This window comes from Pelodiscus sinensis, chromosome 31, assembly GCF_049634645.1.
Source record: "Pelodiscus sinensis isolate JC-2024 chromosome 31, ASM4963464v1, whole genome shotgun sequence".
Taxonomy (NCBI): domain Eukaryota; kingdom Metazoa; phylum Chordata; order Testudines; family Trionychidae; genus Pelodiscus; species Pelodiscus sinensis.
Genome location: NC_134741.1, coordinates 12,316,365 through 12,457,392, shown reverse-complemented (window position 1 = coordinate 12,457,392; position 141,028 = coordinate 12,316,365). Strand labels below are relative to the sequence as shown.

General features: G+C 49.8%; 5 protein-coding genes across 13 annotated transcripts; 2 read left to right on the top strand and 3 right to left on the bottom strand.

Moving 5' to 3' along the window:
• Positions 1–32,259: 32,259 nt before the first annotated feature.
• LOC102453458 (E3 ubiquitin-protein ligase TRIM39-like) lies at positions 32,260–45,337 on the bottom strand. Its single transcript, XM_075912637.1, has 5 exons — positions 44,899–45,337; positions 39,815–39,910; positions 39,090–39,320; positions 38,003–38,228; positions 32,260–34,328 (listed from the first exon to the last, which is right to left on the bottom strand). Exons 1-5 carry the CDS (start codon positions 45,043–45,045, stop codon positions 33,766–33,768), a joined length of 1,263 nt encoding a protein of 420 aa, XP_075768752.1. The 5' UTR covers positions 45,046–45,337; the 3' UTR covers positions 32,260–33,765.
• A 15,554-nt stretch (positions 45,338–60,891) lies between these two features.
• LOC102453374 (uncharacterized) lies at positions 60,892–71,253 on the bottom strand. Of its 5 annotated transcripts, none has more exons than XR_012898249.1 (6): positions 71,112–71,253; positions 68,323–68,495; positions 66,951–67,064; positions 65,573–66,754; positions 63,729–64,649; positions 60,892–61,785 (listed from the first exon to the last, which is right to left on the bottom strand). XR_012898249.1 is itself a non-coding variant. In XM_075912602.1 (6 exons), the coding sequence occupies exons 1-6, from the start codon at positions 71,180–71,182 to the stop codon at positions 61,763–61,765; spliced, it is 1,611 nt and encodes a 536-aa protein (XP_075768717.1). In that variant the 5' UTR covers positions 71,183–71,253; the 3' UTR covers positions 60,892–61,762. The 5 variants fall into 5 exon arrangements, 4 of the variants coding, with proteins under 4 accessions (XP_075768717.1, XP_075768718.1, XP_075768714.1 ...); XM_075912602.1 differs by having other exon boundaries at positions 63,729–63,776; XM_075912603.1 differs by lacking the exon at positions 63,729–64,649.
• Positions 71,137–88,380, top strand: LOC142821488 (uncharacterized). Of its 5 annotated transcripts, none has more exons than XM_075912523.1 (10): positions 71,137–71,247; positions 72,513–72,978; positions 75,352–75,447; positions 76,783–77,013; positions 77,335–77,357; positions 77,998–78,113; positions 78,678–78,737; positions 80,685–80,885; positions 82,649–82,762; positions 83,498–88,380. In XM_075912523.1, the coding sequence occupies exons 2-10, from the start codon at positions 72,790–72,792 to the stop codon at positions 84,985–84,987; spliced, it is 2,520 nt and encodes an 839-aa protein (XP_075768638.1). In that variant the 5' UTR covers positions 71,137–71,247; positions 72,513–72,789; the 3' UTR covers positions 84,988–88,380. The 5 variants fall into 5 exon arrangements, with proteins under 5 accessions (XP_075768638.1, XP_075768639.1, XP_075768640.1 ...); XM_075912524.1 differs by having other exon boundaries at positions 71,214–71,282; XM_075912525.1 differs by lacking the exon at positions 71,137–71,247 and adding an exon at positions 71,378–71,627 and having other exon boundaries at positions 83,501–88,380.
• A 26,340-nt stretch (positions 88,381–114,720) lies between these two features.
• LOC102452867 (uncharacterized) lies at positions 114,721–117,558 on the bottom strand. The gene has a single exon (XM_075912567.1). It carries the CDS (start codon positions 117,526–117,528, stop codon positions 115,543–115,545), a length of 1,986 nt encoding a protein of 661 aa, XP_075768682.1. The 5' UTR covers positions 117,529–117,558; the 3' UTR covers positions 114,721–115,542.
• Positions 117,559–125,538: 7,980 nt separating this feature from the next.
• On the top strand, positions 125,539–129,377 carry LOC142821506 (uncharacterized). Its single transcript, XM_075912647.1, has 2 exons — positions 125,539–125,923; positions 128,782–129,377. The coding sequence occupies exons 1-2, from the start codon at positions 125,539–125,541 to the stop codon at positions 129,375–129,377; spliced, it is 981 nt and encodes a 326-aa protein (XP_075768762.1).
• Positions 129,378–141,028: the final 11,651 nt, after the last annotated feature.

Sequence of the window (141,028 nt, the reverse complement as noted above, 5' to 3'; positions counted from 1 at the left end):
GGTGCTGTGTAGACACTGCTAAAGGATTTTGTCCCTTAGCCTCCCACAGAGCTGAACCGCCCCAGCTTTGAAGAAGGAAAGGAAACAACTGATATGGAAACAACTGAAAGATTTAAAACCCTGTTTCCTAGATAATAGGGAGCAATATGGGCACAAACAGCGCTCTGAACCAAGCCCATTAAATAACAGAATCTTTCATTTCCAGCATAAAGTGTAACAATTATTTAATTCTATGTATCCATATTGTTGTAAAGCAGGCTTTTTCTGACCATGGCCTTCGTGTATAGCCTATCCTGCCACACAAGGCCCCTCACAGAAAACCCAGACCATGAGATACTAAGAGATAAGGCTTGTTTGACCGTGGCTTGACCGGTCCTTGAGGCAAGGGAAATAAACATAAGGTAATAAAGCACAACTGTCTCACACTGACCATGCCCCATCTGGTCCTGTCCATGAGGGGATCATGCATGCACCATGAAAACTCCTAGAGGGCAGTATTGTCATATTACCTCATTACCAGCCTATCAGACCCTGCCAAATGCAGACCTTAGCATGACATTAGACATCAAATTTTTGTATAAAAGACCCTTTACCCCTTTGTTCGACGGAGGTTCCGTGTATTGAGGGCATGTGTTTTTTTTTTGTTTTTTTTTTTTTGGCCTGGCTAAATGATTGATTAACCTGAGGTTACCTTCCCCACCCTCCGAGTAGAAGTAGGGGTGCGAGAGTCCTGAGCATGCTCCGAGTTTTTGTGTGTCTTCCTGTTGTTATCGTTGCTGGATTTGTAAGTATATTACTTACATTTATTAGCTTAGTCAGTAGTTAAGCTGCATTAATCATATCTTGTAATCTTGTGAGGTATAAGCAAGTTATATGAATTGTATTGTATAGATAGTGTGATTTTGTGTTATGTGATAGTGTTATGTTTTAGTCCAGGTACAAGTGTTAGAAGAAAAACCCAGGAGTTTTTATCTTGTAACAGTAAAAATCAATGACTAACTCCACCAGCTGTCCTAAAGTAACATTGGAAGGATTGGCTGTGGGTGGCCTTTTTAATAATTATTATTATTATTTTGGCTTTGTTTTTTGTATTTTTCATTTGTATGCTGCGTTGCCTTAGGCGAATTAGAGATAGTGATTTAATATAAGTGAATTGTAAGCAAGGAATTGTAATCAGTTAGGTATAGTTATGTTTAAGTTTTCTACCCTGTAAAAGCATTGGGCAATTGTTAGTTTAAAAAGCCATTTGCTAATTGTTGGTTTTGATAAAAGAATCATTCCACTTAATAAAAAGATCATTAGTTTCACTATCAACCAGTTGTTTTCACTGGGTAGTCAGCTTTAACCCTTGAGGCTCCCACCACATCACCGAACCAAGGTGTAACATGGCGTCACGAACAGGCTGTGGTGAATGCCCCTTGGGAAGCAGACCCCCGAGTGAAACTCAGGAAGATGTATTCAGTCACTTAATGTATCACAAATTGGGAGATAATAAGAGTAGTGACCCTCTGATTATTTTTTAACATAAAAGTGGGAACTGGGCCAGTCGCAAAAACATGGGCAGCCCCCCTAACAATGACTTCTCTGGGGTGTTTGTTAAAGACACACCATTCCATCACATTTTATCTGGAAGAAGAGATGAAAGTCCCCACCTGTGTCACAACAAGATCAAATGGGGATGAAGTAGATTCGGCAAAACTTTTGACCACCACAGAAAAGATTTTAAAAAAATCATAGCCATGTGTCATCCACCCTTCCAGCTATCCCTGTTAGCCATGGTAGTCCAGGGCACACTCTCTTAATAGAGTTAGTTAAAAAGTTAGAAGAATCCCGAGAGCAAAAGAGATTAAAGCCTGATAAATTTATACCCGAGAAAGTAGCAGAGGTTTTGTGGGTTATGTTAAAAAAAAACCTCCGAAAACTGGACTCAAGTCATGTGGCACTAAGTTTTGCGGCATGTAGCACCCAGCAAAAGAGCAAGGCTAACAATTCCAGCCGAGATCTGGATGTGTCTGATATGCCCCCTGAGGAGAGAGCAGGGTCAGCTGAGCCCCCCTCCCCTTATCCTTGGGAAGCTCTCGAAAAATTAAAAACACCAAGTACTCCACCTTTAGTAAAAGAACCCGAGGTGGAGGCATTTCCAGTGACCGTCACAAAAACAACTTTCGATGCTGCGACAGGACTTACTAACCTACGCACCCGATCCAAAACTGGATTAAAAACCATTTTAGAGGACACACAGAGTAATTCAGGAGAGCCCCTGTGGTATGGTTAGGGCATGTGACCTTAAATAATGGATCAGAGCTTGTAGACAAAGAAGAAGCAGAACACTTAGTAAGAGCCCCTGACTGGAGCCAAGGGGCAGGCACCACCTCACTAGTCGTAGGCAACGCCCTATACCCGTTAACAGTCCCTGGATTAATAAATTTAGTGTTAGGCGGGTCACTTCAATCGGTAGCTATGCAGCAAGGGGCTATCGTCACCAAGGAAGATTTAATGTACGCCTGTGCTGGCTTCAGCATTATGTTCTGGGATGCCCAAGCTGTCCCATTAGGACTTACGCCTGCACAGCAAGTGCAACCAAACCCCTTTCGATTTGTTTTGGACCCTCGCTGAATCCCCTTAAGTGGGATGACCATTCAGACAGCAGTAGAGGGCATGGTAAAAAAGGACCCAGGAATTTTGATGTGGCTCCGCATGGTGGAAGGCTACAGCCTCCCCACATATATCAAGTGGCGAACCAAATAGAAATGCCCAGGCCCCAGACAAAGGAGGCATTGCTGGCTGACATGAAACCAAAAAATCATGAAACCGTGAGATCCAAATACGAAAGAGCAGTGTTTGGCTTTTTGTTAGGCCAAGGGCTCACGAAAGAAAAACTTAGGACCATGTCAAAAGAGGAACAGGAGGACACAGCTGTAACACTGGGTTGGAAAACCCGGACTCCCACCGATCAGCTTCCAAAAAACGAGTAGAGGCCAAATGTCATCCAGCCAACTGGGAACAGAAAGACTCTCGCCCTTATGTAAAAGTGCAAGTTAGTGAGCAAAAACGGCCTGTCAAATTTTTATTGGATATGAGGGCACAAGTTTCTATCATTACCCCCGATGTCCCCCACAAAACTACAGGAAAAAAGATGTGGCTACAAGGCTTAAACCAAGCCGCCCAAACCTCTGTTGTAAAAATAATTGTGATGGAAAAGGGAAAACCATATGTAATCAAGGCTCTCCCCGGCACAAAAAACTTGTTGGGTGTAAATGAAATCCGCATTGTTCGAAGCCCTACCAGCCAAGGCGGGTCCACCGGCACATGAACCGGAGCTTGTAAATGGAAAACCCTGGCCATATAAAAACATCCCCACCCCGCAAGAAGGTATCCCAAATATCAGAGCTCTGCTGGAACAATTAATAGAGGAAGGAAAACTGCCAAAGGTGTACGGGGGCATGTATGTGTCTGCCGGATGGGGTATTAAGAAACCCCATTGCTCCCCCAATAGCCCGAAATACCAGCTGGTAATAGATTACCGCCAGGCCAATATACAGGTTCAAAGCATACCCATGTGTCTGCTATGACCATTACCGATATCCAGGCTGATTTAAGAGACAAGCAGTACCAATGGGGTGCCACCTTGGATTTAAAAGACATGTTTTATCAGGTACCCATGTACGATCAAAAAGGCATTCTAAACTTTAGTTTCGAGGGGCAGATATATAACTGGAAGGTCTGCCCGCAAGGGTACAAAATTCGCCCAGCATATGTAGTATGCATTTGCAAAATACGCTTGATAAGGTAATGGCCCCCAGAGGCACAAAAGTATTGCATTATGTAGATGATAGTTTAGTTCTGGGAGAGACACACGAGGGCGCTGTCACTCTGCTCCATGCTGTTAAAGCAGCTTTAAAGCAAGATGGATGGAGCGTGAATTAATCTAAAAGCAGTAGTTCCCCAAGCCCCACTTTTCAGTTCTTAGGCATACAGGTATCACAAGATAACACGCAGATAACCCCCCCCCCCCCCCCACAGAGGAGAATCCCTTTAACCAATGGCTACAGAAACCCCCAAAAATCCAGAAAGAGGTTCAAAGTTTGTTGGGGGTGATCAATTATTACAGAAGCACATTACCCCTGGAGGCTGCTAAGCATTTAAAGACGCTACAGTTGTGTATCAGGGGAAAAAAGGATGCAGTAACTTGGGGGGGAAGAGGAAGCGGAGGCATTAAGTAACATAGAGACCCGTGCAATGAGTCCAGCTCCAATGGCATGAATTAACCCCGAAAAGGGTAACATAGAGGTTCGGCTTAACTGGGACCAAATCACTCCTAACCCTGCAGGTGGTTTAAAAAGCCATTTGCTAATTGTTGGTTTTGATAAAAGAACCATTCCACTTAATAAATAGATAATTTGTTTCACCGTCATCCAGTAGTTTTCACTGGGTAGTCAACTTTAACCCTTGAGGCTCCCACCACATCACCGAACCAAGGTGTAACACATGTGAATTATCATATCTTGTTTGCTAAATCAAGAAGATGGACAATTTTGTTTTATGCCTCAAAGGAACAGCTCCTCAAAGGAACAGATCCAGTCGTTCTTCCTGAAAATAAACGGCAGAATGGCTCTGCGCAAGAGGGGGTTTTTTTGTGCAAGAAGGAGCAGAAGCCCATGCCGCAAAATGGGGGTTAATTAGGTATGCAAATGAGCTGCAGCAATATTTATCCCCATGCCTCATTTGCATATCTTATTGCACAACAATGCACAGTGTAGATGTAGCCAGGGTGTTCTCTTATTGCTGCTCCCTTTGGTGTCCAGGTAAGTGCTGCTGCTGCAGCCTGGCCTGTGCCTGGAATGAGCCCAACTCCCACATGCCAGACGGCAGACATCAGCCGAGACTGCCCCTTGGTGCCAGCCTGGGAAAGCGAGACAGGTCAGGCCAGGCACCTGTGGGAGGCTTGTGGCTTGGCCTCCCCTGCCCTCGGAGGCTGGTGTATGGGACTGGCTCTTCCTGCTGCCTCCTTGTGTGACTGGCCAAGGAGACTATGAGGCAGGAATGTGGCAGAGGAAGGAAGCCAAGCTGAGGGAGGCAGGGCAGAGTGATTCAGAGGGACTCAGTGGAGTGAGCAGAGTCCCTGCTTTGTTCTGACAAAGCCTGCAGGATGGGGCAGGCTGGGGAGGGGCAGAGTCCTGTGCCTGTCTCAGGGCCTCCCAGGAAAGCTCCTTGCAGCCCAGGAGAAGAAGGGGGGTCTGGGTGGAAGGAAACAAGCAAAGCTGGTCCCAGTGGGCATGAGCCAGGACTCCAGTTTAGCCGAGTTGAGGAACTGGGGCTTGTTGTAAGTCCCATGGTGTAAGGGGCAGCACTTAGGACTCTGAGTCCTCCAAGCTGATCTCAGTGGGACCTTTTATTGTTGGGCTGCAAAACCCTCCCACTTCCAGTGCTTTCACTTCCTTCCCCTTAGATTCATGAGAGACAATTTCTTACCTCATGCTGGGTGTCTGATGCCCTCTGGAGTGTGATTGCTGGCTCAGTGGGTGGCTGGGATCCTGGACTTACAGCCTGGCAAGTGGGCTGAGGTTGTGTCTCTTGCTGCTGCCACTGATGCCCTCATGTTTGGTGCCAGCAGCTGCAAGGCTCTACCTCTTGCCCTCTGGCACTAACAGGAAGGAGCATTAGGCCAGGCTGACTGGCCAAGGAATGGCAGGAGCCCTGCCCTACCAAGGAGGGGAGGGGCCACTGTGTGTGAGGCTGTCACCCAGACAGGCAGACCCAGAGTGGAAGGACAGAGCTGCCCGACATCTCGTGCTCCTGAGGCCGAGGGGATCTCAGCACAGACACAAGAGCAGCAGCCTTGGTCAATGGTTCCAGGTTTGCAGGGACTGTCCCTGGCTCCCTGCTCAGACTGGCTGGGGGGGGGGGCTGGGGCACATTGGTGCTAACAACATGCTCAAGTGGTGCCATGTTCCAGCCAGGCTGACAGGGAGTGTTTCTTGTGGCACCACCTGAAGTGGGACCATTGCATGTACCCTCCCCATCCCCACTTTCCCCTGGCCCCCATGGGGCTGACAGGAAAGACACCCAGGGTTAGGCTGGAGCCAGGGGAAAGCAGGAGGCAGAGAAACACCCAGGGCCCAAATGTGCTATAAAATTAGAATAATAGAATCATAGAACCATAGAGCTGGAAGAGACCTCAGGAGGTCATCAAGTCCAGCCCCGCTGCTCGAGGCAGGACCAATCCCAACTAAATCAACTCAGCCAGGGCTTTGTCAAGCCAAGACTTAAATACCTCTAGGGATGGAGACTCCACTACTTCCCCAGGTAACCCATTCCAGTGCTTCACTACCCTCCTAGTGAAATAGTTTTTCCTAATATCCAACCTGAACCTCTCCCACCACAACTTGAGACTATTGCTCCTTGTTCTGCCATCTGTCACTACTGAGAACAGCCTTTCTCCATCCTCTTTGGAACCGCCCTTCAGGAAGTTGAAGGCTGCTATCAAATCCCCCCTCACTCTTTGCTTCTGCAGACTAAACAGACCCAACTCCCTCAGCCTCTCCTCATAGGTCATATGCTCCAGCCCCCTAATCATTTTGGTTGCCCTCCGTGGGACCCTCTCCAATGCGTCCACATCCTTTTTGTAGTGGGGGGCCTGGAACTGGACACAATACTCCAGATGTGGCCTCACCAGAGCCGAATAAAGGGGAATAGTGACTTGTCTAGATCTGCAGGCAATGCTCCTCTTCATGCAACATAATATGCTATAAGCCTTCTTGGCTACAGGAGCACTCTGTTGACTCATATCCAGCTTCTCATCCACTGTAACCCCCAGGTCCTTTTCTGCAGAACTACTACTCAGATGGTTGGTCCCCAGCCTGTCACAATGCTTGGGATTCTTCCGTCCCAAGTGCAGAACTCTGTCCTTGTTGAACTTCATCAGATTTCTTGTGGACCAATCCTCCAATTTGTCTAAGTTACTCTGGACCCTATCTCTGCCCTCCAGCGTATCTACCTCTCCCCCTAGCTTAGTGTTATCCGCAAACTTGCTGAGGGTGCAATCCATCCTCTCATACAGGTCATTAATAAAGATATTGAACAAAATCGGTCCTAGAACCGAACCTTGGGGCACTCCGCTAGAAACCGACCACCATCCTGACATCGAGCCATTGATCACTACCCACTGGGCCCAGCCTTGTAGCTATCTTTCTATCCATCCTACCATCCATTTATCCAATCCACATTCCCTTAACTTGCTGGCAAGAATATTGTGGGAGACTGTGACGAGTCGATCCCGTCACTTGCGCCGGGTCTGCGCGCGTGGGCGGCTCAAGCAGCGAGCCGGAGGAGCACTGGCTGTGCTGCCGCGCATGCGCGGCAAGCCAGCGGCCACTTTTAAGCGTGGCGTTGGCACACCTGGGGGGGGCACACCCACGGAGCGGAGAGCGAGGCAGAGGGCGCAGAAGGAAGGGCGCCGCCAGACCGGGGAGAGGTGCAGACGGCAGGCGTGCCAGCGGCCGTCACCCCTTGTCCCCCCAACAGAAAGGGTCGGGGGGAAACCGGAACAGCGTGTCCCTGCCCAGACCAACGGGGCTTCGGACCAACGAGGACCGGCCAAGGGACTCCTGCCAAGAAGCCCGCAGAAGCCACCCGGAGCTCCACAGAAGCCTGCCGACCGAGGAGGTACCCAACGCCCCTTTCCTGGCAGGGCGCAGAGTCGGGACAGTGCCCCAACTCGCAGGACCGAATGGGACCCCCCGACGCCGAAATAGTCTATAGGCAGAGGGCCCCGGGGTGTAAGTAGGAGGGTGTGAGCCCCACCGGGACTTCCCGGTACGTGGGAACCCTACTACGCCCTATAGGCCTAGAGCAAACGGACCGAGGGTAGGGAGGGCCCCTCCGTGAACAGAATGTGGGCCCACCCTACCCCACACTCTTGCGGGGTTAAGAGGGAGGGGGGTGGTTACCCCCGTGACAGAGACCTTATCAAAAGCCTTGCTGAAGTCAAGGTGTATCACATCCACTGACTTTCCCACGTCCACAGAGCCAGTTACCTCATCATAGAAGCTAATCAGATTGTTCAAGCATGACTTTCCCTTTGTGAATCCATGCTGACTATTCCTAATTCCTTTCCTCTCTTCCACGTGCCTCAAAATGGATTCCTTAAGGATCCCTTCCATGATTTTTCCAGGAACCGAGGTAAGATTGACCGGCCTATCGTTACCTGGATCGTCCTTCTTCCCTTTTTTGAAGATGGACACTACATTTGCCTTTTATCCAATCATCCGGGATTTCTCCCGATCTCCACGATTTTTAAAAGATAATGGCCAAAGGCTCCTCAATGACATTTGCCAACTCCCTCAGTACCCTCGGATGCATTAAGTCCAGACCCATGGATTTGTGTACGTTTAGCTTTTCTAAATAGTTCCTAACCTGTTCTTTACCCACCAAGGGCTGTCCATTTTCATTCCATCTTGCATCACTTAGCGCATTAGTCCAGGAGCCCACCTTGTCTGTGAATACAGAGGCAAAGAAAGCATTGAGTACTTCAGCTTTCCCCACATCATCCGTCACTAGGTTACCTCCTTCATCCAGTAGGGGCCACACCCTCTCTGATCACCTTCTTCTTGTTAACATGCCTGTAGAAACCTTTCTTGTTATCCTTCACATCCTTAGCCAGCCGCAATTCCATTTGCACTTTCGCCTTACTGATAACCCCCCGGCATTCTCGAGCTGTTCATTTAAACCCCTCCCTGGTCATTTGTCCAAGTTTCCACTTTTTGTAAGCTTCCTTTTTTTGCTTAAATTCACCAAGGATTTCCCCTGTAAGCCAATCCGGTCTCCTACCATGTTTGCCTCTCTTGCTACGCGTCTGGATGGTTTCTTTCTGTGCCTTCAATAAGGTTTCTTTCAAATACTGCCAGCTGTCCTGGACTCCTTTCCCCTTCATGTTAGCATCCCAGGGGATTCTTCCCATCAGATCTCTGAGGGAGTCAAAATCTGCTTTTTTGAAGTCCAAGGTGTGTATTTTACTACTCTCTTTTATTCCTTTGGTCAGGATCCTGAAATCTACCATCTCATGATCACTGCTTCCCAGGTTGTCATCCACCTTTACTTCCCCTATTAGTTCCTCCCTGTTTGTGAGCAGAAGGTCAAGCTGCGCATGGCCTCTGGTCAGATCCTTCAGCACTTGTACCAAAAAGTTATCCCCACCATTCTTCAAAAACTTCCTGGATTGCTTGTGTACTGTCATATTGGTTTCCCAATAGATGTCAGGGTGATTAGAGTCCCCTACAAGAACCAGGGCCTGTGATCTGGAAGCTTCTCTCAGTTGTCTGAAGAAAGCCTCGTCTACCACATCCACCTGATTCAGTGGCCTGTAGCAGACACCAGCCACAACATCACTGCTGTTGTTTGCTCCTTTAAACTTAACCCATAGACTCTCAACAGGTTTTTCTCCATCTTTATACTGGAGTTCAGAGCAATCATAGTGCTCTCTTACAGATAGAGCAACTCCTCCTCCTTTTCTCCCCTGCCTATTCTTCCTGAACAGTCTATCCCCTTCCATGACAGCGCTCCAGTCATGCGAGTCATCCCACCAAGTCTCTGTTATCCCAATTAAATCATATTTCTTGGACTGGGCCAGGGCCTCCAGTTCTTCCTGTTTATTGCCCAGGCTTCTCGCATTAGTATACAAACACCTCAGATAACCAGTTGATCGCCCTATCTTCTCCATTCGAATCAGGAGTCCTCCTTTGTTGCTCGTTCCTTTTTGCATTTCTTCCCGGTATCTGACTTTCCCACTCCCCTCAGGGTTTGGTCACCATCCCCCAACGAACCTAGTTTAAAGTCCTCCTCACTAGGTTTGCAAACCTGCCCGGGAAGATGCTTCTTCCTCTCTTGGGGTATGTCTACACTACAGCGCTAATTCGAACTAACTTAGTTCGAATTAGTTAATTCGAACTAAGCTAATTCGAACTAACGCGTCTAGAACTACAAACTAGTTCGAATTAGCATTTTGCTAATTCGAACTAGCAAGTCCACATTGAGTGGACCCTGAACAGGGCTTAAGGATGGCCGGAAGCAGTGCCGGCAGGGCATCAGAGGAGGACTTAGAGCGTGGAGATGCTGTCTCAGGCTAGCCGAGGGCTGCACTTAAAGCAGGGGTGTCCAAACTTTTTTCAAAGAGGGCCAGATTTGATGAAGTGAACATGCGTGAGGGCCGACCATTTTACCTGACATTCTTTGAACCATTAAAATTAAATGCAAATTAACTATTTTATGCAAAGTTTATTGCAAACGGCATACTTTTCATTTCGTCACATGGGTGACAAATCTAAACAGGCGTTAAATCACTCTGCCTTTCATATCTGAAGGCCAGATGAAAAAAAAATCCAGGAAGCTGAAATATATGTCAGGAACATTGTAAAGTACATTACATATTATTGGTAATAAAGGTTGTCAGTCAACTTTTAAGTTCAAAAAATATGAACAGGAACATAACACCAACTATACATGTTGTGTCCAAATATATTTATAACTGATTTAGACCAACTGACATTAACTGAGATTTTACAATGTATTCATCTCAATACATATGGATTCGTTGGGGGCCATAAAAGATAGATATTGCCAAATTACCTGTGGGGCCGTATTAAACCAGAACACGGGCCGCAATTGGCCCGCGGGCCGGACTTTGGACATGCCTGACTTAAAGGGACCCGACCCCCACCCTGGACACACAGTTCTAAGGGGTGCCCCGCTTGCAAAGCAGTCCTGGCTTGGATTGCCCGGAGTACCCACACTGGGCACATCACACCACTCGGCCATCAGCCCGGCTGCACTTGCTGCAGGCTGCCATCTGGGGAGAGGGAGCAATTGGGGGGCTGTAGGAGAGCTTCCACCCCCAGAAGCCCGCAGAGCCAGCCCAGTCCTCCCCATTGGGGGCTCATACCCCATTCCTCCCTCACCTCCTTCCACTTACCCTTCCCTAGCCTCCCTTCTTATTGATGTACAAAATAAAGATAACGTTTCTTCCAATATTGACTGTCTTTATTGAACAAAACTGGGGGAGATGGGGAAAAGGAGGTGGGAGAGGGGAAGAGAAAGGCTGGGAGAGGGGAGGGCAATTAACATGATCAGGGGTTGGGAACAGGTCCCAGATGAAGAGAGGCTACAGAGACTGGGACGGTTCAGCTTAGAAAAGAGGAGATGGAGCGGGGACAGGATAGAGGTCTCTAAAAGCAGGGGTTGGGTGGAGAGGGTGCATTCAGAAAAGTTCTTCATGAGTTCCCATAAAGAAGGACTAGAGGACACCAAAGGAAAGGAATGGGTAGCAGGCTTCAAACTAGTAAGAGAAAGTTGTTCTTCCCAAAGCAAATAGTTAACCTGTGGAACTCCTTGCTGCAAGAGGCTGTGAAGGCTACAACTAGAACAGAGTTTAAAGGGAAATGAGATCAAGTCATGGAGGTTGGGTCCATGGAGTAGTCTTAGCCAGGGGGTAGGAGTGGTGTCCCTGCCCAAAGTTTGTGGAAGGCTGGAGAGGGATGGCATGAGACAAATGGCTTGGTCACTGTCTTCGGTCCATCCCCTCCAGGGTCCCTAGGGTTGGCCGCAGTCGGCAGACAGGCTACTGGGCTAGATGGACTTTTGGTCTGACCCAGTACGGCCATTGTAAGCTCAGGGCTCAGGGTTGGGGGTCTCAGTGGACCCCCTTGATTTTCATGCCAACCTGCTCCTGGGTGGCCAGGCTGGCAGCTCTCTTGCCCTAGCCGGCCACTTTCCTGTGCCTAGTGCGGAGATCGTGGATGAGGTCCACGATGACCGCACTAGCCCAGGAAGGTGCCCGCCTCTTGCGGTCCCGGGCAAGCTCCCGGGAGCCGCCAGCCTGGTCCCGGGAAGAGGGGGTGGGCTGGGGGACATCGGGTGGGTGGCTCTGTGCCGTGCCAGGTGCAGGGTCTGCTGGCTGGGTGCTGGCAGGCTTGCACCTGGCACGGGCACCGTAGCCAGCCCGTGCCCCTTTAAGGGGTCCGGGGCCGGGAGGGGGGCATAGAGTTTCCCTGGTGTTGGCCAGAGTGGCCACCAGGGAAAGCTGGGGAGGGCTAGCCTCCCACTAGTTCGAATTAAGGGGCTACACACTCCTTAATTCGAACTAGTAAGTTCGAACTAGGCTTAATCCTCGTAAAATGAGGTTTTCCTAGTTCGAACTAAGCGCTCCACTAGTTCGATTCAAATTCGAACTAGCGGAGTGCTAGTGTAGCAGCTATGAATGTTAGTTCGAACTAACGTGTGTTAGTTCGAACTAACATTGTAGTGTAGACATACCCTTGGTTAGTGGATCCCATCTCTTCCTAACACTCGTTGTGCTCGTAACAGAGTCCCATGGTCGAAGAAACCAAAGCCCTCTCTGCGACACCACCTGTGCAACCACGCATTTACTTCCTCAGTTTGACGATCCCTGCCCAGTCCTTTCCCTTCAACAGGGAGGATGGACGAGAACACCATTTGTGCTCCGAATTCTTGGATCCTTCTTTCCAGTGCTACATAATCCGCAATAACCCACTCAAGGTCATTCTTGGCCGTATTGTTAGTTCCCACATGGAGAAACAGAAAGGGGTAGCAATCCGAAGGTTTGATCAATTTGATAAGCCTCTCAGTCATATCCTGAATGCGAGCTCCCGGTAAGCAGCACACCTCTCGAGATTCCAGGTCTGGATGGCAGATGGATGGCTCAGTCCCTCTTAGGAGGGAGTCCCCGACCACCACCACCCGTCGTTTTCTTTTGGGGGTGGTGGCCATGAAACCCCCATCCATAGGACTACGCATCCCATGCCTTCCAGTAGATGGTGTTCCCTTCCGGTTTCTCCCTTGTGAGGTCCTTTCTGAAGCATTCAGCACTGCAGAGCCTGTAGAGAGAGCCTGAGAGTGATTACTTACCTCTATAGCATTGGGGGATTCCTGTGCTGGCCTTTTTCCCCTTCTAGAAGTTACATACTTCCAGTTCTCTTCCTGGTCCTGTACTGCCCTCTCTGGCTCTTCTGCCTGCTGTGCTTGAAGGATCAAACGCTACCTTCTATCGAGGAAGTCTTCATCCTCTCTGATCAAGTGTAGGGTCGACACTTGGGCCTCCAGTCCTCTAATTTTTTCTTCCAAAATGGCAACCAGCTTGCACTTAGTGCAGATGAAATCTGTTCTTTCTTCTGGGAGGAAGACAAACATGGCACACTCCATGCAGATAACACCAGCAGACCTATCACCATCCATTGCTGCTGTTCAGGAGAAGGGATTTAAAAAGAAAGGCAAGAGTACCTCACCCCCTTCCCTCTCCCCTTCCAAACTCCCTCTCTAAACTCCCTCTTAGCACTCACCTGTTCACAAGTTCCTTGGTCGCTTGCCCACTGCCTTATAAAGCCCTGGTGTGCCTGAAAGTCCCTCCCCCTACCAAGGCTCAGCCAATCAGCAGATGCTTCTAGAATTCAAACTTTAATTAGAAGCCAACAGTTTCCACCTGCCAATCACAGCACACACTCCATGAAGGGGAGAGGGAGGGGAAGGGGAGGGAAAAAAAGAACACACACCAACCCTCACTCACAAACACAAGCTCAGCACACAGCAAGAAGCCCCAATAACACCACACACTTCCTTCAAGAGTCCTGTATCTGCTTCTCCTTTACCTGGAGAACTCCCCCTCTAAACTCCCTGTTAGCAGTCACCTGTTCGCAATCCTTTGCTGTGTTCAAAGCTAAATAGATCCTCTTGTTTTGTGCTGGGGAGAGTTGCTCTGGTCTAGAGAACAGGGTGGCACTATTCCTTCTGGGAGTGGAGGCCCCAGGGGTCCAGAGGGAGTGGACACCCCAAAGAGGCTCACAGCAGAGGCAGGCTGCTAAAGGCCCTGAGAGATGCTATCCTGGAGGTGGAGGGGCAGACCCCCCAGGTGAGAGTGGGACCCCTCAGAAAGGGGTATCTCTCTGCCACTGGAGTGGCATGGGCTCCCTAAGAAGGGACTGCTGTACTAGGGAGGGGGGTTTTGCCTTTATGAGCCGAGACACCATAATGAAAGAGCAAAGACTTGGCAGATCACATAAACACAGGTTTGGTTGTTTTCCCTGACTGGAAATCGAACCCAGGTCACAGCAGCAAGCCTACTGAATCCTAGCCACTAGACCACCAGGGAAACAAGAAACTGAGGGGTTTGCTCAGCTATACTAGCCCTTCACAGGCCACTTTCTGTTCCCTTCAGGATGTGGGTCCATTCTCGGAGAAGGCGCATGATGCCGGCATATTTTGTAGCTCCAGCCTCTACCAGAAGATGCCTCCCAGCACTTTTCCCCTGGCTGTGCCCTCAGGGCCAGAGACATGGACATAACCCTCCCAAGGCTAAAAGTTCCACAGCCCAGCAGGGTGCTCGGGCAGGATGGCTGCCAGCTGCGGCCCCATATGACTGGAGAGGAATGTTTGGCATCTAGATCTGGTGCAAGGTGTATTGCCCACCCCGAGCAATGCTGGGGGGGGCGGTCATTCCTAACCAATTTTCCTTCACATCTGGAGAAATTTATCGGTGACAACTGTGGGATCTATGGACTTAAGTCCACTTGTACTTCAATGTCAAAATATAAAATATATTTTAAAAATATCTATCCCAACACCAGGCAGGCAGTTTTCAGTACAATCCAACCAGGAAACCAAACCCTAGAATAAAATGATCATACCTCATCTCCCAAAAACCATAGCCCACAATACTATTATAACAGTGATAACTATATGTACCCCTTCGTATATTCTCCTGAGAACTTCAAATGGTGATGAACATCTGTCCTCGTGCAAACTAATTCTACCGAGGAATTTTGGGAGTGGGGAGGGGGAGAAAAAAGGGTAGATTGAAAAAGAGGGGAAAAATGGTGTTGAGACTGTCGAAGCAAACGCCTCACTCAGTTTACGCGGCTAAACAGACATTTTTATTGGCCAATAAAAGCAAAGTGAGCCAAACGTGGTCTCAGCAAAGCCGGGCCCAGTAAGGCTGCTTAATACAATCAATCCTAGTATCTTTATACCCTTAACCAAACAGTCTGACGTCAGGGCATCCAATTACAGAAATAATCAATTAAACTAGGAAAAACAAAGCCTTATCAACAAGATGGCGGACAGGTACGAGGGAGTACCTCTCCTCTCTGAACCAGCCCAATTAACACATTCCAATAGCACATCTGTCTTGGCCTGGCGCATGGGGTGATAGAAAGTTCACTCTGGCCTATGTGCAAAGACAAAAAGCTGAAATGGTTTCTGTTATACAAGATGGCTTCTAGCTAAACATAAAATAGCTTCTACAAGACAATCAGAATGCAGTTACCCTAGAGGAAAATGGGGACTATGAACGCCAAAGAATAAGGAATCTAAGAACAGCACCTAAGAATATAAGAACGGCCAGGCTGTGTCAGACCAAAGGTCCACCTAGACTAGTGTCTCAGAGGGATGCCTCAGAGGGAATGAAAAGAACAGGGAATCACCAAGTGATCTACCCTCTGTCATCCATTCCCAGCTTCTGTCAAACAGAGGCCAGGGACACCAATCTTACCCATCCTGGCTTATAAGTACTGATAGACCTAACCGCCATGAATCTATCTAGTTCTTTTTAGAACCCTATTAGAGTCCTGGCCTTCACAAAACCCTCTGGCAAGAAGTTCCACAGGTTAACTGTGCGATGCATGAAGAGATACAGACACAGGCCACCTTGTGGAGAGAGTATAGTAGCCAGCATGGACCACTATGGAGCCTGAACGTATCCGGGGCTTCCCAGTGCTACAACAACAACTAAGAAGTAACCAAAGTTCACCTACCTAATGGATCCTGGGCAGACATTTCCCAGAGTTCTCTCACTGATGCTTATGGCCACGGCTTGACAAACGGCGGCGAAAGCCGCTTGCCAGCCCCACACTGCACATGCGCAAGATCCGCATTGTGCGTATGTGCACCGCCGGTAAACGGGGTGCACAGCTGAAATCTACTCGCCACGGGCGAGTAGATTCTATAGTTTGTCGAGCCCTGCTTATGGCAGCTTTTGGATCCTCATCTTTTCTCTCGCATTGCAAGCCAATATTTCTAGTTATGGGCCTGCATAATGAATCATTCAGACCAGCTTCTCTTCTAGGATTTAACTAAAGGGTTCAGTTTGATTGTGACTGGCCAGAAGTCTCTCGCTGGACACTTTGACCCACTCAGAAAATCAATGTAGAAAAGGAACAGGAACAGGAACAGGACAGTCTTTCAGTCTATAAGTTCGTGCGCACAATCCTGCTGAAAGGTAAGTTGACAGGGCGGTACCAGGCTATTTCCCAGGCTCTCCCTTCAGACGAAGGAAAGAGGTTTAAGGAGCCTCTTCTGCTGTTCTTCAAACACTGACTATCCCAACACCAGGCAGGCAGTTTTCAGCCTTGTTTTTCAACCCTTTCTTCACCTCACTCCCGAAATGAAGCCTGCCATGGCAAACGCACCAGAAATAATCTTGCAGCTCATCTGGTGTTTATGGTGAGTTTTTATTCCTGTTAGGTCTGAAGTTCAAAGCCCAGCCAGCTTCTGTTCCCAGACACTAGTCGCTCTGTCACTGGAAGGAGACCCTATAAAGCAATATGAGGACAACTATCTATAGCATGAACTTGGCATAAGACAACGCAAGTTGGAATTATTACTGTTTACATGTAAAATTACCTGGCGTTGCCTGGTCAGTGGCTGCTCCCCAGGACAGGGTGGCAGAGGCCATGCTGCCAGGCAGCAACTCCTCTCCAGGGCTGCAGTGCTTGCTCCCTCCATGGTCATTTGTGAGTATAACTGTCCCAGCTACCACACCCCTCCCTTTCCATTTGACATGAAACAATCCCATTCCAGCACATCCCCCTGTATTGGCACCACCAATCCCTTCCCTTGCTGTGAGTTAGGATAAGAAGCAGGTGCATAGCAAATGTGGTGGTCCTAGCTCTTCCCATTTAGGAGGAGTTCTTAAACAAAGGAAGACACATACAAACTAAACATTTAGTAGAAGATTACAACCCACGTATAACACCATCATTCCTCCAAATCAAACAGTGGTCCCAAAACTTTTGAAGGTAGCGCCCCTCTTTTATCCATCCACCTCCCCTTCCAGGAGCAGGACCACAGCCAGAGGAATGGGGCTTGGATACATCTGAGGGTAGGACCAGAGTAGAGCTGGGAGCAGACTGGAGCTGGACACAGATCAGATATTAGGAATGGCAACATACAAAAACATGTAGGGGAACACTTCAATCTCCCTAGACACACAATTGCAGATCTAAAGGTAGCCATCCTGCAGCAAAAAAAATTCAGGACCAGACTTCAAAGAGAAACTGCTGAGCTACAGTTCATCTTCAGGTTTGACACAATCAACTCAGGGATTAAACAAAGACTGTGAATGGCTTGCTAACTACAAAAGCAGCTTCTCCTCTCTTGGAATTCACACCTCCAGATCAGCTACTAGAAATGGTCCTCATCCTCCCTGATTGGATCTACCTCATCATCTCCAGCCTGATTCTGGCCTACATATTTATACCTGCCTCTGGAAATGTCCACTACATGCATCTGACAAAGTGGGTCTTTGCCCACGAAAGCTTATGCTCCTACTCTTCAGTTAGTCTATAAGGTGCTACAGGACTCCTCGCCGCTTTTGCAGATTCAGACTAACACGGCTACCCCTCTGATACTGGAGCTGGATAGTCTCCCCAAGCTATCCCCATGGGGCTGGTCCAGATCCCACCCCACCATGCCCAGCTAATGGAGCATATCCCACAATTTGGAGACATCTGAAAAAAAAGGCCACTGATTTCCAGCTACAAAGCAGGAATGTGTCTCAGACCCAGGAGGAATTCCCACCAGAGGCCCAGCATGGGAACAGGCAAAACAAGAAGGGGAAAGAGCTCTTGGTAGACTGGGGAATCTTGCTGTACAGAAGAGACAGAAAGTGGTGTGTGTGATACCCTAGCACAGTCCCTCTACATCTCCAGAACTGCCAGCAAACATGTCTGTCATCGCTGTTCTAAAACTGCCCCTGCCCCTTCTGAATTCTTTGCTGTGTCGTGACTGCAGTTCCCCAACACATTGAGGGTACATCTACACTACAACGTTAATTCGAACTAACTTAGTTTGAATTAGTTAATTCGAACTAAGCTAATTCGAACTAACGGATCCAGACTAAAAAACTAGTTCGAATTAGCGTTTTGCTAATTCGAACTAGCATGTCCACATTAAGTGGACCCTGAACTAGGCTTAAGGATGGCTGGAAGCAGTGCCGGCAGGGCATCAGAGGAGGACTTAGAGCGTGGAGATGCTGTCTCAGGCTAGCCGAAGGCTCTGCTTAAAGGGCCCCGAACTCCACCCCAGACAGACATTTCTCAGAGGTGCCCCACTTGCAAAGCAGTCCTGGCTTGGAGTGCCCGAAGTACCCACACTGGGCACATCACAGCACTCGGCCATCAGCCCGGCTGCACTTGCCGCAGGCTGCCATCTGGGGAGAGGGGGCAATTGGGGGGATGCAGGAGAGCTTCCACCCCCAGAAGCCCGCAGAGCCAGCCCAGTCCTCCCCATAGGGGGCGCGTACCCCATTCCTCCCTCACCTCCTTCCACTTACTCTTCCCAAGCCCCTCTTCTTGATGTACAAAATAAAGGACAATTGTGTTCAAAAACAGGTCCCATATGAAGAGAGGCTAAAGAGACGGGGACTTTTCAGCTTAGAAAAGAGGAGATGGAGGGGGATAGAGGTCTCTAAAAGCAGGACTTGAGTGGAGAGGGTACATACAGAAAAGTTCTTCATTAGTTCCCATAAAGAAGGACTAGAGGACACCAAAGGAAAGGAGCCCCCGATGGGGAGGACGGGGCTGGCTCTGTGGCCTTCTGGGGGTGGAAGCTCTCCTGCAGCCCCCCAATTGCCCCCTCTCCCCAGATGGCAGCCTGCGGCAAGTGCAGCCGGGCTGATGGCCGAGTGGTGTGATGTGCCCAGTGTGGGCACTCCGGGCACTCCAAGCCAGGACTGGTTTTCAAGCGGGACACCCCTGAGAACTGTCTGTCCAGGGTGGGGGTCGGGACCCTTAAAGCACAGCCCTCGGCTAGCCTGAGACAGCATCTCCACGCTCTAAGTCCTCCTCTGATGCCCTGCTGGCACTGTTTCCGGCCATCCTTAAGCCCTGTTCAGGGTCCACTTAATGTGGACATGCTAGTTCGAATTAGCAAAACGCTATTTCGAACTAGTTTTTAGTTCTAGACGCGTTATTTCGAAATAACTTAGTTCGAATTAACTAATTCGAACTAAGTTAGTTCGAATTAGCGCTGTAGTGTAGACATACCCAGAAAGTTGTTCTTCACAAAGCAAAGAGTCAACCTGTGGAACTCCTTGCTGCAGGAGGCTGTGAAGGCTACAACTAGAACAGAGTTTAAAGGGAAGCGAGATCAAGTCATGGAGGTTGGGTCCATGGAGTGCTATTAGCCAGGGGGTAGGAGTGGTGTCCCTGCCCAAGGTTTGTGGAAGGCTGGAGAGGGATGGCACGAGACAAATGGCTTGGTCACTGTCTTCGGTCCATCCCCTCCAGGGTCCCTAGGGTTGGCCGCTGTCGGCAGACAGGCTACTGGGCTAGATGGACCTTTGGTCTGACCCAGGACGGCCATTGTAAGCTCAGGGCTCAGGGTTGGGGGTCTCAGTGGACCCCCTTGATTTTCATGCCAACCTGCTCCTGGGTGGCCAGGCTGGCAGCTCTCTTGCCCTAGCCGGCCACTTTCCTGTGCCTAGTGCGGAGGTCGTGGACGAGGTCCACGATGTCCGCACTAGCCCAGGCGGGTGCCCGCCTCTTGCGGACCTGGGCAAGCTCCCGGGAGCCGCCAGCCTGGTCCCAGGAAGAGGGGGAGGGCTGGGGGGCATCGGGTGGGTGGCTCGATCCGTGCCAGGTGCAGGGTCTGCTGGCTGGGTGCTGGCAGGCTTGCACCTGGCACGGGCACCGTAGCCAGCCTGTGCCCCTTTAAGGGGTCCGGGGCCAGGAGGGGGGCAGTAGAGTTTCCCTGGTGTTGGCCAGAATGGCCACCAGGGAAACCTGGGGAGGGCTAGCCTCCCACTAGTTCGAATTAAGGGTCTACACAGCCCTTAATTCGAACTAGTAAGTTTGAACTAGGCTTAATCCTCGTGGAATGAGGATTACCTAGTTTGAACTAAGCGCTCCGTTAGTTCGAATTAAATTTGAACTAACGGAGCGCTAGTGTAGCGCCTATGAAAGTTAGTTCGAACTAACGTCCGTTAGTTCAAACTAAGTTTGTAGTGTAGACATACCCTAAGGGATATAATATTGTAGTTGGTTAAACAATTAACCAATAAGTGAAAGGTTATCAGTTAATAAGTTATCAAATTATCAGTTGACCTCACGAGGTCCCTTCCAGTCCTAGTATTCTATGATTCTATGATTCTAATGCTACTGATCACACACATCTCCCCACCCCACTGTCATAGAATCACAGAATCCACAGATTCAAGAGGTCGAATCCAGTCCCCTGCTCTCATGGCAGAGCCAAGAACCATCGGATCATCCCTGACAGGTGTCTGTCTAACCTGCTCGTGATGGAGATTCCACAACCTCCCTTGGCAATTTATTCCAGTGTTTAACCACCCTGACAGGCAGGAAGTTTTTCCTAATGTCCAACCCAAACAATTGCTGCAGTTTAATCCCATTGCTTCATGTCCTGTCCTCAGAGGCCAAGGAGAATGATTTTTGTGACACCCTCTTAGATACCGAACAACCGTTATCATATCCCCTTTCCAAACTAAACAAGCCCATTTCTTTCAGTCTTTCTTCAGAGCTCATGTTCTCTAGACCTTGAATCATTCTTATTGCTCTTCTCTGGACCTTCTCCAATTTCTCCACATTTTCTTGAAATGTGGTGCCCAGAACTGGACACAATACTCCAACTGAGGCCTAATCAGCACAGAGTAGAGCGGAAGAATGACTTCTTATGTCTGGCTCACACCACCCCTGTGAATGCAGCCCAGAATCATGTTTCCCCACCCCCAGTAAATTTTTAAGCAGGCTGGCCAGCAACTTGGCTCAGTCCTGGCTTGTGCCAGTTCCAGGACTTACCCACACTGTGGCTCTGCAAGGAAAGTATTGTTACAGAGCCACAGTAGGGGTAGCTGCTGGACCAGGTGCAAGTTGGGACTGAGTGCTTAGAGTGCTAACCTTTTTCAGTTAATCATGTAGTCCAGCGGTTCCCAGTCCCCGAGTGCAGGGGCGGGTGTCACGCTAGGACCCACCAGCAGGCAAGGAGGAAACCCCCAGCAGCAGGAAGCGGCTCATGGTTATTCTGGAGCCAGGCTTTAGGCCAGATCCCTGAGCCCTGGTGGGGATTGCTGTGAGGCCTTGGATGCCAGGCTGCAGCCCGGAGGGGGGGAATCTCCAGCATGGTCAATTCCCAAGAGCCTCTCTCAGATCAGTGCCCCCAGCCCAGCCAGAGCACTGCCTGACCCAGCCCCTGCCGTAGGGTGGGCAACGCTTGGGGAGCAGGTAAGGGAGACCCCCTGGGAGCAGTGCCCCTGGGCTGCAGGGAGAGCATTTGGCCTCAGGTTGCTCCCAGTAGAGGAACTTGTGATCCCTGCCTGTGCCAAGAAAGCGGTTGCCAGCTCCCAGCCTGTGGAGGGAGAGTGGAAGCCAGCCCTGGGGGGCTCAGGAGGGGACTGAAGTGGGGAAAATAAGGGGACAGGGATGTGTGGAGCAGGAAGAGGCACTGAAGGGAGGTTGGGAGGATTCAGGGGACACTTATGGAGGATTGCAGGGGTGCAAGGGAAGGAAACTCTGAGGAAGGTCACAGGAAGGGACGGGGGATGAGGGGAAGCAGGGAGGAGATAGTGGGGGCAATTGCCTTAGTTGCCTCTCTCCGGTCGCATGGCGAGGGCTGTGATGGGTGGCCCCTACTCAGCATTGCCACAGCCCCGTTAGCACTGGCCAGCCGAGCTCTCTGGGCTAGAGAGAGGCTGATCTGGCTGCTGCATCCTGGCCTGGGCCCTGTGTTACTGGGGAGCAAGCTGAGCCCTACGGGCCCCTCATCTGCTCAGCGTGAGACTGGTCAGTGATTTGCTGAGTGTGGCTCTGTCACTGTCTGAGCCTCAGCTGTGTAATTGCAGAAACTATTTTCCGTAGGACATTGCTACAAAGGGTGTGTCTAGACTATAGGGTTTTGTCGACAAAAGTGGACTTTTGTCGACAAAACTAAACCTGTGTCTACACTACCGCTGAGTTCTGTCGACATAACGTCGACAGAACTCAGCAGTTTTGTTGACGCTGGTAAACCTCATTTTACAAGGAATAACGCCTTTTGTCAACAGAGTTCTGTCGACAGAAGGCATTATTGCATCTAAACTGTCCTTTGCGTCCATACTATTATATCGACAAAGCAGCTTGCTTTGTCGACAGAACTGAATGTAGTCTAGACACTCTTTGTCGACAGAAGCTTTGTCGACAGATACTGTCGACAAAACTTCTGTCGACAAAACCCTGTAGTCTAGACGTACCCTTAGTGTGCATTGCGCATGCCCCTGTGAACTCCCTCTCTCTAGTCCCAGGCTCCAGGCTAGGTGAGCTCTCCTGGGATCCCTTCAGCACCTCCCTGCCTCTGAGTCCTGGTCTCCCTTCATCAGGCTCATTAGCTGTTTAGCCTGAGGAATTAATTACAGCCAGGTGGGACTGGCTGGGCTGGTTCTCCCTTACAGGAGCCTGTCACAAGTAGGCTGAGCACTGGCTCCACTTAAAGGGCCAGCCTTTATTAGCCCCCACCCACACTGACCTGCACCTAAAGGTCCTCCCACCCACTGATGCCCACACATTCCCTTGGCTCCCCATTTGTCCCCAGTGACTTCCCCATCCCACACCTCACCACTGTCCTGCTGGCATATGGGTCTCCCCCACTTTGCCCCTCCTCCTTCCCTCACCTGCCTCCCCAGCCACCTTCCCTTTAGTGTCCCCCCAAATTCTGCCCCCTTCACACCACTCTCTAACCCAGGGCTGGGCTAAATACATCCCAGGGGCTGGATCCGGCCCACCAAGCCACCAGATCTGGCCTGCAGACCATCCTGCCGGGACCCTCAGGCACACAGTTGCCTGGTTTAAAACCCAGTAACTGTGGAGCTCTGCTCTGCGGGGCGGGAATAACTGTGAGATCTCTCCACCCCCAAGCCCAATCCTCAGCTCCTATTGGCCAGAGACAACTGGCCAATAGGAATTGACCCCAGACCCTCTCAGCTCTTAGAATCAATCAGCCAATAGGAGTGAGAGCTTGGACTGGGGGATAGGGGCAGTGCAAGTCTCTTCCCCCTCCCGGACCTTAGAGTCATGCGGGGAGAACTGCCTGCAGTACCCCCAAGGCACTGCAGGCTTAGGTAAGTGCCTCCGAGCCAGAGCCTGCCTCTGGCACCCCAACTCCCTCCCCCAGCTCACCATCCAAACCTCTATAGTCCCCTGCCCCTGGTCACAGCTCCCTCCCAGCCCCTCTACCTCCCTCCTCCAGGTCAGAATCCTCCCCTGCACAAAAATACCCTCCCGGGCACTGCATCCACACCCTCTGCACCCCCTTTGCCCCTTCTCCCAGGACACAGCTCCCTCCCAGACTCTGCAACCCCTCCTAGTGCCCCTCCCCCAGCCAAAATCCTTTCCTGCTCTCCAATCCCCTGACCCAGGTCACATCCCCCTCCTTCACCCAAACTCCCTCTCCAACCCCACACCATCTCTTGCACCTCAGTCCCTTAACCCATACACCCTTCTGCACCCAACCTCCATCCTAGACCCTGTGCCTCATCCACAGAAAAGTGCAGCCCTTGACCACTTTCCAAAATCTCTCCCTTTGTGACTGCCCTTTCCCTCTCCGTGACCTTGGGAGTCTGCCCTCTGGCACCCACTCACCCCCTCACCTCTTTGTCCCCGGGTCCCCTGCACTCTCTCCTGCCCCCAGGACCAGCTCCTCCTCCTGCCCCTCTGCTTCACTGGCATTTGTCCCTCCCATTACAACGGTGTCCCCTTGTGCAAGCCTCTGCTCTCTGTGCCTCATTGCTTGCCCCTTCTCTGCCCACTTTTCGTCATGATGCCTAACACCCCCCCCCCCACACACACATCTCTTTCCTTTGGCACCAGCCCTGCCTCCCATGCTGAGTTCTAACCCCTCCCATCACCCATTCTGCCCCCTGCACGTGCTCCTCTCCCCACCCCTTCAGAATCTTGGCACCTGCCCCTCCTCTACCCACTAGTGCCTGACCAGCCCTTCTGCACTAGGTTCCTGCCGCTTCCCGTCCCCTGTGACCACCCATTCATTCTCCCTATGGTTTTTGGCACCTGCCCCACTCCTCATTCCCCTGCCTCCAGCTCCTCTCTCCCCCCTTGAGTCCTCTGCCCCACTGGAGATTGCCAATTCCCTCACACCTCTTTGCACCCTGGTGCCTGCTCTATTCTTCTGAATTGGAGTCAACTGCTCTCATCCCCCCTACAATCTGCCGCTCGCTGTCTTCCTGATGCCCACTCCTCTTGCCTCACCCCATTGCCCTAGTGCCTTCACCTCCATATTCCTCCCCCACTCCGACTGACACCTTTCCACCCCTGCTCACTGCTTTTGCACTTCCTCTGCTCAGTCCACTCACAGGCACAGGGCCCATGACTCCCTGCAGGCAACTCCCCTCCCCACTCCAGTGATTAATGGGAAGGCAGGTGAATTACCCACTGATCCCAGAGACCCACCGCCTGCCCCAGGCCCTGACTTTGTGTGTGAGATACGGAGACACACGGCAAGATCGGCCCGACAAGCCTGAGAGATTTGATACTTGCCTCTGTGTGCTGGGTGCCGAGGGCTTTGCGGGCGGGAAGCGTTACTGGGAGGTGGAGGTGGGAGACAAGACTACCTGGGACATGGGGGTTTGCAGGGAATCTGTACGCAGGAAGGGGAAGGTAGCATTTACACCTGATGACTACTGGAGACTCACACTGAGGGATGGGGAATACAAAGCCCTCATCTCCCCTTCTACTACCATCCCCGTGAGCGCCAGGCCCAGCCGGGTGGGGATTTTCCTGGACTACCAGGCGGGCGAGGTCTCGTTTTACAATGTGACTGACAGGTCCCATCTCTTCACCTTCACTGACATCTTCTCCGGGATGCTCCGCCCATATTTCAGTCCCTGTAACAACACTGAGGGTACAAATGTGGCTCCCCTGACAAACTGCCCTGCCCCAGCCCAGGGGGGAGGGAATCTCAGTAAGGTGGAATGAGGATGCTCTTATGTCACTGCCTTTGCTCTCGCTGCTGGGGTAGAGCACCATGGGCAACTGCAGAGTGATCTGCAGTCAGTTTGGTGGGTCTTCACTAAACCTGTTATATCCATCTCCGGGATAGATTTAATTAATTTCAGTGCATGGATATGGGCTGCTGGGTAGATGGAGCCAGTGATCCCTGCAGCTCAGACTGTTTCCTCCTAGCACTGACTCCAGGCATGTTCCCATGGGGATAGTGCCAAGGGCATGGTCTACCTTCCTCTCACCCTTTTCCCTCCCAGTCCCCAGCCTCAGGCCTCTGAGTTGGGGGAGGGGAGAATGAAGTAAGGGGTGAAGGCTACTGGAGTGTGGGGTGCAGAGACAGTATGGGGTGATGGCTGCTGGGATGCAGACAGCTGGCTCTGGGCATGTGGGGGCAGGAGGTTGCAAGCAGGGGGAGCAGGGATAGAGGGTACAGACTGCAGGAGTTCTGGGGCAGAGGACTTGAAGCTGCTGAGATGTGGGGTGCAGGGAGATGTGTGAATGCAATGCAGGGCTAGCTGCTGTGGCCAGGTGTGGGGAAAAAGGAGCAGCAGCCAGAAGAGCAGAGCCCAGATGGCGGGTGTGGAGGGGACTAATCAAGGGGGGAGGGAGAGAGGCCCCAAGAAGGAAGAGCCCCTGGCAGAAATGACTAAGGGGGGCAGTTGTATCCCAAAGTAGCTACCCTGCATCTTAACAAAGCCATCTGTTATTTTGTAATATTTTTCAAAATAACAGATGCGCCATTTTAGCAGCTCTGCAATCCTCATTCCATAAGGGTTAAGGGATGTCTGGAAATAACGTATTATTTCAAACTTTGGTGCTGTGTAGAAGTGCCAAATTTCAAAGTACACTATTTTAAAATACAATTGAAATAAGAGAGCACAAATGGAGTATCTTATTTTGAGTTTAGGGTGTTGTGTGGATGCACCCTCTGCCCTGCAGACTCAGCTGGTCCCAACACACTGTAAAGCGGGGGTGAGGCAAGCTGGCAAAGTGGAGGAGGACCCCAGTTACAGGCCTGTGTGAGCGATGGGCCTAGACAGGGTGGCTGGAACCCCCACTCATGGGAAGTAGTCCATGCAGATTTTCTTCTCCTCTTTTCATAGACTACTTTGTTCTGGCTTGTCACAAGTTTTCTGCCTGTTTCCCTTGCCAAACACTGATGCATTAAAATGTTACCAGTCTATATTTGAACATTTATTATCTGTATAATGAATATGCAAACACGCAAATAAAATGTTACAAGGCCTCCAAAGGTTTATGAATCAGTTTTTTAGTCCTCGGTATGGAAAAAAAAAGGCTGCAAATCACTGCTACAGTCGACAAAATCTTTATTGACTACATGATTAATAAGTTATACATTTGTTAACATCCGTACAACACACACAGCCCCCTTCTGGGGGGCTGCAGACAGAGGAGTTTGAGAGGGACTGCAAGGGATCCCACTGCTGAGCCTCAGAGAAAGCCTGGCAAGGGTATTTGGGTTTGAGGTAGATCAAAAAGTGATCTTGTGGTTAAAAAGGTTGGAGACCACTGATCTATACCAATATCTAAATTGTTGATGAAGATATTCAACAGAACCAATCCCAAAACAGACCCCTATGGGACCCCACTTGTTATGCCTTTCCAGCAGGATTATGAATCATTAATAACCATTCTCAGAGAGTAGTTATCCTGCCAGTTATGCATATGCTGACCATATGGCCCCCAAAATCTGGGACTGTCCCGAATTTTAATGTGCTGTTCCAGGTGCCCCACGTAGCTATGATTTGTCTCCCAAGACCTTCACCCCCACTTTGGGCAGGAGCAGGCAGGCTTAGGGGAAGAGAGTAGCCCCTGGCAGACACGGCGCCCATGGGAAGGGGCAGGATGAAGCTGACGCTGGGGCCAGGTTTTTTGGTCTCTTTTTGTGCCCTCCCTGGCAGGAACGCAGCTGTGAGCGAGGCTGGAAGGAGGGGCAGAGGGAACTTCCCCCAACATGGGCTGGGTGGAAGGAGCGGGGAGAGGTTGGAGCGGGCCCAGAGCTCAGGTGTCACAACGCAGCACGGGCCCTAGGGGAGGAGAGACCGTCCTGCGGCTGTTTCCACTGCCTGGCAGCGAGATGCACCAATCGGCCGACCCAAGGGGACCCAGCCTGCCGCACGCCAGGCAGACCCACGATGGGAGCGGGGCCCGTGCGGGCAGCTTGGCCCTGAACCGCCCCCACCGGGCTGGAACGGCGCCAGCAGCTGGTCTGGAAGTTCGCGCCTTACCGAGCGGAGCATGCGCAGTCGCCGCTACCCTCACTCTGCGCGCAGAGGCTGGAACGCAAGCGGGGGGCGCGCGCTGAGCAGGGGAAGCCCGCACGTGACTCCACCCACCTGAGGGCAGAGCCCGCGGCCGCGCGTCCTGCCTTGTGTTGCTGCGAGTTCTCGGAAGTCACGTGAGTGCCGCCGCGGGCCGGGTCCCCGCCAGGAGCCGGCCGAGGAGCGGAGGTGACGGGGCAGGTTAATGTCTGGGCCGGGGGGGGGGAGCTTGTGCGTTGGAGCAAACCTCGCTTGGCTGGCCGGGGGGCGGTTTCAGATACCAGGGCACCTCCCCCCCATAATGTTAATGGCTCTCGTGGAGCGGGAGTGGGGGCGGGGGCTGCTTCTGCTTCCTTGTGTTTGAACCCTGGAGGTTGCCCAGCCAGCAGAGTTTGCAGAAGCCGCCACTGCAGCGACTTGACCGGCCGGATCTCCACCACCCCCATCTCGGCCTTGCAGGCAGGAAAATAGTTTCTTTTCCAGCCCAGGGTGGTGAAACTGCCCGAGGGAATCCGCTAGAGGCAGAAATCTGCCTTCTACAAGGCATAACTCCTTTTTACGCTACAGCGCTTGTGCGAAAAGGCAAGTGTGGATGCTCCAAATTGGAGGAACTAAGGAAGGCAGAGAGGTTCATAGGTGAGGGGGTTGGGGCTGAAGGTGCAGGGTCTGAGGGTATGTCTACACTACAAAGTTAATTTGAACTAACAGCCGTTAGTAATAGAAATGTAGCCGTGTTAGTCTGGTGTAGCTGAAGTAAAATGCAGGACTATGTAGCACTTTAAAGACTAACAAGATGGTGTGACGGCGCGTTGGGGGTTCCCCGTCTCCTGCACCCCGAGATGGCACAAACAGACTGCACCAGCCGGTGGAGTAGAGGAAGTTTATTGCCTCTCCAGGATACAGCATAGCACAGATGTAGTCTGGTCACAGAACTGGGCTAGGATGCCTCAGGCCCCCTTGAGATGGGGGAGACTGGGCCCCTAAACTCCAGCTCCTCTCCCTAGGCTGTCTCCTCCATGCTCTCCGACAGCCAGCAACCAACTCCCTAACTTCCAGCCCTGCCCCCCAGCCAAGGCAGCATTCCACCTTCCTTTGTTCCTCTCCATGGGGGGTGTCTGGCCACTGGTTTGCATAGTGACTCATCCTGTTTTGCTGGGTCGTGGTACCCACGGCAGCCAGTGGGGGTTCCCCCAGAGCCAGCAGCATAGAAACCAGCCAGGTACCCCCACTACGTCACAGATGGTTTATTAGATGATGAGCTTTCGTGGGCCAGACCCACTTCCTCAGATCATATAGTGGAAGAAAATAGTCACAACCATATATACCAAAGGATACAATTAAAAAAAATGAACACATATGAAAAGGACAAATCACATTTCAGAACAGAAGGGGGATGCCGAGGGGGGGGGGGGGGAGGAGGAAGGAAGGTAAGTATCTGTGAGGTAATGAAATTATAGGTGGGGAAAGTTAGATGTCTGTGAGCTAATGGTATTAGAGGTGATAATTGGGGAAGCTATCCTGGTAATGGGTAAGATAGTTGGGGTCTTTGTTCAATCCGCCCCCCCCCCCCGGAGAGTGTCGAATTTTAACATGAATGACAGTTCAGAGGATTCCCTTTCAAGTGCAGATGTAAAAGGTCTTTGTAGAAGAACGCAGGTGGTGAAGTCGTTGAGACAGTGTCCTTTCTGGTTGAAATGGCAAGAAATAGTTTTTTCTTTGTGATCTTGTCTGATATCTGTTTTGTGGGCATTAATCCTTTGGTGAAGTGTCTGAGACGTTTGTCCAATGTACATAGCAGACGGACACTTTCGGCACATGATAGCATAAATTATATTTCTGGATGCGCAGGAATATGTGTTCTTGATCTTATAACTCACTTGGTTAGGTCCAATAATGGTATCAGCAGAATGAATATGCGGACAAAGCTGGCAACGGGGTTTGTTGCAAGGGAAGGTACCAGGGTTGGTATTAGTATGGTATGTCCTGTGGTTGTTGGTAAGAATCATCTTGAGGTTAGGTGGTTGTCTATAGGAGACTATGGGTCTGTCTCCCAGAGCCTCTTGGAGTATGGTATCCTGTTCCAGTATAGGCTGTAATTTATTGATAATGTGTTGGACAGGTTTAAGTTGGGGGTTGTAGGTGATGACAAGTGGTGTTCTATTGTTGGTTTTCTTGGGTCTGTCTTGAAGTAGATGGTTTCTAGGTATTCGTCTGGCTCTTTCAATTTGCTTTTTTATTTCTCCGGGTGGGTAGTTGAGATTAGTTAGTTCAAATTAACTTTTATAGCGTCTATACATGCAAACCACTAGTTTGAACTTAATTCAAACCTCATTCTACGGTCCATCTAGCCCAGTAGCCTGTCTGCCGACAGCGGCCAACACCAGGTACCCCAGAAGGGATGGACCAAAGACAATGACCAAGTGATTTGTCTCGTGCCCTCCATCTCCAGCCTTCCACAAACAGAGGCCAGGGATAGCATTCCTATCCCCTGGCTAATAGCACTCCATGGACCCAACCTCCATGAATTTATCTAACTTCTCTTTAAACTTTGTTATAGTTCTAGCCTTCATAGCCTCCTGTGGCAAGGAGTTCCACAGGTTGACTGTGCTGTGTGAAGAAGAACTTTCGCTTATTAGTTTTAAACCTGCTGACCATTCATTTCATTTGGTGTCCTCTAGTTCCCATAATAGAAAGACTAATGAAGAACTTTTCTTTATTCACCCTCTCCACACCACTCATGATTTTATAGACCTCTATCATATCCCCCCCTCAGTCTCCTCTTTTTTAAGCTGAAAAGTCCCAGTCTCTTTAGCCTCTCTTCATATGGGACCTGTTCTAAATCCCTAATCATTGTAGTTGCCCTTTTCTGAACCCTTTCTAAGGCCAAAATATCTTTTTTGAGGTGAGGAGACCAAATCTGTACACAGTATTCAAGATGCACTAATTCGAATTAGCTTAGATCGAATTAACTAATTCGAATTAAGTTAGTTCAAATTAGCGCTGTAGTGTAGACATACCCTAAGAGTGTAAGTGTGCGGGGTCTGGGCAAAGCAGGGTAGGACAGGGGGCTGATTATCTGGGTCACCTCCTCAGAGGTGTGCAAACTGCTGTATATTAAGGATGTAAACACTGGCTAAAATGTAAGCATGTAACTGTTAAAAATTCTACCAATTACAGAGCTACATGCTCTGCAGACTAGGGATGTAAAGGACTAGTCGCTCCCCTTCCCCACTGCCTCTATTAGAGGCAGCAAGGGGGGGGAGGAGAGGAAAGGAAGGGACTTAAAAGCAGCAGTGCCGCTTGGAGCCTGGGATCAGCTGGGGACTCCCCAGCTGACCCCGGGCTCCATGTGGCATTTCAAAGTGACAACGCCGCATGGAGCCTGGAATCAACTTCCCAGCTGACCCCGGGCTCTGTGCAGCATGCCAGCTTTGAAATGTAGAAGAGTCTCCAGCAGGGGCTCTTGTGCATTTCAAAGCAGAAGCACCTGCATGGAGTCTTGAGTCTGATTTGAATAAATTATTAAAAAGGAGCTTTGAGCAAATTAAAAAGCCCCCCTGCCGTGGCCCTGCCTGTACTGGGGCTTTGCCCTCTCTGTTGCGGAGTTTACCTGCAGCTCCTCTCCCCACCAACCCTGAGTTTGCCCCAGTACTGATCCTAACCCTGCCTACATCCGCTTCACCCCCACCCCTCGGCCAGTCAGTTTTCATCCCCCACCTCTCTTTAGCCCCTTAAAATGAAGTCAGCAAATACTTATACCTAGAGTGTGCAGGGCAAAGGGCAGGGGCTTCAGCAGAGTTACTGAGCGTACTCAGTGCCTTTAAATTCTCCCTAAGTAGCACAATCTCACAGGTAGCAGCTCTCCACATACCATAGGCCCTACCAACACACAACCCCTTCAGTTGTGCAGAATATCCTGACATTTGGCCAGCAAATTGCCCCAAGTTTCCTGGTTCCCCTGCCACTGGGCACTGCCCATGGGCTCTGGTGTCCCACAGCCCCACCCCCTGGCAGGCTGCACCCAGCCCCACTTGCTAAAGGCAGCGAGCAGAGTGAGCACAGGTCAGAGGGCCCCAGAGGGGCAGGGGGTGGCCATGCAGCCGGCAGCTGGAGAGAAGCAGCGGTGGCCTCATGCTGCTCATTGGAACACGTGGCTCGTTGGTCTCTTGGTTGCTGCCATTTGCCTCTGGGATATGCGGCTGGTTTGTTGCTGTATTGACCATTTAGCAGTTCCCTTCTCCCCTGGGGCCCACTCTGAGCCCCCAATGCCTGGAGCTGCAGTTCCTACCAAATCTGACAAGAGAGGAGAAAAGTCCACACCTCCAGGCTCCCACTGAACACGGCCTTTCCTCTCGCCAAAGTCCACTCACACCAATGAGAATATTTCCCTTCAGCACAGTCTATTTCAGGGCTAAGTGACATCATTTCTCCTTCTCTCTCCAGCAATGTGAGCGCTCTACTGGGACCCCACCTCAGCGTGCCAGGTGCTGAACGAATGCACACAGCAGAGGAAGAAGACCAATGTTGTGTTATGTGTCTCTCCTCATGTGTGGCTTCGTCTACATGTATCTCACTCAAGAAATTTAGGCCAGTCAATCATTACTACAGAGACTTCCGAAGGGTGCTGGACGACACCCAGAGCAATCTAGATTAATTTCTTTCAGACACTTTATTTTCTTTGTGCTCTAAATAACCAAGGTAAGTACAGGGAACTCTCCCAGAAATGGCATATTCAGAACTGAGTAATTGCATTTGACAGGTTCATACTGCATCAAGTTTAAAATAAAAAAAAATAATCCTAGCAGTGAGGGATCATTTACATCATGTGACAACGTTTTGTAAATTAGAACATGTGTATTTCTGTCTATATGTTAAACTGAGATCTCACAGGGGTAAGAAATTCTTACAGAAGAGGTCTCCGTCACCATTTGCTGCCCTGAGCCAGTGGTTCGGCAAGGGAAATGGGCAGAAAACTTGTGACAAGGCAGAATAAAATAGTCTATGAAAACAGGAGGAGATAATCTGCATGGACTACTTCCCATGAGTGGGGGGTTCCAGCTACCTTGTCTGGGCCCATCACTCACACAGGCCTGTAACTGGGGTCCTCCTCCACTTTGCCAGCTTGCCTCACCGCCGCTTTACAGTGTGTTGGGACCAGCTGAGTCTGCAGGGCAGAGGGTGCGTCTACACAACACCCTAAACTCAAAATAAGATACTCCATTTGTTGCTCTTATTTCAATTGTATTTTAAAATAGCATACTTTGAAATTTGGCACTTCTACACAGCACCAAAATTTGAAATAATATGGTATTTCAAGACATCCCTTAACCCTTGTGGAGTGAGGTTTGCGGAGCTGCTAAAATAGCGCATCTGTTATTTTGAAAAATATTTCAAAATAACGGGTGGCTTTGTTAAGATGCCGGGTAGCTATTTTGGGATATGTCTGTTTACATGACAAAGGCGGGCAGTTGTAATTTCTGTCAGGGTCTCTTCCTTCTTGGGGCCTCTCTCCCTCCCCCCTTGATTAGTCCCCTCCACCTCCGTCATCTCAGCTCTGCTCTTCTGGCTGCTGTTCCTTCCCCACACCTGGCCACAGCAGCTAGCCCCGCATTGCATTTACACATCTTCTCCCTGCACGCCACATCTCAGCAGCTTCAAGTCCTCTGCCCCAGAAACCCTGCACCTTCTATTCCTGCCCCCCTAGCTTGCAACCTGCTGCCCCCACAGCCAGCTGATTCCACCCCAGCAGCCATCACCCCATACTGTCTCTGCACCCCACACTCCAGTAGCCTTCACCCCTTACTTCATTCTCTCCCCCTCTCCCAACTCACAGGCCTGAGGCTGGAGACTGGGAGGGAAAGGTGCGAAGGGAAGGCAGACCATGCCTTTGGCACTATCCCCATGGGAACATGCCTGGAGTCAGTGCTGGGAGGAAACAGTCTGAGCTGCAGGGATCACTGGCTACATCTACCCAGCAGCCCATATCCATGCACTGAAATTAATTAAATCCATCCCGGAGATGGATATAACAGGTTTAGTGAAGACCCACCAAACTGACTGCAGATCACTCTGCAGTTGCCCATGGTGCTCTATCCCAGCAGCGAGAGCAAAGGCAGTGACATAAGAGCATCTCCCACTGATCCCACATGGTGCAGCCCCTGTTGTAACATGAGCCAGGGCAGCTGGAACAGACAACCTCATTCCACCTTATTGAGATTCCCTCCCTCCTGGGCTGGGGCAGGGCAGATTGTCAGGGGAGCCACATTTGTACCCTCAGTGTTGTTACAGGGACTGAAATATGGGCGGAGCATCCCGGAGAAGATGTCAGTGAAGGTGAAGAGATGGGACCTGTCAGTCACATTGTAAAATGAGACCTTACCTGCCTGGTAGTCCAGGAAAATCCCCACCCGGCTGGGCCTGGTGCTTACAGGGATGGTAGTAGAAGGGGAGATGAGGGCCTTGTATTCCCCATCCCTCAGTGTGAGTCTCCAGTAGTCATCAGGTGTAAATGCTACCTTCCCCTTCCTGTGCACAGATTCCCTGCAAACCCCCATGTCCCAGGCAGTCTTGTCTCCCACCTCCACCTCCCAGTAACGCTTCCCACCTGCAAAGCCCTCGGCACCCAGCACACAGAGGCAAGTATCAAATCTCTCAGGCTTGTCAGGCCGATCTTGCCGCGTGTCCCCGTATCTCACACTTTTCCGATCCTCAGACAGGACGAGTTTGGGATGAGCCGTGTCTGGATCCAGAGTCACATTCACTGGGGAGAGTCACAAAGTCAGGGCCTGGGGTAGGGGGTGGGTCTCTGGGATCAGTGGGAAATTCACCTGCCTTCCCATTAATCACTGGTGTGGAGAGGGGAGTTGCCTGCAGGGAGTCTTGGGCCCTGTGCCTGTGAGGGGACTGAGCAGAGGAAGTGCAGAAGCAGTGAGGGGGGGTGGAAAGGTGTCAGTCAGAGCAGGGGGTGGAGGTGAAGGCACTAGGGCAATGGGGTGGGGCAAGAGGAGTGGGCATCAGGAAGACAGGGAGGGGCAGACTGTAGGGGGGAGGAGAGCAGTTGACTCCAATTCAGAAGAATGGAGCAGATCCCTGGGGGCACAATGCAGCCAGAGAAGAGGCAGGCACCAGGGTGCAAAGAGGTGTGAGGGAATTGGCAATCTCCAGTGGGGCGGAGGACTCAAGGGGGGAGAGAGGAGCTGGAGGCAGGGGAATGAGGAGTGGGGCAGGTGCCAAGAACCATGGGGAGAGTGAATGGGTGGGGACAGGGAACAGGAAGAGGCAGGAGCCTAGTGCAGAAGGGCTAGTTGGGGCAGGGGCAGCCACCAGTGGGTAGAGGAGGGGCAGGTGCCAGAATACTGAAGGGGTGGGGAGAGGAGCATGTGCAGGGGGCAGAATGGGTGATGGGAGGGGTTAGAACTCAGCATGGGAGGCAGGGCTGGTGCCAAAGGAAAGAGATGTGGTGTGTGTGTGTGTGTGTGTGTGTGTGTGTGTGTGTGTGTGTGTGTGTGTGTGTGTGTGTGTGTGTGTGTGTGAGGCATCATGACTAAGAGGGCAGAGAAGGGGCAGGCAGTGAGGCACAGAGAGCAGAGGCTTGCACCAGGGGACACTGTTGTGATGAGAGGGACAAATGCCAGTGAAGCAGAGGGGCAGGAGGAGGAGCTGGTCCTGGGGGCAGGAGAGAGTGCAGGGGACCCGGGGACAAAGAGGTGAGGGGGAGAGTGGGTGCCAGAGGGCAGACCCCCAAGGCCACGGAGAGGGAAAGGGCAGTCACAAAGGGAGAGATTTTGGAAAGTGGTCAAGGGCTGCACTTTTCTGTGGAGGAGGTGCAGGGTCTAGGATGGAGGTTGGGTGCAGAAGGGTGCATGGGTTAAGGGACTGAGGTGCAGGAGATGATGTGGGGTTGGAGAGGGAGTTTGGGTGAAGGAGGGGGATGTGACCTGGATCAGGGGATTGGGGAGCAGGAAAGGATTTTGGCTGGGGGAGGGGCTCTAGGCAGGGTTGCAGAGTCTGGGAGGGATCTGTATCCTGGGAGAAGGGGCAAAGGGGGTGCAGAGGGTGTGGATGCAGTGCCCGGGAGGGTATTTTTGTGCAGGGGAGGATTCTGACCTGGAGGAGGGAGGTAGAGGGGCTGGGAGGGAGCTGTGACCAGGGGCAGGGGACTGTAGAGGTTTGGATGGTGAGCTGGGGGAGGGAGTTGGGGTGCCAGAGGCAGGCTCTGGCTTGGAGGCACTTACCTAAGCCTGCAGTGCCTTGGGGGTGCTGCAGGCAGTTCTCCCCGCATGACTCTAAGGTCCAGGAGAGGGAAGAGACTTGCACTGCCCCTATCCCCCAGGCCAAGCTCTCAGCTCCTATTGGCTGATTGATTCTAGGAGCTGAGAGGGTCTGGGGTCAATTCCTATTGGCCAGTTGTCTCTGGCCAATAGGAGCTGAGGATTGGGCTTGGGGGTGGAGAGATCTCACAGTTATCCCCGTCCCACAGAGCAGAGCACCACAGGTACTGGGTTTTAAATCAGGCAACTGAGGGTCCCGGCAGGATGGTCTGCAGGCCAGATCTGGTGGCTTGGTGGGCCGGATCCAGCCCCTGGGATGTATTTAGCCCAGCCCTGGGTTAGAGAGTGGTGTGAAGGGGGCAGAATTTGGGGGGACACTAAAGGGAAGGTGGCTGAGGAGGGAGGTGAGGAAAGGAGCAGGGGCAAAGTGGGGGAGACCCATATGCCAGCAGGACAGTGGTGAGGTGTGGGATGGGGAAGTCACTGGGGACAAATGGAGAGCCAAGGGAATGTGTGGGCATCAGTGGGTGGGAGGGCATTTAGGTGCAGGTCAACGTGGGTGGGTGGGTGGGGGCTAATGAGGGCTGGTCCTTTAAGTGGAGCCAGTGCTCAGCCTACTTGTGACAGGCTCCTGTAAGGGAGAACCAGCCCAGCCAGTCCCACCTGCCTGGAGCCTGGGACTAGAGAGGGAGTTCACAAGGGCATGTGCAATGCACACTAAGTAGCAAAGTCCTACAGAAAATAGTTTCTGAAATTACACAGCTGAGGCTCAGACAGTGACAGAGCCACACTCAGCAAATCACTGACCAGCCTCACGCTGAGCAGATGAGGGGTCCGTAGGGCTCAGCTTGCTCCCCAGTAACACACGGCCCAGGGCAGGACACAGCAGCCAGACCAGCCTCTCCCTAGCCCAGAGAGCTCGGCTGGCCAGGGGCTGTGGCAGTGCTGAGCAGGGGCCACCCAGTGACTAGAGAAAGCCACAGACAGGGCCATCCCTATCAATCCCCAGTGAGGGAAGCCAGGCCTTCCTAAAGGCAGGCAATGGTGGAAAGTAGAGCAAGGTCACTGGGGAAGGGAGGAGGGAAAGAAGTGCTACTGCCCTCAAACTCACCAGTGATGGGAAGCAGACTGATGAAACTGGGAGCCAATGGAGTGGAGTGGTCTATCTCCATGTTGCTCCATTTCCTGCCACTACTGATGGGAAGGGGTCCCTGACTCTTGGTGCAAGTGCCTGACCCCCCCCACTAAACCTCCAGGCTGTGACACTCAGGAGACAGGTCTTGGGGCAAGGACTGGGATGAGGTGGGATGGAGCAGAGGAGTTGTGCCAAGCCCTGCACCCCCTTATGAATGGTCTTGCTGTGCACAGACCAGGGAAGACTGGCTGGGAGATGGAGCTGGACACCTGTGCTGGTACACAAGCCTAATGTGGTGATTCAGGATTTGTGGTGCCCTAAACAGCTGCACATGGTGTCTATTTGTAGGGATGGCCCACATCATCCGTTACTAGGGTTGCCAGGTATTTTCAGAAAAAATACAGAAAAAAAAAAGACCCCGAGTTGTTTAGCAAGAAGCCCCCCAAACTTCCCTCCCCCCCCAAAAAATCAGTGTCCTCTTTTGAAAAACATGTGGTGAGGCTTTTTAGCCCTAACAGGCTGCCCACCATCTTTCCTCCCTGTGCGGGGCCAGATACTTCCTGTGTGGAACCCAGTAAGCACCCAGGATTTTTGCCTCCTGGCCGGGGTGGGGGGGAAATCAGAAAATAGCCGACATTTTAGGTGTCCAGTATTTTCTGAATTTTACCACCTGACAGGAGGTGAAAATCCCAGACCGTCCGGGTCAGTACCAGACACCTGTCAACCCTACCCCTTACTAGTATGTGCAGCAGCTCCCAGTACAATGGCCTAGTCCAGGCATCCCAGCACCTGGTCAGTGACATTGACCCAGCCAGGGAGGGCCAATGTGATGGGACTAGGTCAGATCCCCAGCAAGTGCCAGCAGCTGGGTGTGAGCAGTAGGCAAACTCCCCAGCACTGAGCGCATCAGCCTCCAGCTACCGCCCAGCTCCCAGCCTGCCAGCCAGGTCCCTGTATGTCCTGGGGCCCCAGGCTCCACCCCAAGCCCCCGACACAAAACAGCTCAATGTCCCAGGGGCTCCCACTCACCTGCAAATCTGTTCAGAGCTTCCCTCATATCAAGACAAATTTTATACATGTGCTTCAAGTCAGTGCAAACGGCTTCTGGTTCCTGGAGTTTGCTAATTTCACTCCTATGAAGAAAACATCCCAGCATCACTCGGCTGCTCTGTGCACACCTCCCTGCAGAGCTGCTACTAAGTAGGTCAGAGCAATGGGCACTGGACACGTACCTGCTCAATGTGGCCTTCACATCCTGGAAAGAGAAAGAGAATCCATGTTCTGAATTACAGCCATGTGCAAAACCCGTGAATTTCCAGTCTGTACTTTCATCCAGAAAGGGTTCATCTAGACTACATAGCTCCGTCAATGGAGCCATGTAAAGTAGTTTATTCGGCATAGTCAAAGAAGCAGGGATTTAAATAATCCCCGCTTCATTAAAATAAAAATGGCCACCGGGCTGTGCCACCAATCAGCTGATCCAGCACAGCATGGCAGTCTAGATATGGCAAGGTCAAAGCATACTGGAGCGGTTGACGAAGGCTTGCAGTGTCTAGACCGCTGCGAGGTGCCTGATCAGCTGATTGTCAGCACAGTGCGGCGGCCATTTTTTTTAAATGAAGCAGGGATTATTTAAATCCCCGCTTCTTTGACTCTGCCGAGTAAACTAGTTTACATGGCTCCGTTGACGGAGCCATGTAGTCTTGATGCACCCAAAGTGACTCATCCTTACTGGGCTTAACTGTGGTTAAAATCTCGTAAGGCATTTTGCTTTCCAATGGTTCATTTTATGCAGGTGAAACAGTAATTCCGTTGCACTATTCTCCCCTTGGGATCATGTCCCAACATTGCACATCTTGGAATGGCTGTTTGTAAAGCATGTTGGGCCCCATGCTCTCGAGTCAGAGGAGGGAAGGGTTTAGCTCGGTATCATTTTATATCAACCATTTAATTGTCCAGGGCCTCCCTTGAGCTCCATGACCAGAATCCCTCTCCCACAGGAACTGTAACGTTTGGAACTGATGGAGCCCTTGGCATGAGGTTCTGTTTGTCAGTAACCCACGGAACATGCTGAGCTGTGATTCTGGCTGGGTGCAGCGTTTTGATGCCGTCTCACCTTCAGCAGCTCCACAGCTGGCTGCTGACACTTCCCCTTGATCTCTGTGATCAGCTGCTGCAGAGATGCACTTTGCTGGGAGAGTTTGGTGACATTTTCCTGGAGCCTCTGCAGAGTCTCCCTCTCTTCCTCCGCCAGCCTCTGCAGAAGCAGCTGCTCCTCCTCCTTCAGCAGCGTGTGCAGCTTGTTAAATTCACCTGCAATCACCTCCCGCTTCTCCTGCACTTTCCTCTGGAGAAAGGAAAAGACAGAGGAAACCACAGGCCAGATGCTGAGTTACAGATGAGGCCTCTGCCCATGAAGCAGGAAAGGTTAGATCAGTGTCAAGTTTGTAAGGAGTGTTACTACTTCAAAGGGTACCATAAAGGGTTTGTTTTTTAGTCAGAGCTAATAGAGCCAGTTCCATAGCAGGGTTGTCCAGGGGACTTTGTAAGACTGCAGCCTGTTTTTGTAGGTGGCATTAGATAGAACGGGAGAGATGTACAGGGGACTGCAGAGGGTGTCTGTGGGAGGGATTTGGGTGCCCCTATGAGAGCACAAGGGCCAGGATGCTGCTGGGCTGAGGTCCCCACCAGAGACATATCCTGATGCTGCTGGCACCAGGCCCGTGTCATAGGGCAAGCACCCAGAACAGGTTCACAGCCACGTCCTGGAGCTTCATGGCCTTTCAGCCCTGGGAGTGCTGCTGGGGGGGAAGGCTCAGGGAGAGAAACCCAGACACCCACCTGCCACTCTGTGGTTTTATTCTCCTCTTTAGATGTCAGCACCTGGGCCTTTGTCAGCTCCTTCTTGAGTGGGCCCAGGGCCCTCTGGAGTTTCTCCTGAAGGGCATCATGGGAGACAAACAGCTGTTATCTGCCTGTCCAGCAGGCGGGGAGCGCTGTACACACCGGCCTTCCACACACACGCTCAGGACCCAGCCTGGAAGGAGGCAGCCGCTCGGCTCTGCCAGCCCCAAAGACACCATGGGAGCAGAGATGCCCGGCTCTGAGCAGGAGCTCTGCCTCCTGCAGCCACTCAGGGCAACTCCGTCCCGGTGTGTCAGCTGAGGTACCATGTCCCTGCGCACAGGCCAGAGGAGAAGTGGCTGAACGGTCCCTTCAGCCAGTGACAGCAAGAACCCAGCACCATCCCTAGGGGACTGTGGGATCGGGGACACCTTCCCTCTGCCCGAGGCTCTGCCCAACCTCTTCTCACCCCTTCCCCCAAACCCTGCCTCTCCTCCACTCCGCCTTTTCCTGCCCTTCCTCCACCCCCTTACACCGCTTCCTGCAAGCCTTTTCCCTCAAGCAACATGACCCAGGGATTACTGGGGAGCCTGGTGCTGGCAGCAGGTTTTGGGGCCCCCTGAGCCCGCCATGGCAGTGCAAAGTAGAGCAACCCGGCCCAACCCGCTACACTCCCGAGGTGCTTCCTGACACTGCAGTGACATGGAGTAACCCAGCTGGGAGATGGCAGAGTGGAGCAGGCTGCTGGGTCACATTGCTTTCCCTAGCTCATGCCATCACTGCTGGAGGGAGTGGGGGCAGACCCAATTCCTCTTACCAGTGCCAGGCCCCCAAGTCATCCTGCAGCCCCCTCAAGCCCCTTTCTCAGCCCCATCCACAGATCTCACCCATTTCACCCTCAAGCTCTCTCCTGTCCCTGCCCAGGGGCCCAGGCAGCAGCTTCTCACACCCCGGCGGTGCTGCTGCAGGGACACCCTGAGCCACGGCCAGCAGGGGCTGGTGAGAGACAGGAGGAGAAGCAGCCTTTGCATCCAGCAAAACAGCTTCCTAACTGAGCAGGGATCAGCCTGGGGAGAGGGCAGAGGGACCAGGGTCACAGGACTTTGAAGCTACACCCACAAAAAAAACCCTCCACCCATGTGAGTCACCAAAAGGACACAGCAGGGCCTGTTCACAGGTACAATGTTCAGGGCAGGCTGGTGTTGCTGATTCGTTTCAAGTAGCTCCTTGAGCCTGGCTCCCTGGTTATATCTACACTATACAGTTTTTTTTGGAAAAACGGCCATTTTTTCTGAAATATCACTTACGTCCACACTGCAATCATGTTCTTTTGAAAGAAAATTGAAAGTCAGGGTTTTCTGACATTGGTAATCCTCATTCTATGGTAAAAGCCTTTTTCCGAAAGTGCTGTTTCAGAAAAAGACGTGTGTGTACGGGGAAGAGGGAGCTCTTCTGAGAAAAGAGGAAAAAGCACAGGTACCCTGGTGGCCACTCCATCCAAAGCAATCAGCTTACATGTGAGAGAGCATCCATTCAGTGTGGATGCTATCTTTCAAAAAAGCAGATCGCTTTTTCGATGCGCTTTGGCAGTGTGGATGCGCTCTTTTGGAAGAAGTTTTTTTTGGAAGACCTCTGCTGTAAAAGCTTCTTCTGAAAGAGCCCTGCAGTCTAGGCATAGTCCCTATGTGGGCTTTGCTGGGCTGTCTGGTTGGGCCCTTCTTCACCGGGGAAAAAATAAGGGCTGGTATCTTCCCTCCAGCACTCTCCTGTGGCACAAGGAGGCAGCATCACTGGCAGGAAATGGGGCTGGGCTTCTCTGCTCTCACATGGAGAATGGGATGAACAATGTTGATATTTAAATGATCATCCCTGGGCACCTGAGCACACCCTCACTGTAGGTCTGGGGCAGGTCTCACCTCTCAGAGCTGCTGTGCCCAGTTCCCTGCATCCCCACACATGAGTCAGGGTCCCAGGTTTTCTTCACAACCAGAGCATCAGGAGACCCAGGTTAACACGAAGTGAAAGCTGGGATCCTAGAGAACAAGTGTCATGGAGATGTGCCTGCCCAGCCTGGCTGTTTCTGAGCCCTGTTAGCACAGAGGCTGGGGCCTTGTTTTAACCTAAAATTTAGGATGCCCATGTTACTTGGCTGCACAGCTCAAGCATCTGTAGTGTAGACACGGCCTGGGAGATCTTGGGGCAGAGGAGTAGCTCATTGGGTGAGGGACTTGGAGCAGAAATTTGGGACAGTTCAGACTAAACTGAGACAGTCAGTGAGTCTGGTCCCTGGGGGAGTTCAGGCCATTTCCCGCCCTCCCTACTGCAGCCCCTAGTAGGCCCAACATTAGCCCATGCTCTCTCCACTCTTCTGGGGGTGACAGTAGGGAACCTCAGCAACATCTCGTCCCCAGCCTCCCACTCTCCAGTACAGATGCAGCCCCACCCAGAGAGGGGATCAGAACACTGATGTTTTCCTTAATTGGGATACCAGAGCCGTGTCGTCCCATTGGCGCTGCCCAAACTGAATCACGTTAGAGCACAGACAACCATGATACTGTGGTGTGTATACATGGTGCACCTATGTTGTATGGCAACCCACATCTTACTAACTATGCGTGGACGAATGGTTGCAGGAGTTAGTGTTGGTGGGGCAGGGCTGCTAGACAGGAAAGAGCTGATGGACTCAAAAGAACAGGATATGGAGAGAGAAAGGAGATCAGGCTGCAGATATCAGCTGAGGGTTTCTGTGCCACTAATGTTCAGGGATGTATTAAAGTCCTGATTGTCCTGGGCTGTGTCTACATTGGCATCCCTTTCAGGAAAAGGGATGCTAATGAGACACTTTGGAATTGCAAATCCGTGGGGGATTTAAATATCCCCCACAGCATTTGCATTTACATGGCTGCCGCTTTTTTCCGGCTTGGGGTTTTTGCCGGAGAAAAGCCCCAGTGTAGATGCGATTTTCCAGAAAATAAGCCCTTTTCCGGAAGATCCCTTATTCCTACTTGAAAGGGCTTATTTTCCGGAAAATCGCATCTACACTGGCGCTTTTCCAGAAAGGGATGCCAATGTAGACACAGCCCTGGTGTGTAAGCAGGGTTGAAATGAGCTCTCCCCTGACAGCTAGCTGGGGAGGGGGAATGGATTCAGAAGCTAGCTGGGGAGGGGGAAAGGATTCAGAACCAAGCTGTATCTACATCAACACCTATTCTGCCTAGGTGGACATAGGATTGCCAGGTGTCTGGTATTGACTTGGACAGTCCAGTATTTTTGCTTCCTGTCTGGTAAAAACATTCAGAAAATTCCGGGCAATTAAAATGTCCGGTATTTTCTGATTTTTTCCCCTGCCATTAGATGAAAATACTGGACACCTGGCAGCCCTACGACACACTCAGCAACCAGTCCCAGCCCCCAGGTGCCCACCCGGACCCCCCACTGTTTTCCCTCCCACCCCCCACTTACTGGGTTCCAAAGGGTAGCGGTCTTATGGCTGGAGCAGAAAAACAAGATGGCAAATTGTGTATCTTATTTATACTGTGTTTTGAAATAGTGTATGTCAAAATTTGGTGCATCCACACAGCGCCAAATTTTGAAATAACGCACTGTTTTGAGATGTGCTATTTTGGTTGCCTTGAATCCTTGTGGAGTGAGGGTTACCAGGATGCTGAAATAGCCTGTCCATTATTTTGAAAAACATTTTGAAAAAATGGGTGGCTTGTTAAGCACGGGGTAGCTATTTCAGGATACTTCTGGCATCCCGAAGTAGCCATGCTGTATAGACGTACCCCTAGAGACTAACAAAAATATAAGTAGTATCATGAGCTTTCATGGGCACAGTCTACTGGAGTGCAGGGGTAGTGACAAGTTGTCATCAGGGTTGTTGTTTTTAGTGTGTGTGTGTGTGTGTGTGTGTGTGTGTGTGTGTGTGTGTGTGTGTGTAAAGGGGAACAGAACTGTGCTAAGCCTGTCCTGAGTGGAGGGGGTCACCCTCACCCCAGAGTTTTAGGCATGATGTAACTTGCTCCTCCCTGCTCCACAGGGAGTTTGTTTTGCTAAGAGCTCCCTGGAGCTGATCTCACTTCTGGGACGGCATTTCCATCCAACCTGCTTCAGCAAGGACGTTCCCCTCTCCCACCCAAGAGCTGACAGTCACTAATAGCAGGCCAGGAGCAGAGCTAAGGTTGGGCACCCTGGGGAAAGGAGGAAACCCACACTGATTTTACACTGAGGCTAGGTCTAGACTACGGGGCTTTATCAGAAAAAGCTACGCAAATTGCGCTCTGCACTTTATGTAGCTTTTTCCGATACTTTTGTCGGAAAAGCCTCTTCTGACATTTGGCCTGTTTAGACTGGGCCAAATGGTGGGAAAAAGCCCTCTTTCGGAAGCCCCCTTCTTCCTCGTGGAAGGAGTAATACAGGGGCTTCCGATAGAGCATGTTTGCACTTCCACAAGAAAAGCAGAAGTGCAAACACAGTCCCTAGATGCGGCCTCAGGCTCTGCACTTGTGTAACCACCACTGGGGGGGGGGGATTTGAACCTAGGACCTCTGAAGCTTAGTATAAGAGCCTCTATTTCTGGAACTAAAAGCTACTGGGGTCACAGCCATGGCTGTAGAGGTCTCTTGTTCTTATCTGCTGCTGTAAGTGGTCTAAGTGCCATGGCATTGGTCAGTGAACCACACTAGGGCCGTGGGTTACACTTGCGAGAGAGGAAGTGCTGCCTGTTAGAGGTACCCAGGGTGGGGTGTAATTTTCCCAGGTTATTGGATGAGGACTCGAGTCGGTTTTGTATTGTATTGTTGAAAGGGAACCCCCCAGATATTGAGCTTGGCTCTTCTTGCCACCCCTCCCCCAGCAGGCAGGCCACAGGTGCACAGAAAGCAGCCAGCCCTGTTCTCTCTGTCAGGGTGTGTAGATTTCCAGTGTCAGAGCAAAAAAAGTCCAGATCTTTTCTTATGGCCCCTTTCATTTAGCTGCCTCCCTTAGAGCAGCCAGCTGTGCACAGTTGTCCGTATATTGGGAAGGAGATAAACCTGGGGCCTGCAGGGCTTTAATTAGGCAAAGTCAGCAGTGTCTCCTACCTTGTACTCCTGGGCAGCCTCCTCGATGGGCACCACCATGTGGGCACGGTGCACCCGGGACCTGTCGCACACCAAACAGATGGGGGTTTGATCCTCCTCACAGAAGAGTTTGAGATGTTCCTGGTGTCTCTCACACAGGCCCTCCATTTGCCTTTTCCCTGGCTTCTGTACGATGTTGTTCAGCTGGGAGTTGGTTTTTAACCACTCTTTCTGGAACAGGGCCCTACACTGGGGACAGGTCGGGTGTGTCCCTCTTCCCCGTTGCTCACAGTGCTGGGTGAGGCAAGCTCTGCAGAAGTTGTGCCCACAAGCTAGAATCACCGTCTCTGTCAGATTCCCTAGGCAGATGAAGCAAGTGGATTCTTGTTATTCCCCTGCTGTAGCTGCAGAGACCATGACAGTCAGGTTCTCTCTGCCCTTTACCCTGCTAGCTGCTGGCTTGTGCTGACAAAGATAAAGGAGGAACCAGGAAGGAGAGGAATGAAAACATGAAAGTGAAACTGAAAAGTGGGGGCAGGACAGAGAAATGGGGGAAGGAAACAGAACAGGATTGGAGGGAGATTGAAGGAAGGGATGGGGGAACAAGGGAAATAGAGAGAAGGGGAAGAATAGGATCACATCTGGTCAGTATTGCTGCAAGTTTGGAAGGGACAGCATATCCCCTGCTCCCCAGGAAGCTTTGTGTCTTTAATTCACTGATACTGAGGACAGAAGCCCTGCAGCTATGCCGACCATGCATCCTGAATTTTCTGGGACAGTCCCAAATTTAAATGCTCTGTCCCAGTGTCCCCACCAAATAGTGAAATGTCCCAGAAAGCCCCACCGGACATTTCACTACTTGATGAGGACACCAGCTTTCAGGGAAGAAGCGACTGAGAAATGGATCCCTGCCATTGCTCCTTGCACAGTGCAACAGTCTTCTTCCCCTGCTTAGCAGAGTGTGTAGGCAGCTCCATTGGAGTGTCTCATTAGCATCCCTTTTATGGAAAAGGGTGCCAATGTAGACACAGCCTTATGATTTTGGGAAGAAGTTAGTTTAGCAGGCTTCTGATGTAATTAAAAGGTAACTTGCTATTTTTTGAGTTTTGGACAGCTGTTCTTCATATTGTGTTTTGGCCTTCCTAATTATGTTTTTATACTTCATTTGCCAGAGTTTGGGCTCCTTTCTATTTTTCTCACTAGGATTTAACTTCCACTTTTAAAATTATTCCTTTTTATAGCTCACAGCTTGATTCTTTTACTTTGTCGTTAAGCCACAACCAAGTAAAAGGGGCACATTTTTGGTTCGTGTTTTGAAATTTGGGTGTATAATTAAGTTGAGCCTCTACTGTGGTGTCTGAAAAGTTTTCATGCAACTCGCAGGGATGTTACTTTTGGCATTGCACCTTTTAATTTCTATTTAGAATATAAAATCTGTAGGTTTATTCATGAAAAGAAAAGGTTTAGAGTAGGAATATAAAAGAACTCACATTACCTCCATCAATCACTAAGTTATTGATGAAGGTTCTTAGCAGAGACATAACAAACTGCTAGCTTAAAAGTCTCTAGAGTACATCCTTTGTTAGGCTGGTTCAACAAATCCTTCCCAGCCCTTTCTCCATAGCAAAGATGCTTCTGAAGTGAAGAGCAGGATTGAAGACAAATGGAGGAACCTCTAGGGCCCCTTTCAAAATCTTGTTCACAGGGAGAGAAATCCATTGTTTTCCTCTGTGAAGGTACCTCCCAAAATGGAGTCTGTCACATGAGTAAGTCACCTATTCATGTCCTTTATAGGCAAACCAGCCATAGTGCACTTGCTGATCTGCATGTTTGTAGCAGAATTCCTCCATTTTTATTATGCAGAACACACACTTAGCAGCTGTGCTATCTAGAGGCTCTGAACAGCATGTGTGAGGGTCAGCAGCTAACAAATGTGCTACTGTCCTGTACTATAGGCAAGTCCCAATTGTGTTGCAGTCCCACAGCCCATGAAAGCTCATGCCCAAATAAACCTGTTAGTGTTTCATGTATCACAGGACTCCTGGTTGTTTTTGCAGATGCAGCCCTCAGAGACTAATAATCCAGTAATTCACCTTTAGTGATGCTTCCCTCCTCGCTGGGTTCACAGTCCCACAGTAAATATTTTTATTTTATTCTCCCAATGCCAGATCACAAGCAGATGTGTCAGTGATTAATTTGGAATATATAATTGTGTTGTATGCTCATGGGTAGCAGGTTTAAATTAATGGGTAGCAGGTTTAAAACTAATAAAAGGAAGTTCTTCTTCACACAGCGTGTTGTCAACCTGTGGAACTCCTTGCCAGAGGAGGCTGTGAAGGCTAGGACTATAATAGAGTTTAAAGAGAAGCTGGATAAATTCATGGAGGTTAGGTCCATAAAAGGCTATTAGCCAGGGGATAAAATGGTGTCCTTGGCCTCTGTTTGTCAGAGGCTGGAGAGGGATGGCAGGAGACAAACCGCTTGATCATTGTCTTCGGTCCACCCTCTCTGGGGCACCTGGTGCTGGCCACTGTCGGTAGACAGGATACTGGGCTAGATGGACCTTTGGTCTGACCCAGTACGGCCGTTCTTATGTTCTTATGTTCTATGTTCATGCTTTTAATGTTCACACAGTGATTTTATGCTAAACAAAATGGAGTCAGTCACCTTAGACCCCAGGGCTCCATCTTGGGCTTTGCCCTCTTCTTCTGGAACATTCCGGGGCAGTTAGGAAAATCTGGTTAGAACCGGATCTCCACCGTGGCCAGAGTTCTGTTCCCCTCAGGTGTCCCGCCAAGAAGGCTGGGAGTGAGGCCACTCACTGCTGTCCCCAGGGGCATTGTTCCAGCTCATAGAGGTTCATTATCAGTTCTGTGGGGGGAAGGAAGCTCTCTCTGCTTAGCAACCCAGGAATGGGACCCTCCCCAAACACCTTAGCTCAGGGGTGTCCAAACTTTTTTCAAAGAGGGCCAGATTTGATGAAGTGAACATGCGTGAGGGCCGACCATTTTGCCTGACATTCTTTGAACCATTAAAATTAAATGCAAATTAACTATTTTATGCAAAGTTTATTGCAAACGGCATACTTTTCATTTCGTCACATGGATGACAAATCTAAACAGGTGTTAAATCACTCTGCCTTTCATATCTGAAGGCCAGATGAAAAAAAAAATCCAGGAAGCTGAAATATGTCAGGAACATTGTAAAGTACATTACATATTACTGGTAATAAAGGTTGTCTGTCAACTTTTAAATTCAAAAAATATGAACAGGAACATAACACCAAGTATACATGTTGTGTCCAAATATATTTATAACTGATTTAGACCAACTGACATTAACTGAGATTTTACAATGTATTCATCTCAATGCATATGGATTCGTTGGGGGCCATAAAAGATAGATATTGCCAAATTACCTGTGGGGCCGTATTAAACCGGAACACGGGCCGCAATTGGACCGCGGGCCGGACTTTGGACATGCCAGCCTTAGCTGTTCCTTGTGGGAATGAATTAGAACCTGCTGCCTTGCACACAATATGCAGGTGGAGGAGGTGGCAGGGGGAGGAGGGATTGTTATGCTGCTGCTACCAGGGGTAGTGGCCCTACTACTGGCTCTGTGCAGGCCTGGGGCTATTACATAAAATAACCAGCCATTCTCTGAAGTGTCAAAAATGTGATAGAAAGTGTCAGTTTATTACAAGGGAGATTGTGTCGGGGTAAAATATTTCCCTGAATCCAGCCTCCTCTGGCAGCTCAATCCTACGGTTCAGACAGATCAGCTGCTGCTTCTGGGTGCAGGGCTGAGCTGGACTCTAAACAAACAAATACACACACATGCACCTTCCTTGTCTCCCGCCCTGCTGGGGAGGTGGGGCAGAGCTGGACCATTCAGTAAGAAATGCAAACTCTGTCTACCACAGCCTGTTTTGGCAGCCAAAACACTGAGCTCAACCCGTGGTTTGTGGTACCCATATCCCTTATCCCCCCCTGCTCTTCCGTACTACAGGGTTTCCTGCTATGCCCCATCTAGCAGTGTGACTCCCCCTTTCTGTACCCCAGCTGCTGCACCCACATGTGCCCATCAGCGCCTCTTCTTCCCCTCCCTCACATCCACTCTGGTCTCTCCTCCCTGCTCCTTTTGGGCTCTGCACATATTCTGCCCTCCCCACCCACTTCTCCTCTCTATTCCCCTTTGGTTGCAGGAGGCAGTTTGCCCTCCCAAGCGAGGGCAGCGAGAGGGCAGCGGCTTCAGCAGATGTTACTGGGCATGTTCTAGTCACTCCAGTGATGCCACAGCCTCCATTCTCTTGGGGGTGGGGAGGGACTACCTCACACAATGCCACCTCCTCCTCCTTACTCTCTGGTCTGGACAAGCTACTCCCCAATGCCACCTCTTCCCCTCTTCTCCCAGGACAAGGCAGGGAGGACCAGCTGAGGGAAGGGGTATTCCCAGGGGGGTTAAATCTGTTTACCGACTCCTCTCAGCACCCTCCCAGCAGACTCAGGCTATGTCTAGACTACACTCTTTTATCAGAAAAAGCTACGTATATTGCACTCCACAATTTGTGTAGCTTTTCCAATTGGTTTTTCGTAAGAGGCTTTTCCGCCATTTGACCCCATGTAGACGGGGCCAAAAGGCGGAGAAGCCTCCTCTTTGAGAGGAGCCCTTATTCCTCTGGAAACAAGGAATAAAGGGTTTCCCAAAAGAGTGTGTCTACTCTTCCACAAAAAAAGCAGAAGAGCAGACACATTCCCTGGATGCAGCAGGGTTTTTCTGGGATACCTCTAGTATCCCGGAAAACCGCCACAGTGTAGACATAGTCTCAGTCTTTCCTCTAACTCTCTCCACTGATCTGTTTCTGGAAGTCAAACAGAGGAATCAGTCAGATGTCTGCTGCAGGAGCAACTGGGGACCCAGGATTCCACAGCCAGAACAGGGCTACTGGGGAGGGTGAAAAATGACCCAAGTTTCCCCAGTGTTGAGCTCTGCCCCTCATGCGCCGATTCTCTCTCACCAGTGAATGTAAGTCTGGATCCAGACATGGCTCATCCTGTTCCTAATTATCCATGGGTATGGTGATCCTAATTTTGGTTCAAAAAATATGGACACATCAGCCACGCCCCTTGACCTCTATCAGCCATGCCTGCATGCCACAAGAAGTCCCACCCTTGGAGGGAGTACTCCTGGAGTCAAGATGGACACATGACCAGAAGTAAAATGACCCCTCTAAGAACTCCTCCCACCATCCTCCTACCAATAAGGATGGTTTGGAGCCCTATAGGATCCCCCCATGCAACTAGCCTGCAATTGCATTAACTCAACTTGCATTGTACTAACTCAGGGGGAGAAGCCAGGGGGTGCCTCTATTTCAGTAGTGCTCAAACTTTTTGGCCCATGAGCCACATGGCTCAATATAAAGCTTTCCATGGACCACCAGTTGCTAATGGAAACTCATCACTAATTACATAATTACACTCAAGCCAGTTTGCTAGTGCTGCAGCTGGGGAGAACAGTTTAATTGAAATTATTAAACAGACTAAGCATTTTAACTTTCTCATGTTAGCTTATTAAACTTCATTTTAAATAAAGTAGAATATTAATTCATGTCCAGCACAAAAGGTTTCAGTGTTTTCTTTATTGGGTTGGGGCCACTGACCCACAGAAAAATCAGCTGGGGACCTTACAACTGAGAAGCAAAAAAAACCTTCAAAAACCCCAACCCTCACTGGTGTGGACCCCAACTGAGACATCTCACTCCCCTGAGCCTCCAGCTCAGGGTGAGGGGGAAGGGTAGGGAGGACTGAGGTTCAAGGCCTCAGACCAGATTTACTTTTCTGGGATTCCGGAGTTAGTGGATTTTATGCCCCCCTTTAGGCTCTGGGGTGGGGACAAAAATGTGGGGGTTCAGTGTGTGGGACATGGTTGCCAGTATGTGGGATAGGCATGGGGTACAGGATCTGGGCAAGAAGTTACCAGGTCTGAGTGGGAGGTAGGGTGCAGAAGCAAGCTGGGGGTAGAGTACCTGCTTAGGAGGGAGGGTACAGAAAGGGGCTTGGGGCAAGGGTGTCTGACCAGGAGGGAGCGTGCAGGAGCAAGGAAGGGTCCTGGAGCAAGCTGCAGATGTGGGGTCTTGGTATGGGGAGGGGAGGGGAGGGTGTGAGGGTCTGGCCATGAGTGGGCATCTGGCTTCATGCCCTCTTTCAGTGGGGAAAGCCTCTGGACAGCACACTGCCACTACCTCAGCAGGAGGGGAAGGGGGAGGGAGCTCAGCCCCCCTCCCACGCAGCATTGCATTAGCCCAACTTGCATTGCACTAACTTGAGGGGAGAGTCTGGGGATGCCTCTATTTCAGTGGTTCTCAAACATTGTAGCCCATGAGCTACCAGGCTCAATGTAAACCTTTCCATGGACCACCAGTCGCTAATGGAAACTCACCACTAATTACATAATTACACCCAAGCCATTTTGCTAGTGCAACTGTGAGGCTGCAACAGCAGCTCCCCGCACGGAGGGCAAGTTGATGGTAAAGAAACCACGATCTTCCCTGCCAGACTGGGCTGGCTGCCAGTGGGGTGGGGAGGAGCTGCTGAGTGCCCCAGCCGGGCTACACGCAGCCCCCTGAGGCAGCAGCTCCAAGGTGTGGAAGTCCAGGAACAGCTCTGCCAGGTTTTGCCTTGAGCCCACCTGGCCCCTGGCAGTGGTGGCAGTAGCTGCTGTATTAACAAGCGGCCTGGAGGAGAGGGAGGCAGCACTGCTGGACCAGGAGCCCTGTGCGACACAGGCAGTCCCCTATGGGGGGAGAAGGGAGGGAGTCATGCAGTGCGCGGGCGGTGAAGTGGCTGGAAAATGTGTGCCATTGGAAGCCGCTGTATGATGGGGCTGGCCTGCCCTGCACTGAACAGGGGGGCAGAGAGCCCACCTATTGGGTGGAATATGCCCCTACCCTGCAGCCCTGCTGGGCATGCTCGCAGTGCAGCCCCAATATAAAAGGCTGTTGGGCTGCTCAATTGTGGGTGGCCTCCGGGGAGTGAGGAGCTCCTGTCCAACCTCCAGAGCCACAGCAGGACCTGCTGCCGGAGCAAGAGCCGCCAAGACCGCCATTGCTGCTACCGTCCCCGGGTCAAGCACGCCTGCAATGCCGACTCCAGGGGGCCGCCCGCCCCGCTGTGGAGGACAACCCCTTCGCTGCTGCCCCAGACACCAGACCTGCCAACATCGGGCTGCCGCCAGCCCAGCGTCTGCAGGTGGGGTCTCCGTCGGCCACAGGGCTGGGGTAGGAAGCAACCCTGGGCAAGGGGCAGAGAACCCTGTGGTGGGCTCAGTGTGTTTCAGGGAGAACTCCCCACTGAGCCAGTGGTGGGAACTACCCACCACTAATAGGGCCCTGGGTTGGGGTCCAGTGGAGAAGGAGAGCCCAGACCCCCCTACCCCATCCACCCAGAGCATGGGCCTTGGGGCCCACTTTGACCTTGGACTAGGCCGCTGGGGCTGAGTTTGTGCTGAACTAGGACTCAGGGCCCGCTTTGACTGTGGACTAGGCCGCTGGGCCTACATTGAAAGGGGCCAGACCTAGGGGAGAAGAGGGCGGGACTGGGGAGCCCGCCACATGCTGGCAAAGTAGGAATAAGGGATCTTCTGGGAAAGGGTTCATTTTCCACAAGATCCCGTCTAGACTGGCGTTTTTCTCTGGCAAAACCCCGACCCGGAAAAAAGCGGCAGCCATGTTCATGCAAATGCCACGGGGGATATTTAAATCCTCCGCAGCATTTGCAATTCCGAAGTGTCTCAGTAGCATCCCTTTTACGGAAAAGGGTGCCAATGTAGACACGGCCTAAGTGTGTGTATGTGTGAAGCCTGGCTGGGGGAGGGGTGCAGGTTCTTGGCATCCCCAAAATTTCTGCAAACCTGCCACCCCTGCTTGCAAGGAGTTTTAATGACCAAGTTTGAATTTCAGTTGAACTCTGGGTGGACAGCGAACGAAGCTGCAGCTGCCGGGGATCGGGAGACCACAGCGTCCTGTCATGTGACACATTGAACACCCAGAGAACAGGCTGGATTCTTATCAGTCATGTGGGTTCCCCTCACTCCAGCTACTCCCAGCTCCTTCCAAAAAAGGAAACCCTGGAGCAGGAGGGGCAGCAAACAGCCCTGGTGCCCTGCCCCCACTGCTCAGCGCAGACTCTCCCTGCCACTGCAATTGCCTAAATACTACCCCCTTTTGCCCACTCACTTCCCCCACAGCCCTGAGACACAGTAGCACCCCAGGACCAAACCGGTGATTGGACTGGGAGGGGTTGCAGAATGGGGCCCTATCCGGCTTTCTTATCCCACACGGCCCCACATGCTGTACAGCAGGAGGGGAGGGATTCTGGAGGGGTCTGACCAGAACATATACATGTTCAGAGTGTTCCCACAGGTAAGCAGTGCCCTGGCCTGGCAATTAAGGGAGGGGAGGGGAGAGATGAGGGAGACAGTGGAAGGGGACAGGGCCCGGGCAGGGTTGCTACTGCCTCCCTAAGTGGGAGCTTCACCCCTCTGCCCACACTGGGAATCATGGCTAAAGTTTGCCACCACCACCACCACCAAAATCTGCAACAGCACCTCTGGTTATGGTCCTTATCTAATAGGTGGCAGGTCCCAAGTCACATCCCCTGTACCTCTCATGCACAAGGTTGATTGAGATGGGGGAGAGGGGTGTCTTCCACTGACCAAAGTTCCCAAACCACCTGGCTACAGGTTAGGAGCAAAGGCCTCTCTTTGGATGAACCCCTGCCAGAGGGACACTGGCTGGCCAGCTGCCAGCCACTCATCTTCCCCTGGCTTGTGACTAGCTCCCAGCTCAGACTGGAGAGGGGTGTGTGGACAGGGAGAGGGAAACACATGGCCAGAGGCAGCAACACTGGCCCTGGGGAAACTTACTGCAAAAACATAGGCCCTGAGCTAGAGTTTAGGCTCCTACAAGGAGCATCTGGGAAGACATGTGCTCAGCGGTCACACATTAGTGGGTTAGACACACAAAGCTGCCTGGGGAGCAGGAGATATGCTGTCCCAGCCAGACTTGCAGCAATACTGACCAGATATGATCCTATTCTTTCCCCTCTCTCTTCCAATCTCCCTCCATTCCTGTTTCCCTCCCTCCTTCCCTCTGCCCTGCCCCCTCTTTTCAGTTTCACTTTCATGTTTTGTCCATTCCCTTCCTGCTGCCTCTTCTTTCTTCTTCTCCTTCAGTGTCAGCACAAGCCCGCGCCAGGCAAAGCAGACACACGCCAGATGGCCATAGCCTCCGCAGTGATAGCAGGGGAATTGCAAGATGAAGCCACTTGCTCCATCTGCTTGGAGTATCTGACAGGAGCCAGTAACAATAGACTGTGGGCACAACTTCTGCCGAGGCTGCCTCACCCAGCACTGTGATGAACAGGTCCAAAGATTCGCCCCCCCCTCCAGTGCAGGACCTCATTCCAGAAAGAGCAGTTCAAACCCAACACCCAGCTGAGCAACATCGTACTGAAGCTCCAGCAGTTGGGACCAAAGCCAGAGGAAGGGTGAACGGAGGGTCTGTATGAGAGACACCAGGAACCTCGCAAACTCTTCTGCCAGGAAGATGGAGCCGCCATTTGTTTGGTGTGTGAGAAATCCCAGGCCCACATGTCCAACACGGTGGTGCCCATCAAGGAGGTTGCTCAGGAGTACAAGGTAGGAGATGCTGCTGACTGTGCCTAATTAAAGCCCTGCTGGCCCCGGGTTTATCCCCCTCCCAATACAGGGACAACGGTTCACAGCTGGCTGCTCTAAGGAAGGCAGCTAAATGAAAAGGGCTGGTTTTCAGAGGGGCAGTGGGAAAAGATCCAGACTTGTTTTGGCCTGACAGTGGAAGTCCCCACACCCTGACAGAGAGAACAGGGCTGGCTGCTCTCTGTGCACCTGTGACCCTGCCACGGGGAGTGGGCAGCAATTAGGGCTAGGTTCAATATCAGGGGGTTCCCTTTCAACAATACATCATGGAATGGGCTCAAGTCCCTACCCAGTAACCCAGACAAATTACACCCCTCCCCTGAGCTGTTCCCTCTAGGGGGTGGACCTGCACAGGGGTACACAAATAATTCTGATCCCACCCATCGCCTCAGCAGAGCCCCACAGCACTCCCCTTCCTGGGATGTGAAAGGTAAACTGCTACTGGCAGTGGGCTTGGTGGGAGAATGGGGGGCCAGGGCCACCTGGTGGCTGCCCAGCTGCTCCTGGGGAAGGGCTGTGAGGCAGGCAGCTGCCCCATGTGCTGGGCCTGGAGCTGGTACCTGGAGCAGCCACCTGCCACGAGGCCACACCCCAGGAGCAACTGGGCAGCCATCATGTGGCCCTGGCCTCCCACTCTCCCACCAAGCCCACTGCCAGCAGAAGTTTACTCCTATCCAGAGAAAGTTCAAATCTGGGGCTACATCTAAACTGCAGCCAGGTGGATGGGATTGAGATAGGGACCATGAGCTGTTCAAACAGGCCTTGCTGCTGAAGTTTGAGTTGACCCCCAAGGCCAACTGGACACCATTCCGGGGCCTGCACAAGTCCCCTGGCACCACCTACAAGGAGGTGGCCTACCTGCTGGAGGAATATCTCCACAAGTGGGGGAAGGAGGCCAGGGCCACCACTGCCGATGACGTGTACAACCTGATGGGGCTGGAGTAGTTATATGACATTTGCCCCCCATGCCTCAAGGTGTGGTTGGCTGACCAGAAGCTCAAAGACTGGATGAGTTTGTGGCCAGCAGATCAGGGACAGTTGGGAGACCCACACCAGAGTCCCAGAAGGGGAGTCACCCAGAGACCCATCAAAAGTGTGACTCCAGGAAACCTGGCCCAGAGTGCCAGGCCAGGACAACCCCACCATGGGACTCAAGAGACCTGAAAGGCAACTTATGTGGCCAAAAAAGGCGCAAGATGGCACAATCCCAGAGGGTGAAGGAGATGGCAGCCAGACAGGGTACCAGGAGCATCAACTGGTCCTGCCTAGAGATGGGGGCTGGACTTGATGACCTTCTGAGGTCTTTTCCAGCTCTATGATTCTATGATCTGGCAGGGAGAGCACCCGGAGGATGGCCCAGCCCAGTGGGATGCAGTTAACTGGGCTATACCAAGGAGAAGAGACTGGCAGGGCAGGCCATCGGGAGAGGGCAAAGCACCAGCCCTAGAGTGGCCATATTCAATCTGCAGATCATCACGTCATCCCCATTGAGGTGGGGGAAAGGAGGGTCCAGGAGTTCTGGGACAGGGGGATGGAGATGACACTGGCATGGCCTGAGGTGATGGGCCTACCCTAACCCTTGATGCCTACCTAACCCTGAGGGGAGTATTCGGAACCCTGGTGAAAGTCCCTGTAGCGAGGATAAATCTGAAATGGGGGGGACAAGGGGGGGCTCAAAGAGGTGGAGGTGCATGATCAGCTGCCCACAGGGGTGCTAATGAGAAAATCTGGAGGACTGGCCAGAAAGCTCTCAGAATACTCATGTCCTCACATGGAGCCAGAGTCAGCAATGGGTGCAAGACGCCCCAGGCTGTGTCCAGACTGAAGGGTTTTTTTAAAAAAAAGTAGCCTTTTTTCGAAAAAACTTCCACGAGGAAGAACGCCTTTTTCGACGGAGATCCGTCGAAAATAAGTGAGTGTGGACGCGGGGAGGCCATTTTTTCGAAAATAATGGCCTCCAGGAAGAAGCCCTGGTGGACAATCTGGGGCATGCCTTGCATGTCTCTGGTTCCTGTCTGCAGCCATTTGTTAAAGGGACAGGCACCCTCACAGCCACTTGTGGCAGCAAAGCAGCCAGAGCACACGGCTGGTTAAGTGCAGCATGTCCCAGCCCCAAGACCCTCCTGGCCTTTCTAGCGAGCCTTCTGGGGACCCCAACCAGGGGCTCCAAATGCTGGGCACCGGCATGGTCTGGGCCAGAGCTCAAGACCCTTCTCGAGCTCTGGGGAGAAGAGGAGGCCTTACAAGCCCTAAAAAGCAGGCGGCGGCATGGCAGAGGCCCTGGCCCAGAGAGGACACTACCCCCGCACCCAGGACCAGGTGTGCTCCAAAGTTAAGGAGCTGCGCCAAGGGTATGTGAAGGTCAGGGAGGATAGCTCCCATTCTGGAGCAGCCCCTCACTCCTGCCCCTATTATTCTGAGCTGGACCAGATCCTGGGTGGTGGTGAAGCACGCACACCGCGGCATCTCGTCCAGCCTGGCTTGGCGGACCCTGTGGTAGATGCGCCAGAGCAGGACCCAGAGCAGTCTGGAGATGGGGACATGGTGCCAGAGGAAGACAGTGAGGAGACGGTGACCCTGACCCTGGAGCCAGTCACACAGACCCCAGAGGCATCCCAGGTGTCATCTGATGCCGGAGATGAAGCAGCAGGTGAGTGCAGTGAGGTTGTGTAACACCCGGGGGGGGGGGGGGTAGGTGGGTGCACAGTGGGTGATGCACAAGGGAAACCTGTGAAAGCGAAAGCAACGAGGAGCTCTCCAATCTGGAGCTCTCCAATCTGGAGTCTCTCATAAAACACCAACCTTCTGCACAAGTGGACTTTACTAAAATAAGACAGGAGATCTACATTACACACTTCACTTCTCTACAGAGGAAAAAGGACTGTAAGCTGTCTAAAATCCTACCTGCCACATGGGGCCACAACAATGGTACCCCTAACTCACCCAGCAATATCGTCAATCTCTCCAACTACACACTCAGCTCGACAGAAGAATCTGTTCTATCTCGGGGACTCTCTTTTTGCCCCGCCACCCCCACTAACATGATTCAGTTCTGCGGTGATCTGGAAGCCTACTTTCGCCATCTCCGTCTCAAGGAATACTTCCAACATGACACTGAACAGTGCACTGACACACAGATACCTTCCCACCAACAGCACAAGAAGAAGAATTCCACATGGACTCCTCCTGAGGACCGAAATGGCAGTCTGGACCTCTACATAGAATGCTTCCACCGACGTGCACAGGCAGAAATTGTGGAAAAACAGCATCGCTTGCCTGGTAACCTCAGTTGTGCAGAACGCAATGCCATCCACAGCCTCCGGAACAACTCTAACATTATAATCAAAGAGGCTGACAAAGGAGGTGCTGTTGTCATCATGAACAGGCCTGACTACCTAAAGTAGGCTGCCAGACAACTCTCCAATACCAAATTCTACAGGCCTCTTTCCTCAGATCCCACTAAGGAATACACTCAGAAACTGCACAATCTGCTCAGGACACTCCCTAAACAAACACAGGAACAAATCAACACACCTTTAGAGCCCCGACCAGGGTTGTTCTATCTATTACCCAAGATCCACAAACCTGGAAATCCTGGACGCCCCATCATCTTGGGCATTGGCACTCTTACTGACGGACTGTCTGGCTATGTGGACTCTCTGCTCAGACCCTACGCCACCAGCACTCCCAGTTACCTTCGTGACACTACGGATTTCCTGAGAAAATTACAATGCATAGGTGATCTTCCAGAAAACACCATCCTAGCCACCATCGATGTAGAGGCTCTCTACACTAACATCCCACATGCAGATGGAGTACAAGCTGTCAGGAACAGTATTCCTTATGATGCCACAGCACAACTGGTGGCTGAACTCTGTGAATTTATCCTCACACACAACTATTTCAGATTTGGTGACAACATATACCTCCAGACCAGTGGCACTGCTATGGGCACCCGCATGGCCCCACAATACGCCAACATTTTTATGGCTGACCTGGAACAACGCTTCCTCAGCTCTCATCCACTTACACCCCTTCTCTACCTACGCTACATCGATGACATCTTCATCATCTGGATCCATGGGAAGGAGACTCTGGAAGAATTTCACCATGATTTCAACAGCTTCCACCCCACCACCAACCTCAGCATGGACCAATCTACACGGGAGGTCCATTTCCTGGACACCACGATACAAATAAGTGACGGTCATATCAATACCACCCTATACCGAAAACCTACCGACCGCTATACTTACCTGCATGCCTCCAGTTTCCATCCCAGACACACCACACGATCCATTGTTTACAGCCAAGCACTGAGGTACAACCGCATATGCTCCAACCCCTCAGACAGAGACCTACACCTACAAGATCTTCAACAAGCGTTCTGTAAACTGCGATACCCACACGAGGAAGTGAGGAGACAGATTGACAGAGCCAGACGTGTACCCAGAAGCCTCCTGCTACGGGATAAGCCCAAGAAAGAAACCAACAGAACACCACTGGCCATCACCTACAGTCCCCAGCTAAAACCTCTCCAACGCATCATTAGTGATCTACAACCCATCCTGGACAATGATCCCTCGCTTTCACAGGCCTTGGGAGGTAGGCCGGTCCTTGCCCACAGACAACCTGCCAACCTGAAGCATATTCTCACCAGCAACTACACACCGCACCATAACAACTCGAATTCAGGAACCAATCCTTGCAACAAACCTCGGTGCCAACTCTGCCCACATATATACACCAGCAACACCATCACAGGACCTAACCAGATCAGCCATACTGTCACTGGTACATTCTCCTGCACATCTACCAACGTAATATATGCCATCATGTGCCAACAATGCCCCACTGCTATATACATCGGCCAAACTGGACAGTCCCTACGTAAAAGAATCAAAGGACACAAATCTGATATTAGGAATGGCAACATACAAAAACCTGTAGGGGAACATTTCAATCTTCCTGGACACACAATTGCAGATCTAAAAGTAGCCATCCTGCAGCAAAAAAATTTCAGGACCAGACTTCAAAGAGAAACTGCTGAGCTACAGTTCATCTTTAAGTTTGACACAATCAACTCTGGATTAAACAAAGACTGTGAATGGCTTGCTAACTACAAAAGCAGAATTCACATCCTCCTTGATTGGATCCACCTCGTCATCTCCATCCTGATCCTGGCCTGCATATTTATTCCTGCCTCTGGAAATTTCCACTACCTGCATCTGATGAAGTGGGTCTTTGACCACGAAAGCTTATGCTCCTACACTTCAGTTAGTCTATAAGGTGCCACAGGACTCCTCGTCGCTTTCACAGATTCAGACTAACACAGCTACCCCTCTGATAAGGGAAACCTGTGATGCTCAGGCTGATGCCCAGGTCACACACCGTGTTACCTTCAGAATGTCTGATTCCCCTGTCTCAAGGAAAGGGCATGCCCTTTTGGACAGCTGTTGCACACATGACTGATTGTGATAGAAATGTAGCCGTGTTAGTCTGATCTGAGGAAGTGGGTCTGGCCCACAAAAGCTCATCCCCTAATAAACCATCCTGTTAGTATTTTAAGTGTTACATAGTCCAATTTTTTTATGACTGATTGTGTCTTCCTCTTTTCCTCCACAGCCGGACCAGCCGTGCAAGACGACTGCAGCACCCCACCCCGCCTCCATCTCGGGGACATGGGAGCCGCAGACACAGGCGTGTGTATGCAGACATCATGAGGCAGCATGTGGAAGCCGTGCAAGAGCTCAACACCATCCTGCGAGAGAGGGTGGAGGCAGAGGATCAGTGGCATGACCGGCTGATGGAGGAGCTGGTCCAGCAGCGCACGTCCTTGTGTGCCACTGTCAGGGAGGTCTGCGGCTTGCCTGCTCCTGTGCCTGGTCCTGCTCCTCCAGCACCCCATGACCCCGCCCCACCAAACCCCCCTTCCACAGCAGCATCCCTTTCCCCCCATGGACCTCCCTCTTCCCCAGCCCCTCTCTCCCCCTGGCCCTCCTCTCTGCCAGGCCTCCCAGTCCCAAGAGCACCTACCCTCTGTTGTCCAGCCAACAGACAGTCACCCCACCTGATCCCGTGGCCATGGTGGACCCCGAACACAAGGCCCAAGCAGGAGACTGATGCAATCTGACCCCCTTCCTCCCTCCAGGTTTCAATCACCCCAGTTAAATAACAAGGATTGTGTTCAAGAAAATGTTTATTGTACATAGTTTGACATGAAAGTATATTTTCTACATAAAAAATGAACAAAAGCTTTCTTATGTTTGCAACAGTGAGTGAGTGATATTTAAAAAATAAACCTGAATTTATTCTTTTGAGACAAACCCTGGTGTTTATTATTTCTCCAAACTGGGTCAGGAGATGGGTTGTGGAGGGAAGCTTTTATTGGGCCAGGGCCCAGTCTCCAGGCAGAAGCCCCTCAGTAGAGTCAGTGGCCTCCACTTGAGAATTGCTCCTGTAGGGCCTCCTGTATGCAAACAACAGACTGGTGAGCCTGGCGGATGGCAGCTGGGCAAAGTGCCTCTCCTGACCATCAGCACCTTTACCCCACCCTGGTAGGAAGGCCTCCCCTTTCCTCTCCACCAGGTTATGGAGAACACAACACACGGCCACCATCTCAGGGATGTTGCTCTCCCCCATGTCTAGCCGTGTGAGCAAGCACCGGAATCTCCCTTTTAAACATCCTAACGCACATTCTACCTGGTTACGAGCCCAGTTAAGGTGAGCATTAAACTGCTCCTTGCTCACATCCAGGTGGCCGGTGTAGGGCTTCATCAGCCACGGCATTAGGGGTTAGGCGGCATCAGCCACTATGCACACCGGCATGAGCACATCCCCAACCGCAAAGTCGTGATGCGGGAAAAATGTTCCTGCCTGAAGCCTCCGGTAGAGGTACGAGTTCCTGAAGATGTGGCCGCCCTGACCACTCAACACAATGTCAGAAAACTGGCCATGATGGTCGATCAGGGCCTGGAGGACCATAGAAAAGTAGCCCTTTCTGTTAATGAATTGGGCTGCTCGATGATGCGGTGCACAGATTGGAATGTGTGTCCCATCGAGCACTCCTCCACAATTTGGGAAGCCAAGGGCAGCAAAGCCGGCCATGACGCTGTCCAGATCTGCTAGACAGACGAGCCTGTTCAGCAGCTCAGAACTGATGGCCCTCACCACCTGCAGAAAGAGACAGACAACAAAATTTTAGAAGGGGTGCCTTATCTCTTAGGAGGAGAACCCACCACCCACCTTCCCTCTCAAACACCCTGGGAATCCCCTCCTCAAAACTCCCCCCCATTTTCCATTAAAAGCATTTTCGGAACAGAGCATCTAGATTGGCACGGACGCCTTTCCGCAAAAGTGCTTTTGCGGAAAGGCGTCCATGCCAATCTAGATGCGCTTTTCTGCAAAAAAGCCCTGTTTGCCATTTTCGTGATGGAGGCTTTTTTGCGGAAAACAAATCTGAGCTGTCTACACTGGCCCTTTTGCACAAAAGTTTTGCGCAAAAGGACTTTTGCCCGAATGGGAGCAGCATAGTATTTTTGCAAGAACACTGACAATCTTACATGAGATCGTCAGTGTTTTTGCGGAAATTCAAGCGGCCAGTGTAGACAGCTGGCAAGTTTTTCCGGAAAAGCAGCTGATTTTCCAGAAAATCGTGCCAGTCTAGACATAGCCAAGGGGTTTTACCCTTTTGGGCTGCCTTTTCCCCTCTCTGCAGCAGCTCCCTGGCCTGACCCTGTCATAGTAAAGAAAATATTCTTTTGCTTGGAGAATAGATCTCTCTCCTTTCATTGATTGCCCTGTTGAAATGAATGAGGTGTAAATGAGACTGAAAGGTGAGCACCTCCAGCAGCAGTTGCAATGGTGGAGAGAGGCTAGGAGCCAGATACAAGACAATACCTGTGAAGTGAAAAGAAGACTGGACATACAGACGCCTTGGGAGTCAAGCAGCAAGTGCCTGTCCTTGAAAGAACTCTCTTTGAAGCATTAAAAAGGTGAGGTGATGACTAACTGGCTGCACAAGAAGGATAAATATGAGGCATCTTGTAGAGGGACCCAGGGTTTTTGTCTTGTCAACATTGGAGCATTGATCCGGATCTGCAGAAGCCTGGCTCCACCCCTTCCCCATCTAATGCACCTGGCCAATGTAGTTAGGGGGAGCAACTATTGGTAACAACAACGAGTGTGCTTGTGTGTGTGTGTGTGTACACAAGAACATGAATGTAATGTATCATATGCATATGATAAAGTATTGATTAGTCTATGTATGTTCAATAAATGCAGTGTGTTACCCTATCCCCTAAAAAAGACCCTGTGTGCTTCTTTTAAGACCAACAGCCACTCCTAGGTGCCCAGGCCTGGTGCATCATTTCCCCGGGTTACTGAGTGACTGGCTGGAGCCAGTTCTGTATTGTCTCCTTCAACAACAAAACTGAACAAATGGATCTTGTGCCAACCTGGCTGTATGCTGGACTAGTGCTGTGTGCACCACGGAGTTTCCTGCATGGTGCCCACACAGGAGAGGAGAGGGGCAGTTTGAGTCACCCAGCTTTGCCCCTTCTGAAAAATAGGATGTCTTCCCAGTTCATGACAAGGACAAGTGTGGAAATGGAGCCTCTAACTGACCTGTTGGGTCACAGCCACTGTAACAACTTTGAGTGAGACCAGAGCAATGAGTGGTAGTTTTCCTGGAGAGAATCATGCTGTTCTCCCTGACACAGGATCAAACTCAAACCACAACAGTGAGAGTACTGTAGCCTAGCCACTAGACCAGCATTTCTCAACCAATGGTACAACTACCCTTAGGGGTACTTGAGAGAAGTCTGGGGAGTATTTCAACACAACTGAAACTCAGAAAAAATGGATTTTTTTGTATTAATTTTTACAATGCTTTATTATTTTTGTACTTCTTACACCCAAAATTTCATCACCCATCTTGCTACAATTAAATTGTTTAAACAAATGTGTTGCAATAGTAGAAAAAAATGGTGTGTCTGAAAACTGTAGGTACTGGGGGTACTTTAATATTTTTTTTAAAAGGGGGTACTTCATAAAAACAGATTGAGAAACACCGTACTAGACTGCCAGGAATGCAACAACAGCTCAGCTATACAAACCTTTCACAGGGCACTGTCTGTCCACTTGAGGAAGTGGGTCCATTCTCCCTGGTTCAGAGGGGACAAGAACAGAAACCAAACAGAACATCAGAACAGCCAGACTGGGCCATGCCAGGCATCCATCTAATCCAGGATCCTGTCTCATGACAGCAGCCAATTCCATTGCCCCAGAGGGGATCATGAGAACAGACAACTGTCGAGTGATCCTACCCCCATCACCCATTCCCAGCTTCTGGCAAACCCCAGCTAGGGACACCTTTCCTGCCTTCACGTTGTCCCCAATGGGGTAACCTGACAGCCCAACTTCTTGATGCCACAGTGCCTACCCCAATGAACCCAATATAGGCAGGCTCCCCAACCCAAGCCATAGAGGGAGGCTCAATAGTCACCCCCTCAGCCTAACGCAGAGACTTAAAGAGCAGGCCTGGGCCATGTAAGGCCGGCTACTCAGTTCTTCCCTCTCTCTTCCCCCAGCAATCACCATGGTGCAAAGCACAGAGAGATGGGGAGGCAAGGCAACATGTGGGGCTCTGTGGTGTAATGACAAGCATGTTGGCCTTCTAAACTGTGGTGCTCAGTGTGAACCACACCAATCATTCAAAGGTTGTGGGTTCAAATCCCACCACTAGCCCAGCACACAAGCAGATCAGCACATTTTTGTTACTACCCCAGAGCCTAAGGAGGTCCACAAAATCTACTAACTCTGGAACCCCAGGAAAGCAAATTTGGCCTATGGAAAACCCTGAACCTCAGTACTCTCCATCCCTTCCCCTCACCCTGTGAGTGCCAAATGAGTGAGGTGTCTCATTTGGGGGCCACATCATTGGGAGTTTTGGGAGGAGTTTTTTTGCTTCTCACTTCTGTGTTCCCTGATTTTTCTGTGGCTTAGTGGCCCGGAACCCCAAAAAAGGTTCTCCATGCCTGCAATAAAGAAAACATTGAATTTCTTTGTGTTGGACACAAATTCATATTTTACTTTATTAAAAATGAAGTTTGATCAACCAACTTGAGAAAGTTAAAATGCTTAATCTTTGTAAGAATTTAAATGCAACTCCCCAGCTGCAGCCTTAGCAAAATGGCTCAAATGTAATTTAAAAATTAATAGTGAGTTTCCATTAACAGGTAGTCTGCAGAAAGTTTTGGAGTGGGCGAGGCCTCAAGAAAGGGGTGGAGGCTTGCAGAAAGATCTGGGAGGGAGCTGGGGTGCAGAAACAGGCTGGGAGTAGGGTGTCTGGCCAGGCGGAGGGCGCAGAAACAAGGGAAGATGCAGTGTAGCCAGGAGAGAAGGTGCAAAAACAAGGGAGGGTGTCAGAGCAAGCTGAGTAGGTTGGGAGGGTGAGGGGATTGGGGTTGGGGGGGGTCTGGGGGTGAGGGGAAACATTCCCCAGCTTCATGCCCTGTGCAGCAACATCTCCAGCCACACTGTCCCTATCACCCCAGAGGGAGGCTCTGTTACTACCACAGCCCTGCCATGTAGCAGCAAGTCAACCATGGAGACCAGAGGCATTGCTGCTGCTGCTGCCACATGGCCTGTGGCCAGAGGCACTACTGCCACAGCCAAGGAGCACAGAGCTGGCCCCCAGAGGCATCCTGCCATGGTCACATGGCACAGGAGGCATGAAATTCTATGGCTGTGGGCACAAGACAGCTTTGGAGGCCAGAGGAGCAGCCTCAGCCCCAGCACTGCCTCCTCTCCAGTTGCTACATGGCAGAAAGAGGGGGCAGGGCTGAGCTCCTTCCCTGGCAGCATATGCCCATTAGGGGGCAGGGCCTGGCCCTGCCTCCTGGGCAGGATCAAAGCCCTAGGCAGGCCCCATTCTATCCATTGAGAGGCTTTTTCCCACCTCTAGTATAAGGTTTCTCTCCTGTGTGGGTTCTCCTATGTGCAACAAGGCTTGAACTGTCACTGAAGCTTTTCCCACAGTCAGAGCAGCAGAAGGGTTTCTCTCCTGTGTGGATTCTCCTATGGGTAAGAAGATTTGAGCTCCGACTGAAGCTTTTCCCACAGTCAGAGCAGCTAAAGGGTTTAGCCCTTGTGTGGGTTCGCCTATGGATAAGAAGATTTGAGCTCTGACTGAAACTTTTCCCACAGTCAGAGCAGCTGAAGGGTTTATCCCCTGTGTGGGTTCTCCTATGTCTAACAAGGTGTGACATGCGACTGAAGCATTTTCCACAGTCAGAGCAGCTGAAGGGTTTCTCTCCTGTGTGGGTTCCCCTGTGCAAACGAAGATTTGAGCTCCGAGTGAAGCTCTTTCCACAGTCAGAGCAGCTGAAGGGTTTTTCTTTTGTGTGGGTTCTCCTATGTGCATCAAGGCTAGAGCTCCAACTGAACTTTTTCCCACAGTCAGAGCAGCAGAAGGGTTTCTCTCCTGTGTGCGTTCTCCTATGGATAACGAAGATTGATCTCTCACTGAAGCTTCTCTCACAGTCAGAGCAGGTGAAGGGTTTCGCTCCTGCGTGGGTTCTCCTATGGATAGCAAGGTGTGACCTCTGATTGAAGCTTTTCCCACAGTCAGAGCAGCTGAAGGGTTTCTCTCCTGTGTGGATTCTCCTATGGGTAACAAGATGTGATGTGTGACTGAAGCATTTTCCACAGTCAGAGCAGGTGAAGGGTTTCTCTCCAGTGTGCGTTCTCATATGGATAAGAAGATTTGAGCTCCGACTGAAGCTTTTCCCACAATCAGAGCAGCTGAAGGATTTCTCTCCTGTGTGGGCTCTTTCAAGTTTAGTAAGAGTTGCACAGTCACTGCAAGCATAGGGGGACTGTTGATGGTGTATTTGCTGTTGAACAGTTGCTGTGTTTGTTTTCAACCCTCTGCTTCTGTGACTGGATTTACTCTGCCCCTCTCCTGGATGGTTTCCCTGCAGTCTTTTTGGGCTATACTGTCTCTTACAGGTCTCTCCTTGCTCAGAGCTTTGAGAAACATGCCCTTCAGATCTTCTCAATAGCATCCTACATGGATCCATTTGTTCTAGTCCTTCCTGCTGAAGACTCATCTCATGGCTCTCAGTCAGCCTTCCATCACCTGCAGGGACAGAAAATCCAGACACGAATTATTCCCTTTGCTAAGCTAAAAGAAAACTGTAAAATACAAAGAGAAAAGGGGAAATATGCCCAAAGAACAGGCTGAAGAGTCAGTGAAACTTGATGAAAATGCACAAGTGACACCTGCTGTGAGGACTCAGAAATTAGTTTCTGAGTCAGTATAGCTGATTGCTCACCTGCGTGGGTGTCACTGATAAGCTCCCCTTCCTCACAGCTCTGGAGAGCTGGGATCCACAGTTCCTCCCCCTGCTCCACCCTGGAGATCACATGAGCTTTGGAGACTGGAAATCCTGTTTGGGGAGCAATTAACCAAGTGCTTACCATGTTCATTAAGGTCTATGCCATTACTGCTTCCAGAGTCAAGATCTGAGTTGCCCACCCAGAGCAGCTCCTTCCCCACCTTGCAGAGACTGGGCTCTGGCTGGTACAAGATCCCAAGACACACTCACTGCAGGAAAAGTGCATCCCCCCACCCTGGGAAGACCCAGCTGATTCCCCAGGGGAGCTGAGCACTCTGCTGCACTCTCCAGGGTACAACTACATCTCCCTCATGAGCTGTTCCATCCCAGGGCAGGAACACACTGCTGAGAAGGGGAGATCTAGGGAGGATTTTCAGGTCTGACACCGAGGTCCCCAGACAGGGCTCAGACTCCAGCTGCCATATGGCAGGTCACTAGGGCTTGGAGAGGAAGGACTGAGCAGAGCTCTAACTCCCCAAGGGCTCTGTACACAAAACTCCGGGCTGGGGGGCTGGGCTCACCCTGCTCTCTAGCTCAGATGTTCTACTTGGGGCAGAAGGAAGCAGGGGAAGTTGTCTGAGCAGGAAAATGAACCCTTGGCTGGCTGCTTCAGGCCCTGCCTATGTTCCACGCTCCTGATCCCAACTGCCTCTGCCTGGGTGGACCCTGCCAGTTGCCCACAACAGCTGTCATTCCCGCAGCCAGCCAGGATGGAGATGGGTTGTGCTGGTACTCTGGTGTTTGTGAGAGTTGCTGCAGCTCAGCTCCTCTGCAGAACCCTCTGCAACCTGGGTTCTACTCTGCCAGCAGTAGCATTTGTGTGATTTCCCAGTCTCCCTCTTCTGGCCAGTCAGGCCTGCCATTTGGTGCCCCTCTGGGCTGCACAGAATCTACCAGAGGCAGGAAAGGATTCTGAGGTGGCACCTTCCTTCCAGGGACTCAGCACAATAGCAGAAGGGGAGCCTGCAGGCACTTACAGCAGCTGCACCCAGCTGCACAACTCTGGTACCTGCTTTTCCTGCCTGAGCCCTTCCACTGACACCTCCGGCCAAGGCACAACATGGGTAAGATGGTGGGGAAGCACAGTGAGAACTTGGCTGTGGGAAGAGCAGCACCAATGTTAGGTCCCTGAACTTGCTTCTCTTAGGTGGAGGCGTGGAGGGAAGAGTCTCTCACACAGGAGCCAGGATTATTTGGCAGATACTCCTGACGTTGGTAGTGGGGGCAATGAGGGATCCTGAACCAAACCCAACCCAGTTGCTCCAGAGCCCACTCAGTTTCTGTTACCCAAGGGGACAGAAATCCTTACCCAGCCAGTTCACAGCCTCATAATTCTCCTGCATCACATCCCTGTAGAGGGCTCTCTGGCCCAAGTCCAGCAGAGACCATTCCTCCTCAGAGAAATACACAGCCACCTCCTCGAAGGTCACTGGCTCCAACACGGCCATTTCCTGTCCCTGGCTCTGCAGACCAGGGGCTGAGCTGGGGAGAGACATGGATGTTTTGCAGGCTGGCAAGGGGAGAAGGGCAATTGGAGACATTTCAGGAGGGGCTTTAATCCTTTCCTCACCCCTATTCTGGCAGCAAGGCGGGAGGGAAGCGACTAGTTGAGTAGTTACTTGACTACCCAATAAGCAAATGCTGGTCAGGTAGGTGACTACTCGACTAGTTGCTTACATCTCTACTCTGGACCCTTAAAAAAAAAAAGAGAGAGAATTGATTTAAGAAAAACTGGATTTTGGCATCCAGAAGGGCTGTGTCTGGACTGGCAAGTTTTTCCGCATAAGCAGTTGCTTTTGCGGAAAAACTTGCCAGCTGTCTACAATGGCTGCTTGAATTTCCGCAAGAACACTGACTTCCTACTGTGTGAAATCAGTACTTCTTGCGGAAATACTATGCTGCTCCCGTTTGGGCAAAAGTCCCTTTTGCACAAGAGGGCCAGTGTAGACAGCTAAAAACTGTTTTGTGCAAAAGCGCGTCTAGATTGGCATGGACGCTTTTCCGCAAAAAGTGCTTTTGCGGAAAAGCATCCGTGCCAATTTAGACGCTCTTTTCTGCAAATGCTTTTAACGAAAAACTTTTCTGTTAAAAGCATTTGCGGAAAATCATGCCAGTCTAGACGTAGCCAAGGACTGTCAGAGTGAAGGGCCCCATTGGAACATATTGTAACAATAGAGATGGCACACACAGAAACCTTTACACCAAAATGTGTGATTAGAAGTACAAATATACAAGTAAAAAGCTAACTATTTGTATATACAATACAGTAATAGAAAAGTAAAATGTGTACTTCAGGGGTTGCAGGATGGGAAATGAATTACAGCAGTGTTTCCCAAATTGTGTTCTGTGGAAACCCAGGGTTCCGTGAAGTGAAAATAAGGAAAATTCCATTAAAACCTGAATTATTGTAAAGGAACAGAATTTTCATTCATTTATGAATTTCACTGAAAACAATTTTCATTTGTGTTTGCCACAATAAGTGTCCTTGTGTAATGCCATCTTAGCCAGAGAGTAGGGATGATGATGTCACTACCCAGCGCTGCGCATGCAGTCAGTCGGGAGTTCCAGAAAATTCTTTTGAGTTCAAAACAGTTCTGTAGCCAAATAAAATTGGGAAACACTGACTTACAGAAATATAGATTTTGGTAAGAAGTTTGCACATACAAAATGATTTTCAAATGTAGCTCAGTGCTTTCACATTTAATCACCTGGGCCGTAGTAATCATCTGGGAAGCAAAATCTACCCAAGTGGCCAGCGATGGGGAAAAGCACCAGGCTAATGGTGACCGTATTTCCCTATGTTTCTGTATTTACAACTGGTAAAACGACTACTATACAAGTGGGCTCAGCAGCAATCCATCAGAACTGAACTGCCCAACAGTTCAATTAACATCAAATCCCTGTTAAGCATAAGGACTGTGTAGCTGGAGCCTTCTTAAAATATAAAGTGTACAGTGCTCACTTTATTATAAATATATCCACTGTCAAAATGACAAACAAAAATGACAAAGGGTGAAGGAGACACCCCCTACACCTCTCTCACATATCTATGTGTCTGACAGAACTGTCTAGGAATTTTAAATGTCAGTTAATTGAATAGTCAGGTAACCTCAAGAATTCTTATTCTATACTCCCTGGGGGTGGGGCCAACAGCCAGCACACTCCAGTCTTACTTGGAGGAGCCCTCTGCTGGTGGGTAGGCGGCTGGGGAGCAGGGATTTGGCAGCAGCAGGACCTGCCAGTGCTGATGGGGAGACAGAAAATACAGGACTATTTACCCATTTTTAAGAACAAGTCAGAGCAGCTGAGGTTAAATCCAGCCCTGTCCCTTTAGCCCAGGACGTCTGCTCACTAACTAAAGTCCTGGAAAGGAGGCAAAACAACAGCTCTCTCAGGCAGCCCCCAGCCACTGAATCTCACCCCCTTGGACAGTGCCCACCTCTCAGGAAGGGAAGAGGCACCTCCTCCAGGCACTAGCCACCCACACAGCCCTGGCAAGTGGGCACTGCCACCCCCCATCCTGTATTTTTACAAAGACTGCAAATGTCTCTCCACACACACTGGAGTATTTTTGGGGGCGGGGGGAAGGCAGGGCTGCCCACAATTTACCCTGCTGCTTGTCCCAATTTTGCCCTTTGGCCCCTCTCTGGGCCCTGCAGCCAGTTCTCCTCACCCCCTCAGTCAGTTTGGCTCCTGCACAGACTGCCTCCCCTGCAATTTCATGCGTCATTTTCTCTCCACAAACTTGGGGGGGAGGGGATTTTTTGGGGTCAGAGGCTGCACACACGCAACCAAGAGAAGGAAAAAAATTTAACCCCTCCCCGCTCATGCGACCCTTGACTCTCCACATTCACCACACACGGGGGAGCGGCCAGGCCCTGGGGAGCGAGAGACTAGAAACCAGGGCGGGCTCCCCAGAGGTTCGGGGCCGGGGCCAGGCAAGGCCACCCGGGCCGCAGGTTCCCTGCCCCGCCTGACAGCGCGAGTGGTTCCCGTCAGACCCCAGCCCTGGGAAGAGCCCTGAGATGCCCCCCCAGCCTGGTCTCCCCCCTCCACTCCCGTCAGTTTAGCCCCGGGCAGCCCCCGCCCCGCACGCACCGGGCCTCAGAACGCGCTGCGCAGTCGCCAACCCAGCTGAGCATGCGCAGTAGCCGCGCTGCCTTCGCCATGCGCGCATGCGCAGACCGGGGCTCGACAGGCAGTTCCGGGTGCGGCGGCAGCTGCTGCGCAGCGGGTAGGAGGCGCGTGCCGGTCTCAGTTACGCGTGGGGTACGTGCGGGGAGGGAGTACAACGCCGGGTGCGATAAGCCCGAGTGCTGGGCTGAGACCGGGGGGGGGCCCCGCTGGCCCGGTGCGCATGCGCAGTCTGACCCAAACCCCAGCCTTTCGCAGCGCGCCGTCCGTGTTTTCAATGCGTTTCCCTCCGCGCGTCACTCCCGGCCCCGCTGCGATTGGTCCCTGGGCTGAGGCCGCCGCGGTGTTTGACTGCGCGCTGCAAAGAGGCAATAGCAGCAGTGCCCGCCGTGATCACTGCGCACCCTCAGGGCGGATGCTGAGGGGGCCGCTGGTGCAGTTACCGCCGCGCAGTGCCGGGGGGCGGAGGAGTAGAGCGAGGTGAGATGGGGGGGGCGGCGTGTTCCTCTGCGACCCAAATCTCTGGCTGCGGGCTGGCGGCTTCTGCCTGACCCGCCGCTCCGCGCAGCTGCTGCCCGGCCCTGGCTGGGGGCTCGGCGGGGGGGTTGTTTGTTTGTTTCTTTGTTTCCCGCCGCAGCACTTCATTGGCTCCCGGGTGCGCCCACTGCTTCTCGCGGTGGCAAGAGCCGGGCGCTGCGCATGCGCGGGTTAGGCATTCGGGCCTGACGGCGCGTGGCTGCGGGGCGGTTCGCTGGGGCAGGGGAGAGCCCTGCTCACTGTCTCAGTCACTTGCAGGGCATCAGTGTGGGAGGGGCACACGCAGGCTGAAGGGGTGGCAAGGCTGGGGGGGAGGGGCTGCAGCTCCGCTTGTGGGAGTTATTAGCTCAGCTGGGCTGGGGGAGGAGGAGCAATTGTCACCCACCATTCTGTGCTGCTTGTGGGTCAGGCTTTGAGTATTGGGACACACTATCTGGGGGCAGGGTTTGGGGCAGTGGCTCCTGCTGGGCAAAGGCCTTTCCTCCGGCCGGCTCAGTGCTGCCTGCCCCCTTCTCTGTTGTTAAATTAAAAAAATTCAGACCAGCATGTGTCGAATGTTCACGCTAGGCTGGGGGGCAGGGGCTGAGAGCTGGGTACGGGTCAGGGACACGCAGAAGGACTGCGAGAGAGGGCCACAAAGTGTGTGGGTGAGGGATTTGGACACAGGATCAGGAGGGGACTCTGGTATGACTGACACAGAGGCAGGGAGTTCTAGCTTGCCCAGTTGGTTGGGGGTGTCCAGTGCAGGCCCAGGCACGGGCAATGAGTGAGCAAATCTTTGGGGGATTTTTGGTTTTAATTTTGATATATATTTTTTTTTATCATCAGTGCTGGTACCTCACACACATGCCCTCCGGACCTGCCCCTACGTTTCTGAGTTCAGGAAAGTGAAACTACCCTGTTCCCCAGCCCAGAGGCAGCTATAGCAGCAGAGAGCCCTGTGGAAAATCTCAGGGAGGAAGTGACTCGTCCCGTCTGTCAGGAAGATTTTACAGCCCCTGTCACTCTGGAGTGCGGGCACAATTTCTGCTAGGCCTCCTTCAGCCATCAGTGCAGAGTCCCTGAGCAGCAGGGACTTCTCCGGCCCATTCGGCAGCTGGCAAACATGAAAGAACTAGAGAAGCAGCTGAATGTGCAGACAGCAAAGAAAGCGAGATGGGACAAGGTGTGCAGGGAGCACCAAAAGAACCTGAAACCGTTCTGTAAAGAGGATCAAATTCCTATCCGTGTGTCCTATCTGAGATCCCGGGCTCACACAGTGGTGCCCATACAGGAAGCTACCCAGGAGTACAAGGTACAGAGTTGCTGTCCAGTGTAATGGGAAATAAAGTTGGGTTTTAATTACAGGATAATTTCACTGACTGTTACCTGGCACAGGTGTGACACAGCTCTGTGAAGCCTTCATGGTACAAGAGATGCTGTAAAAAGTAAATACTTTGGCTGTGTGGCAACTTACATCAAGTCTTTACAGATACCTGGTGTGGGAAATGTTTCTCTCAGGTTCTGAATCCTGAAACCCAGCCCTCACTAGTGATGGCAGTGGTGTTTACATAAGGGAAGATGTTAACAATCAGAGGTTTAGATCACAGGAACTGCAGGACAGTCTATGAGAGTGAGCTGCCTTGGGACTGCAGAAGAGGAGGTTACAAGCAGTTACTGATTGAAAGAGAAGCAGTAAGAATCCGTCATTTGCTTTATAGACCCACAGTGGAATCAGAGCCATGCACAACACCCAGCAAGGAACAGTCCCTGCCCTAAGCAGGTTACAGTTTAATTAGACAAATGGTGGGAAGGGAAAGTGGGGTAGAAACTTCCTCATGGTCACTAAGCACATTACTGATAGAGTTTATCCCAGAACCCCAGTCTCTCCAGTATCAGTCCAAGGCCCTAACTGCTAGGTTACCCCTTCATCCTCCCCCCCGCCCCGTGCCTCACCATCGCCGAACAGTGTGGCCCTTACGAGGGAAAGGTGCCTTGCTACAGGACCCAGGCTTAGCAGGCACAGGCGACTTCCCACTGGGATGCTGAACTCCTGGCCTGCTCCATGAGGGATTAAACTCTCAGATGCTCCAGCCGGCACTAGAGGAGGTCACTGGGCTGAATGCTGTGTGGGACTCTGAGTGCCCTAAGTCCATCCACAGCAGGGCTGCAGGCTGCACAAGACCATGCCAATCACCCCTGGGATTCATCTTTGTTGTGGCAAGAGTTCAAACTGGTCAACTGCTGAAGTAATGCTTATTGGTACCAGTTACCAGTTAAACTCCCCACTGCCCCCATTCGTACCTGCTTGCCCCTAGCAGCTAATGTCAGTCTGCAGCTGCTGGGAGTCCTCACCTGCCGGGAATCCTAGTGACCACTCACGGCAGACCCTGTGAAAGAGCCCTGCCCCCAGGAGAGTACACATCCACTACCATCTCTTCCTGTTGGCATATTGACAGGTTGAAAATACTGTTGGGGTGTGTCTAGACTACAGGGTTTTGTCAACAAGGGTATGTCTAGACTACAGGGTTTTGTCGACAGATACTGTCGACAAAGCTTCTGTCGACAAAGAGCATCTAGACTGCATCCAGTTCTGTCGACAAAGCAAGCCGCTTTGTTGACATAACAGTGTGGACGCAAAGGACAGGGTAGATGCAATAATGCCTTCTATCGACAGAACTCTGTCAACAAAAGGCGTTATTCCTCGTAGAATGAGGTTTACATACGTCGGCAAAACTGCTGTGTTTTGTCAACGTTATATCAGCATAACTCAAAGGCAGTGTGGATGCAGGTATAGTTTTGTTGACAAAAGTCTACTTTTGTCGACAAAACCCTGTAGTCTAGACCAGTGGTCTCCAACCTTTTTACACCCAAGATCACTTTTTAAGTCTCAGAACAGGCGAAAATCTACTGCCCCGCCCCTTCCTTGAAGCCCCGCCTACATTACATGAGGAAATCTAATGTAAATGTACTGCGCAGGTGTGCAGTTCAGAGAGGGCTCAAGAGCTACTCTTAGAGCCCCTGAGATCTACCGGTAGATTGCGATCTACTGGTTGGTGAACACGGGTCTAGACACACCCCAAAAGTGGACTTTTGTCGACAAAACTATACCTGCAACATAACGTCGACAGAACTCAGCAGTTTTGTCGTCGGCTGTAAACCTCGTTCTATGAGGAATAAAGCTGTTTGTTGACGAGTTCTGTCGACAGAAGGTTTTATTGCATCTACACTGTCCTTTGTGTCTACACTATCATGTCGACAAAGCGGCTTGCTTTGTTGACAGAACTGGATGTAGTCTAGATGCTCTTTGTTGACGGAAGCTTTGTCAACAGTATCTGTTGACAAAACTTCTGTCGACAAAAGCCTGTAGTCTAGATGTACCCTTACTGATTAAATTGTAATCAGTTCCATGATTAGTATTTTTAACCCTTTTTACTGCCCTACTACCCACCTGCATCATTCTTTATGAAGGTACCACCATCGATCCGTCCCCCAACCTGACAGGCGTCTTGCTGTATCTGCTGTCTCTTCCTGTCTCTTTTTCTATGGACAAAGCCACGTCCAAGGCTGAATGCCTGCCAGACAGGGACAGAGCTCCACAAAACTGGGACTGTGCAGCTTAAAGGCAGACAAATGGGCTCCCAACATCTCATGGGGTTTACCCTGGTGCTTATTTCTGTTTCTTCAGGAAAAATTGGCTGCCCATTTGAAGACTCTGAGGGAAGAGAGAGAAAAGCTGCTGGGATGGAAAGCGATGCGGGAGGGGAGAATCCAGGAGTATCTGGTAGGTGCATGTGGTTATGAACCGACAGAGACTGGCAGTGGGAGAGCTGTGTTAGGAGGCAGACTCCTTTGTTGCCTTGGTGAGGTTGGGCTTGTTTGTGTCTCTCCTGGATCGTGGATTGCTGGGTTAGAACCATGTGAATACAAGCCTTGAGCTCCCATGTCAGTGCGTGAGTTAATGTCCAGCCCCTGTGACTTTCCAGAAATCCTCCCCGAGGGAGCTGAATGTCTCCATCAGGAGCTGTCTGCTGTATCTGCTCACCTGGTGCATTACCATGTTTGTTTCTTTTTCGTCCCTGAGTATCTCTGTCAGGCTGGTGCTGAGTCCTTCCTCCTGATGCTTTGGATCTGAATTCCCAGAGCCCATAAAAACAGAAGATGCTGCCCATGAGACATGGGGACATCCCTTTCATGTTGTGCTTAAAAGAAGCACCTGGGATCTTTTTCAGAGGGATAAGGCAACACGCCACATTTATTGAACATACACAGATCAATCAATATTTATCAGATGCATGTGACACATTACACTCATGCACTCTCTCTCACACAAGCACACTCCGTCTTGTTGTTACCAAAAGTTGCTCCCTCTAACTGCACTGGCCAAGTGAATTAGATGAGGGAGGGGTGGAGCCAGGCTTCTGTTGATCTGGATCGATGCTCCCATGTTGACAAGACGAAAAAACCCCAGGGTCCCTCTGCAAGATGCCTCATATTTATCCCTCTCATGCAGCCAATTAGTCATCACTTTGCCTTTCTTAATGCTCCTTCAGTGAGAGTTCTTCCAAGGGCAGGCACTTGCTGCTTGACTCCCAAGGCATCTGTATGTCCAGTCTTCTTAATGAGTTCACTTCACAGGTATTGTCTTGGATCTGGCTCCTAGACCTTCTCCACCCTTGCAACTGCTGCTGGAGGTGCTCCCCTTTCATTCTCCATTCACACTTCATTCATTTCAACAGGACAATCGAGGAAAGGGGAGAGCTTTAAAGACATTTTTTCTTACAAGATCTATACATATACAAAGGAAAGTGTCTCTTAATACAAAGTTATAGGAGAAATGTTACAAAGATTCTATAAGAACACTTAAAGATATATCTAAAAGGATAAGATCTTAATACAAAGTTACATGAGAGTGATAATATCATCCACATTGTGAGGGACATGGGGGCCAAAGGAAATGCTGGGAGAGGCACCTCTGACTCTTATCTACAGAATAGAGTCAAATGTCACAAATTTGAGGGTTTTCCAAGAATTTTTCCCTGCTGCATGCTCGGCTCCCCATGAAAGGGCCCCAGGTTCCATCCATGCCCCGACCAGCCCTTTCCCCTTTTTCATACAGAAACAGACACAAGTCGAGAGGCAGAAGGTTGTGGCTGAGTTTCAGCAGCTGCGGCAGTTTTTGGAGGAACAAGAGCAACTCCTGCTGGCCCAGCTGGAGAAGCTGAGTGAGGAGATTGGGAGACTCCAGACTGACACTGTTAGGAAACTCTCTGTGCAGATTTCCCATCTCAGCAAGCTGATTGATGAGCTGGAGGAGAAGTGTCAGAAGCCAGCAAATGAATTCCTGCAGGTGAGACTGAGGGAGAAACATCCCAGCTCCCCACACAGCGAAGGGAGGCTTCTGAACCACAAGCACTGGGGTCCAGCTGTCAGATCTGGGTGTAACTTGGTATGTGCATTGCTGCCATGTGAGTGACTTTTGTGCTTTGTAGAGTGACAGCCACAGAACTATTAAGGATGTCAAAGCCACATTCGCTCACAGGTTCCATGGCCCTGGGGACAGCACAGGGCCTCTCTTCCCCATATATTTGCAGACTCCCTTCCCTTGGGTCTCCTGTGTGTATCTGATGGGGCTGAGATTCTTTTCTGTCTTTTTTTTTTTTTTCTCTAGGACATCAGAAGCACCTTGAGCAAGTAAGTGACTCTCACTCCCCTCACACTGCACAGCGCAGGGAAAGGGCTTGGCGGTGATGTTAGCACCACATCTCCTGAGGGCTCTACAGCCAAATGTTCAATACAGACATCTCTGATTCCTTTAATTCTGAGGCTCTCACCCTTGCAAAGTAGACTCTGGAATTCCCCATTCAGGGCACAGTCTGATGTCAGATATTTCCTAGAGCTGTCACCTCCCTGGGGACTGGCTGCCTCAGGACTGTGGGGCTGGAACATTGGCCTGTCTGCTGGGATCAAGAGTCTGTCCCTCGTAAGAGCAATTTGGGCACTTTTGTGGAACTAGCTGGGGAGGGGAGAGCTTGTGTCCCATTCTAATTCCTAGGGGGCACCTCCTGTCCCTGAGTGTGGCTGGAGGCCAACAAATGAACTGGCCATCAAGGCTCAATTCTCCCTTTGTCCCCCAGCTGGTCTCTCCGGGCCAAAGGTGAAGAACAGCAATGGGACCATTGAGGGGAAGGTTGCACATCTCTGGGCTGTGTTGCTCCTGCTCTCAGGCTGGGAGAATTGGAGGAATTCTAACTCCAGACCTGTTGGAGCTGAGACTCCCTAGCCAGAAGTTATCAGTAAATGAACTACAATCACATGTAATTGTTTCTGCCAGGTGTGAGATGGGGCAGTTCCAGCTGCCGGAGGAGATTTGTCCTGAACTGGAAGAACAAGTCAGTTGTCTATCCCGGAAAACGATTGCGCTGTCGGAAACTCTGAGGAACTTCAAAGGTACTTAAAAGGGATGGAGGAGGGGTGAGTGGTTTAAGTATATGAGACAGTTGAATCTGGCCTCTGAAGCCAACCTTCCCCTGCCTCAATTCCCACATGGAGCATGATGGCCCCGTCATGCTGCTCTCCTTAGAGACACTGAGCGAACAGACCCAAGTACTTGCAGATAGAGCCAGAGGTTTGCAAACTCTGAAACTCCTGTTAGTGTCAAAGGGATTGAAATAGGTAAAATTACTGTCATGGCAACGCCTTCACTCAGTGCAGGTCTAGGTTATAATGAGGCAGTAAGTGACTGAGAGAAACCAAATGGGAGGAGGTGAGGAGGGAAAAGTAAATCTCACTGCTTTTTTCTCCTGGGACTGGTGTGAGGCTGCTGGGATGTTTGCTCCATTGCTGGGAAGTGCCTGAGTGAGAAAGGAAACAGAAGGTTTCAGACCTTTTCATATGAAACACCTGCATGTGTCTGTCTGGTCTCTGATACAATTGAAATGCAAAGTGCAAAATGGGGACATGGTTATGAATAGGAGAGCCTGGAATCTCACCTCTTATCCCTTCCCTCACCAGACACTCTGCCCTCTGCACTGGAGAGAGCAAGAGAAAAATCAGTGGGAGCTTTCAGACAAGGTGAGTTTCCAGGTGGAGATTCTTTAACTGATCAGAAAATTCCTTGTGAAAACATCTTCATGGGCTTGTCATTAAAGTTACCAACCAAACCAAGTAACCACGGCACGCACAGCCCTAAATCTCATCCACTGATCAGTGAGGAGACCCAAGGGCAGTGGATTGGAGACCTGTGGACATGTTGAGAAACACTTCTGTCTGGGGTGTGATACTAAAGGGGTGAAGTTAAAGCACACAACGGACAGCACCTTCAGGCTCAGATTTCACTGCTTGGTTGGTTTCAAACAATAAATAGGCTGAAAGGTTGAGAGTGGTTTCCATTATATCAGTCAGTTTCTGGCGAGAAACTGCTGGATCCCCAAGGGCTCTTCAGTTTAGTGCAAACCTGGGGAAAATATATTCCATGGGCTGGATCCATCAAATCCAGCCCATGGATGCTGGGGGGAGCTATGGGCTGGTTTTGTTCTTACCACATCCCATCTGCAAGCCACTCCAAAAATGACTGAGAGCCCAGAGGGAAGGGGAAATGCTTCAGGAGCTGCTTCCAACTCCAGGACAGTTTAATTGGTCGGATCCTGGCCAAAAACGATGCACCACTCCTCCTTCTCCCTTCCGGCTCGTAATTATTTACACACACACATGGCCCTGCAGCCTCTGTGAGGTTTGGGCAGGCTTCCTGCCTGCCTGAGAGAGGTGCTTAGCTGCTATCCAGATAAGTCTCCTGTCCAGAGGTTGTCTCTGACACCCAAACCTCTCTTTTCCCCTCCTAATCTCTGCTCCCTGCTCCTGCTCCCCACTCCACATACACAAACTCTCTCCCCTCCTCTTGCGTCTAGTATATGCAAGAGCTCTCAGTGGTCAGAAATAAACAGCACCTAAGTCACTTTCTCTAAATTAAAGTTACTTTAAATTTCTAATGAGTAGTTGGCTAATCCAGTGCCCCATATCACACCTGCCTCCTTCACCCAAACTCCCTCCCAGAGTTCTCTCTCCCTCCTGCATTCCAATTCCTTAACCCAAGCTCCCTGCTTCTTCCAAAGTCCATCCTAAACCCTGCATTTCCTCCACTAATGCCATAGAAGAGTGCAGCTCTCAACCGCTTTCCAATTTCTTGGAGTGGCCTCCATCAAAATGTATTGCCCACTCTTGGTCAAGTGGCTACAGCTCAGTGAGAGCCAATAACTGAAAGCTGAAGCCAGACAAATTTCAGGCTTGAAAAGAGGCACAAATATTTGATAAGGAAGAGGATTAGCTGTTGAAACAAATGAGCAAAGAACTTGTGGATTCTCTATCTCTTGATGTCGTCAGATCAGCACTGGGCAACTTTCTAGAAAACATGCTTTGGGGGAAGAGAGCTTTGTGCTTGGGTACTTGGGCTAAGTGTAATAGCTTGTGCCACAGAGGAGGTCAGACTGCGTGACTATGGATATCTTCTGATCCCATGAATCCGCTAATTTCAAGATTTCATCCTGCACACACTCACCTCTCTTGTTTAATAATCACCCGCATACTTAACTTCACTTAATCTCTGGTTCTCACATGTGACAGAGACTTTATAAATCTTTTCTACAACAAAGTTTTTGTTGTGAGTCAACCATTGAAAACTAGCGGTTTTTAATACAGCAGCCTAAATTGAATCTATGTCCATGTTCAGGCAGGTGAATATGTGGGGTTTTTTTTTTATTGGCAACACTGGGTGCTGAGAACTGAATCCCATTGTTGCAGGTGCAATAATGTTGGAACTCAAACCAGGTACTGAGAGAAATGAATGTTGCTTTGGCATCTAACTTGGGTGTGGTGTTTATGGAATATCTAGACTCAGCATTTGCCCACAAGTGCTAGACTCTGCCAATGTGTGTCACCAGGGACAGAAGCTTAGGAGAATGGGGGTGTGAAAAGGATTAAAAGATCCTTCTGACATGTCTCCAATTGCTCTTCTTCCCCTGCCAGGCTGCAGAACACCCACGTCTGTCTCCAGCTCAGCCCCTGGCCTGCAGAGCCAGGGACAGGAAATGGTTGTAGCGGAGCCGGTGAACTTCCAGGAGGTGGCTGTGTATTTCTCTGAGGAGGAATGGGCTCTGCTGGACCCGGGCCAGAGAGCTCTCTACAGAGATGTGATGCAGGAGAACTATGATGCTGTGAACTGGCTGGGTAAGGATTCCTGTCCCCTTGAGTATCAGAAACTGGGTGGGCTCTGGAGCAGCTGGGTTGGGTTTTGTTCAGGGTCCTTCATTGCCCCTGTCCCCCAATATCAGGAATATTAGCACGAGTAATCCTGGCTTCTGTGTGAGACAGTCCACTCCATGCCCTCTCCCGGGGAAGCAGGTTCAGGGACAGAATGATGGTGCTGCTTTTCCCACAGCTGAGGTTTCAATGTCCCCACCATCTTGCCCATTGGCTGCATGTGTTGGGATGTTAAATATTGATTAATTGAATAGTCGAATAACCTCATCGATGCTTTTCGGTTAGTTGACTATTCTATAGTCTCCAGAAGGTGGGGCCGGCAGCCAGTGCATTCTGGCCTCACTCCTGAGGAGCCCCCTGCCACTTCACATTGCTTCCTCTGATAAAGAGGCAGCAGCTTGGAGTGTTGGGTGGGAGTTGGTCTGCAACGAGAAACAGTTTAAAATCCAGCTTCCTGGGCAGACCAGCTGCCTTCCACCCAGTGCTGCTGCCTCTGAGAAAGAGTTAGCAGTGTGGAGTGGCAGAATCCCCTGTCTGGGGGGTGTCAGAACTCTGAGACCTAGCGCAACCCATAACTGAGCCGGGCTGCCTGCCTGTCCAGCTCTTAAAATAGTTTAAATGAAGAGCTAGAGTAGGAATAGGTCAAAGCTGGCCAGCCTGCTAAAAGATGTACTGGTGTGGGGGGAGGCAAATGCATGTAGTATTAACCTATAAGCTTTTTCCTCTTGATTAATCAGTTATACTAGTGAATGGAAGTACCAGGCAGGAATGGCAAATACTGGAATTGTGGGGCTGGGTTCAGCTGTTGTTAGTGTCTGCAGAGTACCCTTTTGCCAGTGGGCTGAGCCCCTCAGAGTCCTTTCCTGCCTCTGGTAGATTCTGTGCAGCCGAGTAGGGCATCTGATGGCGGGCTAAACTGGCCACAAGGGGAAGGCTGGGAAACTACACAAAAGGCTGCTGTTGGCAGATTAAAACTGAGGCTTCAGAGTGGGAGCTGAGTTGCAGCAGCATCCACCAGCAGAGAAGCAACACAGCCCATCTCCACCCTGGCGGGCCACAGGAACAGTCTGGCACTGCCCTGGCTGGCCATGGAGCGGCAGCTGTTGTGAGCAGCTGGCAGAGCCCACCCAGGCGCAGGTAGTAAAGCATAGTGTAAAGCATGAGTGTAAAGCATAAGCAGGGCCTGAAGCAGCCAGTCAGGGATTCACTTTGCTGCTGAGACAACTTCCTCTGCCGCCTCCTAGCCCAGGTAGAGCATCTGAGCCAAAGAACAGGGTGAGCCGAGCCCCACAGCCAGTGTCTTTGTAGACAGAGCCCTTGGGGCTCTAGAGCTTAGCTGGGTCCTTTCCCGCCAAGTCCTAGTGATATGCCATGTGGCAGCTGCAATCTGAACCCTGTCTGGGGGCCTTGCTGTCAGACCTACAAATCCTCACTAGGGCTCCCCTTCTGAGCAGTGTGTTCCTGTCCTGCCCTGGGATGGAGGTAATGTAAGGGACAAAGAGGGAGACTGAGGAATGGCCCAGCTCATTCTAGGGTATAACTAAGGCAGAGGGGATGCACTTTTACTGCAGATGAGTGTGTCCTGGGATCTTGTATCATCCAGAGCCCAGTCCCTGCAAGGTGAGGAAGAAGCCTCTCTGGGTGGGTGACTCAGATCCTCGCTCTGGAAGCAATAATGGCACAGACCTTAATGAACAAGATCAGCACTTGATTAATTGCTCCCTGAGTAGGATTGCCAGTGTCCGAAGCTCATGTGAACTCCTGGAAGGAGAGAGGGGAGAAGCTGCAGATCCCAGATCTCCAGGGCTGTGAGGAAGGAGAGATCATCAGTGATACTCACACAGGTGAACAATCAGCTAAACTGACTCTCAAACCAATTTGTCCCCCTCATTGTGTGTGTCACTTCTGCATTTTCATCACGTCTAAACTACATCACCCTTCAGCAGAGGTGTGTAGATTAGGCATGTCGATATTGCAAATGAAGCTGGGATTTAAATATCCCATACTTCATTTGCATAATGGTGGCTGCCATTTTTTTCGAAAAAGCCCCATTTAAAAAAAAAATAACAAAAAAGGCAGTTTAGACGGAGATCTTTTGAAAAATCCTGTAAACCTCACTTTTTGAGGAATACAGGATCTTTTGAAAAAGGGTTTATTTTTGAAAAAATCTCTGTCTAAACTGTTTTTTTTGTTTGTTTTTCCAAAAGCCCCATTTCAAAAAAACCAGCAGCTGCCATTATGCAAATGAAGTGCAGGATATTTAAATCCCAGCTTCATTTGCAATATTGATGTACCTAATCTACATCCCTCTGTCAACAGAGAGGTGTAGTTTAGACAGACCCCAAGTTTTACTGACCCTTCAGCCTGTCTTGACCTCCAGTCAGAAGGTGGCTGACAGGGGAAAGGCTAGATTTTTGCCTTTGGGAAAGGGTTATGGGGAAGGAGGATGAACTGAGCTTTTGATTATTGAACCTTTCCAGTAATTCTTTGGGTATGTCCCCCATTTCCTATTCCCCATTGAGAATTTTTTTCCAGTTCAGCACAGTGAAAGATTCCTGTTTGGATTCCCTCTGTCCCAGCAGGTGAGGGGATGCGGACTAAGAACAGTGAGAGGATTCTTCAACAAGAAGGACCAGAGCAAATGGTTCCATGTGGGAGGTTACTGGAAAGATCTGAAAGCCCTGTGCAGGGAGACACCTGTGAGAAACAGTGTAGCCCACAAAGGCAGCAAAGAAACCATCCAGGAGAGGGACAGGGTAAATCCAGTCACAGAAGCAGAGGGGTGGAAGCAAATACAGAAACTGTTCAACAGAAAATCCCCCATCAACAGTCAGCCTGCACTTTCAATGACTCTGAAACTCCTATTAAACATGAAAGAGCTCTCACAGCAGAGAAACTCTTCAGCTGCTCAGACTGTGGGAAGAGTTTCAGTCAGCGCTCATGCCTTATTGATCACCAGATAATACATAGAGGAGAGAGACCCTATAACTGTTCCAGTAGCGGAAAAGACTTTGAACACAGGTCAGATGATGATAAACACAAAAGAGCCCATACAGGGAAGAAACCCTTCAGCTGCTCAGAATGTGGGAAAACCTTCAGTCGGAGTTCAAAGCTTGTTTCACATCGGAGAACCCATACAGGTGAGAAACCTTTCAGATGCTCTGACTGTGGGAAAAGCTTCAGTCACAGGTCAAACCTTGTTGTACATAGGAGAACCCACACAGGAGAGACACCCTTCAGTTGCTCTGACTGTGGGAAAAGCTTCAAGGAAAGGTCAAGTCTTGTTACACATATGAGAACCCACACAGGGGAGAAACCCTTTACGTGCTCTGACTGTGGGAAAAGCTTCAGTCAGACTTCAAATCTTATTGCTCATAGGCGAACCCACACAGGAGAGAAACCTTTCCACTGTTCTGACTGTGGGAAAGGCTTCAGTCGGCGCTCATGCCTTATTGATCACCAGATAATACATAGAGGAGAGAAACCCCATAACGTCTCAGATTGCGGAAAAGGCTTGAAGCACAGGTCAGATGATGTTAAATGCAAAAGAGCCCATGCAGGGGAGAAACGCTTCAGCTGTTCCGACTGTGGGAAAAGCTTCAGTCGGAGTTCAAGCCTTGTTTTACATAGGAGAACCCACACAGGAGAGACACCCTTCAGTTGCTCTGACTGTGGGAAAAGCTTCAAGGCGAGGTCGGACCTTGTTAAACATGTAAGAACCCACACAGGGGAGAAGCCATTCGCCTGCTCTGACTGTGGGAAAAGGTTCAGTCAAAAGCCAAATCTTGTTGCTCATGGGAGAACCCACACAGGAGAAAAACCTTTCCACTGTTCTGACTGTGGGAAAGGCTTCAGTCGGCGCTCATGCCTTATGGATCACCAGATAAAACATAAAGGAGACACACCCCGTAACTTCTCAGATTGTGGAAAAGGCTTCAAACACAGGTCAGATGATGATAAACATAAAAGAGCCCATACAGTGGAGAAACCCTTCAGCTGCTCAGACTGTGGGAAAAGCTTCAAGGAGAGGTCAGGCCTTGTTAAACACAAAAGAACCCATACAGGATAGAAACTCTTCACCAGCTCTGACTGTGTAAAATGCTTTAGTCACACTCACACTTGATTCATCACCAGATGATAACAAACAAGAGCAATACTTCCTAACTTCTTTGATTGCGGAAAAGGCTTCAAATACAGGTCAAACTTTATTCAACATAACAGAACCCACACAGGGGAGAAACTCTTCAGCTGCTCTATAGGGAAAGTTTGAGACTGAGTTCAAATCTTGTTAGACATCTCAGAACCCACACACAGGAGAAACCATATAAACCTGAGTTCCCTTTTTTTGAAGCCTGGGTAAAATACAGCCTGTGAGCTGGATCCAACCTGCTAAGCCATTAGATCTGGCCTGGAGAGGGAGCCGGGTTCCCCAGGCATGTTCCTCTGCAGCCATGCAAGCCACTTAATTAGGAATGTTCAATTTAGTTGTGTCAACTTATCAGCTATTTGATGGAATTTCCCTGCATTAGTCAATACAAGTATGTGTACACTTGCATCCTCTTTCGATAGAGGGATGCAAATACAGACAATCGAAATTGTAAATGAAGCTGGGGTTTAAATAACCCACGCTTCATTTGCATAATGGTGTTATGGTGCTATTTCAAAATAAAAATGCTATGAAGATGTGGTTATTTAAAAAGAAAGCCCTTCTTCTGAAATAACTGTTCAACCTCATTTTATAAGTAATAAGCATGTGGCCGGCCAGGCAGGCAGACTTGGCTGCTAGTTGGGAAGTCTCCTGGCTTAGCCTTCCCCTGGCACTCCATTCCCCAACCCTTTGCCCTGCCCCCTCCTGTATCCATACCCTTTTCCAGGTCTGAAACCCCTGTCTCCTGCTCCAGATCACAATCTCTTCCTACCCTACGTCACATCCCAAAAGCCTGCATCCCAATCCCCTGTTCTAGGTCACAACTGCCTCCTTCACCCAGACTTCCTCCCAAACTCAATTCTCCCTCCTGCAGGCCAGTCCCTTACCCCAAGCCCCCTTCTGCATCCAACCTCCATCCCCAATCCTGCACCTCCTCCATTAATAGCATGGAAGAGTGCAGTCCTTGGCCACTTTACAAAATCTTGGAATGGCCCCTCATCAAAAAACATTGCCCAGCCCTGCTTTAACCTCTATCTTAGCCCTGAGGCCCTTATCTCCAGCCCCACCCCAGAGCCAACTCTCATACCCCTGCTCCTCAATTCTTTGGATTGCACAATGAAAGGTTAAGGGCTGGAGCAAAGTGCTAGTCTCCAGTCTTGCCACATGAACTTAGTTCCGTGCACCCATTTGGAAATGGTATGCCACACATTTCCTCCTTATTGGTGCCCCTAACAAACATCATTCTGCACAGGTGTGGGAAAAATTCAGTGGACCATTGTTTATGAATGTCCAGCCTGTAATACAAGACATCGGTCCTTGTTAGAGCTAAGAGAAGCCACACTGCAGATAAACCCTTCAGCTTCTCCTGTGCCACAACCAGCATCGCTCCTTCTACAGAAGGTGGTTATAAAAACCAGTTTCACCAAATCCAAGCAGGTTCTCACGATCCCCAGGGATTGGCCACACTTTCAAGTCCATTTATACCTTAAAGCCTACGTACAAGAGCACACTGCCAGTCCTTTAGAATGTAAAATCAAAAGATTGATCACTAATGAAAGGAGGAAAATGTTGAGACTAAAATTGTTAAAGGAAGCAAACTACATACACCAGTTGCAGGGTTCAGGTTCAGGTTTTACCTGACACAAGTAAGACTACTCATATGCACCCCCCTCAGCATGGAGCCCTGGGCAACCGCCCTGGTAGCTCAGGTCTCAGAATGGCAGTGCCTACAAAGATACTGGTTTGAAAGGAAAAGGTGATGGGGCTATTAAAAGGCTTCTTCATTGGCAGGGTCATTGTGCTGGTGGATTGCTTATTTTGTGGATGACTGGGTGCTTGCACATGCAGCTGAGCTTTGCAGAGCAGAATGATGCAAGTCGTGAGTAACTCAGCACTTCTGGAAATGGGAGTGGAATAAAAAGTATATTTTCTAAAAAAAAAAAAATCCTACTCGAGTAGAAGTCGAAGTATTGCAAAAATACATTACTTAAGTACAAATATGCAAAAAGTGTACTTGTTATATAACAAAATATTTCTACTTAAGTTACTTTCCAAGTCTGGCAGGGCACTCATTTACTTAAAGGGGAATTAGCTCAAGTGGCAGAGTGCTTGTTCAGTATTTGATAGGTAGTGTGACTGATACCCCCATTCTCCAGTAATGGGGAGTCCCCTTTTCACTGACCGAGCCAGACAAAGGGACTCTAGGGACCCTCCCTCTTCCTGCTTGCTCTCCATAAGGAGATAGCGACAGGCCTAGGGGGGCAGAATTGCTCAGGTGGGAAAGTAGCAGCTGCCTCCCTTAGGCTGAGGCATTGGCTGCTTTCTTGCTGACCTATTATGACAGCCATTTGCCCCTCCCCACAAAGCTGATTGGCTAGTAGAGAGCGCCACTAAAGGGCACAATCACTTAGCACCCTGTCATGCACTGAGTGATTGAGCAGAGCATTGGGAGGGACTTGATGGCATCTTAGCTGTAGGTCAGGTCACCCACAGGGTCCCTGAGCACCACAACTTAGAAATCCAAGACACTTTCCATTGTGCCACAGAGCCCCACATGCTGCACAACCTGACATCTCATCGCCCTGCTTTTCAGCATGACAGTTGGTAGGGTAGAAGAAAGGGAAGCCAGGTCTGTCTTTTTGGGAGCCCTAGTAAGAAAAGAGGAGTTATTGGAAGAGCTTAGCCCCTGAGTTGACTCTTCCAGTGAAAACAAGGAATGACACTGCCCCTGCCACTGGAGAATGTAGCATCAATCCCATTGCCTCCATCATGCAACCCTAACCTACCTCCCTTGCTACCAGGGGCTGTGTATGTGTCTGCCAGGGGTAGGGAGGAGGGATGTGTGTACCCAGCCAATGTGAGAGGTGTGCCTTTGGGGGAGAGGATTTCTGTCCCTCCTGCTCCCTACTTGTCTGGCCCCGGTGGCCTAATGGGCAAGGAAAAGGTGGGAGGGAGGCAGGCTAATCCCATGAACATGATTTGTCAGTGCCAAGCATGACATCATAATCAAACATGGGAGTAATTCTGGGTTACCAGAAAGATCCTTGCTACATGTCAAAACCTGGGATTGAACCAGGGGCTTTTAGGCTAAGGGTCACCCATCTGAGCTACTTTGGCTGCTGTAAGTGAATGTGTCTGGCCTGTAATTCTGTTTGGGTACGTCTAAACTACATGCCTCTGTCAGCAGAAGCATGTAGATTTGTTTGTTCAGCAAAGGCAAATGAAACCACGATTTAAATGATCACGGCTTCATTTACATTTACATGGCTGCCGCGCTGATCAGCTGTTTGTTGGCTCACACGCTAGTCTGGACGTTCCCCTTGTCGACATCAAAGCCCTTTGTCAGCAGCCCCAGTAAACCTCATTCCACAAGGAATAATGGGACTGCCGACAAAGGGCTTTGATGTCGACGGGGATCGTCCAGACTAGCGTGCAAGCCATGTAAATATAAACGAAGCCGCAATCATTTAAATCGCGGCTTCATTTGCCTTTGCCTATCCGTCTAATCTACATGCCTCTGCCGACAGAGGCATGTAGTCTAGACACAGCCTTTCAGATGTTTGGCAGTCATGCAGCCAAAATGGACATTGTCATGCACTGCCCAAGAAGGCAAGACTAGCCTTTCCACAGCACCTGTCCCTCACAGCCCACAGCCAAGGTTCCCTCTGTACTAGGCCTGGGCAATATAGGCCAGCAGGCTGGGTCCAGCCCAGCAAGCCACTGGATCTGGCCTGCAAATGCAGCAAGAAGCCTCAGGCAGATTCCCTGCTTGCCCTACTCCCCACACACTACTGAGCCCTTTGGATATGTCTACACTGACAGGTTCTTGCGCAAGAACCCACAGAGCGTTCACATGGCCTACCCACTCTTGTACAGTACAGCATCGGAAGACAGGGCTTCTTGTACGAGAGCTACGCTCTTTTCTAACAGGTTTAAGCCTTCTTGTGCAGGAGCAATTGCTCAAGAGGACAGTATGGACACACAACAGGGATTTGTTGTGCAAGAAAGCCCTATGGCTAAAGTGGCAATCAGAGCTTTCTTGTGCAAGAGAGCATCCACACTGCCATGGATGTTCTAGTGCAAAAGCACATGTCAGTGTGGACATGTTCTTGCGTGAGAGTTCTTGAGCAAGAACCCGCCAGTGTAGACATAGCCAAGGAGTTCTGTGGCATCTTATAGGCTATAACGCTGCCTCTAGACTTGCAAGTTATTCCGCAAAAGCAGCTGCTTTTGTGGAAAAACTTGCCAGCTGTCTACACTGGCCACTTGAATTTCTGCAAGAACATTGACTTCCTACTGTCTGAAATCAGTGCTTCTTGCGGAAATGCTTTGACGTTCCCATTCGGGCAAAAGCCCTTTTCTGGAAATGTTTTTGCACAAGAGGGCCAGTATAGACAGCTAAAAACTGTTTTGCGCAAAACAGCCTTGATGGCGATCGGGGCTTTCTTGTGCAAAACCATGTCTAGATTGGCACGGACGCTTTTCTGCAAAAAGTGCTTTTGCGGAAAAGCGTCTGTGCCAATCTAGATGCTCTTTTCCGCAAATGCTTTTAATGGAAAACTTTTCCATTAAAAGCATTTGCAGAAAATCACACCAGTCTAGATGTAGCCTAAGGGTATATCTACACTTCATTCCCTTTCAAGAGAGGAATGCAAATGTAGACACTTGAAATTGCAAATGAAGCAGGGATTTAAATATCTCATGCTTTATTTGCATAATTGTGGCTGACCTCTATTTTGAAATACCTTATATCGAAATAAAAACCACTGTTTAGACAGTAATTTCAAAAGAAAACCCTTCTTTCAAAATAACCTTTAAACCTCATTTTATAAGATTAAGGGTTATTTCAAAAGAAGGGTTTTCTCTCAAAATAACTGTCTAAACAGCATTTTTATTTCTAAATAAGGTTTTTTGAAATAGCCGTCATCTATTTAAATCCCCACTTCCTTTGTAATTTTGGATGTCTACATCTGCATTCCTCTCTCAAAAGAGGAATGCAGTGTAGACATACCCGAACAGATTTATTGGAGCATAAGCTTTTGTGGATGCATGTGTCGAAGTGGGTCTTTGCCCACGAAAGCTTATGCTCCAATAAATCTGTTAGTCTGTACTAGTGGTCTCCAACCTATTTACACTCAAGATCACTTTTTAAGTCTCAGAACAGGTGAAGATCTACTGCCCCGCCCTCTCTATTCTCCTGTCCATCACTTGCTATCCCCAGCCCTTATACACTCTGTTAAACAGTTTATTTTTAAATTATGCAATATATAAAATTAAAATCACATTTATAGTTATGAAATAAATGGTCTGTTTTTATTTCATGCTATTTAAATGTCAAATGAAGCATTTACAATTATACATTTTGTTCTCTTCTGTTTTGTAAATCTAATATCAAGTATTGATAATTATATATTTTTTCTTCCAATAACAAAGTCTCAGTGTGACACCTGTGACTGAACAGTATCGGCCAGTGTCTTGAAGTCTGGGTTGTAGTCTGAGATTGCTAGTAGTATACATCAGATGGACATCTGTGATCCTGTGCTCAGCCTGGGAAGCTTGCTCCAGCACAGCTGGAGCAAGACGCAGCCTCCCTGGGCTGTGCGCAGGGCAGCTGGGCTGGAGGGAAGAGAAGTGGCTGCCCGGCCAGCTGGCCATGGCGCTCAGCCAGAGTGCAGCAAGCTCCACGTGGGCAGGCTCTGATCAGCTGGATCGCGGGGCAGCCTCTTTCAGCTGAAAGCCACAGTCAGCTTGCTGGGGTGTTTCAGCCCTTCCAACCTCCCAGCTCCCACCATTCCTCGCAGCTACTCACCTGTGCTGTTGCTTGGTGAGTAGCTGCTCCTCAAATGAGGAAATCGAATGTAAATGTACTGCGCAGGCACGCAGTTCAGAGATGGCTCAAGAGCTACTCTTAGAGCCCCTGAGATCTACCAGTAGATTGCGATCTACTGGTTGGTGACCACGGGTCTATACGGTGCCACAGGACTCCTTGTCGCTTTTGCACACTACAAGTGTGGTTTTGAGCAAGTAAATTTACAGTAAATTGGAAGAAGAGAGGGTTTTTTGTGCAAGAGTTCTTTCTATGAGGAATAAGCCTTTTTGTGCATGAGTTCTTGCACAAAAAGGCATGTGTGGACAGACAACAGGGATTTCTTGTGCAAAAACAGCCTATCAAAAGAAGCACAGGTGTGCTGGTGGCCATTTGGTTAATGGCAATCAGAGCTTTCTTGCACAAGAGCATCCATGGCAGTGTGGATGCTCTCTTGCACAAAAGTGCATCACTGTTGGAGTGTGGATGTTCTCTTCCACAAGAAGTTTTTGTGGAAAATCTCTTCTGCAAAAAGCTTCTTGCACAAGAAGCATACAATGTACATGTGGCCCCAGCTGCCTCCTTCACCCAGTGGCTGAAAGGGCCTGGGCCTGGCCTGCTTTCCCCAATAGCAAGGAAGACTCAACACCTTCTGACTGAAATGCACATGACAATTAAACTTCCCCAGCACTCATGTCTGATTCAGCTCTGTGTTTCCATGAGAACCAAAATCTTTCCTATCAGACCCAGCCAGTCACAGGAATCTCCTTTCCCTTGAAAAAGACTCTTTGGTGCTTCTCAATCCAGGCCCTACAAGGAACAATTGGGGCAGGAACCAGCCCTTGGAACTTGACTTGCACTGGAACTGGCAGTTTCCCACCATGTCTCACCTGAGAAGAGGTGACTTGTTCTCATTCCTGTCACCTGACATCTCTGTTCCCTTCAAAGGTCTCCTCTGCCTCAGGACCTACCTCCTAAGGGCACTGCCTCTCTGCCACTGGGCTGGGAGTGGGTGACTCTACAGTCTTTGCACTTGGGCTGAGAAGTCTCACTGGGACTCTTCCATTGATGGTGTTAGCCCGACGGCCAGCCTGATCCCATTAAGGCGCACTGCCTGAAAAGTAGCGTTACAAGTGCCTGGTGTCCACTGGTATCTCTTGGGGCTTTTTGTAGGGGGATTGGGCTTGTCCATCTTCTTCACAGGAAATGCCTCTTCTTTGGACCATATAACAATAACTCCCATAAGTTCATGGAACAACTTCTCAGCTTGGGAAAGGGACAACCAATGGGTGATAGGATAGGGGTTTATGTAATGATGACAGGAGTGCAGGAAGTAAATAATAAATTATTTTTTCTCCTGAAGTATCATGTTGAGAGAATGAAATTAGTAGGTAACCAATTCAAAAATAAACCACAAGAATTCATTTTTGCACCCAACTCATAGTCAGCCAGTGGAACTCCTTGCCAGAGAATATTATGAAGGTGAAATCTACAAGAGGGTTAAAAAAGAAATGGATAATTAATGCAGGGAAGCTCAATCAATGGCTTTTAGGCAAGATGGACAGGGGAGGTGTCCTGAGCCAGTGTTTGCCAGAAGCTGCGAATGGGCGACGGGAGGGACGACTTGAAAATTGTCTCTTCTGATGATTCCCTCTGGGCAATGGAATTGACTGCTATTGTGAGACCAGCTCCTAGGCTAGATGGACATCTGGCATGATCTAGTCTGGCTGTTCTGATGTTCTGTTTGCTTTCTGTTCTTGTCCCCTCTGGGCAATAGAGAATGGACCCATTCTAATAAAAAAAAGTTCTTCACACAGCACATAATCAACCTGTGAAACTCCATGCCAGAGGAGGCTGTGAAGGCTGGGACTATAACAGAGTTCAAAGAGAAGCTAGATAAATTCATGGAAGTTAGGTCCATAAAAGGCTATTAGCCAGGGGGTAGGAATGGTGTCCCTGGCCCCTGTTTTCAAAGGCTGGAGATGGATGGCACAAGACAAATCGGTTGATCATTGCCTTTGGTCCACCCCCTGTGTGGCACCTGGTGTTGGCCACTGTCGGCAGACAGGCTACTGGGCTACATGGACCTTTGGTCTGACCCATTCTTATGTTCTTATGTCCTGAAAGAGACAGAAAGTGTCCTGTGAAGGGCTAGTGATTCTGAGCAAACACATGGGCTATATCTACACTGATGGGTTCTTGCGCAAGAATGGCCGTTCTTGCACAAGAATCCACAGAGCATCCACACTGCCCACCCACTCTTGTGCAAGAAGATTTACAGTACGGCGTCAGAAGACAGGGCTTCTTGCACAAGAGCTATGCTGATTTCTAACAGGTGTAAGCCCTCTTGTACTGGAGCTCTTGCACAAGAAGGCAATGTGGATGTGTGGCAGGGGATTCTTGCACAAGAAAGCCCTATGGCTAAAATGGCCACCAGAGCTTTCTTGCACAAGAGAGCATTCACACTGCCATGGATGCTGTTGCGCAAAAGCACATGGCAGTGTAGACGAGTTCTTGCGCAAGAACCCACAATTGTAGACATAGCCCTTGTTGCTTTTGCAGATCCAGACTAACACGGCTACCCCTCTGATGCTTGTAGTGTGGACACTCCATGAGTTTTTGCACAAATGCTCTGCTGTGTAGACACAGCCTGAGAGAGAAGAGGAAAGGAGGTGGCCTGAGCCTCCCTGCAGCAGGCTGGCCCTCAACAGGGTGGGTGCGTCTACACAGCATCCTCACCTCGAAGTAAGCTGTGCAATGTAAGTGGGCTGCCCAGGGCCCCGGGAAAGGTCTGTGAGGAGTTTCCAAAGCAACAAGAACAAAAGTTTCATAATCTATATTCATTTGAATGTGATTTATTCCTCCACTAACAAGTGACTCTGAAGGGATGAGAAATGCAGGGCCCGGGTGCAGGAAGCTGGGTCACATTCCCCTTCCTGACAGTCTCAATCCTGGCTCAACCCTGGCTACAGAGAGGAGGCCAATGCAAACAGCCCCATGAGAGTGAGGGCATCAGTGTATCAGTTGGTTAGTGGAGTTAGCTCAAGTGACAGACCACTTGCTTTATATGTGAGAGGCAGTGAGGTTGATGCTCATATTCTCCAAGTGCAGATCTGTCCTTATTTCTTGTTTTCACTGTCAGGGTGCTCAGTAGCCCCTCCCCCTTCCTACTTGCTCTTCCAAAAAAGACAGAGCTGGTTCCCTTTCTCTTCCCTCAGCAATTGCTGTGCTGCAAAGCAGAGAGAGGAGATAGCAAATTCAGCACTCTGTCAAGCTCTGTAGCAGAATGGACTTCATAGCTAACATAGTAAATGTGAGCCTGGTCTGTCAGTCAAAGGTTGTGGGTTCAAATCCCACTCTCATCATGTTAGCTGCTCCTTCATTTCTAGCACACCTTTTACAAAGCAGGCAATGCTTAGGCTGGCACCAGGGAGGCCTGAGTCTAGACAGTTCCCAGCAAAGCCTAGTGAGGGCGGAAGGAAAGTCTGGTACTTGAGAGTCAGGCAGGGGGGTATTCTGAAAGGTTGCAGGTGCCGTTAGGTCCTTTTGTCCTTCCCTGTCTCCTACCAGTGCTGAGCAACACTCAGGCTATGTCTACACTGCCCTGTTCCTTTGGAAAAAGCTACACAAATTTCAGAAGAGGCTTTTCTGGCCAAATGTTGGAAAAAAACCCTTTTTTGGAACATCCCTTCTTCCTCATAAAATAAGGGTTACAAAGATGCTGAAAAAAACACCTAGCAGGAGGCACAAAACTCTCTCTGGTGAGGCTGCAGGCAAGGGAACCAAAGCACATGTAGTGTGAGGGGTTTGCAGCAACTAGCCCAGCCTCAGAAAGTCCCGCTAAAATTTGAACTCAGATTGCAGGATTCAGAGCTCTGAGTGATGCCCTTTACTTACCACTACTGACTCAGTTGGGCCAAATTGGTGTCCCAGTTTGTGCTCACTGAGATCCACCTTTGCTTGTTTTCTTTCCACCCAGAAAGAAAGGAGCCTCCCTGGGATGCCCTGAGACAAATACATCACTCTGCCTCCCCACAGCCAGCCCCACAGGCTTTGGCAGAACAAAGTGTGAGGGGGATCTGGTCATCCCACTGAGGCACTGAGCTTCTGCCCTGCCCACCTCAGCCCAGGTCCTGCCTCATGTCCTCCTTGGGCAAGTCACACAGGAGGAATCAGGAAGAGCTGGCCCCATACACCAGCCTCCCAGGGCAGGGGAGGCCAAGCCACAAGCCTCCAACAGGTGTCTGGCCTGAGTCATCTTGCTTCCCCAGGCTGGCACCAAGGGGCATGCTCACCTGATGTGTCCCCCCTCTGTCATGTGGGAGTTGGGCTTATCCCAGGCACAGGCTGGGCAGCAGGAGCTGTGCTTACCTGGGCACCAAGGGGAGCCGCAATAAGAGAAGACCCTGGCTACATCTGCATTGTGCTCTCTTCTGCAAGAACTTATGCAAACACATGATCATGAATATTGCCGCACCTCATTTGCATACTGAATGAGCCATCATTTTTGCACAAGGGGCTTTTGCGCAAGAAGGAGCTGTCTACTGGCAAAAGATGTTCTGCTTATTTTCAGGCAGAACGGCAAAAATGGTGGCTCATTAAGAATGCAAATGAGGTGTGGCAATATTCATCACCATGACTCATTTGCATAAGTTCTTGCAGAAGAGAGTACAATGAAGATGTAGGCTCTGTGTTTTTGCCTGGCTTTGATCCAAAGACTTTTTGCATGTGAGGCAAACATGATAACCATACACCATAGAAACGCCCTTTTATCTGTCTCCTGCTATACTCAATAGCGGACAAATATTCTGTTACTACTGCTTTGGCCACAGCCTTGGCTAAGAGGCTGAGCAAGAGCGGGGACCAACTCCCTTCCTTCCCCACTATGCTTTTTCTCTAGACTGGGAAGATGGCAGGGGCCCATGTGCCTGGGGAGGGGTGACCCAAATCACATCCTCAGCTTTTTCCCCCTGCAGAGATGGACCTTTGGGGGCAAGCCCAGACTCCCCAGCCTCTCATCCAGCTTCTGTTGTACTCTAGGGCTATGTTTACACTGGCAGGTTCTTGCGCAAGAACAGACATTCTTGTGCAAGAACCCACAGAAAGTTCACATGGCCTGCTCGCTCTTGCACAAGAAGATTTAAAGTACAGTGTTGGAAGAGAGGGCTTCTTGCGCAAGAGCTACGCTCTTTTCTAACAAGTGTAAGCCCTTTTCTGCAGGAGCTCCTGCGCTAGAAGGCAGTGTGGATGTGTGGCAGAGGTTTCTTGCGCAAGACAGCCCTATGGCTAAAAGGGCCATCAGAGCTTTCTTGTGCAAGAGCGTGCCCACTCTGCCATGGATGCTCTTGCGCAAGAGCACATGGCATAAGATATTCTTGTGCAAGAATCCGCCAATGTAGACATAGCCTAGGGTGGAACAGCCCTTGGGGTAGGGCCTAGCCATGGGTCACTGGATGAGTGGCAGGGGCTGTAGGAGCTGAGAGTTTGCTTCAGACCTCAGAGACCTAGCGTGAGGCACCATCTCTCTGACAGGAGTAGAAGGGAATTGACAGAGGATGGGGAGTGTCTCAGGGGTTGTGTAGCTTGTTGCCCTGGTTAGGGGTGTGGCCAAAACACAGGCCTCACCGTGAGCAGGATTTGAACCTGCACAGGGAAACTATATTGGGTTTTTAGTTGCATACCTTGACCACTAGGCCATCACAGCTAGCAACTTTCTAGTGCTTTATAAAATGAGGTTTAACAGTTATTTTGAAAGAAGGCTAGTCTCTCGAAATAACCTCATCTAAACAGTGCCTGTTATTTCGACATAGCAGCTGGACATGATTATGCAAATGAAGTGCGGGATATTTAAATCCCCGCTTCATTTGCAATTTTGAATGTCTACATTTACATCCCTCTCTTGAAAGGGAGTGCAAGTATAGACATACCCTTAGCCTACGTCTAGACTGGCCCTTTCTCCGGAAGAGGCATGCAAAGCAGGCAAGTCAGAATAGGGAAATCCGCGGGGGATTTAAATATCCCCCGCGGGATTTAAATAAACATGGCCACCGCTTTTTTTCCGGCTTGGGGAAAAGCCGGAAAAGAGCGTCTAGATTGGCGCGATCCTCCGGAATAAAGCCCTTTTCCGGAGGATCTCTTATTCCTACTTGCAAGTAAGAGATCCTCCAGAAAAAGGCTTTATTCCGGAGGATCGCGCCAGTCTAGACGCTCTTTTCCGGCTTTTCCCCAAGCCGGAAAAAAAGCGGCGGCCATGTTTATTTAAATCCCGCGGGGGATATTTAAATCCCCCGCGGATTTCCCTATTCTGACTTGCCTGCTTTGCATGCCTCTTCCGGAGAAAGGGCCAGTCTAGACGTAGCCCAAGAGCCTAACTCTGACCCCTGCTCCACCCACAGATGTACTGACTCCCTTGCTGCCATGGGGCTGTTTGCATTGGGTTTTTAGAGGAGATGGAAGGCTTAGTTTTGTACAATAGGGCAGGAAACATTATGAAAAGACAAAGGTGCCACTTATCAGACAGCAAGTGGCACAAAAGTTCCCAAAAGCGCTGACTTTGGGTAGTTTGAAACAAGCACCCAGGACTGTAGCTAGGGTGGGGTAAGCGAGGCACTCACTTTGGGTGCATCATAAATTGTGGCACAAAGATTCAGTAAGTAAAAATAATAAGCTGCAAAAAAAGTAAAAGGTGCAATGGGTGCTAATCTAAGCAGAGGGGGCACATAAGTAATATTTTTCCCTAGGCACAAAAATACCTAGCTACAACACAGCAAACACCCATAGCCCAGGTGAGGTGGTTGAGGTTACAGACTGCTAATTCATTGTGGTCTGCACACATGGGTTTGAGTCCCATTCTCATTAGGTGTTTGCCTCTCCCAGAGCTCTCTTCAGTTCAGTGCCAGCCCCTCCTGTAACCCTGCCTGCCTCAGCCCACTGCAACCTGGGGAAAGGTGAGACACTCCCAGATGAGACCCTCAATCTCTTCTGCCCTCAAGGGGAAACCTCACAAAGGAGATTCCAGGCCATGGGGGTCTCTGAGATTGGCCCAGCCCTGCAGCCTGTCCCACCTGGCTGTTGCTGTGGACCCTCTGTGAGGTCATGCCTCCCAACCAATAAGCTGAGGTGTGCTGCAAAAGGCCCTTGTGATGTCACTGCTGCCTTGCAGGGCTTATGGCCGTCCCCTTGGCATGTTTGAGCTGCTCCTCCTGTGTCACCCCCATTCCCTTAGGGCTTGTTCTGGGGCTCAAGCAGGGAACATCAGAGAGTGCTACATGCAACCTGCAGACTTTAAAGGCCAAAGTGACAGACTTCAGCAGCTTCCTGCATGGTGCAGCAATGAGTTTTGCACCCAAGAACACTCCAGAAAGGCATCTGATCTTCATTGCCCGCCCCCCAGAGGCAGAGAAAGCCCCATGCATCTTGGTCCAAAGAAGAGTCATTTCCTGTGGAGAAGATGGAGAAGTCCAATCCCCCTACACAAAGCCCCAGGAAATACCAATGGACACAGGACACTTGCAAAGCTACCTCTCAGGCACTGCAACTGAATGGATCCAGCTGGCTGTCAGGCTGACTAATGCCATCAATGGTAGAGTACCACTGAGACTTCTCAGCCCAAGTGCAAAGACTGTGGAGTTGCCCACTCCCAGCCCAGTGGCAGACTCCAGCAGCAGGGCCATGCAAAGCGGATAAAGAGGATGTCTGGTTAGGAAGCCTGCAAGGTTCTATGGACACAATGGCAAGCATATTGGCCTTCTAAGCTGTGGTGCTTAGTGTGAGCCAGGCCCGTCATTTTGGGTTCAGATCCCACCCGTGTCACTTTACCTATTTGCTCCCCAGAAGCAACCCCTAGTATGTGCCCAAAGGGGCCCAGGACAGTGGAAGAGACACAGGGCTGGCCACCAGGCACTATGAGTCTTGTGCACTACAGGGAGATGCACTTGCACCCTCTGCCACACACAGTCAAGTGAAAACTGGGATGAGAACATGAGAGTCAAGCTGCCTTCTGGGGCTGCCCCTCTCCAGAAGTGTGATGTGGGAAAATGCTGCTGCCACTTTGCCACCCACTGACAATCATAGATGTTCTTTTCTGCTGCCCAGTCTCTATTCTTTGACTCACCCCTTTCCTGTCTTCTAGTCCTGCCTGGCTCTGGCTCCCTCTCAGCTGTCTGGCTGCCTCCAGCATGCTCTGGGCTCAGGGGCCTTCTGATATCATCAGCCCCTCCCACTGGTCTGCTCTGTCACTCAGTGCATTCAGGGAGCTGAGTGATTGTCCCTTCGAGTGGCACTCTCTGCCAGCCAATCAGCTTTGTGGGGAAGAGCATGGTGGAGGGAGCAAAGGACCAGGACTCTTGTGTTAGGTCAGCAAGGAAGCAGCCAATGCTCCACTCCCAGGGAGGAGCCAGCTGGAGATCATGTGGAGGGAGCCACTGCCTCTCCCTTGTGCAACAGGCACTTTCCTAGTGAGAAAACTCTGCCAGCCTGGGGCTTGTCTTCATTGCTCCTGTCATTGCCAGGCCCAGCAGCTTTCTGCCCAAGGGTGGCTGGCTTTAGGGGAAAGCAAGTAGGAAGAGAGAGGGGCCCCTGGAGGCCCTAAGCCCCCTAGCTGGCTCTGCCTGTAGAATGAAGGGAGAGAACTCTGCTGCTCCTGGAGAATGTGGGTATCAATCCCAATGCTGCTCACATGCAAAGCACTTGAGCTAATTCCCCTGTGTTGGAGGAAATGTCCTGCCCCATCCACCTTGTCTCACACAACATCCCTGCAGCTGCCTGAGGCACCTTTCTGAAATGACCAGCAGCTGCAGACGTGACTGCCAGGGGTAGGGAGGAGGGACATGTCTGCCCAGCCAATGGGAGGGATTTGTCTTTGGGGAAGAGAATTTCTGTCCCTCCTGAAGTTTTGTCATAGAGCCCCAGTTGTCTAATGGATAAGGCAGGGGCCTTGAGAACTACAGGTTGTGGGTTCAACCCTATGTTGAGTAGAAAAACCTATTCCCTGAGAATTTCCAAGGCACCCCTGGCTTTTTCTTCACCATGGGAAATGTAAAGGTGATTGAACACTTGGACCTCTAGGATGGCAGTTGTCTAGTCCCCCAGCCCCAAGTGCAGTGTAGACCCAGACAGGATTGTTTAGAGAGCCAGACAGGAGATGGGGATCCAGGTGGGAGGCGGCAGGGGGGAGAGAAGAGGAGACGAGGTCCCAGCTGGCTTGTGGGGGCTAGGAGGTGGGGTTGCTGGGCAGAGGCCAAGCTGAGGGAGGTGGGGGGGTTGCGGGACAGTGGGCATGGGCACACAGGCCGGGTGGAGGAGGGGGAGTTGTGGGGAGGCTGCACGGGAGGGGGGTGGCCAGCCGGGGGGGCACATGGGCAGGGGGGCCACACTCACGAAGGCAAAGAAGAGGACGCTGGGCTCAGCCTCACCAGCTGTGGTCTCCCCTTGCCACCCTCAAAGCAGGGGCCAAGCCTTGGGGCTGTCCATGCAGAGCTCCCAAGGCCAGGCGCAGGCTACAAGCAGCCAGGCACAGAGCAGCCAGGCGCAGGGCTCCCAGCTGGGGGTAGCTCCAGGAGGCTCCCCGCTGCCCTGCTCCTCCTCTGGGCCAGAATGCCACCCCTGGCAATGTGCCGCCCCAAGCACTTGGTTGTTTTATTAGTGTCTAGAGCCAGCCCTGGGTGGGAGCCAGTTACAACAGAACAGAGGACATCAGGAGTGGGTGAAACTAACAATCTGCTTTATTTGCAAAGGAGGAACAAAGACAGACTCCTGTCCCCACCCCACTCAGCCTGGCACTTTGCATCCCAGCCCAGCACCCCTCCAGGCACCTGCCAGGGAGCAGCATTCACACATGGGGGGGCTGGAAAGTAGAGAGAATCCCTAAGGTTCCAATTCAAAGGGAAATGCTCTGACTGTGTCTGTGACAGGGTGAGGTCCCAGAAGACCCCTTGGGGAGGGCCTCCTGGGATACTGACATGGCCACTGCCACTTGCCTTCCTGCGCTCTGGGGCTTCTCACCGCCCAGTCCTGCCGGGGCAGCTCCTTAGTCTCCCCTGACCAAGGCCTCAAGATGAGATTCCTTCCCCACCTCCACCCCTGCCTCTGAGCAGCAGTAGAGACACTGAACCTCTTCAGGTCTGAGAAGAGTGCAGTTTAGGGCCCAGCTTCCTGGGATAGCACTCCCCAAATGGGATCAAATCCCAAAGAATGGGGTAAACCTTATTTAGCAATGAAAGGGGAATGTGCACACCGATTGCTCCCATAGGTAATAATTGTTTACACTGGGCTTGATAGTAAAAGTGGTTTTATTAAGTAAAAGCTGTAGGATTTAAGTGGTGATAAGTGAGACCAGGCAGAGCAAAATAGATTACAAACTCAAAAGCAACAAAAAAATGCTTGGCTAATGCTACTCTAAAACCTCATTACAAACTCATCCTAAAATTTCTTTTCCAGCTTCCCTTCCAAATCAGGGCTTTCCCCCACCCTGGGGTCTTTGGTTCCTTCCTTCAGATGCAGTCCAGCCAAAAGACCAAGGCCCCTGCTTCCCCAGTCTTTTTAAGGAATTTAGGCGACCCCTGACCAACCCCTGCTCAGACTTAAAGATAAAAGATTGTGTAACAGTTGCTCATCAAGACATTGAGGGTAACACCCTCGATGCCTCATTCACACACTGGAAACCCATCAAGTATTCCCTACTCCATAGGTCTAATGTTACATACAAAGATGATACATTGAAGTCAGACATACACTGCCAGCAGATCATGACATGAAGATTGATGAGTTGCATGAAATAATTTTCTCAAAGCATCTTTGAGTTAGGTACATTTGTGTCCATCAGTCCATTTCATAAAGCATTGCAGGGGGGCGGGGTGTCCATCCCAGCGTCTATAGTGAGATAACAGCCCTGTGGCCAGGCTGTAGCTGGCCAAACTCAGCTGGATCCCGCCTGCAGTGCTTCGGTTGGGGGATTAGAAACCTGCAGCCAAGCCCATCCTTGAGGAGGTGCAGTGTCAAGGCATCCCCCATGCCCTCCATCTCCCCTTTCTCTGCCCCCTCCCACCCCACTGCTGAGAGATACTGACCACTGTCATTGCCCAAACCACACACACACAGCTTGGGCAAAGGCTAGAACATGGTTAAAATACAATGAAAATTCTGGCAAATGATCATTTGTGTTGTGTTGTCTGCACATTTAACTAACTGGAGATCAAAGCATGCAACCCAACGGCCTTCGCACAAAGAGAAAACCCATGATACAGGGTGGGCTGTTAAACACTTTCAAGTTTCTACAGTGAAACATCAGGGAATCATTTAAGCCTTGAAAGCAGGAAATACATTTACCACTTTTCTTCTGAAGTGGCTAAACCTGCTTTACTTCTCACCTCTTATCATGGCTGTGTTAGTTACAAAAGTTCTCTATGTCATCTCACTAAAACAAAAAGAAAAAAAACCCACGTTCCCATGAACAAATGATCTGGAGTCGCCCAGAAAAGCCCAGCAACAATTGCACCCGGAGATGGAACCAGGGCTGGGAGATGGGATGGGTCACACTGTGCTGGGAAGTTCATTGGGATTTCCCTGCCCATGCCCAGGCCTATGACACTTTCCCCTGCAGCCCTCGGGAGCCTGACTTAGGACACACAGAAATCACTCTGGGATCCCTGCACACGAAGAGCCCAGGCTGCTCTGGGCAGTGACCCTTGGGGAGGTACAGCGGTAGAACAGGGAGAGGATAAAACTCTCCATAGCAGGGACCAAGGTTCCTGTGTCTAGGGTGGAATTTGAGGGTGGGGGGAGAAGGAGGGAACCCTCAAACTCACCTACCCCCCTCCACTGGCACTGGCGGGAAAACACATTTCACTGTTGCACTGTTTGAGCATCTAGTGAGCTCTGGCCCAGCAGGCGGAAAATGGACAAACAATAAATGCTTTTCAGTACAGCATGGAGTCACTTGAGCAGGGCTCAACAATACGCTCGCCCACTCACCCGTGACGAGTAGATTTTACCAGCTGGCGAATGATGGGCCATTCTGACGGGCTGGCTGATCCACCAGCTGGGCGAAGGAGTGGAGCACCACCAGAGAGTGGGAAGTGTGGCGATTCTCAGCACTGGGCTGCCTGCGTGCAGCTCCAGCACGAGGAGGCGGGGCATGAACCAGAGGACGGGACGCCAGGATGCTGGCATGATGTGGTATCATGACATCACGGCCGGCGACCACCGGATTTAAAAAGGCTCTGGCAGCCCCGCAAACTAGAAGGCAGAAGCCAGGTAGGGAAGGGGAAGGGAAGGGGGAAAATAGGGGGAAGGGGCTTGCACTGAGGAGAGGGCAGGGGAGAGGAGGAGAGGGGAGCAGGTCAGAAGAAAGGGGAAGGCGCCAAGGGACAGGGGTGCAGGAGACAAATGCCAGGGGGCCAAGTGGAGACAATGAGGAAAAGGGCAGGAAGGGAGGTGTCAGTGGAAGGGGGGACAGGGTGGTGCTGGGAGACGAGAGAGGAGGGGCATTGGGGGCTAGAGAGGGAAGGAGGAGGTGCTAGGACAGTGGTCCCCAACCTTTTGAGGTTGTTGGGCGCCAGGGGGCGTGGCCGTTCGCCCACCGGGCGCCAGGGGGTGGGGACACTTGCGCACCCGGGGGCGGCCTCCCCCATAGCCGCTTGCCCGGGGGCGGCCCCCCCCATAGCCACATGCCCGGGGGGCCAGGGCCCCCCGCAAGCACCCCGCAAGCGCCGCGCGCCCGGGGCCGGCGCTTCCCCCTCCCCCCTGCAAGCGCCGCACGCCCGGAGCCGGCGCTCCCCCCTCGCAAGCGCCGTGCGCCCGGGGCCGGCACTCCCCCCGCCCCGCAAGCGCCGCGTGCCCAGGGCCGACGCTCCCCGCAAGCACCGCGCTATGTGCCCGGGGCCAGGCCAGCCCCGAGCACCTGGCGGGCGCATGCAAGTGCCCCCGCTGGCGCCATGGCGCCCGTGGGCACCGTGTTGGGGACCATGGTGCTAGGAGAAGGCTTGAAAGAAGGGTGGGCATGAGAAAGGCAGGGATGGAGCAAGGCATGTGTGAGGACAAAGGGGCATGAGAGGTATGGGGGCAGAGTGGTGAGAGGGTGGGCATCAGGGAAAAAGAGGGCAAAGGGGGCAGGGGCAGTGAGGGAAGGGCGAGGCACCAGAAGGGTGCAGATGCAAGGGGATTCTGGGGGTGAAGCAGAAGGGCAGACACCTGCAGGGGAGGGACCAGAGGAGAGAGGTAGGGCAGGTGTGTAGAGGGAGGTGTTAGGAGAGCGGATGAGGAGGGGTAGCTCACATGATCAGAGTGGGGCTACTGGAGGAGTGGGCATGGTGGGGAGAGAAGGGCTGGTTGAGTGGGGCAGATCTCAGGAAGGCTGAGGGCAGTGAGAAGGGGAGGAGTCAGGACAGCAGAGGAGAGTGAGGGGTTGGGGGCAGCAGGCACCAGGGGACCTGATGGACCAAGGGGAGGAGACAAGGCAGCAGAGTGTTACCAGATTTGCCCAATACCCTGGGGTATGCTCATTTATCAGGGTTACCCTTATGGGACTGGGGGAAGGTTAACAGTTCTATCAGTGTGCTGTTGGTGCTTACTTGGGCTCTCATATGGAGCTGAATTCTCCCTGCTGCCAATTCCCCCTCCCACTGGAGCTCTCCTGCAGGAACTAGGTTCCTCAGGATGGGGTTCTTCCCACCTTAGCAACACACACAGACACTCACACACACTAGTCAGAGCACGTCTGAGAGGACTGGGTACTCAGCACTCACAAGCTGACCCCCTCATATGTCCCTGGACTCAGCTGGCTGGGTTTCACAGCAATGCCACACTGCACCCTCATGTGCCTTTGGACTCCGTGGGCTGGATTAAACAGCACTTTAAGCTGCCATCCTCATAAGCCCCCAGGTTCAGCACCCCTTATCCCCACTTTCACACCACAGTCATTCACAGGTAAACCACACGATGAGCAAACCCCACAGGATTTTGGGCACTACAGGGATCTTTTGCTTGGGTACAAGAAGCGTTGTTGCAGAGCAAATGGGGAAGCCAAAACAACACCCCTTAAGGAAGAGTGAGCAAAAGAGAAAGAAAGAGAGAGAAGCAACCAGCTTAACAATGAAAGTGATTTATTTCTGAGTAGTGAATAGATATCAAACAGTTACAATATTAAATCTAACAATTACAATATTAAATCTAAATTGAAGCTGCTTACAAATGTTAGGTAACCATATAACAGTTTACACAGGGCAGGGTCAGGAGGCTATGCTCAGAGAGATAGTTGAGAGAGAGAGAGAGAAAGAGAGAGACCTCACCACTCCACGGAGCTTGCACTGATCGGGGTTCCCAGATGATGATGGTAGCCGGGGGTCCAGAGGGCAGGAGAAAAGCAGGACAGCGCCCCCAGCACGATCAGACAGGAGATGAAGAAGTCTCAATGGAACTGATGCAGTTTAAGTCCAGGTATCAGAACAGTTTTCTTGGGGCAAGGATAGGAGTTTTATAGAGATAGTTCAAAGAGAAAGAGGAGAGACAATAGAGACTGATCACCCCTGGTTATGGGTGATGTTCCTTGAACGAGCTCACAATGCAACTTGGCAGTTTCAGTATTTTAGATGTCAATAGGATCGTTACTAGAATTGGTCTGATAATGACTAATTTGGGTGTGAGCAGGACTAGGTTCATTAGCATCTGGAGCAGGGATTTCCCATCAGGCAGTGCTTCTCTGCTTTCGGTGTCCCATAGTTCAGTGCAGTTCCTGCCTTGGAAGAGCTGCTCTCCATTCTGTATGCTAATGAGATGTCCCTCTGTTCCATCTTTAATGTAAATGAGGCTGGGGTGTTTCCTTAATTGTATCACCCTTGTCTGAAGCAGTTTAGGTGTGTCTTCCCTGGCCTTTTCTTTGCTTCTAGCAGAGGCCTGAGGGAGGGGGATGGTTTTCCATGAATGTCACTCCCTGACTCCCCAAGAGCACAGGGTTGACAGGCGACCATGTTCTGGTTCCCCAATAATCACAGAGCTGGTGGGTAACAAGTCCCCCCGTTGATGGGGTGCTTGCGCTGAGCAAGTATCCCCATCACATCTTAGTCCATGATAGTGAGTTTGGTCTTCAATCCATTGTAGCCGTCGCATCAGTCGTTGGATCCAGCAAACCAGTAGAATCAGACCAATTACTAGTATAATTTGGAAACCAATGATCACCACAATGGGGTGAAGCATAATATTTAAAAGACCAGTTGCACTGGGGCTCCACCCAAGCAATGTCTCCCACCAGGAGTGATGGCCTGTGTCTGCAGCTGTAGCTGCTAGCCTAGAGATCTCCAGAGTTTGGAGCTTCTGAAGCTCATGTTGTAAGGAGAGATGATTTAATAGTACCTTAATAACATTGAGACCCATTCCCAGTGCAATGGGAGAGATCTCCTTGTATAACTCAGGGTAGGCTTTGAGATGCTGTACAGTCCATATAGGCACAGTAAACTTGCTATCGCAGCTAATAATTGTGGTTATATCTAACAATTGTAGTTATATCACAGAAATGGTGATTAATGTAAGGCACCATGAGTTGGATCCAATGTCCATTAATTAATACAATAGTACAATACTTACAAATGTAATTAGTACAATCTTGTTTTTACACGCACACATGCTTTCACAATAGACAATAACAAACCCATCTTTCTAGATAACATCAAAGGAACAGTGAGATTTTATTTCCCAGTTGTGGGAAGAAACAATCATGTTCCTCCAATGCTTGGTCTCCACAACCCCATTTGGGGGACCTTGCTGAATGAGGTCATGCCCCGCTACAGTCCAGTTCAGTGGTTCCCAGTTTACAAGGAACCATGTGATATTCTTGCTGGTGGGTGTGATTGGAGACAGCTGCAGCATGGCTGGTACCCAAACTTCTAAAGAAACCAGCATTATTCAGTACCTTTCACCACCTGGAAGGCTGTCATTAGTGGCATCAGATGGTAGGTGTCTCTTTCAAGACCACAACAACTTACAGAGTAAGGGGATGGAGTCCGGTGTGGTCTTAGTTTCATAGCAAAACTTGAGTGACTTTCCGGCGGCAACCTGTGTACAATTGGCCACTTTCCCAGGAGTACCCTGAGGAGCTGCCAATAGCATGGAACTGATAGTGACACTGCAGGGCCAGGGGGTTGCTCCCATTTCAGCAGGCAGGCACCTCCATAGATTCAGGGGGATCACAGGTCCAGCATAGAGCTTGTGTAGCATCAGACTCCAGATACTTAGGGCCAGGAGAGTGCTGGGGCAACAGTGGGCTGTCATGGCTCTTGTTCAGGATCTGTGAAAGGGCAGAAAAGAGAAAACAAACTCCACACTCCCCCCGTATATACGGGGAGAATCAGGAATTATTATTACAGAGTGAATATGAAATAGTGGCCTATATAAGAATGGCCATAATAAGTCCAGTACTTCTTTGGCCTGTTCCTGCTTCAGCATCAGGGTAGGCACTGACAAGCCTAGCTGACGTATTTTTTTTTTTTTAACAGCCCAAGCTGTTCCTTCTTGCTAGTCAAGAAGGGTGGCTGGCAGGATGGAGAAGTCAGTTATGCTATTCCTTGCAGGTCAGGTGGTTTATCTTTCCACTCTTTGATTTGTGAAGAATGAAACCATTTCTGCCAGGGTTTCCCATTTTTCCAATTCAGAATTTCTACCTGGTCAACACTGGGGCTAGCCCAATTTACAGTCATGCAGAGGGTGTGTGTCAGAGAATGCTGTTTTGCTGAAAACTTTCTGTACATTACTGGTTGGCCTAATTCCCATACTACCAGAGGTTTTCCCCAATGTACTTTTTTGTCTTGTTTCCCTTTATGTCCCTGATCATGCACAAATTGAATCAGGTCCCCCTGTATCTGGTTGGGGACTATCCAGTGCCTTTCACTGCCTGCACCCTCTGCCCACCAGACATCTTCAACCTGCTCCATCCTGGATTTTCCTGTGTGATCTTTCCTTTTCCTGGCTAAGGACTGAATTTCTGTATCCCCATCTTGAAAAGTACCTAACTCTAAGGCATCTATTCCGTGGCCTAAAGGTTTTCCCTGAGTAGTTACTGCCTCTGTTTGTTCCACCTGGTCTGTGTCTTTGGTATGGTCACTGATAGCAGCAGCTTTGGCTAAGGCATCAGCTCTGTTGTTCCAGTGTGCTTCCTCTGAGGGATTTTTCTGATGCCCCTTTGTGTGAATCACCCAAGTGTCTCCAGTTCTTTCCATGTCCTTTCCCTCCTGAGCACAGCATTCTACTTGTCCCTGTAGTCTGTCTACTAGCAAGGGACCATCCTGCCAAACAGGTGCTTCCTGGATTTCTCCCCCACACCCACTGAGCTGAGCCTGTTTAGTGGTGGGTCTCCCTCCCGAGATCCACCGAGGACTCAGAATGTTTACTGAGGCTCCTGTGTCCACTAGCAGCTGGGCTAAAGTCCCTGGATTCCCCACTGTAGCCCTTGCAGTTGGTCTCCCCCACCTGTCACAATGAAGTCTTGCAATCAGCTGGGGAGGCCCACGGGGAACAGGGCACCCCTATTGATCAGCTGACTCCCTTGAAAGCCTGCACTCAGAAGAGGAGGCAGGATTCTGGTTTTGACAGGGAGTGAGTGTTGGGGACTCACTCCTCACTGGAGCAGTGGGCCGAGGTGGGGCTCCCTCCATCCACTCTGTTCTCCGTGTAACCTGAGACAAAGCATTAATTAGAGTGCTGAGGGGCTGGCGATCATATTTCCTCATGTCTTCCCCTAACTTTACTAGCTCCATCCAGATCACATTCCTAAGGGTCTCCTTGGGTCGGCGCTGCCCAATACGGTGGGAAGTAGGGGGACTACCACTGGGAGTGCGACTGGCAGAATGGGGACCATTATTTGCAAAAGTAATAGCCTGTACAGGCTCACAGTTAGTCTTTTTGCTGATCTGTTTTTTTAAAACACCAGTCTCTCTTAACAAATCTCCCACCTGTTTAATTTTTGCCACTAGCTCATTCCATGTAAGGTGTTCCAAATCCACAGCCCCCATGGTCATTTTTGTCTGGGAATTCAGACCTGCATATGTGCTCTGTACCAATTCATGTCCCTGATACTGATAAGTGATAATTTCGTTCTCTTCTGTCTGGGGCAATGAATCAGAGAGAGCTGCCAGCATCTTTTTGCGAATTAGGTAAGCTTCAGGGGCCTCTCCAGGTTTCTGCTCTTCCAGAATATAGAGTTTTTTAAGGGAAGAAGCAGGCAGTAATATTTTGAGAGCACTTATCATCCATTCCCGGGGCCCAGGGGCAGTCCGCTCCCATGAACCTATGCCTATGTCCAGAGCATCTGCATCACCAGGAGAAGCACATAACTGAGCCAACTGGGTAAGGTCCATGCCATCAGCAGAGGGGTACATTTGCCAAATGCGAGCCATCCATGCCACAGCTGTGTCACCGTTCAGTGGTCCCAGCCTCTCAGCAATAGCCTTGGCCTGGCTAGGAGACCACCTTGTTACATCGGTGACCAGCTCTGTTGTGGGAAGGTCAGCTCCTGCAACTATGTGTTTAACTTCCCTTGTGGAAACAGGGGCAACATTGTGCCTGTGAGACCACTGGGGGTTAAATGGGGCTTGGGGTTCAGTATCAGGGAGTATTTCTATTTTTGTAGGAGGTTCCCAATCACAGTCCTCTCTTAACCTTACAGCTGCTACCACCCCCTTATGGGCACTAAGTTGGGCATGCAGTTTACTGATCTCTGCCTCACACTTCTGATGGCTGGCTGCTGCCTTAGCTGCCTTGTTCTCATCTGCTAGAAAGCGAGTTGCTGCTCGTGCTTCCTCTAACAACATTTTAGTGTGAGACAACTCTTTTCTGTACTGTTCTGCAGCCATATTAGCCTTGTCCCTTTCCTCTTGCATATTTCTAAGTAAAGTCACCATTTTAAGCTTTTCTGCTATAAATTCACATCCATCCATCTCACTTTTATCCAAACACTGTTGTAACTGCTTTTTCTCCAGCTCCAATTCCTGCCTTCCCTTTACCATTTCGGCCATGTCCAGACATGCATAAAACAATGCCCATGCAGCAGCTGCATCTTTTGCACTACCTCGTGGTTTAATGGTTGTGCAGTATTGTTCAAAGCTCAAACTTGCTTCAAGCAGGGGATCCTCACCCTTAAAGCACCCTCTTTCCCAGGGACATTTCCCCTTCTTCATTACCCATCTCTCTAACCTATTGCTTTTCTCCTGTCTCAAGCGAGCAGCCAAAGGGGTTCTCTCAGACATCTCTACTTTCCTTATTTCACTAGTTATAACTCTAAAACATTTACTTTCAAGCCCAATATTTAACTTTCAATTGCACAGCCCCACAATAATTCCAAGAACAATTCAGAACTTTACCACATTAATTCCTATTCGCAGTTCTACAAAAATTCCAAGCACAATTCAGAACTGTTACAACATTAATTCCTAGTTCCAGTTCTACAAAAATTCCTAAATGCACAGTTCTACAATAATTCCAAGCATAGTTCAGCTACAAAAATTCCAAGCACAATTCAGAACTGTTACCACATTAATTCCTAGTTCCAGTTCTACAAAAATTCAAAGCACAATTCAGAAACTTTACCACATTAATTCCTATTTGCACAACTCTGCAATAATTCTACAATAATTCCAAGCACAATTCTGACCAGTTACCACATTAATTCCAAGCACAGTTCAGCTACAATAATTCCAAGCATAGTTCAGAACTTTTTCAAGTATTCTATGTGAATAATACAAGCAGCTCAATAAAAGAATTAAAAAAAAAAAAATAGAAAAAAAAACTGACTCAGGCCGCTGCTTCAGTTTCCCCACTCTGGAGCAACTACTCAGAACTTTACCAAGTAGTCTATAGAAATGATAGAAGCAGCTCAATAAAAGACAACAACAAAAAGCAAAGAGAAAAGAGGAAACAAACAAACAAAAAAAAACCTGTGCCTCAGTTTCCCCACTCTGCAGCAACTACTCAACAAGTACCCCGTGATCAGGATCACGTGCTGCCCACGTTCCTCCACCAATTTGTTACCAGATTTGCCCAATACCCTGGGGTATGCTCATTTATCAGGGTTACCCTTATGGGACTGGGGGAAGGTTAACAGTTCTATCAGTGTGCTGTTGGTGCTTACTTGGGCTCTCATATGGAGCTGAATTCTCCCTGCTGCCAATTCCCCCTCCCACTGGAGCTCTCCTGCAGGAACTAGGTTCCTCAGGATGGGGTTCTTCCCACCTTAGCAACACACACAGACACTCACACACACTAGTCAGAGCACGTCTGAGAGGACTGGGTACTCAGCACTCACAAGCTGACCCCCTCATATGTCCCTGGACTCAGCTGGCTGGGTTTCACAGCAATGCCACACTGCACCCTCATGTGCCTTTGGACTCCGTGGGCTGGATTAAACAGCACTTTAAGCTGCCATCCTCATAAGCCCCCAGGTTCAGCACCCCTTATCCCCACTTTCACACCACAGTCATTCACAGGTAAACCACACGATGAGCAAACCCCACAGGATTTTGGGCACTACAGGGATCTTTTGCTTGGGTACAAGAAGCGTTGTTGCAGAGCGAATGGGGAAGCCAAAACAACACCCCTTAAGGAAGAGTGAGCAAAAGAGAAAGAAAGAGAGAGAAGCAACCAGCTTAACAATGAAAGTGATTTATTTCTGAGTAGTGAATAGATATCAAACAGTTACAATATTAAATCTAACAATTACAATATTAAATCTAAATTGAAGCTGCTTACAAATGTTAGGTAACCATATAACAGTTTACACAGGGCAGGGTCAGGAGGCTATGCTCAGAGAGATAGTTGAGAGAGAGAGAGAGAAAGAGAGAGACCTCACCACTCCACGGAGCTTGCACTGATCGGGGTTCCCAGATGATGATGGTAGCCGGGGGTCCAGAGGGCAGGAGAAAAGCAGGACAGCGCCCCCAGCACGATCAGACAGGAGATGAAGAAGTCTCAATGGAACTGATGCAGTTTAAGTCCAGGTATCAGAACAGTTTTCTTGGGGCAAGGATAGGAGTTTTATAGAGATAGTTCAAAGAGAAAGAGGAGAGACAATAGAGACTGATCACCCCTGGTTATGGGTGATGTTCCTTGAACGAGCTCACAATGCAACTTGGCAGTTTCAGTATTTTAGATGTCAATAGGATCGTTACTAGAATTGGTCTGATAATGACTAATTTGGGTGTGAGCAGGACTAGGTTCATTAGCATCTGGAGCAGGGATTTCCCATCAGGCAGTGCTTCTCTGCTTTCGGTGTCCCATAGTTCAGTGCAGTTCCTGCCTTGGAAGAGCTGCTCTCCATTCTGTATGCTAATGAGATGTCCCTCTGTTCCATCTTTAATGTAAATGAGGCTGGGGTGTTTCCTTAATTGTATCACCCTTGTCTGAAGCAGTTTAGGTGTGTCTTCCCTGGCCTTTTCTTTGCTTCTAGCAGAGGCCTGAGGGAGGGGGATGGTTTTCCATGAATGTCACTCCCTGACTCCCCAAGAGCACAGGGTTGACAGGCGACCATGTTCTGGTTCCCCAATAATCACAGAGCTGGTGGGTAACAAGAGGGAAAAGGTAGAGGTTTAAAAGATATTTATTAATAACTTGGGTACCACAGTGGCACATCAAACAAGCCATATGAACTCAGTACTGGTGCACAACACAAAATTCATTCTGCTCATGGGAGGAAACTCTTAGAGGGAACACTTCCCCCAGCCTCTCTGCCCCCGAGTTAACGTCACGCACAGTGGGTTAATGCAATTGCAGGATAGTTGCATGGGGGGAGGGGGGGTTGTTGGGGACCAAACTAATCCCTCTTGGTAGGAAGATGATGGGAAAAGTCTTTAGAGGGGGGTCAAATGAAACCTTTTCCTTCTGGTCACATGTCCATCTTGCCCCGAGAGTGTTACCTCCAGAGGCGTGGCTAATGGGGGTCAGAGGCATGGTTAACAGGAGTCAGAGCTGTGGCTAATGGGGTCAGGGGCATGGTTAATGGAGGTCAAAGAGTACATTTTAAAAAAATTCTTCAGGTGCACACCCTAATGAAATGTTCTGCACACACCTATGAAAATACTGTTGTAATTTTCACTGAAGTTTTTGAGACCACGTCAAAACATCAAAGAATGACAAAACAATAACCGTGGCCATGATAACTGACGTAAACAAACATGCCGTCCTGGTCGTCCTGTTCTCCGGTGATGCGCGCCTGTGCGGTGGGGGTGGGGAGAGTGGCGAGTCCCTTTTTTGTCTGGCAAGTAGGATGTTGCATAATTTGTTGAGTCGTGCACATGAGAGTGTCTGGGAAGGAGCCAATCCAGCCCCACAGGGTACTCAGGGACTAGTAATCACTCTGCTAATGGGGAGCAGGACACCAGCTGCTCAGGGGCAGGTTACACTAGGAAATCTGGTCCCAGGGACGCACTGGCCAATCCCCACCACATTTCCTTCCACAGAGACCCTCCGAGGAGGAGGCTGCAGACTCAGAGGTAGGGGCTTTGGGCCTCCCACAGAAGAGCCCGTGGGAATCACCCCTCTCCTGGGACTGTCTGACTGCAGAGGGAGCAGGGAGAAGGCAGGGGCAGTGAATGGTCAGAGGTAGAACTTTCTCCCTGCTCCACCACTCTCCCTGCCTTTTCATCCCATGTTCCTCAAGCACTCAATAGCCCCAGCCGCTCCCTCCCCAGGCAGTGCCTGCACTCATAGAATCATATAACTGGAAGAGAACTCAGAAGGTCATCAAATCCAGCCCCCTGCTCTAGGCAGGACCAATTCCAACTAAATCAACACGGCCAGAGCTTTGTCAAGCCGAGACTTAAACACCTCTAGGGATGGAGACTCCACTACTTCCCTAGGCAACCCATTCCAGTGCTTCACCACCCTCCTAGTGAAATAGTTTTTCCTAATATCCAATCTGGACCTCTCCCACCACAATTTGAGACCATTGCTCCTTGTTCTGCCATCTGTCACTACTGAGAACAGCCTCTCTCCATCCTCTTTGGAACCTCCCTTCAGGAAGTTGAAGGCTGCTATCAAATCCCCCCTCACTCTTCGTTTCTGCAGACTAAACAGTCCCAAGTCCCTCAACCTCTCCTCATAAGTCATATGCTCCAGCCCCCTAATCATTTTGGTTGTCCTCCACTGGACCCTCTCCAATGCGTCCACATCCTTTTTGTATTGGGGGGCCCAGAACTGGACACAATACTCCAGATGTGGCCTCACCAAAGCCAAATAAAGGGGAATAATCACTTCTCTGGATCTGCTGGCAATTAAGAGGAGCATTGCAGGGAGCCGCTCTGTACCTGCTACCCATCGAGCAGTTACCAGGGCAGGTGTGGATACACATTTTGTATCTGCACATGGCTATGAGGGTAAGAGTCCAGGCAGCTGCTCTGAGGAACTCTGGTATGGACCCTCCACCTGCCTGGGATGGGAGGGCTCCTCAGAGCCCATTCCCAGGGCAGATGAAGGGCCACTGCTGCCCTACAGCTGCCCACCTTACTCTTGCAATGGCCACTGCAGCGCTAAGCCACCCTGTGACGAGAGCAGGGGCTGGGAGAGCCACACGGGCTGCTGCAGGGAACTGCCCTCCTCCTCCCCCCCACGTGCTCAGGTCTGGGGCAGAGCCCTGCAAATGCGCACATATCTCCAGAGATCCCCAGAGAAGTTTTGCAGTTGCGGACACAAGTTTTTGCATCTGCACAGGGTTCTGAGGGTAAGAGCCCAGAAAACAGCTGTGCGGAGCCTGTGCTATGGGCTCACTGTCTGCCCAGGGAATGGGGCTCTTATCATGGCCAGACTGGATCTCTGAGCTGCCCTGTCACAAGAGCAGGGTCTGGGACAGCCACACAGGCAACTGTGGGAAGCTGCAGCCCCCTCCCCTCCCCCCACACACACACCTGCCCCTTTCTGGGACTGAGCCTTGCAACTCTGTGGCTCTGCACACACTTTTTTGCATCTGTGTGGAGCTCTTGCCCCAGTTTCCTCCACAAAGTGTCCTGGCCCCTCAGAATTTGGTCTCACAGATCCCAGTGTCCCTGTGGGATTTAGGGAGGGGAAGATTTAGCAGTCTTGCTCCACACGCCTCTTCCAGGGAACAGATCTAGGGCAGTGCAGGAGCCCAGCCAAAGAGAGATGGAAAATGGGGGTGGGGACAGATGTCTAGAGGTAAAGTGGGGCCTGGCCCACGTGTCCTTTTCATAATCTCCATGGCAGGGGGATCCCAGCTGGGAGTGCAAGGGGGAGGGGAAACTTGAGGCAGGCCCAGGGAACATCTAGAGGAGTCTGTGTCTCTTCGTTCTCACCCTATGGCCCAGCAGCTTAGCATGCAGGGCTGCAGCCAGCAGGAGGGATGATTGGGGTTTCCCACTCTGCCTGGAGTTTGCTTAGACCAGGCAGAGCCAGAGGGTCATTGACGAGTTGATGGTTAGGTGCTACTGTCTCCTTACTGCAGCACTGGACACCTGGATCCCTGGAGGTCAAATGCCACTCACCTGTGTGTGGGAATTAGGCAGAATTTCCCTTGGTTGTGGAGCAGTCTCTGGTGCCCAGGCTCTAACAGATGTGTTTTACACACCAGGTACTGAAATCTGAGAGGTTTCTTCCCTGGGGGATTGGCTGATGCAAGGAATTGTGTGGATTCTCTCTTGTCTAGTAAGTTCTGAGGTGAAGCTTTTCCCACAGTCAAGGCATTTCTATGGTTTTTCCCCAGTGTGGGTTCTCTCATGTCTAATGAGGGCTGATCGTGCAGTATAACCTTTCCCACACTCAGGGCATTTATATGGCCTTTCTCCTGTGTGGGTTCTCTCATGTACAGTAAGAGCTGATTGGCGAGTGAAATCTTTCCCACTTTCATGGCATTTATATGGTCTCTCATCTGTGTGCAGTCTCTGATGGGCAATGAGGTGTGAGGTGAACTTGAAGCTCTTCCCACAGTCAAAGCACTTATATGGTCTCTCTCCTGTGTGGGTTCTCTGATGTCTAATGAGGCCTGATGGTGTAGTAAAATCTTTTCCACACTCATTGCACTTATATGGTTTCTCTCCTGTGTGTGATCTCTCATGGACAGTAAGGGCTGACGGTACAGTGAAATCTTTCCCACACTCATTGCATTTATATGGTCTCTCTCCTGTGTGCAGTCTCTGATGGATAATGAGGTGCGAGGACAAACTGAAGCTCTTCCCACAGTCAAAACACTTATATGGTCTTTCTCCCATGTGGGTTCTCTGATGTTTAATGAGTCCTGATTGTGCAGTGAAACCTTTTCCACATTCATTGCACTTATATGGTTTCTCTCCTATGTGGGTTCTCTCATGGACAGTAAGGTCTGATGATATATTGAAATCTTTTCTGCACTCATGGCATTGATATGGTCTCTCTCCTGTGTGGGTTCTCAGATGTCTAATGAGGCCTGATTGTGCAGTGAAACCTTTTCCACACTCGTTGCACTTATATGGTCTCTCTCCTGTGTGGGTTCTCTCATGGACAGTAAGTGCTGATCGGTGAGTGAAATCTTTCCCACATCCATGACATTTATATGGTCTCTTGCCTGTGTGCAATCTCTGATGGATAATAAGGTTTGAACTCCGATTGAAACTTTTCCCACAATCAAAGCACTTATATGGTTTCTCTCCAGTGTGGGTTCTTTTATGTCTAATGAAGGTTGACTGTTCAGTGAAACTTTTTCCACACTCATGGCATTCATATGGTTTCTCTCCAGTGTGGGTCCTCTCATGGACAGTAAGGTATGACGGTCTAGTGAAACCTTTCCCACACTCATGACATTTATATGGCTTCTCCCCTTTGTGGGTTCTCTCATGTCTAAAGAGGGCTGATCGGGGAGTGAAACCTTTCCCACACCCATGACATTTATATGGTCTCTCTCCTGTGTGGATTCTCTCATGGATACTAAGACTTGATCTGTGACTGAAGCTTTTCCCACATTCCAAGCATTTATAGGATTTCTCTCCCTTGTGGGAAATCTGATTTTCAATATAGGATGACAGTTCAATTAAACTTTTTTCACACTTCTGGCACTTGCAGAGTCCCTCTCCTGTGTGTCCGCTCTGAGGCAGAATAAGGCCTGACTTCTCTCTGAATCTTTTCCCACAGTCTGAGCATTCACAGGGTTTCTTTCCATCTTGATCTGTCTGTTGGGCTGGAATTTCCTTAGGATCCTGTGATCCTCCTCTACATTCACTGGATTCTTCTGCTTTCCTGCTTGGATTGTTCTCCAGCTGCCTCTTTGCCCTGTATCGATTCCCCCAGGCTTCCCCCTGCTCTACATGCTGGGGAAAATCCCCTTCAACTCTTTCCACAAATGTTCCCTGTGAGTCTATGGTTCCAGGACCTTCCTGCTGTTGATTTTCCTGAGTGTTCTCCTTCATTGGCCTTCCACTTGCTGGGAGAGAACCCAAGCAGGACTCACTATCTCTGCTGGGGACAAAGGACCGACATGGGAATGACAAAGACAGAAAGCACAACACAATAATAGTTCGGGAAACTGAGACATTGGATTCTGCCTCCACATCCCACCCAAACACTCTCAAGGAAGGAAATGTAGAGAGGAAACTCCTGCCAGCTAACAGGATGGCTGCCGAGTTATGACAGGCACTTGCCAGGATAATACCTGCAGCCCTACATGGGGCAGAAGTGAGGGCTCTCCCTTCCTCCCTATTCATTTTTGGGAGCCTCAGCTTTTTCCTACATTCACTGAGTGGTTTCTGTGTCAGTTTCCCTGACTCCTTACCTGTGTGGGTGCCTCCCAGGATCTCCATTTCTTTGATGGGCTGGAGATCTGGGACCCATGGCTCTTGCCCTTGTTCCAGCCGGGCGTGTAGCTAGACAGGAACTCTTTTTTGTAACATCTATTTTTGCTTGCTTGGAGCATCTAGGGCACACAGAGCAGAAGGCCCAGGCTGTGTGACCGTGAATGGCTGTAAACAGAGATATGCTAATTGTTGACTAAGAGGCTGCCAAGGAGTGCCCTTGACTCAAACTTATATTGATACGAACACACATCTATCTGAGGGGGAAGGAATCTCTCGCTTAGTAAAAAAATGTCTAGTATTTACAATTTAGTTATCTCTCTTGCAAGTGTAAATTAACTTGAAACTTGCTTGTAAGAACTGGCGCCACAAAACGGACCAGTACAATTCGGCATCTTAGATAAGAAAGAAGATATAGGCCCCCAGGGGTATAAAGATAGGTCCAGCAGCGCATTTTCTCTGAGTGTCAATCTACCATCTATCTGCTGGTCGGGTTAGGTGTTTGATCTCCCGAGGTTCCAAGGGGACGCCCACCTCGTATTCGTCTTTCCTAGGAATTGAGAGACCGGCCCTGGCCTGACACGCTGGAGTCGAGAGGCACAGAAAGGGGTAAAAATTGTACCTGGATGTGGTCCTTTGTTTAAGTATATATATACCTAGTGTTAGAGCTCTTTAAAGATTAAGCTGTCACTTGGTACCATTATTTCTATTTTCTATCTTTACCTTTTTCCTGTGATCATTTTTAAGACCTATATATATATATATATATATATATATATATATATATATATATATATATATATATTTGCTAGCATTTAAAAAATAGAGCAATAGCCATTGTAACCATATGATTTATAAGCTTTTTTAATAAACCTGTAACTGTTTAAGCTTTAACCTGACTCCTTCAGTTGCTGTAATAGAACCAAGCACAATTTAAAAGAACTTCAGCCGGTCATAAAGGGACAGACATAGGGAGAGCTTAGGCGTTTGGATCTGTGTCACTCCCAGGTGACAAGATCCGTTGGGGCACCTTTTCAGCCTTTCCTAGGCTGCGAAGGAACCCCTGTGTTCTAGCAGTTAAAATCTAAAGTGTAATAAGCTCTTCCTATATAACAGGGCGTCTGTTGGCCTGCTGGCCACCCTCTGCGACGGGACCCCGGTCCTAGCAGTAAAAACACAGACGTTAAACCTTTTCTTAGAAGCATACACACACACACTGCCCTGACCGTCGGCTGACAGGGCGATCAGGTCAGGTTTGGGAATGGGGAATCCTGGGTGAGATCAGGCAAGGTGAAGGCACATGGGCTATGTCTACACTGGCGGGTTCTTGTGCCAGAAATATGCAAATGAGGCTGAGCGTGGAATATTGCTGAGCCTCCTTTGCATATTTCTGGTGCAAGAACCCGCCAGTGTAGACACAGCCATGGAGTCAGGCAGAGTATGTGTCAGAAGGAACATTCTCTGAGCTCAATCTCATCCTACATAGAACTGGGGAAACTCATGCAGCTTGAGAGCAGCAGACTTCTGGGGTGCACTGGGGTGGGGATGTGACAATGTCTTTCTAGTGTTGCATGTGATTTCTACTATCCTGTAATAACCCCATGTGCGCCTCAGTTTCCCTGGGCACTGAACCACTGTCCAGATGGGGATGGGAATTTGGGGGTGACTCATTGAGGGAGGATGCCCAGGCCAGCACATTCACAATGGCCCAGGCTCATGGCAATCGGAGCCTGGGAGGGTTGTGCAACTCAGACACATTTTGCCCAGGAAGCATTTTGCCTAAAATAGATGGCTGAAGCCAGGGATGAGCTGTGGAGTGTGGAAGTGAGTCTCACTGGCTTAGGGAAAAGAGATGGGGGCATGGGGAAGTCCTTGGCTCTAGGCCCCTTTCTCCCTGAGATGGATTGTACCAATTGCTCCTGGTTCCTGCGCTAAGAAATCTTTTTTAGTCTTGTATCCCTGTGAGCTAATAAACCTTCTGTTTTACTTGCCATCTGAGAGTTGTGTCTGGCTGCTGATGGAGTTGCAGGGCCTGATGACTCCACACCCCTAGGTGACAGAGTGTGTTGTCATGCCTCACTAGGAACTGTAATGATCTGAGGGCTCTGGGGGACTTGCTGACACACACACAGCTCTGGGGTTAAACTCCTGCCTATTTCCAAGCCTGCAGAACCTAGAGCCCTCCCCACAATGGAGCTAGTCCTAAGGTGGCAGGTAAATGGTGTGTGTAGGAGAAATAATGTAGACAGGACAGTTCCCTGCTTCTGGCCCCTGAAAGCTGGGGATGAATTAGCATGTCCCTTAGGTGCCCCTTGTTCCAGAGAAATGGACATTGTGATGAAAGTGTCTCTCACTCAGGGGCTTTCGGTCCCACTTCACTTTCATCTAGGGGTGATCAAAGGGGGCCTCTGCGAGTCAGCTCCAGCCTGCCAAGCCAGTGGATCCAGTGTTTGGCCACCCTGCCACTCCCTCACCTGCAGACCCACTGAGATCTGGGGACAGGGAGCACACAGAATCTCTTTCCCCTCCAAGGGCATCCAGCGGAGGGAAACACTGACTGTTTTAAAACTGTCTAGCCACTGTATGCTCCAGGCCTGATTGGTCCCTCTTCCTTTTAAAATAGCTGGTGATCCTCTGTAGGCACTGAGGGAGTGGGGCCAGAGGGGGAAACTACCCCAGCTGCCACTCCCCCAGGCCAATCAGGGTCTCTGTGCGGGGGAGCTCGAGAAGTCTTCTGGCCCTGGCCCTTCCACAGCCCTTCTAGGGTGGGCTGGAGCCACTTCAGAAATCTGTACATGACCCCCTTTTAAAAACTATTGCTCACCTCTGCTCTAATCCAATTGGCTAGATACAGAAATGCTGGCCCCAGGGCTCTGCTAGGAATCCTTACCCAGCGAGGCCACAGTCTCATAGTTCTCCTGCATGACGCCCCAGTGTTTCTTAAACTCTTGAAGACCAAGGAACACCAAACAATTAATTTTTTTTTATGGAGAACACCAAGCATTTTTGGTTGAGGGAGAAAAAAAGCAGCCTCAGGGAAAAGTTGTTGACCAAAAAAAAAAAAAAAAGGAAGCTTGCCCCTTTAAGGGCAGTCAGTTTGAATTCAGTTCTCTGCACAGCACACCTCCAACTACCTCGCAATGCACCAGTGTGCCCAGGAACAGTTTAAGAAATGCTGCTGTAGAGGGCTCTCTGAGCAGGCCCAGCAGAGCCCTCTGCCCTGCGGTGAAATATACAGCCACCTCCTCGAAGGTCACCGGCATCAGTGCCTGCTGCCCCAGCCACAGCTCCACTAGTCATGATGGAGGAAGACCTAGAAGCTGAATCCCACCCTGCACTGCCCAGAGAGGCCAGGAGACTCCAGGGAAGAAGGAGGGGAGAGCTCCTTGTGCCTCCCAGCAGATGGAGCTGGGCAGGGTCTTCTCAGTCACCCACTTGCCCCACAGGCTGAGGTGGGAGCAGACAGGCAACAGGGACAGGAATCCCAGCCCCTTCCTAGTTCATGGCAGCTTCTGGCTAGTGAGCTCTGTCTCCAGCATGAGAAACAGGAACAGCCAGGCTGGGTCAGACCAAAGGCCCCTCTAGCCCAGTGTCCTGTCTGCCCACAGTGGCCAATGAAGGTGCCCCAGAGGGAATGAACAGAATAGGGAATCCCCAAGTGATCCACCCCATTGCCCGCTCCCAGCTTCTGGCAAACAGAGGCTCGGGACACCCTCCCTGCCCATCCTGACTAGCAGCCAATGGAGACTCTGGTCAGTTTTCCCAGCCCTGTCCATGGGAAGTTTTCTCTTCCAAAAATGGGAGAAAGAGGAAACTCCCCTACCAATGGGTCTGTTCTCCTCCCAATGTCCCTGTTCTGACCATCAGACCCTAGGCTGAGCAGGTTTATCCCACCCTGTCCCATGCTGTGTATTTCCTGCCCATCCCCATCTGCCACAACCCCCCTGCAGCTCCCCACACTATCCCCTAGTACTCCCTCCCACCTGAGCTCCTAGATCACAGTGTCAAAGGTGGCAGCGTCTGACACAGGAAACTCAGCCAGCTCTGGGGCTCTGTATCCTGAGCAGACAGACACCAGCCTCCTCTGCCTGTGCTGTAACCAAGGTCCCCTCCCCACATGCCCGAGCCCCTCTAGGCTGCCCCAGTGCCAGCTCAGCAGATGCTGCTTTGATTCGAGCAGCTGGAATCACTAGAACAGAACCAGATCCGGAGAACCGGGATTTTTAAGTGACCAGGAACCAGACTGGAACCATCAGTTGTCTTGTAACTCAGCGAAACTGAACTGGGCAATCCCAGCGCCCTACTGTGACTCTGGCTTGACATTGAAGCCTGGGCACCAATCAGACAGCAGGCGCCCAGCCCCGTCCACTTGCCCCCGCCCCCAAATGCTGAGACGGGTTTTAACAGGGACATTAAACTGGGAGCCGTGTGTTGGGGGGGGGGGGGAGGCGCCCTACATATTTGCCTTGTAACTGCGGAGGCTTTAGACCCAGAGGTAAGTTTCCTGCCCCCCCCCCCGTGAGAGCAACTGCAGGGAAGCAGATTCGCTCCCTTGGGTGAGGGAGCTGCCAGTGTCCCTCCCCCTCACCAGTCACAGCCCCGCAACCCTCTCTGCGTCGCTCCACCCCCCCCGTGTCCCGGTCCCCGTCTGAGCTACGCCCTGGCTCAGGCGCCGAACCCGCTGCGCACGCGCGGCTTGAGCCCCCCCATTTCCGTACCGGCCGAGTTTTCAGTGCGCCCGCCCACCAATCACTCCCTGCCTCTGCTCCGGCCCCGCCCATCTCCGCACGCGGCAGGGGGAGGCCGCGGGCTCAGCCGTGGACGCTGCACCGCACCGAGGGAGCCGTTGGGTCCGTTACTTGCTGCTGCTGCTTCCGCTTCCGCTTCCGCTTCCAGGCAGAGGCACCACCGAGCGGGCGGCGGGGCTGGAATCGGGACAGCCGAGGTGGGGGCGGGGCCGGCGTGGGGGCGGGGTAGGTGATGTGTGAGATGTGGGGGGAGGGCGCTGAGGCCGGGGCAGATAGATCGGTGCGGGCGGGCGGTTTTGCCCTGGGAAGGCTCTAAGATCACGTGACACCGACCACAACCATAAAGGGCTTCCAACAGCTCATGACGGGGGCATCCCAGTGCGCATGCGTATTGTGGGACGGGAGGCCTGACGATGGCGGTGTCTGTGGGGATGGGCGGTTGGAGACGTTGGGGTAACTCCTGGGCGGGGCGATGACGCGGCTCGCACTGGTCTAGCCCTGGGGTTGACTCTTGGGAGCCTGGTGCCCGCTGGTTCCCGGCTCCCAGCCCGGCCCGGCCCCAGGAGCCGGGCAGCGCCCGCCTGCCGCTGCGAGCCCGCCGGGAAGTGAAATTTCCTAGAGCAGGGGTGGGCAAAAGGGCTCCCGCAGTCCGCATCCAATCAGGGTCTGGGGGCGGGGCGAACATGTGACGCTTCCTCTCACTTCCCTCCGCCAGCAGGAGCACATGGCACTTCTGAGCGCGCTCTGCGAGGGAAGCTTCACACAGCTCCCCTGCCCCAGGCCAGTCAGGACTTGGGAGAGTGGGTGACGGCTCCTTCTGCCCTGCGAGCAGCAGGTGGCTCTTTTGAAGCCTCTTCCCACTCTGCCAGGGGCATGGGTGCCTCGTGGGAAGGGGAGAAGCAAAGGAGTTCCCCTCAAGACCAATTATGGTCTGGGGATGGGAAAGCCCAGAAGCATTCTGGCCCCACCCCTTATGGGCCAGTCCACAGCCACTGTAAAAAAAAATTTGAAGTGGCCCCTGGCCAAAAATTATTGCCCACCCCTGTCCTAGATGTTGTCTTCATGTGTGTCAGTTCCTGGTTGCTGACAGTGATAATGCTCCACTGCAGTGTGGGGTGCTCCTAGAAGGATCCTTAGTGCTCTTTGCTGCAAAGCTTGCGACAATGAGAACTCCTTAGTTGATATATCTGTTGAAACAGCTTATCCCATAGCATGTAAGCTCATAGGTGTAGGACAGTGGTTCCCAGCCTGTGGTCAGCAGACTCCTAGGCTATGTCTACACTGTCCCCTTTTCTGAAAGGGGCATGCTAATTTTCAACTTCAGAATAGGGAAATCCACGGGGGATTTAAATATCTCCTGTGGGATTTAAATAAAGATGTCTGCCGCTTTTTTCCAGCTTGGAAAGCCCTATTCCGGAGGATCTCTTATTCCTACTTTGAAGTAGGAATAAGAGATCTTCCGGAATAGGGCTTTATTCCGGAGGATCGGGCCAGTCTAGACGCTTTTTTCCGGCTTTTCCCCAAGGCGGAAAAAAGCGGTGGACATCTTTATTTAAATCCCGCGGGGGATATTTAAATCCCCCGCGGATTTCCCTATTCTGAAGTTGAAAATTAGTATGCCCCTTTTGAAAAAGGGGCCAGTGTAGACGTAGCCCTAGTGCTCTATGATGGTACTGTACAGGGTCTGTGGAAAGTATAAAATATAAATTAAAGTAAATGTACATCATGCAAAACACTTATGTATTTGAATTAATATTGTATGTTGCATAATTATAAATATATATTCAATATTTTATTTCCTTGATCATATTATCAAGTAATGGAGTGTTTGAAAACAGCTATATTGTTTGGGGGGTCCATACAACTTTAATAGATTGAAAAAGGATCCCAGTGCTCAAAGTTGGGAGCCACTGGTGTAGGAGCTTGTCTTTTGCTTCTGTGTTTGTACTGGGCCTAGTGGAATGGGACCTCTTGCTCTATGATTAGGTTTATTAGATGCCATTGCAGTACATGTAACTAGTAATTTTCTTTTAATGCTTGTTTGGTTTAAATTATTTCTGGTTTTATATCTTGAGTAATATGACAGAGATCCCCTGACAAGCAGCAGGAGTTCTCTTGATCAAGAGCTTGGCTGTACCAACCGGTGTCCTGCTCCACCTCTCATTCAATGGCCCAGGCTCTAATCTGAAGCGGAATGTGGACCATCCCACACTTGTTAATTGGAGCATGTGTAAAGCCAACGGCTGTGACTAGACTGGTCAGTTTTTCCAGAATATCAGCCGCTTTTCAGGAAAAACTTGCCAGCTGTCTACACTGGCTGCTTGAATTTCCGTAAAAGCACTGACAATCTCATGTAAGATTGTCAGTGTTCTTGTGGAAATACTATGCTGCTCCCATTCGGGCAAAAGTCCTTTTGCGCAAAAGGGCCAGCGTAGACAGCCCAGATTTGTTTTGCGCAAAAAAGCCCCGACCGCGAAAATGGTGATCGGGCTTTTTTGCGGAAAAGCGCGTCTAGATTGGCATGGACGCTTTTCCGCAAAAAGTGCTTTTGCGGAAAAGCGTCTGTGCCAATCTAGACACTCTGTTCCAAAAATGCTTTTAACGGAAAACTTTTCCGTTAAAAACATTTCCGGAAAATCATGCCAGTCTAGAAGTAGCCAAAAAGTGGAACTGAACCTGGGACTGCATTAGTCCCTTGCATGGCTTGGAATTCCAGGATCCATGTGTGGCTTTGCTGATCCTAGAGCTGCTTTAACAGGTGTATCAAAGTGTCCCAATTTATCCAGATTGAACTAAAGTGATACTTGAACCTATCAGTGGGCACCATTAGGTGTCTGATTAAATAAATACATGAAATGATTCTGTGAATCTATGAATCTTAGGATCTTATCCTGCAACCATTCAGCAGCTGCATTTAATTTTAAGCATCTGAATGGTCCCCTCGACTTCACTTAACTTCTGCCAATTTAGTCCTGATGAGAGCACCTAGGTGTGTGTTGCAAATAAATGAAGGCAGACTAAGGACTTGAAATATAGGAGCCTAAATGTAGACACCTACGTCCATGTTCAGGCTGCTGAATATGCGGCTTGTTTTTCAGAACTACTGGGTGCTCAGAACCGAATCCCATTGTTGCAGGCACAGGAATGTTGAAACTCAAACCCTGTATTGAGAGAAATGCATGTGGATTTGGGATCTAACTTGTGTGTGTTGCTTATAGGATATCTAGGCTCAAGCTTTTGCCCAAAATGGCAAAGACTGGCATGTGTGTCACCAGGGACAGAGACTGGGGACAATAGGGGTGTGGAAAGGGTTACAGCCCCTTCTGAAATGTCTCCAATTGTCCTCCTCCCCCTGCCAGGCTGCAGAACACCCATGTTTGTTTCCAGCTCAGCCCCTGGCCTGCAGATCCAGGGGCAGGAACTGGCTGTGGAGGAGCTGGTGAGCTTTGAGGAGGTGGCTGTGTATTTCTCTGAGGAGGAATGGGCTCTGCTGGACTCGGTCCAGAGATCCCTCTACTGGGATGCGATGCAGGAGAACTATGAGGCTGTGAGCTGGTTGGGTAAGGAGCCTTAATAAGATGTTAAGTAGCATGTTCATTTGCATTTAATTTACCCCTTCTGCAATATACATTGCATATGTTACAGGAAAATGCACATTCCTTTTGGAGTTTAATGTTATGAAAATTAGCCATATACATTTTTGCACAAGATGGAACTATTTCCTTTGTGCTCACAGAGTTTTCATACACTATTATCAAAATGATAGTCTGGTTATCAGCCACCTTCAGCATTTCTAACATTGCTGTTTTTCTTTAATTCTTTTACTATGGCGGCTATTTGCCATTTTACCAAGAAATAAATTCAGAATCTCTTCCATTCTCCTGGTTCTGGCTGCCCCATGTAACAGCCACAACTTGTCTGATAAAAAGATATTGAACTTCATACCTTTAAGATTAAATGCTAAATACCAAAAACCAAGCAACACTAATTACCTGTGTATGGCAAAAAGTGTCCTGTCAGTTTTACAATTTGAAAAGAAATGGCATTATAAAAAAAACAATTCATTTCAAGCTTTCCAAACAGAATTTTACAAATCATGATTGTTGGTTAAATTCTAAAACCCTTACATATTTACACTACAAACAAACAACAAATGGTGTGGTAGAACTTTATAGACTAACAAAACATGTAGATGATATCATGAGCTTTCGTGGGCACAGTCCACTTCTTCAGATGACCGGAGTTATGACTTTTGGATGTGGACACTCGAAATAAATAGGAGAGGGGAAGGGGTGGGAAGAAAAGGGGAGGAAGGTGGGAGACAGAGCATCGGTAAGTTTCTGGAGAATGGGCACTTAAACTGAAGTAGATAAAAAAATCAAAGTCAGAGTTAACTTTTCACTCGCTCTTTTTCCTTAAATTGCTTGCTTTATCTCCCAAAATGACACTTCCAATAGTTCCCAGGATAACCATACCAAATTCCCACCATTCACAGGGATCTGAATTCACTGTGCCTGTACTTTTTTCCTTACTTCTCTCACTATGCCTCCCCCTGCCCACACGTTTTTAAAGTTTACCTGTTGTGTGCCAGCTTCTCTGGGCCTCAGTCATTTTTCTTGGGCAGAATGATACCCTTCCATAGACACAGGCTTGTTTTACTACCCCTTTAGCAAGGAAAATGGCCCTCTCAACTAGCCTCCACATCTCCTGACCCTCTACTTAAGAAATTTTGAAATGTCCTATCTTTGTGTACCTCTATTGGGGGAGGGAGGTGGAAAGGCATTTTTCTTTAAGGTGTCTACTTGACCCTTCAGAGGCAGATTCTCTGACTTAAGGCGATTAAAAATCTATATAATTCTTGGTCATTCTGGCTGCTGGCACACACTGATGGGTAACAGCATGCTGCTTTTCTTCAGCAATTTGTTGCAGAGTTTCTATTTTACTTCTAAGGTTAGTAACCTCCTGCAAGCCAGACAGGCCCTCACACAGAACCTGTATCAGCACAGCGACCTTCTTCTCCTGGGAAATTTTGAATGAAAGAGAGCATTCTACCCATCCCTGAATGGTCAGCCAATCCTGACATTCCCCAGAGGAACATTCAAAAGGCCCTTCTGTTTTCCCACCAACTTGATAATAAAATTCCTAACAGTTGTTGCAGTCTTACCCAATGTGGAAGAAAACATTGTCCTCACTCTGAGTTTGTAAGCAACAAGTAGCCAGAGGCAGTTTTATTACAAGCTGCAGCAAGGGAAAAACTGGTTCGGACAGGGGGGGAGTCCCCCCCCTCACCGAGGCAGATCTTCGAATACAAGCAATTATGAAGCAGTTTATATACTGTCTATTAGATATAATAACAATAACAATTAGTCTCCTTCCCATTACAAACACCAATGGCTAACAGTTATTTAGTTCCACCCAGATGCTCCTTATCTCAAGGTCCCTACCAGAGTCAGTATTCTATCCTTATCTCCGTATGGAGGCGAGAGGCAAAGCCAGCGTCTAATTACAGATCTCGCGTTGTCAGGCCACAGACTTAGCCTGACTCTTGCTCTCTTGTTAACAAGACCAAGATGGCTGCACACAAATTCCCTTATTCTCTTTTTCTGCCTCCACAATCCCCCCTTTTGAGCTTACAGCACAACTACCTTTCTAAACCTTTATTTTCATTAAACATTACATAATTAGTACAAACATAAAAGCTATTTCTATTACTACATCTTTTACAACAACAATCAAATATGAAACTTTTAATAAGCAAAAGCAATATAATCATTAATATCCCCAATATAATTCTATGATGGGGCTGTTCTATAATTTTAGTAACATCATACAACATGTTTTTAAAGCAGGCTTTAAAAAGCCAGAACAGTGTGACCAGGGGAGCGAAGCGGATAGGGGACTGCAGACAGGGGAGTTGAAGAGGGAGTTGAGCAGAGGGAGTGACTGATGGTGATGAAGACCCGAAGCGCTTGTGCCAGTACTTCTCCTGTCTCCTCCACCTGAGCCTGTATCCAGACAGAGAACCTGAGCATGGATGCCTCTACCCAGGTCCTGGTGTGGTCTTGCAGTATTTGTGGCTTGCAATTCCCACTGAGTGATCTCCAGGCTGGGGGAGACAACCATTGTGAAAGGTGCCTGCTGGTGGAATCTCTCAGGCAGCAGGTGGGAGAGCTACAGGAGGAGGTGGCCAGGCTGAGGAGCATTCGAAGCCATGAGGAATTCCTGGACAGTATTCCTGTGGAGTCCACTGAGGTCACTGTCCTAGGATGTGGGACTGTTGACCAGCCACTTATGGAGGATGCGGTGGTGCAGGGTGAGCACTGGCAGCTGGTTACTTCCGGCAGCAGGCAGTGTTCCACCCCTGCTCCTAACCCTCCCACTGTGTTGTTACATAACCGTTACACTTTACTTTCTGCAGGAGACAAGGAGTCACCCCCCACAGTGGAGGAGACCAGGCCTTGCACCACCAAGGTTGAGCAGTCTCCTGCCACCACTGCGAGGAGGAAACGTAGGGTAGTGGTGGTTGGAGACTCTCTTCTGAGGGGAACGGAGGCACCCATCTGTCGCCCTGACAGTTCATCTCGAGAGGTATGCTGTCTGCCAGGGGCCCGTATCCGAGATGTTACGGAGGCGTTGTCGAGGATTATCCGGCCCTCTGACTACTACCCCATGCTACTCATCCACGTGGGCACAAATGATACTGCCAGGTGTGACACTGAGCGGATCAAGTGTGACTACAGGGCTTTGGGAGTATGGGTGAAGGAGTTTGGAGCGCAGGTGGTATTCTCTTCTATCCTTCCTGTCAAAGGTAGGGGCCTGGGCAGAGAGAGGTGCATCCTGGAGGTGAATGCCTGGCTGCGACGATGGTGTCACCAGGAGGGATTCGGCTTCCTTGATCATGGGGTGCTCTTCCAGGAAGGACTGCTTGGCGGAGATGGAGTTCACCTTTCCAGGAGCGGGAAGGCCTTGTTTGGACACAGACTGGCTAAACTTGTGAGGAGGGCTTTAAACTAGGTTCGACGGGGGCAGGTGAGCAAAGCCCACAGGTAAGTGCTCAATGTGCGGGACTGGGAGATGGGTTGGAAATGGGGGGGACTACGGCCTATAATGGCAAGGAGAAAGGAGGGTCAGGGCACAACAGGGAGGCAAGATCAAATCAGTATCTTAGATGCCTATATACAAATGCAAGAAGTATGGGTAATAAGCAGGAAGAACTGGAATTGCTAACCAATAAATACAACTATGATATCATTGGTATTACAGAAACCTGGTGGGATGGGACGCATGATTGGAATGTTGGTATGGAAGGGTACGGCTTGCTCAGGAAGGACAGACAGGGAAAAAAGGGAGGAGGGGTTGACTTGTATATTAAAAATGTACACACTTGGACTGAAGTGGAGATGAACGTAGGAGATAGCTGTGTAGAGAGTCTCTGGGTTAAGCTAAAAGGAGTAAAAAACGAGGGTGATATCATGCTAGGAGTCTACTACAGGCCACCTAGCCAGGTGGAAGAGGTGGATGAGGCCTTTTTTAAACAATTAACAAACTATCCAAAGCCCAAGATTTGGTGGTGATGGGGGACTTCAACTATCCAGACATATGTTGGGAAACTAACACAGCGAGGCACAGGCTATCCAATAAGTTTCTGGACTGCATTGGAGACAACTTTCTGTTTCAGAAGGTTGAAAAAGCTACCAGAGGAGAAGCTGTTCTGGATTTGGTTTTAACAAATCGGGAGGAACTAGTTGAGAACTTGAAAGTGGAAGACTGTATAGGGGACAGTGATCACGAAATAATAGAGTTCATGATCTTAAGGAAAGGTAGAAGGGAGACCAGCACAACTGAGGTAATGGATTTCAGGAAGGCAGATTTTGATAAGCTCAGAGAACTTGTAGGTAAGGTCCCATGGGAAGCAAGACTGAAGGGAAAAACAACTGAGGAGAGTTGGAAGTATTTCAAAGGGACGTTGTTAAGGGCCCAAAAGCAAACAATTCCGCTGTGTAGGAAAGATAGAAAATATGGCAAAAGACTAGCTTGGCTTAACAAGGAGATCTTGCATGATCTCAAAATAAAAAAGGAGTCATATAAAAAATGGAAACTAGGACAACTAACAAAGGATGAATATAGGCAAGCAACACGGGAATGCAGGGGCAAGATTAGAAAGGCAAAGGCACAAAATGAGATCAAACTAGCTACAGGCATAAAGGGAAACAAGAAGACCTTTTATAAATACATTAAAAGCAAGAGGAAGACCAAGGACAGGGTAGGCCCACTGCTTAGTGAGGAGGGAGAAGCAGTAACAGGGAACTTGGAAATGGCGGAGATACTCAATGACGACTTTGTTTCGGTCTTCACCGAGAAGTCTGGAGGTGTGCCTAACGTAGTGAATACAAGCAGAGAGAGGGTAAGTTTAGAAGATAGGATAGACAAAGAACAAGTTAAAAATCACTTAGGAAAGTTAGATGTCAGCAAGTCACCAGGTCCTGATGAAATGCATCACAGGATACTCAAGGAGCTGATAGAGGAGGTATCTGAGCCTTTAGCTATGATCTTTGAAAAATCATGGCAGACAGGGGAGATTCCAGAAGACTGGAAAAGGGCAAATATTGTGCCCATCTATAAAAAGGGGAATAAGAACAACCCAGGAAACTACAGACCGGTCAGTTTAACGTCTGTCCCAGGGAAGATAATGAAGCAGGTAATTAAGGAAATCATATGCAAACACTTGGAAGGTAATAAAGTGATAGGGACTAGCCAGCATGGGTTTGTGAAGAACAAGTCATGCCAAACTAATCTGATAGCTTTCTTTGATAAGATAACGAGCCTTGTGGATAAGGGAGAAGCGGTGGATGTCATATACCTAGACTTTAGTAAGGCATTTGATACGGTCTTGCATGATATTCTTATTGATAAACTAGGCAAATATAACTTAGATAGGGCCACGATAAGGTGGGTGCATAATTGGCTGGATAACCGTAGTCAGAGAGTTGTTGTTAACGGTGCTAAATCCTGCTGGAAAGGGATAACAAGTGGAGTTCCTCAAGGGTCTGTTTTGGGACCCGTACTGTTCAATATCTTCATCAATGATGTAGATATTGGGATAGAGAGTACGCTTATTAAGTTTGCAGATGATACCAAACTGGGTGGGGTTGCGACTTCTTTGGAGGATAGGGACATAATTCAAAATGACCTTAGCAAGTTAGAGAAATGGTCAGAGGTAAACAGGATGAGGTTTAATAAAGAGAAATGCAAAGTGCTCCACTTAGGAAGGAACAATCAGTTCCATACATACAAGATGGGAAGCGACTGTCTAGGAAGGAGCATGGCGGAAAGGGATCTAGGGGTCATAGTGGACCACAAGTTGAATATGAGTCAACAGTGTGATGCTGTTGCAAAAAAAGCAAATATGATTCTAGGTTGTATCAACAGGTGTGTTGTAAGCAAAACTCGTGAAGTCATTCTGCCGCTGTACTCTGCACTAGTTAGGCCTCAGCTGGAGTACTGTGTCCAGTTCTGGGCGCCACATTTCAAGATGTGGAGAAATTGGAAAGGGTACAGAGAAGAGCGACAAGAATGATTAAAGGTTTAGAGAACATGACCTATGAAGCCAGGCTTCATGAACTGGGCTTGTTTAGTTTGGAAAAAAGAAGATTAAGGGGGGACATGATAGCGGTTTTCAAATATCTAAAAGGGTGTCACAAGGAGGAAGGAGAAAATTTGTTCCTCTTGGTTTCTGAGGACAGGACAAGGAGTAATGGGCTTAAAGTGCAGCAGGGGAGATTTAGATTGGACATTAGGAAAAAATTCCTAACGGTCAGGGTGGTCAAATATTGGAATAAATTGCCAAGGGAGGTGGTGGAAACTCCCTCTCTGGAGATATTTAAGAACAGGTTGGATAGACATCTGTCAGGGATGGTGTAGACAGAGCTTGGTCCTGCCTTGAGGGCGGGGGGCTGGACTCAATGACCTCTTGAGGTCCCTTCCAGTCCTATTATTCTATGATTCTATATCATAATTAGTAACCAAATTAGGGAGGGCAGGTACATGCTGATGGTACCTGTCCATAAGCACAGAGTCCAGATCAAAGAGAGAAACCCAAACCACTCCCACAAGTTTCTCCTTGGCAATATACAATACTTCGCTTCTTTCACCAAGGTCAGTTCTTAATGTCCTTTTGTAGTCAGAAATCTTTGGGCTTTGGCAGTGTCAGAGGAGCGGATTTTTCCTCTTTTTTTTTTTCTTGAAACAGTCGTGGTTCAACATCATGCAGGGGAGAGGTTACCAGCACATCACCCCGTAATATTTTGGTTCTTCTGGTGTCCAGCAGGTAGGAAAGCAGGACCAGAAGAGAGAGGCTTATCATCAATCGGGGTAGGATCATTTCGAGATGGAGGGATCTTTTTGCAGAGAGAAGCATTGGCCAACAGTCAGTTCTTGGCACTTCACAGCAGTGTTGGTGGTTAGCAAAACTTGGTAAAGGTCTTTCTAGAGCAGTCTTTCGCTGATGGACATACGAGACTCTATTCTCTGAGCTAAAAGCCAGCTAGCTCCTTTGGAACCAAGGTTATTTCCTAGGAATAAAAAAAAAAACATAAAACAATCCCGCGTGGTTGTTTGGTACCAGCCTTATCAAAGTGAGGCCCTTTTGGAATGTGGTTGCCAGGGGAACCAGGGTCACAGTAACTGTTGAACTGTTTTACTTCCCAAGCTGGCCTAATACTTTCAGGTTTGAGTTGTCAGTTCTCAGCAAGATACCATGGACTGCCTCAGTTTACTCCTATAGTTCCTTTCTCTTGACTTTGGAGTTCTCCTTAACCCACAAGGTTAAATACAATTTAAGGGGTTTTAATTTACTCTGGAAGTACGAGTACAGCACCAGCATTATTATAAATGTTATAATCAAAACTTCCCACATAATTTGGCAAACACTATTTAAATCCATCTTTAAGATATTTCATCGCCTTACTGGCACTGCCCATGATTATAGGTTTGACCTCTACTGCCTGGTTGAGTGCTGCAGAGGTAGGTGTTTGGCATGGTCCACGGTGTTTCCCTATCTGTGTGTACCTCAGACGGCCAGCCCCGACATATCTTTGGGCATTGGCCACCAACTCCTCGATCTTCGCCTGCAGGGCCAGTAAGCCCTCCTCTAGGTACTTACTTCCGCCGTGCCACTCAGGATCTCATGTTAGGTTACTTATCAATGCCGAAGTGAGATAGAGCCACATTCCATCAACGGTCAGGATCATCCGGCGAGGGGCTGTTATACACACAGATGGATATGTAGAGGGGCAGGATGGAGTGATCTGTCTGGGTAGTCAAACACCAGTAGGTACCGTTTATTTGGACCAGCTCGATGTTTTTGTTTCTCTGAGACAACCACATCAAACCTAGGCAGATTCGTCATGATATTAAATGGGCAGGTACATAAAATTTCCTTATCAAAGTGGGTGCAACAATCCCTGGGTATAGGGAGGCTCCCACACCTTCAGAATAAGCAATGCCCTCGATCTATCTATATGCTCCTGCTTTGGTACAGGCAGGGAGGTTACCATTCTGATCTGATCTGATCTGAGTGAGGAATCTCCAGAGGGGCCAAAAACAAACTGTTATACTATGCCCTGTCCAGGTGGGCCTTTGGGTCATCATGGATTCTCTACTTCCCCACTCCCATGGGTAGGACGGGGGAGATGGGGACTCACCACCATAAGGGCTGGGTGGTCAAAGCTATCCTATTCTTCAATACTGGCCTTCTAATTCCTTTAATTTAGTTCCATTAATTAAAAATCCAATTAGTCTCTGGTCCAAATATCTGGTTAGGTTTAGTGAAATGGACACAGAGCTGGACAGATCCTTCAAACTATTCAGGATCAATCGGTTGGCTTGGCTGGTGTCTAGGCCTTTACAGGCACTGGATATTACTGCATCTACCAGCCTGGATTCTCATACGATTTCTGGGCTATGACATAAGTGTTGCTGACAGAGTTTCCAGGCCCAAATCAATCTGCGATGGTATCTGCTAAGCCCCTTCGTTGCCTAATCAGGCACTTGCCAATTTGATTAGCCAGTCTAGCACACAGCTGGTCTGTACCAGTGTGGAACATCACCAAGGTAAGGACCAGTGACAGTTGTCCTAGTTCTGGGACAGGTCTGTTCAGGACATGATGCACAATTGGGAGGCTCTATTTTGTCCTTAAGGACCTGGTTAATAACATCCAAATGAGGGCAAGTTAGCAATGGCCATTGTTTAACAAATGACAGCCATGCCTCAGGCGTTACCTTTGTCTGGGCTTTAAGTGGTAAGTCCCAGTGGGAGTCAGTAGGTCCAACTTCAGTAGCCTAATGTTAGTGTTTAGCTTCTTTCCCACAATATTCCATACAAACTTTAACTCAGAGGACTGTGTATTCTTTGTCCTTGTAGTGTTCATGTTGTTACAATAAACAAAATAATTCTGTGTGAATGAGGGGAGGCCCAAGGCCATGTATTCCCCATTGCTATTAGTGTGTATTTGTTCTATGTATGTGACTTGAAGGACGTTACATTGACTAGAGTCACTGTTTCTCTTATAGGACCAAGCATGGTTCACAGATGTTTAATTGTTAATAGGAACCCATGCAATTCCATAATTCTTGAGGCCTTTTAAGGCATCAGGCACCAACGAGTAGCAGGGCAAGTAGCTGTTATTGCAATGGTGAGGTTACTAGTTTCCTCATTGTTGTGGGCATCTTTACTTAAATATGCTGATGTCCCACTTGCCCATGTTGTTACTTATAGATTTCTTATTATCTCTGGCCAAACCACTTTTATGGTTGGTGTGCAAATTTGCAGAAGCTAAATATTTCATTTGTGTAGCCATTAAAGCAAAACCAATCCGGTGGGGGAGAGGGCTGGTACCCCACTTCCAGTCCTTCTGTTCACATGATGCACTCCTTGCTTCCTTCCAGTTCCTTTTTTGTTCACCTGTGGAGACATTGTTAACATTCTCCTAGCCTAAACAATTTCCAAACTATTATCCTTTCACTGAATTTTAAAGTTGCCAATTGATTGGGCCCAATTATTAATTTTGATGGTTTAAATTAATGCTTCTGCTTTACTCAGATTATCCTTTCATTAAAACAATATCCTACACACAACAATATTTGCAATACGTATTACAATTAAGACACACAAGACAAACTTGGACAGAACACAAACTTATTCTGTCATGACATAGAACCATGGTTTTTTTGTTGTTGTTGTTGTTTTTCTTCAGCTGGCACCAGCGCTTTCTGATGATCTGAAAGACAAGAAAATATTTCTACCCCCGTCGGGGTGGCCCATTATAACTTAAAATACTGCGTAAGATCTGTTAGGGGAACTGGTTACAGCTAGTTCCTTACCACTCCCATGGGCGAGTGAGCTATAACTTTACGAGAACAAGGGCGCTTCATTGGTACTCGTGACCTTCCACTCCCTCGAATTACCTCTAGAGTTGCTAGCCCTGCCCAACAGTGGCATGCCTCAGTTTCCCTCTTGTACCACAGATCAGGCTTAATGTGTGAAGCTATAATGCTTCTCCTTAGCACAAGGTGTTGGTTAATTATTGTTCCAGCAAGCAAAAAGCTTTTCTTTTCCTGAAAAGAATCATATACAGTGTTACTTATTAAGACTATAGTAATAATAATATTGACATTAAATTTTGTTAAATGGGCGCTTATAAATATTTTGTTTGTATTTGGACAATTTACTTGAGGGGACAGGTGTTTTATATTCCTTTGAAATAGCCAGGCAGCCTGTATTCACATATAATGTTGGATTTGAAAGCAAGCCAAAAGTGTTATCAACTCAGCCTTGAACAGAGACACAGGGCTTGGATTCTTAAAACAAAGATTTGTTTTCTTAAAGCAACCTTAAGGATTGAATGTATAGATTTCATTCTTTTATACAGTTAACCAGTTAAGTGTCAATAGAATTCCTTATTTTCCTTTTGCAGATTTAACAAAAGTGTCTGTAGCCAAATGTTTACATTTGATTGTTTCTTTGCCTGGATTATTGAAAAAGGCTGCAAGAAACAAGGAGTCACTTTTTAAAGCAGGTTTCCCTTCATATATTACAACAATTGCTTAATTCCTTCTTATGATCTGTCCTGATTCCTGCTAAATGACCCTTCCCAATGACACATGTTTGTCCAGTATTAATTTGGTAAGGAGGGTGGGCTTTCCCATTAGCCCCCTCACCTCCTAATTCTTTTCAATAGGTAAATCCAAATGTGTATTATTGCAGTCAGCTATTACTAATTTTAAACTTCTCAGTATAGGGTTTTCATAACATCCATGCTGCAGCAGTTGATCTATGCTGCTGACTCTGGGGTAGATCACTCGACCATGCTCTGTAAGGAGATTTATTTTGCAGAATGTGTCTCCTTGTTAGGGCAGATTTAGCTTCTAGTGATTACATCTTCAAACTCAATTCCCACTAGTTGGCTTTTAGGGTGGCTTTTAGGTTACGTCCTCCCACGCCCTCAAGCTAATTATAACAGTGTGTGAGGGAAAGGTTTTAACTCTTTATTTTTTTTCTGGATGGCCCCCACTTGTGCATTGTGAAACATCCTTGGGTAGCCTGCGATTCCAGCCAGAGAGGCTGTAGTTATCTATTCGCTAACAATGGCTTAAGAATCTCCTAAAGTTGCTTGGTAGCCCTTTCCTGCTCCTGCATTGTGTTCCGTGTATATGTTTCCAACCAAAATGCCTAGGGCCAATATGGCTTGATGGTCGGCAGGCATTCCTTCCTTGAGAATTTGGAGGAATACTTCCCACAAGCTGTTAAGTCTCTTCCAAAACTCAGTGTTTTGCTTTGGATCGGACAGATTTGTAACTAGAGCCCGTTCTTCCAAAGGGAAGATCTGATACCTTTCAATTATCTTCTGTGCCTCCTCTCTATCTTCAGTAATGTGTGGTAAGGGCCCCTATAGGGCTGGACATAGAGAGGAGTAGAGGGGGTAAAGTTGGGCCAAATTCCCCCCTAAGCTTTGAAGAGGCTGTGCACTTGCGTGTAAGTTACATTTCTCACTGCAGGGCGGATTTTTGTTTTTCTGAGCTTCAATCTCATCCCTCAGGGCTTTAATTTCTTTCTCTGTCAATCTATCAAATGCTTACAGGTCCTTGGACCATGATGCACGTACATGTAGTACGCAGGGGTGCCTTTCAGCGGTCGGGGGGGTATGCTTAGACTGATCCCCATCCATTTTAGTCATTCAGGGGAGCATCCTGTCCACTCTCCGTCTGTTCAGTGGCTTATAGGAAACTAAATCTACACACTCCAAAGAAGGGGTCTGCTGGGTCTAGAGTGTCAGACCTTATCAGCAGCTCATGAAATAAGGGGAGTCATCACTCCCTCACATATCTGCTCAGTCTTGAGGTTCGGATGACCCCCCTTGCGCTCAGAACTCCCTTGTGGGAGAGCCCTGGTGCGGCTGGAATCAGCTTACTTTTCAGAGACCTGGGCAGCGGCATTCACACTCCACTCATTACATTCATACTCAGCATGCTTTTCACACAGAAATTTTCCCACTTTTAGATGCATCTCTCATTATGGACCTCGTCCATATTTGGGGCGGCAAACAACATGTTTCCCCCCAGAACCACAGCAGTTCCCAGCACTGCATAAACCTAGGTGCCTTATGTCCAGATGCAATACAACCTTCTTCCCGTACCCGGGGCGGCACCACCAATACCACAGCAGTTCCCAGCACTGCATAAACTTAGGCCTACTCGGGGATAACAAAACAACCTCCCCGGAACTGTTTTGCGTCTGACCTTGTTGCAGATTCAAGAAGTTCGGATGGCGTGAGCCCACAAGAAGCAGACGACCCTACAGGCAGTCCTCCTCCACACCCCAGATGGGACTTCAAAAGGTCTCTTACCTCTCATTTGGCGCCATGGGGGTGAAGGGGGACGGTCTGCAGCCGCTGTCGCTGTCTTCAATCGGGCGTTGCCATCCGAGTCACGGCACCAAATTGTGGAAGAAAAAAATTGTCCTCACTCTGAGTTTGTAAGCAACAAGTAGCCAGAGGCAGTTTTATTACGAGCTGCAGCAAGGGAAAAACTGGTTCGGACAGGGAGGGAGTCCCCCCCCATACCAAGGCAGATCTTCGAATACAAGCAATTATGAAGCAGTTTATATACTGTCTATTAGATATAATAACAATAACAATTAGTCTCCTTCCCATTACAAACACCAATGGCTAACAGTTATTTAGTTCCACCCAGATGCTCCTTATCTCAAGGTCCCTACCAGAGTCCGTATTCTATCCTTATCTCCGTATGGAGGCGAGAGGCAAAGGCCGCGTCTAATTACAGATCTCGCGTTGTCAGGCCACAGACTAAGCCTGACTCTTGCTCTCTTGTTAACAAGACCAAGATGGCTGCACACAAATTCCCTTATTCTCTTTTCCTGCCTCCACACCAAGCAATCCATCAAGATGTGGTGATCCGGCATGACTTTCCCCTGTAATCCTGTTTGTAATGCCAGTTGTTAAAGAAGAAACAGGTGACTCATGAGTGGATTGGGTATACACATCTTTATTTCAGATACTCATTCCCCTTGGGCACCCAACACGCTGTTGTGAGTGAGCAATGTTTTGGCACCAGTTACACTCCTTTATCCATTTTAGTATGTTAATTAATTCATATGTCTATTGCTACTTCCCCATAGACTTTATTCAGTAATGTTAACCCCCATTTGATGAATATTAATAGGCAGATGATATATATTATTATACCCACTCCTGTTTACTGTTTAAAGGATTTTCAGTTAGATCAGCTCTTTTCTGCATTACAGACTTCCCATGTCAGAAGGTTACAAAGGATGTGACCCTGAAGGTATTTTTAGAGAGTAAGTGAAAATAAGCAAGAGACAGAACAAGACACTGTTCAATATAACTATCTTTCTAGGCTGCAAGAACGACAAGAAAGAGCCAGTTTATAACATCAGAAAGGACAATGCCTGCACTGGTCAGACACTTTATCTGTCTTTCCAAGCTGCAAGAACAAAGGGGAAAAAACATATTCAAAGGACAATGCCTAGTCTGGCCAGACCCCTACCACTGTTGTATGCTTTCCTGGGCCCCTATTAATTCCTACATATCCCAACAACTTTCAGCACCATGCTCCCTTCTGGGGCAAAGGGGAGTCAGACACCTAAGGGCCATGCTAATTCATTCCCATCTCTCCAGCTTTAAGGGGCCAGAATCAGGATACTGTCCTGCGTACATTATTTCTCATTCACAGACCATTCACCTGCCTCTCTTGGATTAGTTCCATGTGTTGGAAGGGCTCTAGGTTATGCCAACTTGGAAATAATGCAGGAGTTTAGCTCCAAAGCTTTGTGTGTATTAATAAGTCCCCCAGATCATTACAACTCTTAGTGAAGGCAAGATATCAGCCTCTGTCATTGAGATGTGGGGAGTCGCTGGGTCCTGCCTCCCCCTCACCCTCTTGCAACCAGAGTGATTCTCAGAACAGAAGGTTCATTAGGTCACAGAGATACCGCATAGAATAGTCTAGAGATGCAAGCAGATATTGGACTAGTCAACTACCTGTTAAGTCTAGACTTGTGTTTCAGAAGCAGCAAGCGAGGGAGGAGAGGACAGCCAGTGCTGTCCGAGGCAGCTGAGTGGGTGTGGGCACCATGGGAGGCTGCTTCAAAGCATCTCTGCCTGCAGCAGATCTCTGGGACTACCCCACAGAAAAGTACTGCAGGACCCAGCAAAAGGCAGGACTGAGTAAGCCCAGCTCAGCCCAAGTCCTACTACATTTAAACTGCAGCGGGGGTAGCTCCTGGACACAGTGTGAGCAAGTGCAGCTTCCCTTATTGACTAATTGTGTACTCGATAAAAATTCTGTCAACTACAAAATAGGTTAAATACCCACTTCTTAACATACCTAGAACGGACTTGTTAGCACAGGACCCGGGAACAGTCAGTACAATCCATGTTGGAGAGAAGGGGGCCCAGAGCCAAAGGCTCTGCCCTTCATCTGTCCCCAAGTCAGGGAGACTCACTTCCACCTGCCACTGCTCATCCCTGGCTGCAGCCAGCCCTGTCTCAAGCCTTCGTCTAGCTTCGCAAAAGTGTCATTGGGTCACACATCCCACCCAGGCTCAGATTACCTGAGCCTTGGCAATTGTGAATATGCTGGCTTGGGCATCCTCCCATAGTGAGTCACCTCCAAATTCCCACCACCATCTAGATAGAGATGCAGTGCCCAGGGAAACTGAGGCACACAGAGGATTATCACAGTACAGTAGAAATCACATGCAGCATAAGAGAGACTACAATCCCAACTTTGTCACATTCCTCACCCAATTCTGTCCCACAAGTCTGTTGCTCTCAAGTTGTCTGAGTTACCGCAGTTCTCTGCTAGCTCAGTCTGAGCACAAGGAATCTTCCTTGTAACACATATTCTGCCCAGATTCCATGTGCCTTCACCTTGCCGGATTTCTCCCCTATGCAGGATTCTCCATTCCCAAACCTGACCTGATTCTGTGGCTGGAACAAGGGGAAGTGCCATGGGCCCTGGATTTACAGCCCATCAAAGAAACAGAGCTTCTGAGAGGCACTTGTTCGGTTGAGACAGAAACCATCCAGTGAGTGCAGGTTTCCCCAAAATGAGCAGTGAGTGAGAGA

Coding starts and splice junctions, on each gene's coding strand:
- LOC102453374 (XM_075912599.1), bottom strand. CDS start 71,182: ATGGCGAAGGCAGCGCGGCTACTGCGCATGCTCAGCTGGGTTGGCGAC. Junction 67,065..68,322: donor TGAGGCTGTGAACTGGCTGG/GTAAGGATTTCT, acceptor CTCCCCAAACAG/GATTTCCAGTCTCCAAAGCT. Junction 64,650..65,572: donor AGAGAAACCTTATACTAGAG/GTGGGAAAAAGC, acceptor TCTTTATTGCAG/GCATGGAGAACCTTTTTTGG.
- LOC102453458 (XM_075912637.1), bottom strand. CDS start 45,045: ATGGAGGGCCTGTGTGAGAGACACCAGGAACATCTCAAACTCTTCTGT. Junction 39,321..39,814: donor ATAAAACCACAGAGTGGCAG/GTGGGTGTCTGG, acceptor TCCTTTCTCCAG/AGGAAAGTGCAGGAGAAGCG. Junction 34,329..38,002: donor AGCTCTGAACAGATTTGCAG/GTGAGTGGGAGC, acceptor GACTCTCCCCAG/TGAATGTGACTCTGGATCCA.
- LOC142821506 (XM_075912647.1), top strand. CDS start 125,539: ATGCATGTGGATTTGGGATCTAACTTGTGTGTGTTGCTTATAGGATAT. Junction 125,924..128,781: donor TGAGGCTGTGAGCTGGTTGG/GTAAGGAGCCTT, acceptor TACTTTCTGCAG/GAGACAAGGAGTCACCCCCC.
- LOC102452867 (XM_075912567.1), bottom strand. CDS start 117,528: ATGAATAGGGAGGAAGGGAGAGCCCTCACTTCTGCCCCATGTAGGGCT.
- LOC142821488 (XM_075912523.1), top strand. CDS start 72,790: ATGAAAGAACTAGAGAAGCAGCTGAATGTGCAGACAGCAAAGAAAGCG. Junction 77,014..77,334: donor CAGCAAATGAATTCCTGCAG/GTGAGACTGAGG, acceptor TTTTTTCTCTAG/GACATCAGAAGCACCTTGAG. Junction 80,886..82,648: donor TGATGCTGTGAACTGGCTGG/GTAAGGATTCCT, acceptor CTCCCTGAGTAG/GATTGCCAGTGTCCGAAGCT.